General features: G+C 44.3%; 1 protein-coding gene across 2 annotated transcripts; it reads right to left on the reverse strand.

The window, feature by feature from the left end:
- Positions 1-56,785: 56,785 nt before the first annotated feature.
- On the reverse strand, positions 56,786-121,296 carry PLAGL2 (PLAG1 like zinc finger 2). 2 transcript variants are annotated; one of them, XM_085619497.1, is made up of 4 exons: positions 121,162-121,296; positions 60,857-60,961; positions 59,497-59,819; positions 56,786-59,298 (listed from the first exon to the last, which is right to left on the reverse strand). In XM_085619497.1, the coding sequence occupies exons 3-4, from the start codon at positions 59,760-59,762 to the stop codon at positions 58,086-58,088; spliced, it is 1,479 nt and encodes a 492-aa protein (XP_085475623.1). In that variant the 5' UTR covers positions 59,763-59,819; positions 60,857-60,961; positions 121,162-121,296; the 3' UTR covers positions 56,786-58,085. The 2 variants fall into 2 exon arrangements, with proteins under 2 accessions (XP_085475623.1, XP_085475624.1); XM_085619498.1 differs by lacking the exon at positions 121,162-121,296 and adding an exon at positions 118,733-118,848.
- Between the last annotated feature and the right edge of the window lie 600 nt (positions 121,297-121,896).

Genomic DNA, 121,896 nt, shown 5'->3' on the forward strand with positions numbered 1-121,896 from the left:
AGCTCCCAGCTTGCTCTGCTTCATCACCGCTTCCTCTTCCTGTGGGAAAGCGCCAGGAGGCGCATAAAAGGGAACAGCTCCCACAGAGGAGCGGGGGACACCGCTAGCGCATACCGGCTCCAGGAGGGGTCATAGCGCTACACTGCACGCTGCACTAACCTGCCAGGCTCAACCACGCAGCGCCGCTGGGCTCCTGACGCTGTGACTGGACTACAGCTCCCAGCTTGCTCTGCTTCATCACCGCTTCCTCTTCCTGTGGGAAAGCGCCAGGAGGCGCATAAAAGGGAACAGCTCCCACAGAGGAGCGGGGGACACCGCTGGCGCATACCGGCTCCAGGAGGGGTCATAGCGCTACGCTGCACTAACCTGCCAGGCTCAACCACGCAGCGCCGCTGGGCTCCTGACGCTGTGACTGGACTACAGCTACCAGCTTGCTCTGCTTCATCACCGCTTCCTCTTCCTGTGGGAAAGCGCCAGGAGGCGCATAAAAGGGAACAGCTCCCACAGAGGAGCGGGGGACACCGCTAGCGCATACCAGCTCCAGGAGGGGTCATAGCGCTACACTGCACGCTGCATGCTGCACTAACCTGCCAGGCTCAACCACGCAGCGCCGCTGGGCTCCTGACGCTGTGACTGGACTACAGCTCCCAGCTTGCTCTGCTTCATCACCGCTTCCTCTTCCTGTGGGAAAGCGCCAGGAGGCGCATAAAAGGGAACAGCTCCCACAGAGGAGCGGGGGACACCGCTAGCGCATACCAGCTCCAGGAGGGGTCATAGCGCTACACTGCACGCTGCATGCTGCACTAACCTGCCAGGCTCAACCACGCAGCGCCGCTGGGCTCCTGACGCTGTGACTGGACTACAGCTCCCAGCTTGCTCTGCTTCATCACCGCTTCCTCTTCCTGTGGGAAAGCGCCAGGAGGCGCATAAAAGGGAACAGCTCCCTCCGCGTCGCGGACGCGCGCTGGCGGAGCCCGGGCAGAGGGCGGGCCGTCTGTGGCCGTCTAGGGACGACGAGGGACGGGACGGGCCACCCCCCTTACGCCCAGGATCCAGGACTCAGGCTTAAAATGGGTAAGAGAAAGCTACCCTCCCCCACTGTGGGTGGTACACCCAAGGAGAAAGTCCCCAGGAAATCTAATAGCATTCTCTCTTTTCTAACCTCGGAGGTGGGGAAGTTGACTACCGAAATTGCAAGAACCGAACGCAAATTGGGGCTAGAACCATCGCTGAACAGCAAGGAGAGTACAAGCCATCTACAACTCGGTATCACATCTGTTCCCCTTGAACCAAAAATTGTTATTGCCCCGCCCGAGGTGTCTGCGTTACCTCCTCACCCTACTACTGCTGACTCTAATGGGGCTACTCCCAAACCTCCTAGCTCAGCTCGAGTACGCAGAACATCAAGCACAAAGCAGGCAAAAAGACAGTATAAAAAAAGGAATACGCAGAATCTCAAGGGAGGAAAGGGCACAGTGGGTTCACTTGAAAAGGCTATCAGAGACATGGTGGAAAAAGTAATCACTGACAAGATTGAGCCCACACTTACAAAAATAGCCTCAGACATCATAGACGTCTTACATCAGTGCGTCGATGGCATCTTAAGGAAATGTGAACGCCTAAATGAACACCACAAAATAGCCGACCCAGCCACTTTTGTTTTTAAAGGTAATACACCGGCGGACCTAGGTTCTAAATGTCCTCAATCAAACTTTGGTACTAAAAGACCAAGGGAAGATTTCTCAGTTGCCAGGAGTGTTGCATCCAACTCGTCCTCTAGACCAGCAACTACTACGAAAGACATCCCTAGTATAACAGGAGTAACAAATAAGCCTGCAGCTCCTGCTACTACAGGTCAACAGAACCTACCTAGCCCACCCAAACCCGTTCGTCAACCTTTTATTAACCTACCTCCCGAGGCTGCCCCTTTTGTAGCAATCTTGGTAAATGTTCCCCCACTCAAGCCAGGTGAACATGAACATCTGCCCCAATTGCTAGCCAGGGCTAAATCTTGGGCAAATTCGACCTGCTCAGGAGACAACGAAGTTTCTAATGCCATTATCTCTGTTCGGCGGGTGGGCTGGATCGGGTGAACCAATAAAACGACTGAGGGAGACTGCTTGATAATCAACTTCAATAATCCGGGAGAGGCCCGTAGATTACTCTGGGATGCTTCACCCTTGGAGGGCTTAATTGCTGGGCCCCGTGCCGTACCACTGGGCTTCTTCTATCCCAAACCTAGACCTCACCCTTTTTCGAACTTGGGTTATGACCAAGGCAGGGGATTCGATAGGACACCTAGCTTGCCCTCCCATCTCGATAATACTCAACCAGAACCAGACTATAGCTGGTCCACGATTAATAGGTTGAGTAATCATAAGGCGGTCACACACATTCCAATGCCCCTCAATAGCACTTTAACCCTGCATAATAGATTCATGCTCTTGACTCAGGCGGATGAACAAGATTGACGCCCAGTCACCAATACCCCTATGCCCAGACAACCTACAGGGAACTGTCCCCCTCTAGGAACTCCCAACAGAAGGCCTAAACTCATAAGCTGGAACATAGCCGGCCTTCGCTCAAAAAGGGAGGACAGTGTTTGGCTGAACCTTCTGAACCAACATGACATTATAGCCCTACAAGAAACCTGGGACTGCAATGGCGATTTCTGGGTTCCTGGTTTTACATCTTACTTTGTCCCAGCTACTGGATCTTCCAGTGGAAGGGACAAAGGGGGCCTTATGATCTTGATTACTGTCCAACTGGCGGGAACCGTTAAACAAATAACCACTAACTCCCCCAATTTCTTGTGTCTAGAGATCAGCTTAGCCAATGGTCATAAATATATTCTTATAAATTTTTATAACTCTGTAGCAGACGGACACTCCACTGAGCATCTCTGTTCTCTACAGTCTTTTCTGATTAATTTTAAAGAACGCCAAACCACTTTGTTGCACACTATAATTATGGGAGATTTTAACACACATCTCTGCAGGCTTTCCTGCCATATTGAAGACACTGACTGCCCTACCTCAGGCGATTACCAACACTTTGAACACAATACTAAAGGACTGGCACTAGAAAACCTCCTCGTGAACGTGGACCTCTACGAACCGGGGTTTAACGCCTACAGTGAAAGGGTTATGACATACAGTGCTAGAAATTCTGAATCGATCATTGATTACATCTTTGTTTCCCCTGGATTATTAAGTTGGGTCGTCTTTTACAATGCAGTTGTGGCCGCGTTTAGTGACCATAACCCAGTCATCCTTGAGCTTGCCAGTTTTGCGGGCCTACTCAAGGAGGGGACAATCAAAATGCCTGAGCTGGCCGTGCGGCCCACGGACCAAGGTAGAAGGCTGAAGTGGTCCAAAGTAGTTCCAACTGAGTTCTTCAAGACTCTAAGCAGCAAAGCCCGCAATGAATTAGACATTTGCCAAGACAACTCTAAACAGGGGGAGGATGTAATCACCGCCTTTGATACTTTGTGTGTTTTAATTTCTGATGAACTTACAGTTAAATCCAGGAAAAAGACTCAACTGACCAAGGGCTGGTTCAACACAGCCTGCTCGAAAGCACACACTTGCCTCCTGAATGAACTAAAAAAATCACCAAGGGACAGAGGGGAAGTTGCCAGACTAAGACAAGAATACTATAATATTATTCATGAACGTAAAGAAGTTCTTAAAAAGGATGCCTGGTCCTCACTAATGGAAAAGGCCACCTTAAGAGATAGCTCCAGCTTCTGGGCCATTATAAACAATCCCCTGTTCTCTGGAGAAGCTAATGATACCCTAGAGGCCAACATTAGTGAGGAGGACTGGCTAGCTCATTTCAAAATCATCTATGGGAGTGATCAAATATGCGAAACACCTATTATCCTCAATTCTAACTCCCCTAAGCCAGCACTCTCCTTTAATACGGAAGAAGTTGAAAAAGCCATAACCAACACAGTAGGGAAGAAAGCGCCAGGCCCAGATGGCGTCCCAGCGGATATGTTCAAGGCAAATGTCTCTTTCTGGGCTAACATCTTGACCAACGTCTTCAATGCCGACATGAAACATAGCTTGCCTGTCTCCTGGTCACATGCCACCATCATTCCAATCTTCAAGAAAGGCCAGAGGGGAGACCCGAGGTGCTACCGCCCCATCTCACTAATCGACTCGTCTTTCAAAATCTTGGGGAAAGTGATACTGGCAAGGATCGACGAGTGGGCTGCCAGCAATAACATCTTATCAAATGCCCAATACGGGTTTCGCAAGGGGAGAGGGACGGAGGACCAGTGCCTCAACTTACATCTGATCCTAGGCAAATACACAGTGGCATCTAGTGGATCAATCTACTTGGGGTTCATGGACTTGTCCACTGCCTTCGACCTAGTGAATAGGTCCAGGCTGTGGGACATCCTCCTGGAACTGGGGATGGACCCTACCTTGGTTCATTTTCTGGCTGAGGCTCATCGGGACCTAGAGGCGTCCATCAGGATGACGCCGGAAGGAGTTTGTACAGCTGGATTCAAGTCTACCAGAGGGGTGCGACAAGGGTGTATTCTCGCCCCAATGCTATTTACACTCTATATCAACCACCTCGAATCCACACTGGAGCTGGCAACACTCGACGTCCCGCGTTTTGGCGGACTGACCACCCCGGTCCTCCTTTACGCGGACGACGCGGTACTCGTGGCACGTACTCCTCTTGGGCTACAAAGACTACTGACATCCTTCGATGTCTTTATGACCTCCCTTGACTTAAAAATCAACACAGACAAGTCCCATGTTATGGCTGTAGGCGGCAGAAAAAATAAGGACTTGAAGACCTTCTACTGTGCTAATACTTCTATTTCTTATGTGAGAACTTTCACCTACCTGGGGATAGTATATGACGAAAAGGGCACATGGGCACCTCAAATATCCGTTAAAACTAACGCCATGAAAAGAACAGCAGCCGCCATTGTCGGCTTCTCAAAACGTCTGGGTGGAAAGCCAACGGAAGCGATGCTGGCACTCTACAGAGCAAAATCAATCTCAGTAGTAAGGTACGGGGCTTCCATTTGGGGTTATTCCAACAATATAGAACCAATACAGACGGAAGAAAACAGATTTTTACGTATGCTTTTAGGATTACCTCAATCCACAGCCACCTTTTCTGTCCATATGGAACTAGGCCAGGGGTACATTAGTGATACCATCAAACAATCCCCCATTTTGATGTGGTTAAAAACATGGCTGAATTCCAATTTAACTCTGAACCACACAATTATGAGAGACTGCCTACTTCTGGACAATATGAAAAATATCCCGTGGCTAGCATATATTAAAAAAACATTAACTTCCCTGGGCCGCCCAGATCTCTTTCATAAACCAGACTGCATCGTTAAGAATGACCTGGAATGGTTCAAAGTGACTTTTTCCCAAGCGAGAGAAATGGAGCGGGAGAGCTGTGAGCTTGCGAAACTTACTGTGAGGGAGCATTATATTTCCAAAACTACACCGGCCATTGAACCGTATTTAACAGTAGTGTCGATTCCATTACATCGCTGGTTATTAACCAAACTAAGACATAACCAGATTCACTTTCTGTTAAATGACTCGAAGGTATGGGCCAAGCCAGAGGACTTAGCGGCCTGTAAATGTGATGGCTTTTCTCTGCAGGACACTGCTCATTTTTTGTTCTTCTGTGGTATATACGATCTGCCCAGGAAAAAGTATATTGTTCCATTGCTCAAGAACAAGGGGTTCGTGCAAATCAAGCCTGCACTATTTTATTTAAAAAAGTTAGATTCACCACTAACTATGTTTAGTGTTGCTAACTTTCTGGTAGCTGCCTTTCGCCTTAAAAAACGTTCTGGAAATAGATAACTTAACAGTTTTGACAACACCCGATGCAATTATCGATCAATTTCCGCATTTTAAAAAAAAAAATCTTGTAAATATTTTAATTGCTCTATTTTTATAGTGACTGCTACCCGATGTAACTGTATCCCTTAATTATGTATTTTATGTCTACGTGCTTTTTATGATTCGTTATGAATCAAAATAAAGTTGTTTTGAACTTGAACTTGACTTGACTTGTGACTTTTTGTGCGGATGGAACTTTTGTGCTCAGAAATGCTAATTTTAACTTTGCGCGATGTTTTGCCAACATATAAAAATCCGCAGGGACACTTAATTGTATAAATCACATTCGAACTGTTGCAATCTCCACTATATCTCAAGTTGATAGGTTTCCCTGTGTGGGGATGATTGATAACACTGTCTACGATAACATTATTGCAGTTCACACAGTTATAGCATTTACGCATGCCTGTGAAAGATAGTGGAATCCCCGCTATGGGTCTACTCAATAAATCTTTAATGTTCCTACTGCGCTTGTACGCAAACAAAGGCTGTTCCAAGAATAAATCATTGAAGTCTGGTTCCTGTTGGAGTAATTCCCACCTCTTTTTGATGATTTTACTAATGGTAGGTGACAAAATAGAATATTTTGAAACAAACACTTGTCTGTTTTGTCCTCTTGGCGTTTGCGGCTTAAGTAACTCAATTCGCTCTTTTTCCTGAGTTTTGGTGACTGCTTTATGAAGTACTTGTTCTGGATAACCACGTGCTTGAAACTTTGTACATTGTTGAATGAGTGCCTCCTCTAACTGATGAGGATCTGAAGTGATTCTTTTTATGCGTAATGTTTGGGAAAATGGCAAGTTGCGTAGCAGCGAGGGCGGATGAAAACTTGAATACAAAAGTAGATTGTTCCTGTCTGTCGGTTTGGAAAAGACTGAAGTTGTAAAAGAATTGTTATTCTTAGTGATAAGAACATCAAGGAATGACAAGGATTCTGCGCTGATGTTATGTGTGAATTTGATGCGACTATTTATATCATTCAGTTCTTTGATGTTGCATTCCAAACTCAAACGGGAATCTGTCCAAATCAGGAAAATGTCGTCAATGAAACGAACATAAAATGCTAAATTCGTACTCCATTGACTGTTGTTGAAAATGTGGTCTAGCTCAAATTTGGACATGAATGTGTTGGCATATACAGGAGCCCCGGAAAAACCCATGCTGGTACCGCTGAATTGTAAATAAAAATCATCATGCCATTGGAAGTAACTATGTTGAAGACGGAAGGTTAATAATTCAAGAATCAACACTTTGCTGGTAGCCAAATCCGGTAACTGAAGGAGAGCCCATTCACAAGCGTTGATTCCTTCTTTCAAGGGTATTGACGTGTAAAGAGATGTTACGTCTATTGTACACAGAAGCCAAGATGAAGAGAATTGCTCTGCGACGTTGTTCAAAAGATTTAGAAAATGTGTTGTATCTTTAACGTAACTTCTGCATGACTGTACAAATTTTTGAAGAAAATGGTCAATGAATTGTCCTGCTGGTGTAAACAAGGAATCACATCCCGAAACAATGGGTCAGAAGGGAGGATCTTCTGCATTCTTATGGACCTTGGGTAACATGTAAAGTACTGGTCTCCTGGGATGCGCAACTGCTAGAAAACTCTGTATTTTGTGAGAAATCCATGACATCTCTTCAGCATGATCTAAATCTACATAGGTCCTTGAGCCGCAACGTAACCGTCAAGGCAGTATCTTTGGATACTCGTTACTTTGCACTTCGATGCTAGACCGCCTCGTATATTTCCCAGAGATACCACAGTCGCAGTACCTTTGCAGTTCAACAGCACGTTCTCCACGTCGCTTTTTGCGCAGATCTCCATTTCTGACGAACCACCGTAAGGTTCTGTTGTTCAGTTTTATTCTCTCAATCTTTTCTTTTTCACTCAAACGGAGTGGTCTATATCGGTCCAGTGTGTCTTGCTCAGGGTGAAGGTTCTATGTAGGTTCCTTTACTTATATTTCATCACTTTATTTAGCTTTTTACACTCTATCATTCACTTCACAACGGACACCCTATTGGTGTGGTGTAGGACATTGTACAGGTGCGTTATTTTCACTCTGGTCATTAATAGATGTATCTATCCAGTATTGCATGAATGTTTAAGATTTGTAGCATCATAATGCAGTCTATTGTTGCTATATGGTTTTTTCTCTATTTTCTTTCTTATAGGCCCCTGAAGAAGGGATTATGTGAAAATCCCGAAATGCATTGGGCTTCTACAACCTCAATCGTCATTGTTCAGTAACAGTACCAATGTTATATTGTTGATATTGAGAGACAATTGCTGATTCGCAATAGACTCTTTACAGCATAATTGGTTCTGTCTTTTGCACTTACCCAATTTGTTTGTGATGTTTTCAGAATAATATAACTCATGAAGTAAATGAGAGCATAACATTAATTGTTTCTTATTTTTTGATTGATTTAAAAAAAAAATCTGTTTAACAGTATGATTCATGGATTACATTCATAAATTTTATTTCAGCAGTGCATCCGGTATACAGATGCAGCGCATCTGATTATCCTAGTATGTTCAGGGTGGCTACCTCTTCCGGTATACACGCAGTGCTTGCTTTAGAATGATGAATTGCAAAGAATAGTTGTTTCTTTCCCATTATTTTGTAGTGCGCTGACTTCCCTAGATTGCATCATTTTTTTAGCCACTTTTAGCCAGCTACACACTTCGAACATCTTACATTATGTCTTTTGACAGTATCTCTAACCTCACTGACAACAGAGCAGACACATTGACATTTTCATCATCACAAGTTAAGGATATCTATGCTCTAATACAGGATACACCTTCCTTTAATGTCCAGAGTGGGTCTATCTCACAACAGATCCGGCAATTAGAATTCATAGCCCGCAGGGCATTAAGTCAAAGATTACATGCATCTACATTAATTCAATACCATAAGGTACAACGGAATTCACGAGGATTACGTTTACCCATCAAGCCCTTATTATACAAATTTCAATACAATAAAACCTTCATGGAGAAATGGCAGGCTATATTGAATAAGTGCTCCTTGGACTTAATTCTTTTATTGATAGAGGAACTGTCACGTACCATCAAAGAACTTGAAGAAGAGATGAATGCTATCAAAACAGACCTTTCTACCCGTTGCGAGGCTGACTATTGGAAACTCACCATTGATGATCTCAACAACAAACTAGACACTTATGGCAAAGAAATCCAAGAAAGAAAATTACGCAAATTCCGGCGAGACACTATTGATTATAAACTAAATGAGGTTTACACTTGGGCAGAAGTGTATGCCCGTAGGCAGCCTTATCAGAAACCTCACACTTCCTCTCAGGAATCAGTAGTGTCAGACCGTGATGTAGATCCAGCTCGGGCACCCATCACCACTCAATCAGCATCTATTACAGTAGATGAGCCAGCAATACCAGCAGAGCCTCAGCCATCATCCTCTCAAGCACAGTCTTTTTTTAGGGAGCAGCCAGTCCACCGGTCGCCCACCAGACCCAAGAAGACCAGGAGGAGTAAAAGAAGGAGATGCCCGAAGTATGAGGAGCAAAGGGAGAGCCTCGTAATTAACATCTCTTCTGTCAAACTAACACCAATACAATCACAAGTTCTGAACAAGGGTACATCTTTTGTACCAGTCTACCAAACTAATCCTTTTGAATTAGAAGTTGCTCTTTTCAAATTCATGAGGAACTTACGTTTAAAGCATTTCTTCACTAATGTCGCCTCCAGTTTCCCTATTCAAACCCCCATTGATGACGATCAGGATATTGAATTGCGAAAGTTTAGACCCAAGAGTGTGTTCATGCCACCAGTGTCACACAAAACACTGGATACATTCGAGACACTTGTACGCAAGGATGTGTCTGAACTTAAATTCCATGCACCAGTCCATACCAATCTCAAGAAACACGAGGCAGCCATTATACGTCACCTTGCTAAAGATGACAGATTATCATTCCAAATGGCTGATAAGGGCGGCGCTCTTGTCATCATGGACAGATCTTTTTATGAAGTTGAGAAACACTTGCAAGATACCACCACCTATTTGAAATTGGATCAAGATCCCACCACAATGATTCAAGAGACCTTATTTCAAATTTTAGATCATGCTGAAGAGATGTCGTGGATTTCTCACAAAATACGGAGTTTTCTAGCAGTTACGCATCCCAGGAGACCAGTACTTTACATGTTACCCAAAGTCCATAAGAATGCAGAAGATCCTCCCTTCCAACCCATTGTTTCGGGATGGGATTCCTTGTTTACACCAGCAGGACAATTCATTGACCATTTTCTTCAAAAATGTGTACAGTCATGGAGAAGTTAAGTTAAAGATACAACACATTTTCTAAATCTTTTGAACAACGTCACAGAGCAATTCTCTTCATCTTGGCTTCTGTGTACAATAGACGTAACATCTCTTTACACGTCAATACCCTTGAAAGAAGGAATCGACGCTTGTGAATGGGCTCTCCTTCAGTTACCGGATTTGGCTACCAGCAAAGTGTTGATTCTTGAATTATTAACCTTCTGTCTTCAACATAGTTACTTCCAATGGCATGATGATTTTTATTTACAATTCAGCGGTACCAGCATGGGTTTTTCCGGGGCTCCTGTATATGCCAACACATTCATGTCCAAATTTGAGCTAGACCACATTTTCAACAACAGTCAATGGAGTACGAATTTAGCATTTTATGTTCGTTTCATTGACGACATTTTCCTGATTTGGACAGATTCCCATTTGAGTTTGGAATGCAACATCAAAGAACTGAATGATATAAATAGTCGCATCAAATTCACACATAACATCAGCGCAGAATCCTTGATGTTCTTATCACTAAGAATAACAATTATTTTACAACTTCAGTCTTTTCCAAACCGACAGACAGGAACAATCTACTTTTGTATTCAAGTTTTCATCCGCCCTCGCTGCTACGCAACTTGCCATTTTCCCAAACATCACGCATAAAAAGAATCACTTCAGATCCTCATCAGTTAGAGGAGGCACTCATTCAACAATGTACAAAGTTTCAAGCGCGTGGTTATCCAGAACAAGTACTTCATAAAGCAGTCACTAAAACTCAGGAAAAAGAGCGAATTGAGTTACTTAAGCCGCAAACGCCAAGAGGACAAAACAGACAAGTGTTTGTTTCAAAATATTCTATTTTGTCACCTACCATTAGTAAAATCATCAAAAAGAGGTGGGAATTACTCCAACAGGAACCTGACTTCAATGATTTATTCTTGGAACAGCCTTTGTTTGCGTACAAGCGCAATAGGAACATTAAAGATTTATTGAGTAGACCCATAGCGGGGATTCCACTATCTTTCACAGGCATGCGTAAATGCTATAACTGTGTGAACTGCAATAATGTTATCGTAGGCAGTGTTATCAATCATCCCCACACAGGGAAACCTATCAACTTGAGATATAGTGGAGATTGCAACAGTTCGAATGTGATTTATACAATTAAGTGTCCCTGCGGATTTTTATATGTTGGCAAAACATCGCGCAAAATTAAAATTCGCATTTCTGAGCACAAAAGTTCCATCCGCACAAAAAGTCACAAGTCACATCTGGCCACTCATTGGATTGAACATCAACATACTAATGCCCAACTCAGGTTCACAATTTTGGAAATGGTTCCCTTAAGAATAGACAGGGATACCCCGAAACTATTGGCACAAAGGGAGGTCTAGTGGACCAAATTTTTGCATACTCTTGTACCATCAGGACTTAATGACAAAATTGAATTGGCATGTTTTTTGTGATACACAACTAGATTGTAAGTACTGTCCTCACCATGTTCCTTAGGGCTTTATCTTCACTGGGCATATTACTTTCTGTATGTCATCTGTTTTTTCCTTCATTCTTTAATTCCTTTTCAGCTGTTGAGTATGTCATTCGTATGTACACATCACATCACATCTGACGAGATTTAATTTTTCACTTCCACTCTTACAGCATGATTCACCACAATATTCTTTTTTATTTTTCATCTATTTTTATTAGCATCAGCTCCTCACGTATTTCTTACGCCATATGTCTTGGGTTTTTTTTAGACTCACAACCATACGGATCTATTTTGCTTCCCGTTTTTTCTCCAATCTTGGACAACTTTTGGAAGTTCATTTTTGATATATACTTAACCATTTTGGTCATTTCCATGAGGATTACTATTTAGTACATAGTTGCAGTGTAGTATGCTTTAGTATATCTCACATGACCTTTTTATTATTAGTACTCGAGGCCACGTCATATCAGTTATTTTTTCTTTTTTCCCCCGTTACATGGCTCACCCAGCATAGGATGAGTTTCAGTCCTCTTTTTATTTTCACCTCACGCGTTCATCGCGTGCCGACGTCATACGTCGTTTGATTTACAGACCCGGAAGGCAGCTGTTCCACTACCAGCGTTCATCCTCGTTCGCGTTTGGTGGTGCCGTGCTGATTCTTTGCCCGTTGGTAAGTTTGATATTCCGGTGACTCTTTGGGTCCTGTTAGCTTTCACTCTAGTCAGTTGGTACATTTCGGAGTAACGAGGGTCATTGGTTTATTTTTGCAGGTTGCTGCTAGCAGATCGTTTCTCTGCAACAGGTCCGGGTCTTATTAGGTCACTGTGTTTTCCTTCGTACATATTTCTGTAACTGGGCTTTCAACACTGAGTTTTTCAGGTAAATGGTATTTTTAGAACTTTTAAAACCATTCAATTGCTAGTATTCCTTTATTGTTTCACTTCAATTTGGCACACATTTTTGTATACACGTCTACATAGGTCCTTGAGCCGCAATGTAACCGTCAAGGCAGTATCTTTGGATACTCGTTACTTTGCACTTCGATGCTAGACCGCCTCGTATATTTCCCAGAGATACCACAGTCGCAGTACCTTTGCAGTTCAACAGCACGTTCTCCACGTCGCTTTTTGCGCAGATCTCCATTTCTGACGAACCACTCTAAGGTTCTGTTGTTCAGTTTTATTCTCTTAATCTTTTCTTTTTCACTCACACGGAGTGGTCTATATCGGTCCAGTGTGTCTTGCTCAGGGTGAAGGTTCTATGTAGGTTCCTTTACTTATATTTCATCACTTTACTTTATTTAGCTTTTTACACTCCATCATTCACTTCACAACTGACACCCTATTGGTGTGGTGTAGGACATTGTACAGGTGCGTTATTTTCACTCTGGTCATTAATAGATGTATCTATCCAGTATTGCATGAATGTTTAGGATTTGTAGCATCATAATGCAGTCTATTGTTGCTATATGTTTTTTTTCTCTATTTTCTTTCTTATAGGCCCCTGAAGAAGGGATTATGTGAAAATCCCAAAATGCATTGGGCTTCTACAACCTCAATCGTCATTGTTCAGTAACAGTACCAATGTTATATTGTTGATATTGAGAGACAATTACTGATTCGCAATAGACTTTACAGCATAATTGGTTCTGTCTTTTGCACTTACCCAATTTGTTTGTGATGTTTTCAGAATAATATAACTCATGAAGTAAATGAGACCATAACATTAATTGTTTCTTATTTTTTGATTGATTTAAAAAAAAAATCTGTTTAACAGTATGATTCATGGATTACATTCATAAATTTTATTTCAGCAGTGCATCCGGTATACAGATGCAGTGCATCTGATTATCCTAGTATGTTCAGGGTGGCTACCTCTTCCGGTTTGCACGCAGTTCTTGCTTTAGAATGATGAATTGCAAAGAATAGTTGTTTCTTTTCCATTATTTTGTAGTGCGCTGACTTCCCTAGATTAGATCTTTAAAAGGCCATGAAATGTCATCAATAGGAGCAGTTCTAAAAGCCAAATCATTGCCAACCCTTGCATATGGATCAGAGATACTTCTAGGTTATGTGGCCCCTTTGCTTAATAAATTGGTCATCAGAGCCTATAAACAAATCTTCAGGCTACTAAAGTCGCCCTCTCCTGCCCAACTCCAGCTATAATTTTTACTTACAAAACAGACAAATGCCAGGCCAGCTGCATTTGTAAAGCTTTGCCATAAATTACGTGCAGCGGCCGATAACACCTTGGCAAATCTAGCATCGTCCGAGATAAACCTACAAATGGGAAAATGGCTCCCATAAAAAACATCTTGTTAATAGCATTAAGGAGTTGGGCGACCTTTGGAACTCTGGTCATACCTTTAAGGAAGCAGTCAATAAGTCGATCAGACTGCAGAGCTAGTCCGCAGACAAGGAAATGTTGTCCAAACGTCGTCACAAGTGTTTGGGGTTGAAATCTTACTCATCTCAAAGAGAATCGCTTCTGCTGGCCGCATCCTACAATCGGAAGGTCAAACAGTCACCCCTGGCCCTTAGATTTGGAGAAATTGCCACGTTACATCTTATCCCAAAATGGAGGATGGGTAATCCTTCTGAAGTACGGACTTGTCATCTGTGCCATCAGGAACTAGAGACTGCTCCACATTATTCATCTGCCCAAAGGTGATTGACCAATGTAGAAGTCTATTAAGGTGTGAATTTGACAGGGGAATCGGATGCTGTAGGACTGCGCTTGTGGTGTTAATGGACCCAATTAACACAAAAGTTGAACATAAGACTAATCCAATTTTTGGCTATTTTCAAAAATCTTGTAACTGATTAATATAGTGTAATGAGTGAACTCGGGGGAGAGGATCCGGGCTCTTGATTCTAGGCCATATTAATTCCGGGATTTTTAAGGCAAAAGTATACGAGCTGGTAAACTGCAAGGTCGGGCTGCTAGGGTTCTCTTTAGTCCCTATCCCGTCATGTTAAGGCAATAATTTACTCAACATTGCACCTTTGTCCTGTATATTGGGTCAGTATCTAAGCATCGTTTTGTAAATAGGCATCATATTTGACCGAAAGTCATTGTCCACTTAGCATAGTACCTACTTCCGCTGTTTGAATATGCACACAAGCTTTTTAACATCCATAGTAGTGTTTATGAGAACGATAAACGGCAGTGCTTCAGATTTGTTGCTGCTAGGGTCCCCTAAAGTGGCTGTTCCCTATCTCGTCGTGCTTGGGCAACAATTTTACTTAACTTGGCACATCCGTCTTGCATATTTTGTTGTTGTTTTTAAAGCCGCCTCGTACTTGGTGATCATATTTGATTGAAAACCATTGTCCACTTAGCATATCACTTACTACCGCTGCTTGAATTTGCATTTAAGCACTTTAACTCCTATAGTGGTATTTTACGAACGTTAATTGGCAGAACTACAAAAGTTGCTGTGGCTTGAGCAAGTCATCGCGAGACTATTTCCGGTATTGGCCTCACTTTATTTTAATAGACTGGAAGGGCTAAAGGAAAAAATATGAGGTTTTTATGGTGATGTGGATCTATGATTTTGTTTTCTTACTGTTTGGTATTGTGTAATGTGCAATGTTTATGATTTTAATTGACTAATAAACAATATCAATACAAAACAAAAATAACTTTGAGGGCATATGCGTCCAGTTCAACACATTTGTTGCAGAACCTGTCCCAGAGAATTGCAATCTTCATGTGCACCAGATATGGCATGGAAAGCTATGTCAGTGGCCAGAATTAGCAAATTGTGTACTGGCTGTTTTGGCATTGCCAGTCTCAAGTGACAATGTTGAGAAGGCCTTTCCACAGATAAACGTTTACATGGGAAGAAAAGAGCGAGCACGCATGACCAAAGACTCGCTGAAGTATTGTATGGTGTACTACAATAGGTTTGATTTGTAAAAATGTATTTGGACCCATGTACACTGTATATATACTATGCACTATCAGTACAGAAAGCAAGCAATAATAAAAGCAAAACGTTCCCAAAAACACCATAAAAACACTTTTTGTCTTTAATGGCGGGCAATGTGTAACCACTGATAACCTGTTTTTTTAAGGTACTGAAATCACTAGAAAACACTGAAAAAACACCCGCAAGAATTTACCAAAAAATAGAAATTGGAAACAGGAAAGCCTAATTTATGGCATGTCTCCACTTAGGAAGGATTATGGAGGATCGAGGCAGGGAGCTATTAAGTAGAACATATGCTTTTAGTCTGTCCTGACTAACACTTTCAGATTGTCGTTTTCCTGTGGAAAAGTTAGTATCCCCATTGGCTAACACAGAATTATCGTCTGACCCCCCTCAGCCCGGCTAACTTCTGAATGGAACGACTAACATGGTTACCTTGAGGTATCAAATGAATTGTGGCATTAAACAGATTTGATACCCAAGTCTAATTTAATATTACTTTTAGGGTAAAGCAGCTTTTAGAAAGTTGCCACTCTGTAGCCCACTTTGTCGAGTAGCCTCGAATGGCTCCTGGCCACCAGAGCGCTTTCTACCCTCTTGGGGAGTTGTGTGAACAACTCCAAGGCTTCGGAACAATGGTAGCCTGCTACAAAGGGAGGTGTTACCTCCCCTCGCAGGAAGCCACTCAGGGTGTTGGCCCAAAAGGCAATCTTCAAAGACAAAGCTGCCTTTGGTGGGCAAATGGCAACAATACACCTGAGGGGTTGCCCCTTTGTTCAGTTAGACAGGCTAGCGATGGCAACAGAAATGGGAGACTAGTCCCCAAACCAATTTTTCCCTGGGCATGTAGCCCTCAGATAGCTACACCTCTAGGTGGGCTACTGAGCTCCTAATATCAACAGAAGGGTTTGGACATCTTGGGAGTGAGCAGAATAGTGCACCCTGGGATTGCTAGATGCCACACAAAGCCGGAAGTCGTCGAGGGGCGGGAGGGATTCTGATAGCTCATTGGCTAGTGACCACATCATCCCCCCAGGGAAACTTTCTGGGCAAAATTATGGAAACCCTGACCCTCAGATCACGTCAGAACTGGAGAAAGGACCGAAGGAATGCCCTGTTGACTCCTGGACTTGGCAGAGAGGCCGCACTCTCTACTGGACTTCACCTACCTCATCTTGCGCTAGCAAAGAGAGGACTGCGCCTGTGGCTCCTGGCAAGAGGAAATGTTGCTCCCAAGCCCAGGACCAAAGTAGTGACTCCAAGGGTCAATTGGCTGACTCCCTGGAACCAGCACCAGGGCAGTCAAAGCTGAAGTAGCCACATTTCAAGTCGGTAGCCACCTCTTGAGAATTGCCACCGACTGCCGCTAGGTGCCCCCAAGAGAGCGAACCTCAATGGCCAAAAGTTGCATCAGAGTTTGCCAGAGCCAGAGAGTCATCCAAGTTGAGATTGGTTACCCAACAAAGACACCAGTCTCCACAAAAGGATACCGCTGGACTCACTGTGACTGAAGACTGGCAGCCAAGCAGTAGCTGGCCTTCGATTAGCTCAAAGAAGACTTTGAGGGACTCTGACCAAAGTAATCACCTCACGTGACCCGTGGACAGAGAAGTAACCACAAGAACACCCCTGTTGATCACACAGCACCCACAGCATCAAGACCACTCCAAAGTTTATGGCAGTCACACAGCAAAATACAGAACAGGACTGGAGAACACTTTGCTGACCAACTAACTGTTCAAATACTCCTTAGTGTCCCCGACCTTCTCCCTGCCAGATTGGTCGCCATGGGAGGGCCGGAGTAGCCGAACACAACTTTCAAACTTCTCAAAAGTTTTGGAACTTTGTGGTTACCAGTGATTGTTTGTGACAAAAGATGAGACTCAAGTTTTCTTTCGAAATGTATATCTAATTTTTATCTCTGGAACCCTCTGGTGGATTTTGCCAGCCCCATAACTTGTTGATTTAGAGATCCCTGCAGAGAGCCCTACTAAAATTGCACTGGTTGAGAAAGATTTATGGGCACGGAAGGGACAATCCATAAGACATTTGATGTATGAGCCCAGCACCTACGATTTCTAACTAGGCATGAATAGAGGTTTAGAATAACTGTCCAGCAACTGATGGCAGTGCTCAGCCAAACAGAGCTGTAGAGAGCACATAGTGAGCTTTGGCTTACGGAACCACTATATGCATGATGCTTGCCGTCCCAGAAGGTTCAGAAGTATTGTGCAAAGTTGGTGTTTTCAAGGAAGTGGTACATACGTTGAAGGCTGGTCAAAAGACGGCCCAGGAGAGTAAAGGCATTTCCATGTCCCAAATCCAGATAAGCACCAATGAAATTAATCTTATTTTAGAGTAGAAGGATTTTGAACACTTGACTAAGAAGAAAAAAGACTGAACAGGGTCCAGAGGATCACACCAGACCACCCTTCCCATTACCAGAATGATTGCTGTCTCACAGCTTTGTCAAAGGAATTGACAACCTGTGAATCTTTTGCATCCACAGGAATCTCTGCAAAGTCCCTGGAAGACGTGTCAAGGTCAAAAGGCAGAGTCTTTTACCGACAACGTTTACATCAATAGCACCTAAGACCACTGGGTGGACAATAAGTTCTTTGTAAGATTTACTGGGGCAATGAAAGACAATAGGGTGCAGAAACAAACTTTGTCTAGATGGATAGTCCTCTGCATTAATATTTCCTATGGGTAGCAACCCGTTCACCAAAAGCAGCATCCAGAAGGGCTGCGGATCCATTTCACCAGGGACAAGGCACTAACATCGAATTAGCACACAGTTGCAGCCCTGGATATTTGTCAGACTTCAACGTGGACATCAGTGCACATGATCATAAAGCACTAATACCTTGACAGCCAGATCTGACAGGAAGGACATTTTGGCCGTTCAGTTCTGCAGGACTTTTTAGTCCAAGTCATTCCACCAACCCACTATTTGGGAGGTAATGCTTTGGATTAGATTCTAAAGTGGACCTCACCACCAAATACTAGAGACAGACCTTGTAGGGACCTGTCAGACAGTTGTTTGCGACAGTCCTTATGAGATAAACCCTGTAGTTTTAGGAGGGGACATATTCCCTTGCACCTACATAGGATTCCAGCTACTACAAAGATGGGACGGAGAAGATGCAGAGCCTAGTCACGAAAACTACTGGTGCACAGGGGCTATGCACTTCATGCAAGACAAAACCTTGCCCTACAGATACGTTATCAATACAACAGCCAGACATGAGGGTCGTCACAGAGAAAAAAAGAGGCAGCTTGGGAGCGCAATATTTATTGTCCAGAAATACTTTTAGAACTGGCTTGGGGTGAGTCTTCTTGGCCTACTGTGCTTGCATGGAGACTCAAAGCTCTTTAACTTGAGCCAGGGTGGGGGGTGGAATGCCAGGACTTGTGTCAATCGTTAACATTGTCCAAGAGAAGCAGAGAATACTAGGTCAACAAGAAAACTTTAATTGAGCCTTAAATAGGCTAAATGAACTTGTAGAGTAACTTAAAGGTGTGGGTTGGGAATGATTGGACATTTTTTTAGCACACCACTGTGGGTGTCTTTAGCCAACCAGTCTGAAATTGAAATTACACTTTTATTTCTCTATGTTTTATAAGCAACAACCTGTTGTGAGCACTACTCCCCGATTTTAAAATGTGCTTAACTCTTTTGGAAAAATAGAACGGGCTAATCAAAATAACCTAAATGTGAAAATGTACGAAGGGTTTGAGAAAAAAGTTAGTCAGGCCCGGACGCTTATGTCACGTCGTGCTTTAATTAGCGGTGAATTTTGGAGTGCATAACTATTTTCAGAAAAAGAATCTAAAGTGCTCAAAATGGGTATGAATTAGCCGTCCATGAGGCTTGTAACATAACTAATGAGAATAAAGTATCCTGTATGTTGGTCACAAAGTTATCTGAAGGTAATTAAGAAGCAAACGTTTAGATGCCATTATTTGACAATTCGTTCTGGACACATTAAGACGTGGAAAACCCAGGTCCATGGAGAGTTCCAGATGAGTCAAAGGACATGTAGGTACTCTAAGCAATCAATTATTGAATCAAATGCTTATCTACAGGATTGAGTAGGTTTAGTGCTATTCATGAAAATGTTATCTCTAAATATCTAGTATAAGAAAAGTTGTGAGGATTAATTCTGAAAAATGTGCTAAAGTGGTGTACATGGACTGGAATTTTTGTTTAGGAAGTGTCGTATTGTGCTTATAGGTATGAATCTGGAAATTTCGCTGTAAGAAAATGTGATACTGGGTTGGTACTATTATTTTTGCATTTATGTTTAAAAAGATGAAATTGATTCAGTAAACGAATACATTTTCTAAATTAAACAGTAAGATAACTGATCGAATACTTGAAGTAAACTCAGCCCCTGATACTTACCCTAGGCCACAATCCAGTTTTAAATATTTTGTTAACCTTTTCCATGCCACCACACACAGAAATCTACCATCTGCAAACCTGCATTGCTCACAAAAAGGAACATTAAAGTTAAACTGCTAGGCCACACCTACCTACATATACTGCACGAGAAAACTCAAAACCATGTGTTTTAGTCCTAGTAGGCAATTTACTATTGGTCACATTCAGTGCAATCATTTTCTGCTTACTTTTGAAACATTTTCTACGAAGCCCGTTGCATGATATGCTAAATACATTTTTACCAAAGCAACATCTCAACAACAGAGCACTGTTTGAGAATTGCCTTAAACTGTTTCTTCAACTATCAATTAGATGCTGATACAATGAATATCCTTAGCTTGAACGGTAAGATCCTTTGAAAGACACTGAATATGCAGCAAGAACACTAGCTGATCAACATCTAGAGTAAACTTTTACGGAAATACTTGAGCCAACTTAAAGAACAGACAGAAGCCAAGGGAAGATAAAGGATTAAGCAAAGATTTGTTGCACAACGGTATATAAGAGGTTATTCACTCAGCAGGCTTTGCAGACATCTGCACAGCATTTGATAACTAAAAGAGTGGCTATCTACATTAAGACCGATATTAATTTAAAATGCTTTTGTGATAGCTGCACAATCCCTGAACTACATTGGTTATCAATGAGACTGTCTCCAAAACTATCAATCTTTCCACAGGAATAGTTACCAGAGCCCATCAGACTGTAGAATATATGGAAGCAGAAGTGAATCATTAGAGCATGTTACTGTTGTGTTGTCAGACGTTTTGAATGCACTTAAGGCTCTTTCACAGTCCTTATATTTAATTAATACGTACACAGAACAAGCGGCATTACAGTACAGCACTGGTGGAGCTCAGTATCAAAGTATATGACAACAGAAAGTTGAGCCAACTACAGTATGCATAGGCTAGTGTAACAAACCTGTGAACCACTCTGTGGTACATTCCATAAAGCAAAATAATTTGATGAGGAATATTTGGTAGGCATTGGAGGGATTACGTTTTGGACTGATGTGGTACATAGTTTAAAAAAAATAATATTTTATGAAACTTTTTGGTTCATGTTTTAGTTTTCTGGTAATTATACCAATCAGAATTTAGAGGTATGGAGGGGCGTGGCTTAGCGCCAGACTTGAATGGCGGCGTCCCTGTAGCGCTCTGCGAGGCAGGCCGTGACAGCCACATTCTGCAGTGTCATCCCCACAAATGGTGAGCAGTTTCGAATGTCGGAAGATGTGCGGACACGCACACTCCGTTCCCCGAAACTTTTCTGGACCTGCGACCCATAGAATTTAGCAGCCAGGTCTATTCAACGTATCTCATGGTCTGGATCTACATTATTTTTTGCTCAAGACTATGCTAAGTCCACAGCAAATAGGCGCAAGGAATGTTTGAACATGAGACCTGCCTTACATGAGATGGGAGCTAGATACAGCCTCTTTCACCCCTGCCTTTTCAAGGTTACATATAAAAACAAAACGACGACCTACGATAATCCCGTCAAATTGACAAGTTTCATCAATTTCTCCAAGACTGCCTCTATGGACTCTTCTGGAGTTTCATCTTCTCCAGCAGTTGGATTGGTTATACCCTCAATCTTACTAATATGTGGTTTGTTCTAGTGACCGGCTCTATGGGCTATTGGTACAAGACATGACCTTTTTTCATCTCTGCCAAGTCACTTGTAACATGACGATGTTTAATTGGCGCTCTTGTTTAATACAGTGAAATCTCATAGGTTTAGTGTTTAAGACTTTAATGTCTAATATTCTTATAATATTTTTTGGTCTTTTTGGACCATTTGTTTTGCTCGCTCTTGTTATGAATGCATTCATAGTGTTGTTTTATCCCTTAGTAATGATGAATATTGTTGTCTTCTGTTTCCCCTCATCCTTAAAAGTCCTTTGATATACGCACTTATCATATACCCTCACCTTCTTTGAACTACTGTGGCTTGTTCTCGTCCTCGTTTCGTTGGGTGTGGACACGTCATTCATTGCTCTTGGCTTCACCCCCCCCACTCCTTTGTGATGTCTCTTGAATTAGGTATGTTGTATCTTTCTCATTGTCAGTCTTTTTTGTTCTCACATGAATGTCTACTTTTTTCAACCATTTCTCTCTATTGTCTTTCCTAGTTTCAAGATTTCTTTTCTTCTTTCACTTTACCTTCTCTTTTCTTGTTGTACAACACTTCTTTACCCAAGTCTTTCATTTCCTATTTTTTTCGGTTTCTTTTTTCCAGCTCACTTCTATGTCTATCGTTCTTAATTTTTCCTTACCATTATACTTTGTTCTCTTCTGGTTGGAATGTTATATATCTCATCTTTTGTTCTACGAAGGTCCTTGAGGGTCTTCTTTTCTTAGTTTTTTTAATTGGGATTTTTATGTCTTTAAAAATCTTTTCATGGAATGTCAGAGGCCTGAACTCTCCTATCAAACGACAGCGTGTACCAACACATTTATCTAAATTAGGAGCACATATTGTTTGCTTGCACGAATCTCATTTAAATGCTACTGAATCTTTTAAGTTGAAGGGTTGGGAATGTCTTGTTTTCACCAGGTGATGGGAAGCGCAATGGGGTGGTTACTCTGTCACAAATCGTTAAAGGTTACTTTGCTTTCTCAACATTCTTTTTTTTAATTACTTTTTCATCTCGGGAAAGCAAATCAAACAGTTACCATACCATAAATAGTACTTATAGCAACAAAATGATACAAGTAAAACAAAAAACAGAAAAATGCGGTAATCTATTGTTCAATGAGCGGACGCCACACTTGTATGCCTCTTTTCTTCGCCCTTCACCCTTTACATTTATACAGACCCATCTCGAAATTAAATACAAAAAACAATTTGGCATACCAAGCTTGATATGAAGGGGGCTCTGCATCCTTCCATTTTGTTGCAATCAAAATTCGCAGAATTGCAGTTACCATAAAACAAAAACAAACATGAGATGATTCCAACTGTAGTGTTTCATCGCAGCCTAACAGCATCAATGTTGGAGATAACGGGACTGGTCGTAAGATCGTTTTAAGCAAGAACGATTTGACCCACTGTTTTAATTCATTAAGTTTAGTACATTCGGAGAACATATGCACAATGTGTGCAGGACCTTTTGTGCACCTTGAGAAGTGGTCGTTTTCCCGCTTCCCCCAGGCAAACAATTTCATAGGTGTAAAATATAGATTGGAAATTGTTTTAAAATGTTGTGCTTTTAGGTTAGCTAATAAAAAACACATTTTTAGACAACCACAAGTATCTACTTAGGTCTACATCCAGGTTCCCCAATTTATCTGCCCATACGGTTTCGATTCTCGGGATGTCATCCACATTGGCCTTGAGCATAATGGAATATAAATCCTTAATGGTTAACTGTTTAAAAACCAAGCGATCTAACAGCCGTATTCTGCCCGTATTTAAAACCTGTGATAGTAAAGGTCGAACTATCTCCCTTATCTGAATATATTTAAAGAGTGAGCTAGATTCTACCCCGTATCTCTCCGGGAGTTCTATAAATGAAATAACTCCGTTCATATCAAGCATGTCACCTATATTATTAATTCCTGCCTGTTCCCATCTTTTCCCGATTACATCATATAATGGGGCAGGAAAGTTCGAAGAGCGCCAGAGAGATATATATCTTTGGGATTTCTAAATGTTTGGACACTTTATGCCAAACGTTCCAAGCTGCCCTAAGAAACTTGAATAGAGTTTTTTCATAATAACTCCCCTCCAGCTGTCTCAGAAGCCCGGGTGCTGCACCACCCACGGCGAGTGTGAAGATAGATGGTGGAGTTTCCACCTGCCCTAGCAGGGTTGGCTCTATCTTGTATTTAAACAGTATGGCCATTTGCTGCATCATTATGGCCCAATAATAGGAAGATGGAGTGTGTAAGAATAAGAAAGTATGTCCATGTGTAATGTCTAATTAAGACAATGCTGGAACCGATACAGGTCCCGGGGAGGTAGGTGGGCGTGTATGGCTCTGCAGCTCTACATGCCAAGAACAGATGCATACTGGTAAGTAGCATATTCCGTTCGAGGCATAGGAGCTGCAGATCACACACTTAGGATAGACTATACATCAGTGTCTCCCCTAGCGGTGGTCACCTGTATCGGTTGCAGCAGTTTGGAATAAAGTTTTAAGGACAGCCTGACCCACAGAAGCTTGTTGTTTGGCTTGCACAGCAACACAGTAATGTTTGGTGAAGGTGTGTGTTGTAGACCATGTGGCTGCCTTACAAATATCTTCTAAGGGAATGTTTCCTAAGAATGCCATGGAAGCCCCTATATTGCGTGTGGAGTGCGCTCTAGGGAGAACTGTTAGAGTGCGTTTAGCTTTTTGGTAACATATTTGGATACATTTAACTATCCATCTGGCTATCCCCGATTTGGAAATGGGGTTGCCTTTAGGTGGTGGAGAGAAAGCAACAAACAATTGTTTGGTTTTGCAGAAAGATTTGGTCCTGTCAATGTAATACAGCAGGGCTCTTTTAACATCTAAGGTATGAAGAGCTGTTTCAGCTACCGAGTCCGGATTTGGGAAGAACACTGGTAGCTCGACTGATTGGTTAAGATGGAATGGAGAATTGACTTTTGGCAGGAATTTTGGATTTGTTCTAAGAACCATTTTGTTATGATGTAGTTGTAGGAATGGTTCTTGTATGGTGAAAGCCTGGATTTCACTTACCCTTCGAAGGGATGCGATAGCAATAAGGAAATCCACTTTCCATGTAAGGAATTGTAGTTCGCATTTATGCAGAGGTTCAAATGGGGGACCCATGAGCCTAGTGAGAACAATATTTAGATTCCACACTGGAGAGGGTGGTAATCTAGGAGGAATAATCCTTTTAAGACCTTCCATGAAGGCTTTGATCGCAGGCACTTTAAATAGTGACAAGTGTTGTCGATTTTGTAAGTAGGCTGCTAGGTGGAGACGTATGGATGAGTACGCTAAATTACATCTTTGCAAGTGTAGTAAGTAGCAAATGATGTTCTGGATGGATGCATCCAGTGGGCGTATATCATTGTTAGTGCAGTAAATGGCAAATCTTTTCCATTTTGCAGCGTAGCAGGCTCTAGTAGTAGGCCGTCTGGCCTCCTTTATGATTTCATGCAGTCTGGTGGTAGGTTGAGGTAACCGAACTCTAGGACTTCAGGAGCCAGATCGCTAGGTTCAGTTGATGTGGATCGGGGTGTCTGATTTCTCCATGGTTCTGGGTTAATAAGGACGGAGAGAGGCGCAGTCTTTGGTGTGGAACTAGAGAGAGTTCCAGTAGTGTTGTGAACCAGGGTTGACGTGCCCATGTGGGAGCTACTAGTATGAGCTTGAGAGACTGTTGCCTGAGCTTGCGTACCACGAATGGAATGAGTGGGAGAGGTGGGAAAGCGTACGAAAATTTGCCTGACCAGTTCATCCATATCGCATTGCCCTTCGACTGTGGGTGTGGAAACCTGGCGGCGAAGGTTGGGCATTTTGCATTTTCGTGTGTGGCGAACAGGTCTATGTCTGGTTGGCCCCATTTTTGGAAGAATGGGAGTAGGACTTGTGGGTGTAATTCCCATTCGTGGATTTGTTGGGTTTGTCGACTCAACAAATCGGCAATCTGATTGTGAACTCCTGGAAGGTGTTCTGCTAGCAGGTAGATGTTCTGGGGAATTGCCCATCTCCAAATGTTCTGGCGAGCTGGGACAGTTGGAGAGAATGTGTGCCTCCTTGTTTCTGTATGTAATACAGGGCTGTCATGTTGTCCGTCCGGATGAGGACAGTTCTGTTCTTTAGATGTAATTGGAATGACTTCAATGCTAGGAACACTGCCAGTAGTTCCAGGTAATTGATATGGAGCACTTTTTGTTGAGTGGTCCATTTGCCCCGAGTGGTGTGTCCTAGGAGATGGGCTCCCCACCCTGTGAGAGATGCGTCTGTTGTCAGCACTATCTGTTGAAGAGGCTCTAAGAACGGCCGCCCTTTGGACAGGTTTATGGTGTTCCACCATTTTAGTGAGCGATGTGAGCAACTGTCCACTAACACCAGATCCGTAAGTTGTCCGTGAGCCTGGTTCCACTGACGTTCTAGACATTCTTGCAAGGGACTCATTTGAAGTCGTGCATAAGGCACAATAAAGATGCAGGACGCCATCATGCCTATGAGTTGCATGAACACTCTTGGTGGGAGAGAGTGTTGGGATTGAAATTTTAAGGTGAAAGCTTGTATATTGGCTATCCTGGCTGGGCTGGGATAAGCTATGGCCTTGGAGGTATTTATGGTGGCTCCCGGGTATTGATGTATGTGGGAGGGTTGTAGTTGAGATTTGGGATAGTTGATGGTGAATCCCAAGTTGTGTAAAAGTTGAATAGTTTGGTGAGTGTGTAGAACGCATTTGTTGAATGAATTGTCTTTTATGAGCTAATCGTCGAGATATGGGAAGACATGAATTTGTTGTCTCCTCAGATGCCCTGCTATTACTGCTAGGCATTTGGTGAATACTGTGGGCGCAGTTGTCACTCCGAACGGGAGGACAGTAAACTGATAGTGTTGCCCGTCTACGAGGAATCTTAGATATTTCCTGTGAGCAGGATGCATGGGAATGTGAAAATAGGCATCCTTGAGATCTAGTGTGGCAAGGAAATCGCCTTTCTGTAATAGTGGAAGCACTTGTTGACGAGTGATCATATGAAAATGATCTGAGTGTATGTACCGATTTAGGAGTCTGAGGTAGAGTATGGGTCTTAACGTCGCGTCCTTCTTGGGGATTAGGACGTATAGAGAGTATACCCCTGTGCCCTGATGTTGGAAGGGAACTGGCTCTATTGCGTGTTTTTGAAGCAAGGAGAGAGAACCTCTTGCTTGAGGAGTGTAAGATGGTCTGGCGACATGGGACGCTGTTTGGGTGGTATATGTGGGGGGGTATTTGTGAGTTCCAGGCAGTAACCATACTGGATAATTTGTCTTACCCACTTGTCTGTTGTAATGGAATTCCAGACAGGTAGGAACTGTTTGAGTCTTCCCCCGACTGGAGTGGAATGGTCTGGGGGGAGTGGAGGAAAGTCACTGTTTAGTGGCGGGGGAGGTGCGAGGGTTGGTATTGCCTCGACCTCGTCCCTTGGTGTGGTTTCCACTATATCCTCCTCTAAAATATCCTCTATTGGGGGATGTTTGTGTAGAGGTTTTGAACTTGGAGGAGTTGTTTGCTCCAATATTTTTGGATGCTCCTCTATAGAAGGAGCGTCGAAAGGAGCCACGTGGCTGTGGAGACTGCAATGCTCCCATGGACTTAGCAGTTTCGGTGTCTTTCTTCATTTTTTCAAGTGCAGTATCTACTGCTGGTCCAAACAGTTGCTCTTGGTTAAATGGTTGGCTAAGTATGGTTCTTTGTACTTCTGGCTTAAAGCCTGAAATACGTAGCCATGCATGGCGTCTAAGAAGTACGCTTGTATTGATTGCTCTAGAGGCAGTATCTGCGGCGTCAAGTGCACATTTAATTGAGGCATTTGAGAGGAGCTTTCCCTCTTGTATAAGGTCATTTGCCTGGGTCTTGTATTGGTCTGGTAGGTGTTGTATGAGATCTTCTAACTGATCATAGTGAGCCCTATCATAGCGTGCCAATAGGGCTTGTATGTTGGCAATACGCCAATGGTTAGCTGCTTGTGCTGCTACTCTTTTGCCCGAGGCTTCTAATAGTTTGGATTCTTTGTCTGGGGGCGGTGTATCTCCTGTTGTTTGGGAGTTAGCCCGCTTCCTTGCGTTGGAAACCACCAAAGAATCCAGAGGGAGCTGTCCTTTAATACAAGAAGGATCTTCTGGGGCAGGTCTATATTTTTTCTCAATTCGAGGGTTAAGTACCCTGGCCCGTACGGGGTCCTTAAAAACTTCTGTGGCGTGTTTTATGACCCCTTTAATCATAGGTAAAATTTGAACTGATTTTTGAGACTGCTCAAAAGTGTCTAAAAGGAAATCTTCCTCGGGTGCATCTGAGTGCATGGTGACACCATGGTAAAGTGCTGCTCTGTGTACTAGTTGTCCAAACCCCAGGTGGTCATCTGGAGGTGAGGGTTTGGAAGGGTATGTAGTAGGATCAGGTACAGCAGACAGACGGTAAGCCCAGTCATCCAATGGTACAATATCTGGATTTGTGAAAGGATCATTAAGATCATCCGGATCCCCCCCACACCTCCAAGTATAAAATAACCAGCAAATTTATTGACCTAGGGCTGGTATTAGCTAAGTGGGAAATTACTGCTAACTGGAAATCTCACCGCGGGCCACGCTTACAGAAGTGGAGAGCAGAATTTTCTCAGTGGGCGGATTGCGAAGCGACCCTTCGCATGCAGTCGGCTACCCGTGCTCATAGTGATAGGGCGTTGGAGTCGACCCGAGCTTGGGGAGTGCTGGTGGAACTGTTGAAGGCAGCTGACGCTGATGGAGAGGGAGCCTCTGACACTGAGGGGGGGCGGGTCCCGTCCTCCCCTACATCTGCCTAGAGAAGCGCTGAGGGGTCGGAAAATAGCACATATGGGCGGCTGGTGGTCCTGTGTTGGGCAAGTCGGAGGCGTAGAGTTACAGACTTGAGTGCCTTGCCATGTATTCTGTCATTAAGTCATGCCGGAGGGGGGTGGGATGTAGCGTGGGGTAGCTGTTTTTACGTTAGCTTAGTTGTTCCAATTGCACGGCGGAATCTTCTGAGTGGAGACTCTGCGACCTACGGGTATACGAGCTACCTACGTATGGGCACTGGATGGTGGACTTCCAAGGGGTACCCCACAAGGTCTGCTGGGGAGGCACTGAATTGTTCCGTCTATTGTGGAGTCATAATAAGGATGTTGGTGCAAAGGGAATCGTATATTGGTATGTTCCGGGCAAGTGTTGGGTGTTGATTGCACTGTATTTGAGTGATTTTCATGCAAATAAACATTTTCAAAAAAAAAAAAAAAAAAAAAGGATCATCCGGATCCCCCCCTCCCCCTAGGTCATCATCATCATCCTGTGGAGGTGGTGTATGTGAAGGAGATGGTGGTGGAGGCAGGGGGGTGGGGTAAGAGGTCGTACAGGAGAGGAAGGAGGAATGGGTGAAGTGGCTGAGTCCTCCTTCTTTACAGGAGCAGAAGAAGGTGTTGTGTCTAGCTTCCTTTTCTTACATGGCACAGCAGTGACATGTCCAGTTTTTGGATCAATATAGATCCTTTTTTGCGTTGGATCTGGGTGGAAAAGTTCTTGGTCTTCAGGAACAGACTTTGGCGCCGATTTTTTCGGTTCCGATCTATGTTTTGGGTGATCGGTAGAGTCTTTAGGAGGTGTAGTATAGACCTTAGCCGGTTGTTTGGGTGCCAATGAAGGTTTCGGTGCCGATGAAGGTTTCGGTGCCGAAATGGAGTCTTTAAGCTTGGGAGCTTTCGGTGACGGCTTGTCTACGGGCCTCGATGGTTTCGGTGGTGCCGGAGCCAGCTTCGGTGCAGAGAGGTCTTGTGTCTTCAGTGCCGAAGGTGCTGGGGGTACAATAATATGTTTGCTCGGGCCCGAGCCACCTGAAGGCTTGTATTTCTTCAGAGCCGAGCCCGAAGGCGGGGCTTCAGAAGGTTGTTTTCGGTTGCGACTGGGGCCAGCTGGCGAAGTCTTGACCAATGCCTTTTTTGGAGGGGTTGGGGTAGGGGCATCGGTACTCACGCGTTGCCCCGGAGTAATGGGGTCGTCTGCTTCTGATATAATGTGAAGTTCCTCGGAATCTTCTTCCGGGACATCGGGGCCCTCATCAAAGATGTCCTCTGGTTCCGGAGCTGGTCTGTGTGCCATGATATAGCGTTGAGCTCTCCGATCCCGAATGGTCTTCTTGGATCGGAATGCGGCGCAGGCTGGACAGCTGGACTCGTCGAGTTCCGGCGACAGGCACAGGTTGCAGACCTTGTGATGGTCACTGTGCGGGAATTTTGCTCCACATTGGGGGCATTTTTTAAACGGCGTCCTTTCCATGAGCCGCAGGCCTCACGGCGCGAATAGGTTTAATCGCCCGCGTCGACGTCCGGAACCGGCCCGATGAATTCGATGTCGAGTAAAGGTGTATCGATGAAAATTATAAAGGTTTTTCGTTTCGAAAAGCTTGGTTTAGAAGTTTTCTACCGGAGTGGAAAAGTTTCATACGAACCCAATGGCTGAAAAAAACAATCTGAGGATGGAGTGGATGCCAATGCGCACTGTAGTCCAAGGGAGGAGTCACCTATCTCGTGACCAAAAGACTTCTTCCGAAGACAACAACAACCTGCAAGCATCCGAGCCCAACACCAGATGGCGATCTTATCCTAAGTGTGTGATCTGCAGCTCATATGCCTCGAACATATAGATTAGGGACTGCCAACCCCCCACTATCTTGTGGAAGTGTCATGTATATCCTGGATCGCTTGATCTTTCTATAATTCCCTATAAATTGTGCAAACATCCCGTTAATATTCTTAAACGAAAGATTTGCTGGTTCCAGTGGGATTCAACGAAGTAAATAAAGAACCTTGGAGAACACTGTCATTTTTATTAAGTTACTTCTTCCTGTAATGGAAATGCGTAGATTATCTATTCTCCTTAAGTCCCTAGACCCGAGAGGTACCGCATTAATATCCCAGATGGAGTCCACCTCAGCCGATATAGCTATCCCAAGGTAAGTAGCTCCTCAATCCTTATTAATGCACCAGTTGGTTCAGGGGCGATGACGGCTTTATCGTCAGCATACGCTAACACCTTGGTTTTAAACCCCCGGACCACAACTGGTCTGATATCTTGATCTTGTATAATCGCATTTAAAAGGGGATTGATATATAGTGCGAAGAGGATGGGAGAGCAGGGGCAGCCCTGTCTTGTTCCCCGTGCTAGTGGAATCTTTTCTGTTTCCCTACCCATCAATTGGATCCTTGCAGCTGATTGGATGAACATAGCTTTTATAGCTGTTAATACAAGTGGCCCGAAGAACAAGTTACTAACCTTCGGTAACGATGTATCTGTAAGAAACATTAGTTAGTTAGATTCCTCACCTTAGAATATCCCCAGGCGTCAGACTGGATCCGGAAGATTTTTCGTCAGCAATACCCCTTGCGCGTCGCTAGGCGTCGTCTGCGGCTCCGCGTCCGTCGTCGGCGTCGTGCGCCGGGATGACGTCGGAGTACTTAGACGCCGCCCTCGCGCGCTGACGTCAGTTCTTGTACATAGCCTTCCGCGCCAGGAACGCAGAGCCATGCAAAGACCGACACTGGTGCCAAAAATAAAATCTAGGGGCCTGAAAGGACAACCTTAACCCTAGATGTCAGTTCGCAGAACGGGGAGGATGGGTGGGTCGGTGAGGAATCTAACTAATGTTTCTTACAGATACATCGTTACCGAAGGTTAGTAACTTGTTCATCTGAAAGAAACACGTTAGTTAGATTCCTCACCTTAGAATAGATACCCAAGCAATACCATCCCCGGTGGTGGGTCTGCGAACCAAGATCACACCAGAAAGTCCTGGAGGACAGAACGGCCAAAGAAGCCATCCCTCCGGACTTGGCTGTCAAGGCAATAATGCCTGGCAAACGTGTGTAGCGAAGCCCACGTTGCCGCCTGACAGATGTCCTGCAAAGGGACACCCCGTCCCAAAGCAGTAGTAGCCGCTGTGGCCCGAGTAGAATGGGCGCGCAGCCCAACAGGAGGGTCCTTTTTAGCCAAGGAATAGCAGATTTTTATACACAAAACGACCCACCGAGAGATGGTTCGTTTGTGCACAGCCTTCCCCTTCTTAGCGCCCACGTACCCAACAAAAAGCTGGTCGTCCACCCGGAACTGTTTGGTGCGGTCCAGATAAAAGGAGAGCGCACGTTTTGGGTCCAGACGGTGGAGCCTCTCTTCCTCTTTGGAAGGATGCGGAGGCGGAAAGAAGGTGGGCAAGGTGACAGACTGCCCAAGGTGAAATGGAGTCACCACTTTAGGAAGAAAGGAGGGACGAGGCCGAAGGACAACCTTGTCCGGATGAACAGATAGAAAAGGAGGCTTTGAAGATAAAGCCTGGAGCTCACTCACCCGTCTAGCCGAGGTGATGGCTACCAGAAAAGCAGTCTTTAGAGTTAGAAGACGAAGAGGGCAATTGTGAAGAGGCTCGAAGGGAGCGCACATCAGGAATGTCAAAACCAGATTCAAGTCCCACTGAGGCATTACAAAAGGGACAGGAGGGAACGTGTGTGTAATGCCTTTGAGAAAGCGTGTAACCACAGGGGACTTGAAAAGAGAAGGCTGATCAGGAAGCCGCAAGAAGGCGGAGATGGCAGCAAGATAACCTTTCAGGGTGCCCAGGGCAGAGCCCTGCCGGGCCAGAGAAAGAAGGAAGAGGAGAACCTCAGAAAGAGGGGCGGAAAGGGGATCCACAGCCTTTGCTGTGCACCATGCCACAAATTTGTTCCACCGGCAGGCGTATACCGACTTTGTGGAGGGACGCCTGGCTGCCAGAATGATATCACAGACTTCAGGAGGCAAGTCAAATGGCATCAACTGCCGCCGCTCAATCTCCACGCATGGAGGTGGAGGCTGGACAGGTTCGGGTGGAGGACCGTCCCCTGCTGCTGCGACAGAAGATCCTCCCGAAGGGGCAGACGTATCGGGGGATCGGTCAACAGACTGAGTAGCTCGGGATACCAGTATCTTCGTGCCCAATCCGGAGCCACCAAGATGACTTGGGCCCGGTCGCGCCTGATCTTCTTCAGCACTCTGGGCAGAAGTGGAATAGGCGGAAAGGCGTACAACAGACCGCAACTCCACTCGTGACGAAAAGCGTCGCCGAGCGAGTGCCGCCTTGGAAATTCCAACGCGCAGAACTGCTGACATTGCGCGTTCTCTTCGGTGGCGAATAGATCTAACCAAGGCTCTCCCCACTGCTGAAAGAGGCCTTGCACCACTTCGGAGTTCAGACACCATTCGTGATCCATCATGCACCGGCGGCTGAGTTCGTCTGCTCTGGCGTTCAGAGAGCCCGCCAGATGTTGAACCACCAGGGTGACGCCCTGGTGTTCCAGCCATGTCCAGAGGCGCAGAGCCTCCTGACAAAGGGTCCACGACCCCACCCCGCCCTGTTTGTTGCAGTACCACATGGCGGTGGTGTTGTCCGTGAACACCTGCACGACACTTCCCCTGACAGAGGGAAGGAAGGCTTTCAGTGCAAGCCGGATCGCTCTCAACTCCAACAGGTTGATGTGGAGACGAGACTCCGCCGGAGACCAGAGGCCTCTGATCTCCGCCTCTCCCATATGGCCACCCCATCCCAGGAGGGACGCATCCGTCACTACGACATGCTCCGGTTGGGGAAGGGAGAGGCTCTTGCCCTTGACCCACTCGCGGTCCGTGAGCCACCACTGCAACTGCTGTGCAGTACCCTCCGAGATCAAGACATGGTCGGACAGGTTGCCGTGATGCTGGGCCCACTGAAACTTCAGGTCCCACTGCAGAGCCCGCATGCGCCGCCTGGCGTGATGCACTAGTAGGATGCAGGAGGCCATCAGCCCCAGAAGCCGCAACACTAGCCTGACCGAAACCCGGGATAGAGGCCGAAAGATGGGAATCAGGGCCTGTATATCCCGGACCCGCTGTTCCGGAGGATGGACCCGGAACTGCGCCGAATCGAGAACCGCTCCGATGAAGAGGAGCTTCTGAGAGGGGCTCAAGTGTGACTTCGGCACGTTGATGGAAAACCCCAGCAAATGCAGGAGATCCGCCGTAGTCTGGAGGTGGGAGACGACTGCCTGGGGCGAGCCCGCCTTCAACAACCAGTCGTCGAGATAGGGGAAGACTGGGACCCCTGATCTGCGCAGATGAGCTGCGACCACCGCCATCACTTTCGTGAACACCCGAGGGGCACTGGTGAGGCCGAAGGGGAGCACGGTAAACTGAAAGTGCTCTTGGCCCACCGTGAACCGCAGGTAACGCCGGTGGGCCGGCAGGACGGGGATATGGAAATATGCGTCCTGCAAGTCCAACGCTACCATCCAGTCTCCAGGGTCTAGGGCAGCTAAAACCTGAGCCAACGTGAGCATCTTGAACCTCTCCTTTCGGAGGAAGGCATTGACGTTCCGGAGGTCCAAGATAGGGCGCAGGCCCCCCTTGCCCTTCTTGGGAACCAGAAAGTAGTGGGAATAACAACCACGACCTACTTCTGGACTCGGAACGCGCTCGACGGCCCCCTTGGCCAAGAGAGCCGAAACTTCCTCGCGGAGAAGATCCAAATGATCCCCCGAGATACGGTGGTGCTGCGGTGGCATGGCTGGAGGGGTCGTCTCGAAGGGGAGGGAGTAGCCCCTTCGGACGATTTGCAGCACCCACCTGTCCGATGTTATGGACCGCCAGTGGAGCAGGTGATGGCGAACTCTGCCGCCCACTGGCGTGGTATGGGCCTGAAAGCTCGGACTAGGAAGGCTTTGAGGCGGATGCTGCCGGGGTGGATGTGGGCTGACCACGTCGGCCTCCATTTCCGCCACGGCGGAAGCCACGTCCGCGACCGCGCGCAGGTTGGTTCTGCGGCTGGTGGCTTTGCGGACGGGAGGAGGCGCCCCTTCCTTGGCCACGAAAGGGGCGAAAAGCGGAGGTGTGCGCCCGCGGAGCCGAGAGGCCCAAGGACTTGGCCGTAGCCCGGGAGTCCTTAAAACGGTTCAGCGCACTGTCCGCCTTCTCACCAAACAGGCGAGTGCCATCAAAGGGCATGTCCATGAGGGTGTTCTGGACATCCCCGGAAAATGACGTGGACCGCATCCAGGCGTGGCGGCGGAGCGCCACCGTGGTGGAAATCGCCCGACCTAGCGAGTCCGTGGTGTCAAGCCCACATCGTATGGCGTGCCGTGCCGCATCCCTCCCATCGGCCAAAGCCTGGGTAAGACGCGTCCGGACCTCCTCCGGACACAGGGGCAGCACGTCCTCCACCGTATCCCACAGGGAATGGGAATAACGGTCCAAGAGACAGGCGGTATTTAAGGACCGCAGGCCCAAGCTAAGGGACGAGAACAGTTTCTTGCCAAACTGCTCGAGTCTCTTGGAATCCCGGTCCGGCGGAGCGGTCGGGAAGGAGGATTGGGAAGTAGAGGCCTGGATAACCAGACTCTCGGGGGTGGGGTGTTGGGACAGGAAACTGGGGTCGCCCGGAGCAGGGCGGTGGCGCCTGGCAACGTTCCTATCCACAGGAGGAACTGTGGAGGGCTTGGACCAGGTGCCCTGCAGAACGTCAGTGAGGGCCTCGTTGAACGGCAGCAGAGGCTCAGTGGAGCTTGCTGAGGTTTGAAGCACCTCAGTGAGGATGTTGGTCCTCACAGCCACGGCAGGCAACTCGAGCCCAAGGGCCTCAGCCGCCTTGCGCAGCACCACAGAAAATGCTGCACCCTCCTCCGAAGCCACGGTCGGAGGAGAAGTGAATCCAGCGTCTGGCGAGGTGTCCAGTCCGCTGGCCTCCCCCAGTTCATCTGCCCAGTCCTGAGAAAGCTGTGACTGAACAGCCAGAGGGTCCTCGAACCCCTCCCAGTCGCCCCCTTCTTCCGATTCCTGATAAACAGGAGGAATGATCGGAACCGGACTGTAGAGATGGTAGGACTCAAGCGGCGTCGGATGCGGCGTCGGCGGACGCCGTGCCGGCGTCGGGTCCGGATGAGGGCTAAACCGGGGCGTCGGCGTCACAGGCGTCGGCGTCGGTGGCGCCGGTGACGGCGTCGGTGGTTCAGGCGTCGGCGCCGGTGGAGGAGTGACAAGGTCAACCGGCGTCGACTGGGGCCCAGGCAAGGGCCCCGCGGGGACCTGCGGCGTCGAGACCGGAGTCGTCGACGGCGCCGGGGCCGGAGCCGCCGGCACGCGAGGTCGCCCAGTCGAGTCCGCGGGGCCCGAAGGCGCGCCAGCGGGCGTCGACGGCGGGGCCTGGCTCCTCATGGCCGAGAGGAAGGCACTGATCTCCGCCGGCGCCGCGTCAGCCCCAGGGACCGGAAGGTATGGGGGCGGACGCGGCACCTGCGGCTCCGCCGGAGCCGCGGGGGTGGAACCACTTGGACCCTCGGCCGAGTCGCGCGACCGGCGAGGGGAGTCCGAAGAGCGATGTCGCCGCTTGGACTTCTTAGAGTGTTTGGACTTACCCGACGACTTGGAGCCCGACGAGCGATGGTGGCGTCGGCTAGGGCTCCGCGAGCGATCCTTGGACCTCCTCCTGGACCGGGATCGCGCACGACGCGGAGCCGAGTGGCGAAGCTCCAGAAGCTTGCGGGACCGCTCCCGCCTAGCCTTCGAAGTCAGGGCCTGACAGTCGTTGCACGACTCCGCGTCGTGGTCGAGGCCTAAGCAGTAGAGGCACCGGCGGTGGTGATCGGTCACCGACATCAGTCGATGACAATCTTCACAAGCCTTGAACCCAGGCATCCTACCGGCACCAGATGTCGACAGACAAGGATCAAAAATGATCAAAAAGATTTAGTCAAAAAAGACTAAAAGGGGTAGCTCTCCCGGATCTGCGCTTACTGGCGCGGAAAAAAGAAGAACTGACGTCAGCGCGCGAGGGCGGCGTCTAAGTACTCCGACGACGTCATCCCGGCGCACGACGCCGACGACGGACGCGGAGCCGCAGACGACGCCTAGCGACGCGCAAGGGGTATTGCTGACGAAAAATCTTCCGGATCCAGTCTGACGCCTGGGGATATTCTAAGGTGAGGAATCTAACTAACGTGTTTCTTTCAGATTCCCTTTTTCCGAAGATTGTCCCATAGATATGTCCATTCAACCTGATCAAACGCTTGTGCGTCTAGCAATTGAAGCCGCTGCTATATCAAATAGTGATATTACACGGCGAATATGATCTGTGGTCCCCCTTCCTGGGGAGAAGCCATGCTGCCATGGACTTACCAGAGGAGTAATAATTCTAGCCAGTCTACATGCAATAATTTTAGAATATATTTTTTCGGCGACATTTATCAGGGTTATTGGTCTATACGAAGATGGGTCATCTGCCATTTTTCCTTTCTTTAAAAAAAAGGACGATATTAGTCTCTTGCCAGGACTGGGGCGGGATACCCCTCATCTGGACCGCAATAAATAAATCCAGAAGGATGGGGGCAAGCGCCGACTGTAAAACCTTATAAATTTCCACAGGAATACCGTCTGGACCTGCGCCCTTTCTAGAGGCCATCCCTTGAAGAACAGCGTTAACTTCCCCTAATGCTAGATCTTCCTCTAATTCCTGTATGACATGAGGGAAACTGACCTCATTTTCCAGCTGAGTCGCGGACGATATATTTTGCTTTGATTGATAAAGCTCCCAGTAGAAATCTGCAAAAGTTTCAAGAACTTCTTGAGGTTCCGTGGCGACACTCCCATCCTTCACTTTAAGTCTCGCAATACTATTTGCTGCTGCCCTTTGTCTAAGGCATAGAGAGCCAGATGTTCATAGTTATCTCGAGCATAGGTTTGAAATATTTTGGCCACGGCATTATTAAAGAAACCGCTGATTTTGGCCTTGATCTTTAAGGCATCAAGTCCCAATTGTTCTGTTCGAACCTCTTGTTTTTGCACTATTGCTGCTGTATGCTCTTCCTCACATTTAGACAATTCTTCCAATAATTGCTGAATTTTTACCCTCTGCAGCCTCCTATGAAAGCCTACAAAACTAACAATCTCTCCCCTTAACCCTGCCTTAAACGCATCCCATACCGATTCCCTGGTCGTGCTATACCTGTTCATATCGAAGTACTGACGGGTCCACCCCCTAATATGTTCTAAAAACCCTTCGGTAACCAGCAATTTTCTATCGAATGTCCATTTAGTGATTGGTCGATCAACTCCCTGTATTGATATTTCCAACATCAAAGGACTATGGTCGCACAATACTTTTGGTAATTTCCTAATATTAGTACCCTCTATAAGACTAGCAGAAATAAATAATCCAATCTGGCGTATTTTTTATGAGGGCAGAAATAGTATGTATAACCAGCCTCCCCCGGTTTTCGGAAAGACCACATATCGACCAGCCCATGACTTGTCACCAAAGCCTCTAGTGCCTTGAAGACTCGCGGCTTCCTTCCTTGATATTTTTTTTTAAATGGAATGTCAACATCAAGATGGATATTGAGGTCCCCACAGATGACAAGGGGGGATGGTCAGGATGCTAGCTCGAGCTCAAGTTCCTTCAGTACATCTGGGTTGTCAAAATTGGACCCATAGATCGTACAGACTGTTAGTGTCCTTGCTATTGCTGCGATAGCCCACCGACCCCATTTATCCGAGAGTGTACGCTCAATTTGTGGGATACGATTAGAGGCATAAATTGAGACCCCTCTAGTCGTGGTAGTCTGAGACGAGCAGATCTCCTGTGTGTACCCCTGGATCCCATTGAGCTCTGTTTTGCCATGGAATATGCGTCTCCTGTTGACAGATTATGTGCGCCTCCATAGATCGTAATAACTGACTAGACCTAACTCTCTTTCCCCTATCATTCAGGCCCCCAATATTTATAGATCAAATACAGTCTACCCATCTCAAAGGTACTGGAGATATCCAATGTGGTTGTTGTACCATTTCCTCCTTATCATCCCTATGTTGCTTCTTACATTACTCGGACTTGTTGCTTTCCAGAGTTTTCTCCCCTTCCTTCGCCCCCACCCCCCCACAAACTGCCCTCCCCCACTTCCACTTAAACAGACCCACCCCTAAAATCCCCCCTCCCCACGCTGTGAAGCAACAGACCTATCTCGGTCTGTGTTGGATGAATGGTTATTCTCCCTTCAGTGGCATATACTTTTCTTAATGGTGACTATATTTCAACACTTTCCCGTGTATACACCTGTTTAGCCCTCCCCCTTCTTTTATGCATCTTCAAAAAGGTAAGAGGGTACAAACAGACTAGGCATTTGAATCCAGATTGAACCCGAAAAAAAAAAAAAAATCTTTTCAGCGCCAAGTCCTCCTAAATTTAAAGTCAAAGTCTCAGGATTAGACCCCTCCTGCATTTAGACACTCTTTGGCTTTAATTTCTGACGTGAAGAATTTTGTCCGGTTGTTCCAGATAAGTTTCAATCGTGTCGGATTTAGGAGAAAGGCTTGAGCCCCTTTCTCCTGGAAGGGTTTGATCATTTGACGTAAGCACGAACGACGCTCAACTGTATAATGACAGAAATCCGGTCTGGAAAAAAAATGAAAATCCCTCGGCTACCTGTTGGGCTTTTGGTCTGGTTTTAGCGAACACCAATTCTCTCAATAAAGTTAGCAAAGTACACCAAAAACACCCGGGGTTTGGCGTCAATGCTGACTGGTTGGCGGATTGTAAACGGGATTCGGTGTGCCCTTTGGATTTCATGTGACCAGTCCCAACCCTCCAATTCAGGGAATGATTTTTGCAGAAGTTGTACCATAAATAGGCGTGGGTCGGACCCCTCTTTCCCTTCAGGAATTCCGAGAAAGCGCAAATTATTTCACCGCTGGCGATTTTCGCTCTCCTCTATTTTCCATTGAATGTCTACAAGTTGATTTTCGTGACTTTCCACCTACCCCCTAGAACCTACGATATCCATTTCCAAGGAGGCTGTTCTGTTTTCCAAGTTCGACATCCGATCAATAATAGTATTGCAGGTTTTAGCAATTTTCCTAACTGCTCCCTGCAATTTTCGCGCTGCTGCCTGAGACCGCCTACTATCCTGACTGGCTTCCTCTCGATGTGCCATACATGTGCTATACATTGCAGGATAGTTTCCAGTGACAGGGGTGTTGAGGGCTGGTCATCACTAATGGCCTTAGTGGTACTCCCGAGCAGTTGGCCTCCCATTGAGTAGTCCCACTCAATTCCTTTTGCTTTTCTAGCCTTCCCGCTCGAGTTCTTCCTGACTGTAGCAATAGGATCCGTGCCTAAAGTATCTGGTACACTATCTGTCTCGCTCTGCTCAGAGTTAGAACCAGTTCCAGACCTTCGTCTGACCAAGTGACATCTGATAGTGAAAAAAAAATCTACTTCATTGGTCTCAGAGTCTAATTCGCGTTCACTCCTCCCGTGTAGAGTCTTGCGGGATCTTGCATTCACTCCCGGGATGTGAGCACTACTTTTGGAGGATTTCTTTGCACATCCTGCTACAGAACCAGGTTAGGTCTTACTAAAGCCCTTTTTCTTAGCTCCTGGGTTCTTCTCCTTCGTGGTAGGATCAGATTGTTCTTTAGCTTGCACTTGGCAACTTGGGGCTGACCCCTGCCTGCCTGTTTGTTCCTCCCTGGTTGAGCTTCTGTCCACCCGTCTCAATGTACAACCCCATCTGCAGAACTTCATTCTGCCCTGGATGTCCACCCTTCTATAAAGCTTGTTGTGGTGGCTGAGAATGCTCTGAAGCAGAACCCTCTTGTGGCCCCCTGCTCCCCTTCTGTCATCTCTCCCGTGACTGTCCCAGAGTGTAATTTCAGTTCCACAGGGCCCCTCGGTCACTTCTAAGCCCAGCAGAGACTTACCGGTCCCAGGAGAGCCCTGGCCATTGCTTTGTTCGGGGGTTTGAGTTCGTGGTTCTGTTGCCAGAACGGGAGCGCTGTTCCCTGCTTCGCTGAGCATATCCAACACTGAAGCTCCGGTCCGCGGTGGCTGGGAAACTACACCCCTCCCTTTCCCGTCCGGGGGATTCTCCGTCCGGACCTTCAGTTTTTGCCCAGCTTGCCCCGTCGCAGGCATCACTCCAACCTCGGTTATGTTCATGTGGGGGGGAGACCTAGGCACCCTGCTGGTGGGCACCTTTCCTTCTGATGCCCGTTTTCGGCCCCATCTCGATCTGCAAACTCGCCGCGTCCCAGTGTTCCGGCAGAGCTGTCAGTGCATCCAAACATCTAAAGCCGGCAATGAGCCGCTCTGCCTGCTCCACCAGCACCGTAACCCACGGGAAGAGCCTGGCGGATTCGGGGGGGGGGGGGAGGGATGGGGGTCAAGAGCTTGTCAAGGGAATATCATTCTATCCTGTGTCGCCGTAACTCATTTTCTAGAACCGCCACCACCGGGAGACACCTACGGCTAACTCACGCAGCCGCCATCTTGCTTCCCCAGTTTGATCCATCAAGCAGGGGCTGAGGAAAAAAAGTGGGCGGCCCAGCTTTCTCAACATTCTGATGATGGTAGATGGTTATGTACTAAATTACTAGTAGGAGGTGTTCCATTATCTCCGTTTAATGTTTATGCACCCACCAATGGGAATCCTCAGTTTTGGTCTTCCTTATCTCAGCAAATTGCCTCGTACATTGATAACTTTATCCTCGCTGGTGATTGTAACCAAGCGATGGACCCTTTCATAGATCAAAATTCACACATTTCTTTTAAGGCCCATACTGCACATAAACTATTCACTCAAACCATTCAGCAATATAAACTTATTAATACTTGGAGAACTTGTAATCCCACAGCTAAAGAATTCACGTTTTTCTCCCCAGCCCAAACTCAATCCAGATTAGATTATCTTTTTGTTTCACACAATATATCCCAAACTTTAAGAAGCGCTGAAATTGGGTCTATTTTGATCTCAGACCATGCCCCTATTTCTATTCAACTGGATTTAGTTTTAAAATCCAATTCACCTAGAAGATGGAGTTTTAATAACTCACTTCTTTTGGATCAAAATTTTCATTCCTCTTTTGTTTAATTTTTTAATGAATAATTTTCTCTTAACCAAACTGATACTCCTCATTTTACTATCATTTGGGATGCTTTTAAAGCAGCTGCCAGAGACTTTATCATTGGTTTTGTCTCCAAAAAATGTAACAACGCCCGTAAGGTTACTAATGATCTTTTGGCTGAGATAAAGAGACTAGAACATTCCTATTACTCTTCAAAATCCAAGGACTCTCTCTCACAGCTTTTTAAAGCAAAATTTCAATTCAATAAGGAATCAACTGATAATGCCTCGTTATATCTGTTAAAGTCAAGTGCTAAATTTTATGGTGGTCAGAATAAGGTTGGCAAACTCCTGGCGAATTACTTATAAGTTAACCATAACAAGTTTGTTATGGACGCAATTTTTGATTAACAAAACACACTACGAACCAAAGATCCAGAAATCCTAAATGAATTTCTTCTTTTCTACAAATCATTATACTCTGAGACTACACCTTCTGACTCCGACATTACACACTTTCTTTCCGGCATTCATAAATCCTTTAATACCAAATAGATGTTACCCCCTTAGAGGCGAATTTATCACAACAAGGACTTATTTGTGCTCTACAATCACTCAAGAAAGACAAGGCTCCAGGTCCTGATGGTTTTACAGTCAAATTTGTTTTTTACTCACTTCGCTCCTATCCTCCTTCCCAAGTTGCTCAACCTTTTAAATATTTTTACAGTACACAGTCTGGGAAATCCTCAGGTTCCTTTTTAGATGCCCTAATATGTTTAATTCCCAAAGAAGGGAAAGATTTGCAATATTGTAACTATAGACCCATTTCTCTTGTAAATCTTGATTATAAAATCTTTTCTAAAGCCCTTGCTATTCGTCTTGATTCATTCCTTCCCCAACTATTAGGCGCAGAACAGTCGGGTTTTGTTAAGGGTCGTCTCCTCTCTGATAATACTGGTTTGTTTTTCAATATTTTATCAAAAGCCTCGCATCTACCCCATTCATTAGCGGCAATAGCATTGGATGCGGAGAAGTCATTTGATCGAGTTAATTGGTCGTATCTCTTCCACGCATTGAAATGGTTCGGTTTTAACCCTAAAATTATTTCTTTAATCTCTATCCTATTTTCTAATCCACGTGCGGCTGTTTTTGTAAATGGTACTTGTCCCTATTTTGAGTTAAAAAGGAGGAGTACATCAGGGTTGCCCACAAACTTAGTTTCTTTTTAATCTAGCCTTGGAACCTTTTTTTTATCCAGGATTCGGCAGAATACTGGCAAAGGGATTTGTAACTAAAGACACCCAGATTAAGTTAGCAGCCTATGCTGATAACATTTTATTACTTCTTTCGGATCCTCAATCTTCTGTCCCGGCCTTATTACAAGAAGTGTTTCTGGTTATAAGCTTAATCGTGATAAATGTGAAATTTTGCCCTTACCGAAATATACATTTGAAGATGATTTTAGCTCTTCAAACTTTACTTGGAACACACATCATAAAAAATATTTGGGTCTTTACTCCTTTAATTTCGACAATGCTTTCTCTTTGTATGGAGTAAAGTTTATATAAAATCTGTTCTCTAATGACTAAATGACAACCGCTATCTCTCTCTTGGTGGGGTCGTTTAGAAACCATCAATATGATTCTTACTCCACTAGTTTTAGTCACCACTTCTAACATCCCTATCCCCATTCCTTTAAAATTCTTTCCAAAAATTAATTCTATACTATCATCTTTTTTGTGGAACAAAAAAGCATCTCGCATGTCTCTTTTGCATTTAATGAAAACTAAAGCAGAAGGCGGTGTTAACTTCCCTAATTTCCCCACTTATCACAGATCTTTCTTACTGTGCCAAGCCTCGACATGGCTTTCTGACTTCAGTGGATTGCCCTTTGTGGGTCACACTTGAGTGTTCCTTCCTTTCGCCTTTCTCTTAACAAATTTCTTTCCGTTACCCGCAGACCGCCTTCTTTATCTACTCCTATTATCAAATATACTTGCAAACTCTTGGTTTTTCTTCATCCCTGTCCCCTACGTCCTTTCTTAACTCCCCTCTATGGCATAACACTTCCATGTTAATTCGCGGGAAACCCTTTATTTGGAAATCTTGGAGAAACAGAGGTTTAATCTGGACGCATCAGCTGTTTTCTCATAATAAGATTCTATCTTTTTCTGAAGCTAGTCATCTTTTTCACTTACCCCCCTACTTTCATTCCAAATATAATTTAATTTCACAGGCCCTTTCTACTGCCTATACTCCCATTCAATTACACCCGTCATCTCCTGCAGTTAACAATTTATTAACCTTTTTTCTTTGATCTCCTAGAGCATTCCACATATATACTGTCTTACGAGCCTCACAACTCGTTTGATTGAAGACCAAAGTTGAACTGTCTTGGGAGGAAGATCTTGCAGTTGATTGACCCTCTTCTCTATGGTCCAAGATTAGGAAAACTTCTAGAGCGGCCAATGTTACGCAAACGTTATTTTTTATTTATAACAGGCTTTTGCTACACCCAGTCATATTACATAAAAGGCACGTCACGGTACCAGACACTTGTTGGTCCTGCTTTTCTCCACTAGCTAATTTAAAACACCTGCTTTTTACTTGCCCTCATTTATATACATTCTGGACTTCTGTCTGGGGTCAAATTAACTCTATCTTTAATTCCAATTTCCCTTTTTCTTTCACACATTTATTTTTGAGTAGCTTATCTCCTATATGGGAGGATCATACCTCCAATACCAAAATTGTGGACGTATTGTTGGCAGTTGCCTTTCAACAGATCACTAAAAATTGGAAAGACTTTACAAATTTATCTTTTCAAGCTTGGTGGTATGCAGTATGTTATCATCACAGATTGGACACAGCATGTGTTCATACCATTCATTTAGCCATGAAGCGTTCTATGATATGGTCACCTGTTACGTCGATTATTGATTGCAGTGCTAAACGCTCTTTTTCTCTAACTCCTGCTCAACAAGAGGTTGCTCGACCTCCATGATATTCTATATCTTAATTATTATAGTATGCGGTTATATTTTGATTGGGCTACGTTGCTACATGGTTGTAACTTGCAATGTATTGTTGTATTGATAGACTATTGTGCATTATACCTTTTTTCTTTATTCCGACCTTGATATGTTTATATGATGCTTTTTACTTTTATGTTTCTCCTTTCTGTTCCCTTACCCCCCCTCATATTGTACTGTACTACATCAATTGTTTTCTAAATGAACGTATTTTCTTAAACTAAAAAAAAAAAAATTTAGAGGCAGGATACATTTCTTATATGTTATGCAAGGAGGATTAAAAAGTCAGTGAAGAGCAAGAAGGATTAAAAAGTCAGAGCTAGAGTATTTAAGAGGTTTAACTTCTGTATCGCTTAAAAAAGTGGAAAATTAATTTCTGTACAAGTGTTTCCACAGTACAGATACGGATTCTAACATTAACAATCTGCTTCCGATATATAATCTAGGCATTTTGCCTCTTAAGTGTCCACATGGGTCAGAAATGCAGTTTTCTTACCACTGAGGGTATATGCAATGAGCTACAAGAATTCTTACCATAAAGCATATAACATCCTGTACATCTGTGAGTTTGAGACTAGTTCCACGGTACTTTACAGTTTTACTAAATCAATATCTTATCCTTTCAGATGAAAACTGTGAAGTACAGACATTTCTGCTCATTCAGCTAGGATTTCAGAACAAATAACAAGCAAAGCGCTTGTAAGTAGTTCTCACAACCAACACTCACTACACATAAAAAAAAGACAGAGATAAAAAGTTGTTTTGCCACTCTTGCAAACTTAATTCGGAGGAACATGAACAACTAAATTTACATTTCTGAGCTGTACATGTCATTATTGGATTACTTTTCCTATTTTACAGTTAAAACATTCTCATACAAAGCAAAAATACTCAAATATAAAGAGGTTACTCACTGTGTTTATAAAAGTGCTATAAAGTTACGAAATAGTCCAAAAGTCCAGCATGAAGGAGGTGAACCAGGGGGCATAATAGCTCTATGCAAGAGGAGCTCATTGGAGTACTGAGAATATTTATTTTTCAACCAATGTCTTAGCCAATATTAGAAGAGTTGGAAATGGGTATGTTCGGGAGGCAGAAATATATTTGCTTTTGTCAAACCATTGTCTAAGAGGCTCCTCATTAACATGCCTGAACTTGCCCATTTCACATCAACCATGGCACTTGCCAAAAGCGAGTAGTTGGGAAGAATGATATGCAAAAGTCAGGAAAGGTATGGAATTAATACTAGCCGCTCTCCGGGTTCCCTCCTCCTTGCAAGGTTAGACTCATAGCTTCATTGTCGTCATGAGGTGATGTGTTGCATTTTTTTTCCAGAGCTTCACTGGCATGTCCTAGACTGGTAATCCCAGTCCTTGACAGAACCATTTATCTTGAAATATAAAATCTGAAGTACATTTGTTAGATTGATACTGTACAATATAAAATGTTAAAACATGTTTATACTACACAACTCCTACTTATTAGGAGAAACTAAAACAACAAAAAAAATACAATGAGACGAGGAACGGTACCCAATCCAAATTCTCCAAACATGGGAAATGAAATAGGAATAAGGCACATTCTACGTCCCCATATCTAGAAAACACTCTTCTCAGCAAAAAGCAGCTGGGAACTCCCAGAATCAAAATAAACACAAAACTGAAGTTACATACATGGAATCAGAGAAACAAAGTAATCCCTTTGCGGGTAAGACACTGGCTCTGGCAATAACATTTTTTCCAGCAAGGGGGCCTGAGGCTATTGGGTGAATGGGAGAGTTCCTCAGCACCTGCAGCCTCTATCAAACTTCACAGCATCACGCTAAACATTTTAAGGACTGTAGACGAGCCTTACTGGAAAAAACAGGAAAAAGATGGTTAAATGAAGTAGATTATCCTAGCATATTCAGACTATGGAATGAGGATTATTCTCATCATTGCATGTAGAAACCTAACTCGGAAACATGAGGTGCAATGTATACATCTCCAATCCTCAATGGGCAGTCCAAGAGACTAAGATCCAGTGCTGACAGGAAATCAGGACATATCCACAGTGCATGTAAATGCTCATCTTGCCTACAGAGAGGCATTCAAATGTCTTTGTTTATTTTTTCTCGGATAGCTCTGCTAAGGGGAAAACCTTGCATCTTAGCATGTAATGGCAGGGCATGCATGTGCACCAGAAAGCGATCAGTATGTTAAGCATTGAAGAGGTTTGTAACCCATTGAACATTTCGGTAACGCGTTCAAGATTTCTGTAGCATGATGTAGAGATGAGGTCTGGTTGGATAGTGTAAACAGGCAAGGCAAAAGTGCTCATGTATACATTTCTGCTGATAAATTAATTAATGGGTGGAAACATGAAATTCGAGGAGACTTGACTGCAACTGATAATGAAGAGACCTGGAATTGAAGATCAAAGGGCGTGTGAAGTGCCAAGGACTTGAGGAGAGAAGATCTTTTTCAAAATTGTTAACACTACGTCTTGTAAACATAGCAAATAGTTTTTATCAGTTGAAAAAAAGCACATCTCCCTTCAAAAGGATAAAGGCCCACACGATGTAGGAGTGCTAAGGAGAACAGAGGGTGCACAAGTATAAAGGTCATGTAAAAGCTCTTATACCAACAACATTCTTTGTGACAACATAGATATTAGATGATGAAAAGCTTTGGACTAATCACCCAAAAATAAGAAACACTATAAACAAAAGGAGCAAGCTAGTCCATGCACATGCTGAAGAAATGCCTAAGCCCAAGGCACGAAACAATCTCAGACTCAGCAAGAAATTACATACTAGATTTGGACCAAAATGGAAACAAACACTGCTGTAGGAATCAGATCCCATGGAATGAAATGTGGCAGGGTAGGTTGGGCAGAGGGTCCTTTTAGCTTCGGACCAAAAGATGGAGCCATTAAAGGATACAAATATTTGAAGACTAAAGATAAAGAATCTCACAAGTGCTCAAAGGAAGGCTTTACAGGGGATCTTTACAGAAGCATAAAGAAATTGTTGCTACAACTAGATAAACTGAGAGGAATTCAAGTGATCCCAGGAGGGCGCGGATAACAATGATTTGTTTTCAGTGGAAACAAATGCGCAGCAATAAGTCGCTCTGTAATGGGCCATCACTAACATCTTTTGTTATTTATATATTGGCTGGGAGAAGGTGTCAAAAAGGAAGGGACAAATATTCTTCAAAACCCTCGCCTCCAATTTCTAATAATCACACTGTGGATACTTTTACACGTTAGTAAGGCCTGCCTGACCAGAATAGTTTGTGGGGTAATCATGTGCTTGACTGCATTTTTAAAGCAGTAACAGAACCTAACTGCAATGTTTAAATAAGTCTATACATATTTAAATATCAACAGTTTATTAGAATGTGAAAAATATGGAGGGGCGCTGACTGTTTTTTACTGGGGTGGGCGAGGCGTTAAGAAGTTTGAAGACCACTGATATAAGGGGACATTTAAGAATCAGAACAGTGAGAAGGATTTGAATTAGATCCTACAAAAGAGTGACATGAACAAACTAATATTCTGACCCACAGGGATGAAATGAAGTAGAAAGAAGATCGCATATTCATTGCTCATGAATAACATAGCTAGTTGGCCTGCAACTGCATCACTTAAAGGGAAAGTTACACCACTTTTCACATTATGTTATCCTAAAATTGTAAAAGAATACAATTAAAAAATAAAAATATTTTGGCTGGCTCAATCTCAGCCAGTTTGTTGTAGGAAGCAGAATTCAGCTCTCATGTAACCAATCACTTTCAAACTCAAAAACAAAGCTGGTGAAAGGCACATACAAGGGGCTTGGTACAGGGGCAAAATAATTCCTTGGAGCATTAATTCAGAAAGTGGCATTGCACTACCAAAACATGCCTAGATCAAACAGGATGAACTAGCAAGGAGACTGATCAGAGAGGCCATCAAATATTTTATGGCAAAATTGAAGGGACTATGACCTTTTATCAAAAAAGCTAAAATACTGCATGTGACAAAATCCCACACACTCCACAAATCTGGCCACTTTGGCAGGATGGCAAGATGGAAGTCATTCCTCAAGAAAGGACACTTAGTGTGCATAAACACCCCTTAAAATCATTAGTCGGTGACAAATGTTTTATGGCCATATGAAATTAAAACGACACTTATCGATTTTAACACTAATTGCTACAATCGACCAAACATAACATATAACCCAAAGAGCACTATCCTGAAGCATGGCAATATCATGTAATCAAGATGTTACTCATCTGCAGGGACTAAGGCACTTGTCAGGACAAAAGGTAAAACCTAAAGAAAGGTTATGGAGAAAAATATGCTGCACTCCGCAAGAAAGCAGATACTAAGGCTCAAGTCTGACTTTCAGCACGTAAACTCCAGGCAGAGGGCCAGAAATACAGGGAACAATTAAATAAATGTATCATACATTTATGGCATGGTTTGAAAATGGCGGTTCATCAACGTGCCCTAAGGAATAGGACAGAATGAGCAGTTCTGTAAAGAACTCTTAAATATTTCCAAATGTTAGATGTGCAAGTTGGTAGACACATATGCCAACACAGAAAGCTATAATTGCTGTCAAAAGTACCTTCACCAAAATTAACTTGGAGCTTAAGACTGAGCCAATAAGCATATTTTAGTTTTGTATTATTCAATTATGGACTATTAGCATACAGGTGGGCAGAAAATCTTCAGTTAAATGAGCAAAACAGGAGCATGGACAACAAAATGTGAATGTCATTCAAGGGGTATAGATGTTCTATGGGCACTGGTTTTTAAAAAAGTTATACATTTCCAAAGGTGTCCATTTATGTCTAAAGAGTGATTTCAGTGATATGATCTTCACAGCAGACTTACAAGAAGAACAACTGATGGCTGGAAGAACAGTGGATAAGCCATGAGGTATTCCAATTAAAGTTTTAAGTGCCATAAACTAATACAGACTGGTCCATTAAATAAATCTAAAAAAAACAAAAAAACAATTTCAATGCAAGTCTCTACCAATGGGGAACCAGGAAGAGATGAGACAAGAAATACTAACTCCCTAAATAGTCACCAAAAAAGGCAAAAAAACTCACCATATTTTCAACATACTCTGCAAGTTCATGGGTCCATTAAAGCCCAAAACAAATTTATTAGGAGTCACCAGGTATACACAACGAAGACAGACATCAAAAAGTATTACTTTTCGGCTTCATTTATGCCTACTCTTCTTTAAAGTGTAACTACTAATAAAAAGGGGGATTGATTATGCTAGGAACTTGCTGATTTCTAAAAACGGTTAAAGCTATTTTTTTTATTAGCTCACCATTCTGAATCATTTGTATACTGAAAATCTTTCCCTTACGTTAGTTTTTGGTGGTCAATGGCTATGATCACATAGAAATCATCTAAAGAGAGTTGAAATTAGAAGGCGGCCTAGCCTACAGGGAGCATGTCTAGTATTAGTCTGCATGTTATTTAATTTTGGTGCCTTTAGTTGAGGAGTGACCGGTACAATCTTCAGCAGAATTGTTACAGAGTCATGACACAAGGAGGCAATAAAGTGTCATATAAATGCAGTGAAGCAATATACTTTAGATCTCGCCTACGTTGCAGTGCATGCGTTGCTCGCCTTGGCGAGACCTATAGTCGTTGCTTTTCTGTCGGTGTTCTGCGGAAGCGGGGCTTGTGTCCGCCCTGTCTCCTTTAGGCCCAGCTTACCCCGACTGGAGATTCTGCTCGCAGGAGCCAGAGGCAGCAGACCAACTTCATCGTTATTTTTGTGGGCGGGAACAAGCGGGATCGGACGCCGCCGATGGCAATGGGGGCCCGGAGCGCTGCTGGTGAGAATGCAAAGAGGGAAGCATGGAGGAAGAGGACAGGGGGTTGTAAGCAGGGTCTCACTATGCGTGCACTGTGCGCTGCCGCAGGAGCGGTCAGTCAGAACTTGTGACAGACACACAGGCAACCTGACTCAATGCCTGCAGTGAGCTCCGACTCCGCCCTTTGTCGCATACACGCACCTGCCTGTCACTGTTGTCACGTAACCCGTTGTAACCTCTCGGGCTGGAGGAGGAGCTTCCTCTGCTACGGCCAATGCGGTCTGTGCACTGTTCGCACAAACACGCCCCTTTACTGCCTGGCACAGGAGTGTGAGGCAGATCAGGCTCCGGATGTGTCCTTTGCTTTCAGTTTCGCGTCACTAGTGTCCCCGGGCACTGGCAGCATGCGCCCAAGTACCCCTCATGGGCGAGATCTGATCAGAAGTCTGTTGGTCACTTGAGTTCAGATTGCGGTTCCGCCGCAGCCCACCACAACTCACGGAGCTGTGCGCTTCCAACTAACAGGGAGGATGGGCCTCTAAATCGGTGAGTCACCCAGAAGGATTGATTCTACAACAAATTAACACAGACAGCCGAGCCAAGGGGCACGAGCAGCACCGTCAAAATGTTAATATTCACATTTGGAAGCTTCGACATTAACACGTCACATGATAGTAATGCACTTAGACGTACTTATTAAAAGTGATAGTTTCTTACAGATGGATTTAGAACCATTCCTCCCCCGCCCCTACACTGGTGACAGTCCCATTAGTAAAATAAGAGACAGGACACTTTTTGTGTAAACCCTGTCTGTGTCGCAGATCACCATCAAGCAACATTACGGTCTATTAAATAAAACACAGTACATTTTTATGCAGCTGGTATTCAGAAATCACGTATTTGAAAATAATTGTAAAATAAAAAAATATATACCCAAGATCACAAAATAGTAGCCGGGAAAATGAGTTTTATCCAAGCTCTCTGGTTTCACTTTGTAAAAATAAACAAACTGAACGTCGCATAACATAACAAGCATTTGCAATGCAATAGGTCTCGCATTTACGCAAGTTTAAGCTATTGGCATTGTAAATGACAATGCCTTTTATTTAGGTTTTAAAAACAAAAACAAAAAACGCTGAAACGCGCGTAAATGCGAGACCTATTGCATTGCAAATGCTTGTTAATCTGAGCAACTGAAAGATGTATCAAAAGCAAAAAAGGTATCTAAGAGTCCAACCTCAATCTGGAGAATGAAATCTGCAACTGAGGAAATAGAAATTTGCAACACTTATCAGTTCCCAAATAGAACGCGATCTTATGAGTAAAATACACTATAATTAACAGATTAATGAAGAAAATGTATGAAAAGACAAATGTTTAGAAGAAAGAACAGTCTTCAATTCCTGCGAGTCTTGTGTGTAATGCAAGTCACTTAAACATTAAGTAACAGATCTGAACCAATAGCTATTAAATAGGATTCTTCAGCATAAATGTCTCGCTCCACAGATGAACATAAAACTTCCAAGGATAATAAGGGTCTATGCTTAAAAAAAAACAACTCGTGAAACCATATCCAAAATATACACAAAATGAGTGGGTTGCTTGAGATAATGACACAATGTTGCCACAAAAAATCTAACTACTACCAAAAACGTTTGGAACCACCACTTTCCTACGTGTCACAGTGGCTCTTGTCTGGCTTTCAGGGATACAACTGTCCACATAGAAGGGTATCACCAGGCTATGACAAAACAATCCAAAATAATCTAGACAATCCCCTCTTCAAGGTAGTGCTTCCTTATTCTATGGGGCCATCATTCAGAGACAAACTTGAATAATGTGGGAGCTACAGATGTGATGCTCCAGATTACACTGTATGAAACAATCTGCACTAGCAAATATAGGAGACTTCATTTGATGGCCTCTAGGGGACAAAATATAACAATATATTGTAAAATCAAAAAAAGATATGGGCCTGAAGAGGATATTTCTTCATCTTAAAAAACACAACTCTTGCAGTACAGCTGACTTTATTCTAAGATTCGTTCTGCTGAAGTATATTTTGGAATTAATCTTTCACATTTACCACCTTAACTAAATGACAAATGAATTCGAATTTTTTTTAGTTTGAAGTTAATCAAACTCAAATGAAACTGTCTGAAAGCAAATGGTTCCAAAACTACCTTTTGCATTCAAAAGTACCAACAGTAGAGGGGTGTGACTTTGGTTTGCTTTCTCCACAATCACTAAAGTCACCCCAATTACCCTAGTTTTGCTCATCCTCCTCTTAGCCTTCAAACCTCCTTTCGTTTATCTCCAGCTTCCTGTGCATTCTTCCCTTACTTTAAAAGGGGAACGCGCTAAATGCTCCATTTTTTAAACCCTATACCAAGTCCTCCTCTTCTTTAGACCAATTGCCTTGCTTTCATTCCCCTCTATACCTTCCAACCCCCATTTTTTTGCTTTATTCCATCTACTTTCCTCCCAAATACATTTTCCTTTGTAAAAGGGTTTCTCATCAATGCATTTTTTTTTACCTTTTCCTTCAAAATATAGGTTTTTAAAGCCAAATTGGAACTGGTCACCTACAACGCAAACTAAAAAGATCACAGACAACTTGTTAGATGGAGAACCCATACAAATCATAATTGCCCCTCTGAGGATTTGCCATTTTTTTCTCATCTCTTACTATGCAGTTCCTTGCCTCTCAAAGACAATACTGTAACTGAAACCAACTACACTCCTTTGACAATGCTGTTTCTCACAAATGTATGATGGTATGCCGCATGCGTTTAGCACGCATGCCCACCGAACGCCGTAATGTGAAAGAATGAGTCTTTAGCACGCATTCGTTCAACACGCATGTCGTTATAACGACTTGCCTTGGGAGGGCGCTGGAATTTGGAATAGTTTAATTTACTATTTCAACTCCAGTCTGTGCAACAGTAGGGAAGGTGTTGGCCTTTAAATCCAACACCATTCCACCAATGTGGCCCCCTAAAACAAGTAGTTGTACCAACTTACGTGCTGAACGAATGCATGCTAAAGACGAGTTTTTATTTTTTGCCTACGCTGTGAAGGCACAGTGTGATTTCGGCTTCGTCCTAATGGACGTTTCCCATTCCCCACTACCATCTTATAGTGTCCCAACTACAACCAAACATATGCTGCACTCTCAACCTGGCAACCAGTAAGACTGTAGTTTTTCTTGCGATACAACTTGCCTCTGCTATCCATAATTCATTGGCCTTGGCTTCGAGGATCATCCTCTAGGGTCAAGGATGGGTTGTTTCAGGTGTTAGTTGGACACTTATAATGATACTGACAGAGGACTGATGTAGAAACACTAGGAATAGGGGTGACAATTGGAAGGAGGTGTTTGGGCTCCTAACCTAACTCCCCCTTAAGGTTGGTAGTTACTTCCCCACTTTGACCTTCATTGGATAATTGGCAGGGTAAACAAGTTGCCAGGTAAGAGATGTTCGGGGTGGGAGAGGGTGTGGGGGGCTTGGGCTGCTGGTCACTTCACCACTGCACTTATGGTCTCTGAAGGGAATCGGTGTTTGCATGTATGTATATAGTATTTCTATTGGGGTGAACCTTGTCAAAATTCAACAGAATACTGTATGACACAGACAAGCATAGTATCAACAAGTGATAAGAGGTAGCTTGGTTGTGGACGGGTTAGTGCATCGTGAATTAGTGTTCTCCAAAGAGGAGAGTCTTCAACAAACCTCTTGAAGACCTAAGAGCTTTCAAGACAGAAAACACAAACAAGCCGTGAGCATCTGAAGGAAGACACTATTCCTTTGCCCCCAGGCCTGTGTGACATTTGATTCCTAGGGATAAACAAAATCAATTTGTAGTCAGACGCCTGTGTAGACTGCTCATTTCTTCATTGCCACAGGCCCATAGGTGTTGACTGGCTTCATTCCCCAGGTAGTGGCCAGTGGGCTTACCAAATGATTGAGTAAAACCTGCACAGTCACAGAACTACATGAATTTCTGACACGAGTATTTGGACTCCACTCTTCTTACTCGTGATTGAGAAGTGAATGACATCAAAGTGGCAGAGATATCTCCAGCATACTGGTACATTATGAAGACGTATTATTCTTACGTAATAGATGCCAATTAATTTAACAGATTGTTTAAAAAAGCCGTATTAACTTTGAGAAAACGTTCTTGAAAATAACAGCCTTGTCAATAACTCTAGAACGTCAAGATTACGTGTATATATAATTTAGGTTATGCGAGTTTGATAGAGCACTCGTCTGGATAACTTGTCTCCTTAGGACTTTTCTTTGCCTATGGAGGGTGTGACCTATGGCAGTGTTGTGTTTATTTGGTAGATCATTTAATGGAGCTATGGGGTAAACTGATTGATAGAGGTAGATAAACACAGAAGAACAAAAGATATTCAGGTGACAAGTGATGGATAACAATCTGCTCTGCACTACACAAGAGATTAGTCAGCTGAGGAAGAGCCTGCCCAGCCTTAAGTGCTAGTTAGCCCTGTTACACGTGAGGGCTAGCTCTATCTAGCAAGTGAGAGCTTGTTCTGCTTCAAGATGTGAGATAGCTATGCGGTCTGCCCTAAGAATGGAGCAGATGAAGGGATGGGTTTGTGGTCAGTGGCATTTGGACATCTGGCCTCTTCCTAGGACGAGTGGGTGACAGTTTATTCCTCGTCCTGAAGCTGTTGATTTCACAAAACTTTACCCAAGACAATCAGTACACACAGAAAAGTCCTGCCACTGCCTACCATTAACTGATACGTTTGCCTGCAGGCAAGCCTTCCTATTTCCTCTTATTAGTCCACACATTTATATATAGATCCAAAAGTTGAGAAGAGAGGATGGGTGAGAGAGAAAAGAGATTGCCCGACAGTGAGAAGCTGTCAATTATACCATTTCAACGACGCCCTGAGGCAGAATACCCTTCCTTTAAAGCTGAAATTACAGCAAGTGTAGGCACGTACTAGGTAAACTCTAAATGGGCACCAGCGTTGGTTAGGTTCTAAACTGCTCAATTGAAAATGCCAGTATTTATTTGCATTGCTAAGAAGAATAAATGTTTTATCATATTCTTCCCTCCTGTTGGTGCATATCTTTTTTCGACAGTGATTCTCAATGGTAAGGTTAAAGGAAAGGCCTGCTGTGTATGTGCTCTGCTGCCACGGTTCAGCAGCTTACATCTGGGAGCAAGACTGTGGTGCAGCAAGGCGGGATGGTGTGCCTCTGGTATTTGAAAGCAAACCTCCAGCAAAAAGAATATCAGACAATGAACAAGATAATACAGAAATCTAACCATTCATATCAGTAACTGGCAATTATAATTTGCTGCAGCTAACTGCAAAGCCATACCCATGAGCAAACATTGGCAGCGGTACTGAATGGGGATAAATTAAAGGCACATTTTTGATTTTCCCAAACGAATGACAACACCGCCAAAGGGGAAGGGGGCATGGGGGTGCTGGTGTAACAAACAGGATAGTGGATTTGTTACTACCAAAAACAAAATTGTTGGGGGAAGCATAAAATGCACTATGTGCATTCACTTCTCAAACCTCAGTTCTAGGGAATTTCCAAAAAGCTACCAATGAGAACTTTCAAATGGTTCGAGATCTGCACTGGAAATCCTATGAAAGATTTTGGGACTTAAACTTGTGTTTGTAGTGAAATGTTAGCAAGACAAAAGAGGCATTCAAAGGTCAGTGTGCTAGCACAAGAGAAGGAGGTGCAAGTACACGTTACTTTGGGACATGTGATTACAAGAAGAGGTGAAAAGGAGCTCAGGGAGAAAGCGCTGTGAATACCTGAAATGGAGTTCTCTTGCATCACTGGATGAAGTTACAATTGAAGAGGTGAACAATAAGAGCTTCTCTGATGTGCGCTTCACAGTTACACCACTTTTAGGGTGCAAACTATAATTCTGACTCCGTGATTAAATGTGGGTAATGGAAAAATATAGGTCTGCAGAAGTCTGGAAGTTACGCAGAAGAACAAAACCTGCAAAAAATGTTGCAATAACAAAGGCACAAAGCATACAATGAATGACTTCGAGATACGCTCATCTGTAGAAACGGACTCAAGTACTATGTTTAAGGGTCAAAGAGAAGCAGTCCAGAGGGTATCTGGCATTTGTGTGCTGCTCCTAGGACACATGATGAAGCCGCCTTCACCTCAACCAGAGACTGAAGCTACCACCAAAAGTAGTGCGATTCTGAAAATCTGTCAACCTTAACTCAAACCCCCCCCCCCCCCCCCCCCCCGAGCTTTGATTTTTTTTTTTAAATTGCCTGTACTTGTTCTTTGATTGCAGTTACTTCATCTATTGGGTTGGGTATACAAGAAAGACCAAATTGGATATTCAAAGGCCAAATAAAGATGCTCGGACTGGACTAAAGCTTCCCGTCACTCATTTCAAGAAAGAAAAAAGGAAACCGGAGCTCCTTCAGAAAAGCAAGCACATGTGCTCATGTCACACAACTCATGTTAAGGAACACTGCATAAACAGGTTAACTCATGTATTGAAAGTGGGAGAGTCCATGGGAAGTCCTCAAAATAGAACATGGCAATATACAGCAGCTCTTAAGCTTGAATTTGCCGAATGACCTTATACCCCAACTTGGCGTGGAGATGTATAAACAAATCACTCCAAAAGTAGTGGTGACTTGTTTCTTACAATGAGGTGGATTTGGAGAACTAGAGAGCTTGTTATACTATAGCTTCTATTCCATTGAGCTGAAACTCAGCAATTTCTTTGCACGTCACTGACCATGATCCCCTGCCCCAACTGTTTTATGGGTCACACAAGTCATTATGGCAACAAACAAACATTTTAAGGCAGCTGGGATTGGATCTCTTGCCATAGGTACAAGTAAAAACTCAGTCTTGCCAGTTCAAGAACATTTGGCACGGGTTAAGAGCAGAACAAGAACTCAATTGATGCTCCGCCACATCATACAAAGATAGCATAAGGAGCAAGAGGCCCTTTGACTGGAAAAGAGACCATAGGAAAAAAACAGATCTGACTGCATATTCCATCTCGATCCTAGAAGGTGGCGGCTCACTGGAGTTACCAAAACCCTATTCATTACCCACGGACAGCCAATCTCTGCTATCAATTCCCAACCGGGCATTCTTTCCCCAACAAGAGGTCTCGGGAGGACAAACCCTGCATCTGTGGTCACTGTACGTGCCTTAAAAGCTCCCATCTCTGGTTAGAAAAGACTGGTAGAATAGTACTGCTCTTAACTGAGACTTTTAGATTTGTTATAAGCATAATATAAACATTCCTTTATGACAATCTGCATTCCCAGAATGCTTTGCAAACATATGCCTATGAGTAGGCTAAGTGACAAAGTTTGTATATGGTTAATGGCGGACTTGGGGAGCAAGGGTATTTTCTGGTTTAAAAAAATATATATAAAATCTTCAATAAGGAACACTGTGGTTTTCCTTTTCAAGACTGGAAGCATCCGGTCTCAATAAGGCATGTATATATAATGTGATCATTGTGCAGTAAGGCTCTTCAAGTACCCGCGGCAGCATCTGCCCACTGTCCTGTTTACACCTACTGGAATGCTTGGTGAAAACGTGGCAGGGTAGTAGTACTTAAGCTGGAGGTGAAAACTGGGGGAAACGAGTGAAGAGGTCCAAAGTTCAGGGCCCCCCCAGGTCCTGTGGACTCTTGAGGTTGAGGTTGTAAAGTGGTAAGCAGTGACTGAGCTTCTCCCTGTGAATAGCCCATGATGAGACCGGCAGTGGACACAGGTGGGTTGCATGGAGGTAGGTTCAGAGGTAGGAAGCCCAGAAGGTGACCAAATTCCATGTTAGCAGCACAGTAAGATTCTGACAGGTTGGCCGGACTTTTAGACAGCAACAACTCGTCCATTCCAATGGCCTGAGGTTGCGAACTCTGCAGTTCACTGGAGGACAGAGCGTTGGGGAGCTCTGCCAGGAAGCTGTCAAGGTCACTTTTTGACAGTCGCTCAGGCAGGTATGAGGTAGATGCGAGCTGGTATTTTGAAGTGTGTGTCATGTTGGCGACAGCAGATGAACACTCCAAGGGGTAGCTCAACCCCATCGACAGAGAGCCTGGAACCAAGGAGTGTGAGAGGCCAGAGCTTGGCATGGTTTGAAGATGATGCGAGCTGTACATGCCCATTGGCAGCATGCTTGGAAATGGTTTACCCATCATCTCTCTTGGCTGCATGCACATAACTGGACTCAACTCCTCTTTCACAGCTACAGAAGAGTTACAGCTCATATAGCTCAGCATGTCAGCAGGTTCCACTTTAATCCTTATTTGATCCTGAAAGTGGCTTTTCTTCACATGTCTGGTCAGATGATCCTTCCTCCCAAACCTCTGGGCACAGTACTGGCACTGGAAGTCCTTGCGCCCCGTATGCACCACTAGGTGCCTGCGGACATCTTTGCGGGTATAGAATCGTCGGTCACAGTGGTCACATGGGTGTTTTTTCTCTTTTGTTCCACCCGATGCCCTGCGTGAATGGGCCTTCAGATGCTCCAGTAGGACTGGTGTGTTTTCAAATACTTGCAAACACACTTTACAGCTGAGGTCTCCACTGGCTGCAGCATGCATGGCAAGGTGACGTCTATAGCCAAGCTTGGTGTTGTAGTTCTTGCCACATTCCAGGCACTGGAGGGACTCCTTGTTGGGGTCATGGGTTTGCAGATGGTTTCGTAGATGGTCTTTTCGGTGAAACATTTTCTCACAATACATACACTGATGTGGCTTCTGGGCAGAGTGTGTGGCCATATGCCTTTGGAAGAAGAAAAAAAAAAAAGACAATAACTATTCATGAAGAGGAGATACAATCAGGCAGTCAAACACTCTACCAAACATAACTAGCCTTGTTAAACCAATCATTCTATTTCTTGCAACCCCCCCCCCCCCAGTTAAAAGGCACAGCTTCCAAGCTTGAAGGCAAGCAGAATGGTAGCTTTTGAGATCCTCTTACCTGTACAGCTTGTATTTGGATGTAAATGCCTTAACACAATGCAGCTGAGGACACGTGTATGGTTTCTCTTCTGCAGTTGTTAGAACAGAAGTCCTTAACTTGTCCACATGATGAATGGGGGTTCCAGGGAATTCGAAATGGCATGTCCCTGAACCACCAACCTCCCCGCATCGCTGCCTGGGGATTAGTCTCCACAACGTATCTTCTGGCGTTTCCTGTTTCGCATCTTGAAACCAGTTTGGGGCTTCGACTGGAAATGCATTCATGGCAGGTGATGTCTAATGGGATAGTATCGTAGCACTCAGTTCTCGAGTGGTCTTTATCTAGAATACAAAAAAACATTATTCAACATTAGGAGAGAGCATACCTTTCTGTTCCAACAACTCCCTCTGGTTTCTAATGCAGAAAAGTCTATGCAACATTAATGCTCAAATGTGTGTATTCCCCCTCCGTGCACATTTGCTGCTCCAGGTACTCCCATGCTCGGTGCAACTGTAGGATTATCACTTTGTCGAATATAATGAACATGCACATCTACATTCAGCATCTACGCCAGTGACAGCCCAAATATAGCTGCAACATCTTGGCTAAGCGGTGGACCTTAAATTGCACCTTGTGGGCTGCATGTAGCCTTCATATTCTGTCCAGCATAAAAAAATAATGAGCGCAAAGGTTTATTCCTGGCGGCTTGCTTCCATTAACACAAAGAACAGAGGAATCCATTAACAAATTGGAGTTTTTCCAATGTATTAGGAGGCAGTGATATGCAGCAAACAATACTTGGCAACGGGGCATAGGGTTGGTGAGCAATGACAATCACCAACAATCTGATTTAACCTCATTCACATCCATTAATAAGGCCCAAGAAGTAACTCAGAAAGGAGGTTAGGACCGCTTGTCCAGCTACAATTATGAAAGAGAGCCAAGACACAAAAAGCTGGCAAAGTTTTCACTGGTTTTACATGGCCTATCCTTGGCTTACAAAATCTAGGAAAAATTGAATGCTTGCTCTAAGACATCTGTGCTTGTGTAGGAAATGCAGCAAGGAGCTAATTTTTCTGCTACGATGGTCTCACCTGGTCAGGCGCTGAAGTAAATGGCGTATTAAATCATTAATGCATCCATTGGCGATTCTCCCAGTATTTGAGGGGGCTTTATTTGACCTCTCAGCCTCAACATACACTATTTGCGTATAAAACACAGCAAACTATTGGTATTCACATAGGACTGTAAAGCATGTGAATTACTAGTGAGAAATGAGCGATCCTTTTCAGGATACTCAATGGATGAAATCTGCTAAAATCGTTGAGACATACTGAAAAATGAAGATTAAAATACCCTATATCGAACAGACACTTACCTTCCCCGAGGAGCGGGCTCCCAACACACAGCCCGGAGATAAGAGGTCACATGTGAACAGACAGGCAGCAGGCATCTTGACATGCAATGGGCAGTTCTTTTCAATCTGAAACAAAAGATAAGGAAAGTGAGAGGCAGGAAATGAAGACTGCCCATCAATAGCGGCAGCACGAAACACCAACAAAACATTCAGCATTGATAAGGGATGGAGGCTAAGGGTCAGTGAAGAAAAGTTAAGTGTGACCTGCAAATGATATTTAATTTGCAGTTAAAGATCAGCCCCCATTTGACTTTAACACCTCTCCTGTCCTAGAATATAAATATAACACCTCATCCATCTTTTGTAAGGTTACATAACCCCCTTTGTCTCAACTGACAGTAATTCATACAATTTTTCTACTTAATGTATTGATATACACTACTTATATAAAGCTGAAAATGTGACTGTATATTATGATTAATTTTATACAATAAGGTTTTAAAAGCATTTGATAATTGAATTACAAGTACTTTCCTAGAGGTTTATTAGTGGTCATCTGTAATTGACAGCAGATTTAATAGAGGGTGTTTGAGGGCATATTTTAACTTTTGTTTGGCACTCCGGTACATAAGAGTAAAATGCATTCATTAGACAGAAAGCTGGCTACTCTGCAAATTCCAGTCCTTTACATTTTACAGTAATGGTGCACCACATATTCCATATGATGGTGTATAGTGGCCACACCTTTAAGATGTTAGGTCTCAGGTGCTAGCAGCTAACTATTCTTATGGGTCACTGAGCGGGGTCTTCAAGCATTTAGGATAATTAAACACATTTTAATTTATAGGACAGATGGGAGATCTAGAACATTTCACTCAAATACCGAAAATAAAATACGCAATACTTGTTTTAATAAAAATACAAATCAAATAAAGTTCTGTGAACATTTGTTAGGTCATAAAATATTCTATCTTTTAAAATTATATATATATAAATAAACCTACTGGCGGTCGCCAGTAGGTAGTTATAGTTAGGACCTATTATCCTTAGAAAATCAGCAACATTCTATTTAGAATAACTTTGGCGCCGGTTGACGAATCTTCGCGAAATTTTCAAAACTCGTGGCCCGCTCCTATCCTGAAAGTCTCGGGGTGATTCGTCAAGCGGGGGCCGAGAAAAAAGGGGGGTCCCAAAACGTGTTTTCCCCATGCAATTTTCCATAGGGACCTTTAGTCGCAGCTACAGCCCGAACTGCTGAACGGAATTCCACCAAATTTGGCAGAAAGGTAGACCATGGTTCAGAGTTGTGCCTTTTGCTTAAATGGTGTAAATCCGTTCAGTAGTTCCTGAGAAAATCAAAAGTAAAATCACATATCTGGGCGGAGCCTAACCACACATCTCATCGTGAGATCTAATTGGCTGTCAGACCACGAAGTGTTGGCAGCCATCTTGGAACCAATATACATGATAACACCTCATTAAAAAGCATTGCAGTTAATAGAAGGTTTTAAGACTTTAGTTACATTATAAATCATTTGTTGATGGTACCATACTCATTTTGGGAATTGTGGTATGTTTTAAGGTGATTTTACCATGTGAAAAAGCCTTCTGCTGGGATATCATGAATCATGTTTGAGAGAAAACTATTTTCTTATGCTTTTCCCACAGAGGTTTGGAAGGTGCTCTATAAGCTAAACTGAGCATATTTTCTGTAAATTCACATTATCTTTCTCAGTCATGTGAGAATGAAGTCTGACATTCTCAGTAAAACATGTACATCCAACAAGGGCAAAGACTGTCAGTTGATTCCTTTGTGTTCTACTGCAGCTTCCCAGAGTGTTCCAAAGAACAACTAGAGCACCAACAGTCCTACTTATGACAAAAGTATGGCAGACCTGAAGCCATCTTGATTGGAATAAAGTGGTAACACTTAAAACATTTCATTTGCAAAAGGAACAAAATGAGGGGGTTCATTTTGCCATAGAAATTATGATTAGTGCTGCAGAAAGAACAAGCATTTACAATGCAATGGTCTCGGCATTGGTAAAGTTAGAGCTATTGGCATTGCTCATGACATTATTTTTCTTTATGTTTCTGTTTTTAAAACATTTAAAGAAACGGCATTGTCATGAGCAATGCCAATAGCTCTAACTTTACCAATGCCGAGACCATTGCATTGTAAATGCTTTTTTCTCTGGCTCTGAGTGAAAGTCTCATGAAGAAAAATAAGTGCCAGTCCCAAAAAAATGAGTTCCTGTCAGCCCCACCTTCAACCCCCAGCTGAAATTAAGCACTGGTTCCCAGACAGTTGATGGCCCAGGCCCAGTCTGCAGCTCCACAAAATTACAATCCTAATGCCGTAAACCAGACTACATTTCTCCTGTCTCCCGACCACATCTATAGCTACTCATTTCCCTGACCAGGTCTGCAGCTCCCTATGCGGACTCTCACTACAGCGTCCGCTCTCCCTACCAGTTTGCAGCTCCTTTCTGGTCTCCTACTCTGTCTACAGCTCCATTTCCCTTCTCCACCAGTCAACCTACGCCTTGACCTAGACTACTACCTGACCCAGTCAGCCGGCAACAACTGCTATTACCCATTCAGCTGCCGACTACCCACCACCTGGTCCCCGACTAGAGCTTTTTGCAGCCCTCATCCATTTTAATGTTCTTATTTTAACCTCCCCTTTCTGCTCACCTCCAGTAACTTTAATTGTTGCCGTCTCGTGACCAGAACCCGCCGTGGATGAGAGAAGATCTGCCTCACAAGCAGGTCAGAAGTCCCTGGAGGGTCTGATTCGTTCACGTGTTAGGTCGTAAGAGTGAAAACAAAGTCCCCTGTTGACAAGTGTAGTTTGGGACTGTGGCACCGAGCTGGCAGCGTGTGAGCGAGGCTCGCCTCTCCCTGTTAAGGCGTGTAAGGCGTGTCAGCGCTGAGCGTGCCTGCTGCCTCCTCAGCACTGCCTGCTCCTGTGCCTGCCTGGACAGAGCAGCTCAGACGCAGCACGCGCTCCTCGCCTCCTCTCTGCCGTCCCTCAGTCACTCTGTCCGGGGAGCCCACGGGACTGAACTTCATCGCCGGCTGAGGGACCCCCAGCCTCTGTCGCTGTGAACCACCCCGGCGCGCCCGGCTGCCGAGCCCCGTGATGGAGGAGGCGGACCTGTTGCGGGAGCGGCTGCAGGCCATCACAGTAAGTGCTGCTCTTCGTGTCATTGTGCGGCGGGACAGTTACTTGCCGTCCGGCACTCTGTGCCGGAGGCGGAGAGCCGGGACTGCTAATCCTCGCAGAGGGCAGGGGCGCACTTGAGGCGCCCATAGTCTGATCTAGATAGCGCTGTTCTCATGGCAGCTGGTGAACAGCAGAGCTAGTCGGAGGGGAGGGTGCGATACTAGTATAAAGCCACTGAGAGACTTTAAACAAGTCTATAGCTTTCATGAATGGCGAAGGGTTGCTTCTGCGTAAATGTAGGTTCGTACAATAGCGATTATACCAAGAATGTGATGTAAAGAACTGCCGGAAGGACGTCATTTTAAAAGCAAACATCTGAGCTGGATTCAAGTGTTGCCAAGAGCCACAACTAGGTCCACGTCTATATTGTTCTGCATCAGTGTGCTCTTATTTAGGCCGAGATGGGAAACAACGCATCCGAGATATATACTCGTTTGACCCGGATCACCCAGTGCGGCAAAGGCGAGAGAGACAGGTTCAACGAGCAAGGTGTCTGTTACTATGTGCAACAATTTAACATACATCCGCCGACGCTGCAATGAAGAGGAGATCAGGTGAGGGAGCAACGCCGGGACACCACCGCCTTTCTCCGAGGCACAGCAGAAAATGCCTCGGAGAAACGCCACGTCCTTTTCGGATTTGGGGGCGTGTTTTGCTGTTGTCTCCTCCCTGAGACTTCTCGCAAAAAACACGCCCCCCGATCCGAAAAGGACGGGGCTTCAACGGAGTGACTGGACCTCTTCTCCAGTGGCTGGCCAGCATTTAAGAGGCCAGCCAATGGAGAACAGGGGCGGGTGCAAGCCCCTCTTCTCAAAGTCACTCCAACTCATTAAATCTCGGAGCGAGACTGCGCAAGCGCAGCCTTTCGCAGCCGAGACCTAAAAATGAGGGCACATTTTGACTTTTCAAATCCTCTATTTCATTACAACATTCTGACATGCAGACTGAAACATGCACTTTGAATACCAGCAGCAGACATCCCTGGTGAGCAGTAGCTTTACTACAGTGATCTAATGAGCAACTAGATTGCTACCATTCAGAATTTATGGCAAATGTGTGACACATCCGAATGCCTACTTGATGGAACCAGAGTAAAACAAGCATTGAAAATGCAATAGGTCTCGCCCTCGTTTAAGTTAAAGCAATTCTGTTTGCAATTAGGTGGCTTTTTAGCTTTGCTTTTATTAGTGGTTTTCAAACTTTCATGTACATAACATGCATATGCATGAATATATGTATATGTATGCATTTATATTTGTATAGATATGCAGATTATATATGTTTATATATACACACATATATATATATATATATATACACACATATATATATACACACATATATATATATTACCTACTGGCGATAGCCAGTAGGTAGTTATAGTTAGGACCACGTTTCCATAGGAAAACCTCAACATTCTATTTTGAATAACTTTGGCGCCGGTCGACGAATCCTCGCGAATTTCTCAAAATAGGTGGGGCGCTACGCTCCGCTCCTTCCCTGAAAGTCTCGGGGGGATTCGTCAAGCGGGGGCTGAGATAAAAGGGGGGTCCCAAAACGCGTTTTTCCCATGCATTTTTCCATAGGACCTTTAGAACGAGCTACAGCCCGAATGGCTGAACAGAATTACTCAAAATTTGGCAGAGAGGTAGTCCCTAGGTCAAGGAAGTGCCTTTTGTAGGTTTGGTGTAAATCTGTTCAGTAGATTCTGAGAAAATAGCCTTTAAATCAATATATATATCTGAGCCAGCTTACGGTACGCTTACCGTACGCTTACGGTAAGCGTACGGCGGCGTGCGCGAGCGCGATTCTGATTGGCTCTTAGATCTTAGTAAACATTCGAATCGGCCGAAACCAGGAAGCGGCGGCCGCCATTTTGTCTCTCGCACTGAGAGAGATTTTTAAAATCTGAAGCCCAAAAACATGTAAAGGGGCTGTTTTGACAACTCCCTCCCACATAGTCATGTTGAGGGAGTCCTCAAACATCCCCCAAGTGCAAAAACGGTTTTATTTTTTTTTCGGCAATTTCGCGGGGTACGCTTACCGTACGCTTACGGTAAGCGTACGGTAAAAAAATAAAAATAAAAAAAACACTATCCACACTTACCCCACCCCCTGTGCTTTTGGTGGCCGAAGGCCACCAAATGTGCTGGGCTTATTACAATGGAAAAAAACACTATCCACACTTACCCCACCCCCTGTGCTTTTGGTGGCCGTAGGCCACCAAATGTACAGGGCTTATTATAAGGGAAAAAAACTTAGCATTTAAAAAACCGTACTAATTCACTGAAAAAACCATAGGTTTCACACACGTTATAGTTAGGAATTAGCATTTAAAAAACCTTGCAAATTCACTGAAAAAACCATAGGTTTCACACATGTTATAGTTAGTGGAAATTTTACTCGTAAAAAACCAGTGAAATTGCCCCGTTATAGTTAGCGCAGGCAACTATAACTCACGCGACCGCAATCCTCTGCTGATGACATATGTGTCTTTATGAAAAAAAAATATTTGTAATATATGTATAGCTAAAAATGTATGGAAGAAGACATGGGCAAATAAGTGTCTAAATACAGTATTAGCATCAGCAGAGGATTGTGGTCGCGTGAGTTATAGTTGCCTGCGCTAACTATAACGGGGCAATTTCACTGGTTTTTTACGAGTAAAATTTCCACTAACTATAACATGTGTGAAACCTATGGTTTTTTCAGTGAATATATATATATATATATATATATATATATATATATATATATATATATTACCTACTGGCAGTCGCCAGTAGGTAGTTATAGTTAGGACCACGTTTCCATAGGAAATCCACAACATTCTATTTTGAATAACTTTGGCGCCGGTCGACGAATCCTCGCGATTTTTTCAAAATAGGTGGGGCGCTACGCTCCGCTCCTACCCTGAAAGTCTCGGGGGGGATTCTTCAAGCGGGGGCTGAGATAAAAGGGGGGTCCCAAAACGCGTTTTTCCCATGCATTTTTCCATAGGACCTTTAGACAGGGCTACAGCCCGAACGGCTGAACAGAATTACTAGAAATTTGGCAGAGAGGTAGTCCTCAGGTCAAGGAAGTGCCTTTTGTAGGTTTGGTGTAAATCTGTTCAGTAGATTCTGAGAAAATAGCCTTTAAATCAATATATATATCTGAGCCAGCTTACGGTGCGCTTACGGTACGCTTACCGTACGCGTACGGTGGCGTGCGCGAGCGCGATTCTGATTGGCTCTTAGATCTTAGTAAACATTCGAATCGGCCAAAACCAGGAAGCGGCGTCCGCCATTTTCTCTCTCGCACTGAGAGTGATGTTTAAAATATAAAGCACAAAAACATGTAAAGGGGCTGTTTAGACAGCTCCCACACAAATAGCAATGTTGAGGGAGTCCCCAAAGATCCCCTAAGGCCAAAAACGGAATTTTTATTTTTTCGCTAATTTTGCCGATTACGCTTACCGTACGCGTACGGTAAAATATTATTAAAAAAAAAAAATTATCCACACTCTCCCCACCCCGTGTGCAATTGGTGCCCGAAGGGCAAGAATTGTGCATGGCTTATAAAAGATGAGAAACTAAAATATTAAAAAAAATAATAATAATAAAAAAAAATTATCCACACTCTCTCCACCCCGTGTGCAAATTTGTGCATGGCTTATAACATATACGAAAAATTAAAAAATTACCTTTCAAAACGAAGTGCATCATATGTCCTCCATGTGCGCACGGTGCGCGAAGCGCATCGTGCGTACATGGCCCATCTAGCGTTACGTGGGCAGGCGGTGCGCGTAGCGCACCGCGTGCCCACCGTGCGTGCACGGCACTAACTGCGTAAAGTGGGCGCGCGGAGCGCACCGCGCGCGCACGGAACGAACTGCGTTAAGTGGGCGCGCACGCCACGAATGGCGTAAAGTAACTTAGCATTTAAAAAACCGTACAAATTCACTGAAAAAACCATAGGTTTCACACACGTTATAGTTAGGAATTAGCATTTAAAAAACCTTGCAAATTCACTGAAAAAACCATAGGTTTCACACATGTTATAGTTAGCGGAAATTTTACTGATAAAAAAACCAATGAAATTACCCCGTTATAGTTAGTGCAGGCAACTATAACTCCTGCGACCGCAATCTTCTGCTGATGACATATGTGTCTTTAAGAAAAAAAAATATTTGTAATATATGTATAGCTAAAAATGTATGGTAGAAGACATGGGCAAATAAGTGTCTAAATACAGTATTAGCAGTCTAAATACAGTATTAGCATCAGCAGAAGATTGCGGTCGCGTGAGTTATAGTTGCCTGCACTAACTATAACGGGGGAATTTCATTGGTTTTTTATCAGTAAAATTTCCGCTAACTATAACATGTGTGAAACCTATGGTTTTTTCAGTGAATATATATATATATATATATATATGTGTGCATATGTGTGCGTGTAGAGCGGTAGAGGTGTAGAGCGTAGAGGATGAGTAGTAGCAGAGTGAGGAGTAGCAGAGTGAGGAGTAGCAGAGTGAGGAGTAGCAGAGTGAGGAGTAGCAGAGTGAGGAGTAGCAGAGAGTGGAGTAGCAGAGAGTGAGTAGCAGAGAGTGAGTAGCAGAGAGTGAGTAGCAGAGAGTGAGTAGCAGAGAGTGAGTAGCAGAGAGTGAGTAGCAGAGAGTGAGTAGCAGAGAGTGAGTAGCAGAGAGTGAGTAGCAGAGAGTGAGTAGCAGAGAGTGAATGCGATCACCGTGCAGGTGGTATAACTAACAGTAAACCTTTTTTGCAATTACAGAACATTTTAAAAGCCAACACTGGTGCATTCGATTAAGTGATACATTTTGCTAAAGCGATATATAAAACTGTCTGGGGTAGTATATACAAAACAGATAAAACCATCATTCACCTCGCGCTGTAAACACTAGTCAATCACAGCTAATGATGTGGTATGCAGTCACTCTCCGCGGCTTTATGAATGTAAGCACACAGACAAAGCAAACTGCTAATGATGGGGGACAAGAAAAACCAGAGCTGGATCTCCCGGGAGAGGGTCTCTGAACAGGCTGCTGGTCAAATCTGCTGCACTTTTCTGATACGTCCTACTGGATGAGGCATAACACAAGCAAAGGTCAATCCCACTGTGGCTGAACAAGCTACTTACCTTTGCCAGGTAGGTAAGTAACTGAGCTCTTTGGCTAAACAGATCTGCGGACCCCCCTCAGCGCCTTGAGACCCTCACAATTCCCCGATTGAGGTAGAGATTCGTACAATTAGAAGCTCTAATAGTCCATTGCCATCTGCAAAATGTAGCTGGGCCATGGCCAGTGGACCTAGACCGGTGTTCAGCACTTAGATGCAATGAGAGAGAGAGAGCGAGAGAGAGAGAGAGCGAGAATATGAAAGAGAGAGAGAGAGAGAGAGCGAGAATATGAAAGAGAGAGAGAGAGAGAGAGCGAGAATATGAAAGAGAGAGAGAGAGAGAGAGAGAATATGAAAGAGAGAGAGAGAGAGAGAGAATATGAAAGAGAGAGAGAGAGAGCGAGAATATGAAAGAGAGAGAGAGAGAGAGAGAGCGAGAATATGAAAGAGAGAGAGAGAGAGAGAGAGAGAGCGAGAATATGAAAGAGAGAGAGAGAGAGAGAGAGAGAGCGAGAATATGAAAGAGAGAGAGAGAGAGAGAGCGAGAATATGAAAGAGAGAGAGAGAGAGAGAGAGCGAGAATATGAAAGAGAGAGAGAGAGAGAGAGAGCGAGAATATGAGAGCGAGAGAGAGAGAGAGAGAGAGCGAGAATATGAGAGCGAGAGAGAGAGAGAGAGAGAGCGAGAATATGAGAGCGAGAGAGAGAGAGAGAGCGAGAATATGAGAGCGAGAGAGAGAGAGAGAGCGAGAATATGAGAGCGAGAATATGAGAGCGAGAATATGAGAGCGAGAATATGAGAGCGAGAATATGAGAGCGAGAATATGAGAGCGAGAATATGAGAGCGAGAATATGAGAGCGAGAATATGAGAGCGAGAATATGAGAGCGAGAATATGAGAGCGAGAATATGAGAGCGAGAATATGAGAGCGAGAATATGAGAGCGAGAATATGAGAGCGAGAATATGAGAGCGAGAATATGAGAGCGAGAATATGAGAGCGAGAGCGAGAATATGAGAGCGAGAGCGAGAATATGAGAGCGAGAATATGAGAGCGAGAGCGAGAATATGAGAGCGAGAGCGAGAATATGAGAGCGAGAGCGAGAATATGAGAGCGAGAGCGAGAATACGAGAGCGAGAGCGAGAATACGAGAGCGAGAGCGAGAATACGAGAGCGAGAATACGAGAGCGAGAGCGAGAATACGAGAGCGAGAATACGAGAGCGAGAGCGAGAATACGAGAGCGAGAATACGAGAGCGAGAATACGAGAGCGAGAATACGAGAGCGAGAATACGAGAGCGAGAATACGAGAGCGAGAATACGAGAGCGAGAATACGAGAGCGAGAATACGAGAGCGAGAATACGAGAGCGAGAATACGAGAGCGAGAATACGAGAGCGAGAATACGAGAGCGAGAATACGAGAGCGAGAGCGAGAATATGAGAGCGAGAATATGAGAGCGAGAGCGAGAATATGAGAGCGAGAGCGAGAATACGAGAGCGAGAATACGAGAGCGAGAGAGAGAGAAAGCGAGAAAGCGAGAGAAAGCGAGAGAAAGCGAGAGCGAGAGAGAGAGAGAGCGAGAGAGAAAGCGAGAGCGAGAATATAAAAGGTCTGTGCCACCGTGCACACTTACAAGCCTCAAGCTTCCAGAAACGCTCCATTGAAAGGTGAAAAGCATCACATTTACATGTTGCTCCTTGGCGAGGGAGGAGCGGAGACAGAGGTGGGATGCAGATGAGGGTCTGGCTTTAACATGCGAGCAATAAAATTCTCATTTGCTATCGTTATATTAGCTACCACGCATAAAGGCGAACAATGCATATGATAATATTCTTACTTTCAATAAAGTAGTGGTTACTATTGGTCCAAACACAAGGTGGCAACAGAGAATGCTTTCCTTGGGCAAACAGCGACCTGTGAGGTAGGAAAAGCTGAATTCTATTACAGGACCGGAGGCTTCATATTATGCTTCTCTTACATTTGCTGCAAACAAACAGCAGCCAATGAGAATCATGATAACATAACAACATTCCCAGAATGATTAGTGTAAGGAAAAACAATAACCATAGAGACTAGCTCTATATAACAGTCCTCAAACCGGAACACCTCCTCTTTCTTTGCTGCTCTTTGCTGAGATAAGTGTTCGAATTACATCTTGCTTTATTTATCCCTTGCTTTGTTTTCAGTATTATTGTATATTTGCAGCCTGTATTGGTTTTGACGTTTGAATATTGCCGCTGGCTTGGCACTGCGCGCTTGGATTGATCGCGCTGCACTCTCGCGCCTATGCGGCTGTTCGGAAGGTTGCGGTTCCGTTCTAAAGACGCGCCTCACCTTCCCATCGCCGTTCCCCAAGGTCCATTGACTTTCGCTGCGTTAATGGCGGCGGGCGGTGCTTCCCCCAATTTAAGCCCGCACTGTATCTGTGAGCGTCGCGTAGCCCAATTGGGCTTCTTTTGGGCTAAGCGACGCCTACTTTCGTTTTCCTCCTCGCGCGTCGGAGCTGCAGGTTGTTGCCTCGGTAGTACCCTTGATTTATGCCTTGTCCAGGCTAATAAACATTTCAGGCCCCCAGCTGGGTGCAGGCTGGTAGAAGCTTTGAGGCTCTGACTGCCCTTTGGGTTGATGATTACAGCTTTGCTGAGCACAGTTATCTTAGATCTGAAAGTGACTTTTGCTCCCCCTTGACTAATCCCCTTGGGATTCATACTTTAGTGGTCTTAAATTGTCACCACCTCCTCGGTGGACATGGAAGACTGGGCCTATTTTCAGGAGGATGAGTATGGGTACTATGAGGAGGAGCATGCCCCCCTCCTTGAGGACAACCTTGTGCAGGCTTTACACGCCTCTGTCCAAGATTCCATCACAAAGGCTGTGGCAGTCCCTAAGACCGTAAATAAAGCCTTGGCTGCGGCACTGAAGCCTATTACAGCACAGCTAGAAACTTTTGCGAAGCGCCATGGCTTATTGCAGCAAGATGCAACGCAGGCCTCTACGTCCTCTGGGGGTGTATCCAAGTCTTCCAAAGCCTCCAAGTGGCCGCATGCCCAAACTAGCACCACACTGCCCCCCCTTCCAGGGATCACCCATACTCGGGGCTCCTAATCCTCTATCCGCTGCGCCTAACGTGGTCACAGATACGGACACGGACTCCTCCAGTCACACTCTGTCCCCCAGAGAGGAAAAAGCTAAAAAGTCGGTGGTACGCCCTCAGTCTCCCCCGGTCTATCAGCCGTCTACCCCCTTTGACTTCAATCCACAAGACATAGTGCACCCCAGGTCTTCGGATTGGGCCCCTCCGCCGGAGGTGGCGGATTATATCCACCAAAATCTGCGTCGTAGTTTCGACAGGGATGTTAGGAACCGTCTACGATCTGAATGCCCCCGTCCAGATGTTCCGGACAAAGTCGTGGAAACCCCGGATATCGATTCTAATATGTTGGCTTTCTTGAAAAAGTTCCAGAAGGACCCTAAGAAAGGCATCGACCGCGCCTGGCGCGGGTGCCAAGGTATTTATTAGACACCATCGGTCCCTCGTCTAAGATCTTGGAGATGGCTCTGAAGGCCAAAGAGTCTGGAGAGTTGATAGACCCTGACATCCTCGCAGGTTGGACCCAACGCGCTATCTGCTTCTTAGGCAATGCAAATTGCGCCATCTCAGCTGAGCGCAGGTAGTCCCTTCTGATGCGTATGGACACTAAACTGACTGAATTGGCTGGGGCTGAGCCGGGACCCCTGTCGGATGGCTTGCTGTTCTGGGACCGCTTTGTGAAAGACGTCTCCAAATACGTAGGGACTTTAACTAGCTTAGACAAGGCCCAATTGAATATCAAAAGGGTGTTCACTACCGGCCTTTTTTGGAAGGGCCGGGCGAGGCAGGGGCCGCTCGCCAATTCCACTAGGGTCCCGCCAGAGGTGGATACGGCCGAGGCCGCGGAGACTTTCAGGACTCAACCAGAGGTGGAACCTTCTATCCCACGAGACGATCCAACAGTCGTGGTTTCCACCACGGTGGCCAGAGAGGAAACTCCCGTCCTCAAATTACATCAGGTAAGCCCAATGCCTTGGTCTGTTTATCCTCTAGGGGGTCAGATTCGCCATTTCCTTCACAATTGGCAGGCCCTTTCAAGGACGCTTGGGTTCTTCAAACAGTGCAAGGCTTTCACATAGACTTTTATCAAACTCCTTTACAAGAGTCTCCTCCCACCCCTCTATCTTTTTTCCAACAAGATGTGCATTTTATAGATCAAGAATTAGACTAGCTGCTGCAGAAGCACGTGGTGACCTATTGCGAGGACGACAGTCCCGTGGGTTTCTGCATCACTGTTTTCCTCATACAAAAGAGGGGTGGAGGGTTCCGGCTGGTTCTCAACCTGAAGGGGTTCAATTACTTTGTTCTTTACCGTCACTTCAAGATGGAGGGTATCCATCTTCTGGTGGGTCTCTTGAGGCAGGCGGACTGGCTAGTCCGCCTCGATCTCAAGGACGCATATCTTACGGTGCCCATTTTTCCTCCCCATCGCAGATTTCTACAATTTGAGTGGCGCTGCAGGCGCCTGGAATATTTGGTCCTACCTTTTGGTCTTTCCTCGGCTCCGTGGTGTTTTACCAAACTCCTGAAGCCCCGGTGGTAGCGCATCTCCAGGAGCACGGTATACGTCTGATAATCTATCTCGACGATATCCTGATTATGGCTCCCTCAGCGCACATAGCATCCCTTCACCTGCAGCTAGCGATGTCACTATTAGAAAATCTGGGCTTTGTAGTGAACAGGGAGAAGTCTGTTCTCATTCCGACACAATCCCTGGAATTCCTGGGATTTGGGATCAATGCGCAGTCAGCACAATTGCTTCTGCCCAAACAGAAGATCAGGGACCTGAAGAAGGAATTGAGAAAGACTCTGGACAGATAGGTGATGTCACTGAGGTAGATCGCTCCTCTGGTGGGCCCATTAGCATCCTCCATACAAGCGATATTCCGGGGCCCTCTACATTATCGCGCCTTACAGCGTCTAAAGATCAGACATCTCCAGAGGGGCCTCTCTGTCGGACCTCGTCCCACTCACGGAGGAAGCCAGAGTGGAAATCCAATGGTGGTTGACCCATGTGGAGGCATGGAATGGTCGGGCGATCTTCGGATCTCACCCAGAGGTGATCATAGAATCGGATGCCAGCAGGACGGGCTGGGGAGCCCGCTGTGGGGAGGTCACTACGGGGGGGCAGGTGGTCTCGCCAGGAGTTAGAACTTCATATCAATTGTCTCGAGCTCGTGGCGTGCTCGTTTGAGATTCGCACCCTTTCCCCAGGAAGGTTTCATGCTGTATTCTTTTGCGAATGGACAACATTTCAGCTGTACGCTATATCAACAAGCTGGGGGTACCAGATCCCCGATGTTGGCGGAGATCGCCAAAGACTTTTGGCATTGTTGCCTAGCGCATCAGATATCGGTAATTGCGGAATACCTTCCGGGGCGAGACAATGCGGTGGCGGATTGGCAATCACGCCATTTGAAGAATTACAGCGATTGGAAACTTCATCCATCTCTGTTCCATCAGATCCAATCTCTGTGGGGCCCCTTCCACACGGATCTTTTTGCCTCCAGACTGAACTGTCAGTTGGAGGCGTTCTTCAGCTGGAGGCCGGATCCCTTGGTGAGAGCAACGGATGCATTCACTCAGGATTGGTCCCTGAATCTTCATTACGCATTTCCCCCCTTTGTTCATACCCATGGTGGCGAATCAAGTTTCTTGGCAGGGAGCGGAGATTGTGCCGACTACTCCGATTTGGAAATCGTAGCCGTGGTTCCCAGTTCTCCTGGAGATGGCTTGCGACTGCCCGCTTCGCTTCCCTTGCTTTCCTCGGATGCTCCAGGACCCTCAGGGAGAGCTCCACCCGATAGTTTTAGCGGGACAGCTGTCCCTGATGGCCTGGAGGCTTTCCGGCAACAGTGGTCGTTGCCAGGAATTTCGGAGCAAGCTTCCAGCTTTATTCAACAAGCCTGGGCTCCTACCAGAAAGAGATATGGATCTGCCTGGAAGGCCTGGTTGGGTTGGTGCTTGGAGAAACACCTGGATCCCGTGGAAGCAGATATCTCTCACATTTTGAATTTTCTATCTCAAAAGGCCGCTGAAGGTTTATCTTACAGATCAGTGAATAATTTTCGTTCCGCCATTTCAGCAGGGCATTCGCAGCTGGATGGCAGGCCGGTGGGCATGCACCCGGTGGTGTGCAAGCTTTCGAAAGGAATTCGCGTCTCCAATTCACCTAAGGCTAAGTATACTTCTTTGTGGGATGTTTCGAAAGTTTTTAATCTGTTTGATGCATGGCCTAATAATGAGTTATTATCTCGTAAACAATTGTCAGCTAAGCTAGCCATGCTGTTATGTTTAACCTCCTGACGCAGGGTGTCCGATGTTAAAGTGCTTGATTTGGAGGGTAGGATATTTTCTACTGAAGGAGTGTCCTTCGTTATCACTGCTCGTACCAAAACTTTTTCCAGGTCTATAGATTACAATGCGTTTCCTTTGAATGACAAACTTTGTGTGGTCAAATGTCTTAAGGTATATGAGGATTGTACACGATCACTTCGCCCTTCTGGTTGTTACAGGTTACTTATTGCCTTACAGAAACAGTTTAAACCCATTACTTCCGCTACTATTGCAAGATGGCTGAGATTTGTTATGTCAGAAGCAGGCATTGATGTTAATTTGTTTGGTGCGCATTCAGTGAGAGGTGCTATGGCCTCCAAGTCATTCATGCTGGGTACCAGTATACATGATATCATGAAAGCTGCAGACTGGTCTTCCAGTTCTACTTTCAAGCAGTTTTATTATAAACCTGTAGGCGATGTAGCCTCTGTGGTGTTACATAAGCGTTAAACTAGCATAATCTGAAGCCTCCAGTCCTGTAATAGAATAAAAAATTAGCTAGCATTCGCGCCAAGAATTTTCAATTCTATTAAGGACACGGAGGCGAGGATTATCCCGCCCAGGGACAACAGAATAATGGTTATGATTCATAACGTCATGTTACCCACCCTGATTTATCAGTCGATGACAATTATTACGAGTATGATATTTCTGTTTGATGCGCTGATCAGAAAGGAGATTAGACCAGGGTGGTCCTCGGAGGAGTTGGTTCCATGATCTTCACTTTCCAGTTCTACGTTTCCTGTGGTTCCAGCCTCCTGGAGTGGTTTGGATGTTTTGCCGTTGTTACTAGTGCTGTGACTGACTGGTTTCTGAATGGCAAAGTATTCCATGACGTTTTTGAGGAACCGATTCACTGAACGTGTCAAGTCAGGCTCTGTGATTGCATTCATGCAAACAGAAGGCAGCGGAATTAAAGGTCTGCCACCTGGTGGTAATACGGGGGGGTCGGGGGTCTGCTCTCATAACTAATGAAACACGCCCAATCCCCATTAAAATGAAGCGAAAAACCAAAGTATCCTAGTTAAAAAATCCCAATTGATGGTCGATATTAAAAAAAACAACAAAAAATTGCAAAGAGCCTAAAAAAAATACAACCAACAGAGCGGGAGGCACGGTGTGGGAGGAAGCTCTAACACAATGTGGCATTAAGAGGAGGTGGGAGGGAGAAATGCTGTAGTTAAATCTAAGCAGCTATGGCAACAAAGCTGAACACAGGCAAACAGTAAGACCAGGAAAACAAGAAAAATAGTCCCCCACAGGCGAGAAATAACAAGGTGTGTGGGGGAGAGTATGGCGGGGAGAAGCTCACAAGAGAGCTTCCAACAGGAGTGGAGCTGTTATTTGGCACGAGGAGAAGCACACGAGAAAGAGTTGGAAAACATGTTCACTCTCATGGAGTGCTTAAGCAAAAAAAGAAAAACAAAAGTCAGCCAGTCAGAAAGATCTCAAAGAGGCGATGCTCCATGGACACACAAACAAAAGATAGACAAGGAAAGCTATCAAATAAGCAGCAAACTATTCAAGACAATAAAGCCAACCAATGGAGGGCTTCCACTCTCTGGTAGGCCTGACCTAAACTCTAACAACCTCCAACAAGCATTGGCATAGACAATAGGTCTCGCCTTTGGGACCTTGCAAGTATAAAACTTCACGTTTACATTAACCTCAAAACGGGTCTCTACCGGGCTCTGTTTTGTGTCCTGCCACATGCGGTCGGTTTATTTCCAGAATGCAGTGACAGCAGGCACTTCGATGTGCACTTCTCACTAGTGGAGAAGTTACGGCATGACGTCATGCCATGTGAGCGTTGTAGGGGAAGGGAGATCCTTTAAAGAGAGTCATTTTCTCTCTGGATTTCCCTTCTCATTTTGAAACTCAGGAACAGCTACATTGTCGTGGTGTCACCAGGGCTTTAAGTGGAAGCTTTTTAGGTCTCGCCTAGCTATTGCGTTTACGCAATCGCTAGGCGAGACTCTAGTAAGAGGGGCATTTCAAAGTGCTCCCAAAAGTGTATTGCATGGCGAGCACGCGCACAATCACGTGCATCGTGCCGCCATGCAATCCGTTTGGGGAAGCGCTTCAGCCTACTGGCGCCTACGTTCTCAGCTTTCGCTTCCTTTCTGCCTCACCCTTCCTCTTACACCTTTTTACTCGTTCCTCACTGTTTCTCTACTTCCTGTCTCGCTTTGTTCCCGTCTCCCATCCCACGGGCTCTATCTACCTGCCTTTCTTCCTGTCGCCACTCCCTCTGGTCCTGTTGGGCTCGGTTTGTCCCCCTCCCTCAGTGATGTCTGTGGCTCCTTCCTTTCTCCCACTTCTCCCTGCACTTCATAATGACTGTGTCTCAAACGCCGTGCCTTTTTCCATTTTCATTTCATCCTTAGACTTTCGTTTCTTTACCCCCTTTCGTGTTTTACCTCTCTTGCTTTCACTCCTATTTTTCGCCACTGTTTTCTTTTTCTTTTCTACTTCCAGACTAACCAGCTCGATTGTGTGTGGCTCTCATACTCGCGAAGCTTTCGTGGACTTCCTGACACGCGGCTTATGACGCAGTTAACGGGCTTGTTTATACAGTGATTTGCTTTTCGGAGCTTGGCTGCCTGGATAGCGTTTTGCATTGGAAGGACTTTATAAATGTACAATAACGGACTAGGTATGGACTGACCACGTTTTAAACATTGTCAAACTAAACACTCTTGCACGCGCACAAACAAGGGTGCGCATGCACGTGCCAACGCCACTTCAGAAACACGAACTCGTGCGCACGCATGTGAAAAAGCGCACTTTCAGACCCGCACTTATGAGCATACAGCACACATTACAGATGCACACGCAGGAACAAATAGATTCTCATGCACAAACAAACATGTTCTAACATTAGAGATTCAAGCATCCTACCTCCTCCCTCACACACACGCAGGAAAAAGCAGACACGTACATGCACGTGCCCACAAACTGCAATGCAGACACACACATTTGAACAAGTAGACACACATAGTTACACACACTATCGTGCGCACACTAACCTTCGTTGAAATACATGTATACACGAGCAAGTGAAACACACGCACATAGGAGAACGAATAGACTTGCACACAGACACAAAGACAATTTTACAAGACTAGACAGACGTGCCATGTAAACATACATATACACAAGAACAAATCGGCATGCCCACAGACCTAGATGCACACAAGAACAGACATGCACACTCATACAACAAAAAGACATGCAGACTGACACACATATACAAGATATTTTGCACATGCCCACATACACTTGTATAAGAACAAGAATACATGCACACATACAAGAACCATTGGTCATGCACACAAATACTTATATTTGAACAAATAGACGCACATACACACACAAGAACAATGGGACACACACACTCTTTAATAAGAACAAGTACACATGCACCCAGACACATAAAAAGACAATTGGATACGCACACAAGCAGACACTCATAGAAATGCGCAGTCGTATTCAAGAACAAATAGAAGCGCACAACACGTGGTTTTGCCACTACACAAAGCTCTCTTATATGGGCGGTGGAAAGCCCCTTTTTGCTTGGTGGTAGCCCTGACACTGTCGGTTGTGGCACTGCTGTTATTTATTTTCCTCAGTCGCTGCTCTGGAAGCCTGGAGTTGACAAGAGCGGTTTTGTAGAACAGAAACATTATAGACTGTTACTGTCAGAGTGTTAAATGTGATGGATAGAGAAACGGAGGAGCGGGAGGGAACCCAAAACCCGCCATGTCTGAGCCTGGGTGCTCATGGGAAAATAAACCATCCGCATGTAAAACAAGCATTTGCAATGCAATAGGTCTCGCATTTACGCGAGTTTAAGCTATTGGCATTGTAATGACAATGCCTTTTATTTATGTTTGAAAAACGAAAACACAAATAAAAGACATTGTTATTTGCAATGTGAATAACTCAAACTCGCGTAAATGCGAGACCTATTGCATTGTAAATGCTTGTTCAGTATTATATTCAAACCATAGTTGCTGCTTATTTATCTTATGCAACTAACAACCATTGATAAAGCCAATAGTCCTGAGGTATGATGTTACTTGTTATATCATATCTAGATGAAATGACAAACAGCAAAATACAAGTCGGACGGCACACTATTCTAAGCACAGATTTTTAGCTTAAGTGTTTAAGCCACGCCCCTTTGAGACCCTCCAGTTTTTTCATCCCACTTAAAGCCCTGCTTAGAACTAACTACAGCAGTGGTTCCCAAACCTTTTCAATCCGCGGCTCCCTTGGCCCATTGGCCATGGCTCCCCACTTTTACTTTTTTTGGAAGGGGGGGGCGGGGTGTAAGCCCAGCCTTGGGAGTACCTGCATTTTTCTCCCTGAAAAGAATTGGGCTGAAGCGGATGAAGGTATTAAAATCCTATACGCAGGGCGTTTCATAGTACTAAGGCGGCACCTCTAATTAAATATTCCTAGTTACACTTCTTTTCCCATGCCCTTTTTTTAAGAGTACCCTCTCAAACTTTAACCCACTTACAGTGCTAGATAGAACCTGTATGCATGTAGGCCCCATTGCCAAAGTGTTTCTGTGCTTGAAGAATATTTGCATGCACTTCCATTTCTACCCATGTCATACATGCCAACACGCCTGTCTCAGCAGGGTGACTCACAATTTTTTAAACCACATACAGCTTTATTTTTGCTGTCTCCTCCCTAAAATTGCCTCCAAATCAATGCAAGCCAAATAAATTCCTCTGATCTTTTTTTGTTTTTTTAATCGTCCCTCTTTCCTGCTTCCAAATGTTGGCATTATGCTATATACTTTTCTGTGCTCAAGGAGAGAGCAGGTCTGTCTGGAAACGTGTGTGTACTGAAATAAATATGTACTGGAAGTACCTATGGTTCAAGTACAAGTGTCAATACTTTAATGTGTTTAATAGACAGGACAAGTGTACTTTCCTAAAAACTTGCATTTGTGTAAAATGCATTTGGAAAAAAAATCAAAACTATTAAGGAGTCTAACAAAATAAATCAGGCATCTTCCGCTTACTTTGGGAGTGTTGGAACATGGAGATCCAGTGAAATATGGTGGTCATCTCTCGTGACATTCCATCAGTTAAGCACTACGTTTACAGCTTTAGGCACGTCACTTACAAATCATCAACATCATGCGTGTAAGTCTAATTAGTTTAACTGAAGCCAACAGACCCTTCAACATTAAATGCATTAAAGTGCTTGGTGCGCGGCTCCCATGGCTTGGTTTGGTGGCTCTCCTGGGAGCCACGGCTCACAGTTTGGGAACCACTGATCTACAGCACAAAGAGGAGGCAATAAGAGACCAGACAGAGGTCACCAGTCCAGACAGAACTGCTGGGAGCAGACACACTGTAATGTTAGCAGCACAAGAACCTTCTGGGTCTAATAATACTGTAACATAATAATAATGAGTGAATATGGAGTTGCTATTTAGGTCAGGGTGTCTTCTAATAACGGCTATTGCTGTGTAGAGGGACATGTCTGGGAACATACAGGGCACTCTTCTGAGAACTCTCGGGCACATTCATCACAAGGGGCGCAGCCATCTTGAATCTTTAGGGATCAATCAAGAAAGGCAATTCCGTGAGAAACCTTTGGACACCTTTCTAGTGCTCACAGGAAGGTACTGTGGGAAACATCAGGGAACCAGCTTCAATCCCCCCCAGGGTGTTACCGTGGGAAACCACGGGGCACCATCTCCAATGCACACAGGCCTCAGGGCACCCTCTCCACTGCTGACCGGTCCTACTGTGAAAAATCTCAGGGCCCCTTCCCCACTGCGGACGAGTCCTCCCGAGAGAAACCTCAGGGCACCTTCCCCACTGCTGACCGGCACTACTGTGAGAAACCTCAGGGCACCTTCTCCACTGCTACCCGTCCTTACTGTGAGAAACTCAGGACACCTTCTCGAGTGCAGACAGGCCTTGCTCTGTTCACTTCAGGCCACCCTGTCCAGTGCTAAACATTGAGAAACCGCTCGGCCCTTCTCCAGTGCTAACAGCCCCTGCTGTAAGAAACCAGGCCTTTCTCCAGATGCTTTGGGCATCCTCACTAACGCAGGGCACTGTGACGAGAGGAAACTCAGGTCGGCCTTGCCAATACAGATAGACCCCTGCTTTTCACAATAGAGCCTTTGCAGTGCTTGGGCCTCACCTGCCTTGGCGCATCATGCGTAGACCACATCTACAACAGACCCTTCCACCACCTGTCATCAGGCGCCTGCATTTACATGCCGCAGGCAGGACGCCAATCTGGAGACTTGGCGTGCTGCCCGCCACCGGGTGTCCTTATTGGCTGTTATGTACCAGAGGAGTGCGCGCGCTGCCCCATCACTGCCTGTTTCTTATAATCAGTACTTGTCGTGGGTTCGTCGCTGGCACGACGTCTGGTAGTGAGTGAATACAGTTACAGTTTCATTGGTGTCTTCCGGTGCCTCACTCGCTGATGCAGGGCATGGCAGCAGCAGTCATCGTGTCCTATGCAGATGCGCTCTGCACTGTTATTATGCTGCCAGGGAGGAAGAAAGAACAACTATTTAGCTGGCCTATGAGGTGAGGGTGTGCGCGGGAGCGTGACATGGCTCCCGAGCCAGTTGGAGCCCAATGGAGTGGGTGTGCTTGCAGGTGACTCCTCTTCCTTTTGGGCGAATGGGTGGGGGAAGGGGCATGGAATGTGGTTGGAGTGGACGGGACACCACAAAGCCACGTCCTGCCAAGAGGAAACTTTTATTGCAAGGAGGTGCAGTGTAATGCTTTATCGCTGGGCTAGCACACATTAAACTAGTGTTGGGTGCAGCTCTGTTCCTGGTGACGAGCGTGGAGAAGCCCTCGTGGCTGGGACCAATCCCAGCGCGGCTGGGCAGTGACATCTGGGGAATCCCTCGAGGCTGGACCAATACCAGCGCGGCGATGACGTTTTCGGAATGTGTGCACTGCAACGCTAGGCGCGAGAGCACGCACGCCGAGACATGTGTTTTGAATTATCGCGCACGCATTTTTGCACGATAATTGAAAACACATGGAGCCCGTGCGGGTAACCGCAACCAATAGGCCATGGGCAGAGCAATGCGCCCGCCTTTGCCCGATTGTGTGCTGTCTTTGTAAAAAAGACGCACGCATAGGCCAATAGCCAGGGACAAAACAAAATGCACACGCAGTAGCGTGTGCGAGCCTCTGGAGTGATTTCTCAAAGCCCTTACATATAGTCTTCGCCAGAACAACGTAAGCGCTGTTACAGGCTCGACCTAAAAATGACAGGTTATGGTTACCATTCTGAAACAAATGCACCACAAACGTCTGTTTCATCCAAACCACATGCTAAAGGGTTCACTTTGCTTCTTGTGGTTGCCATTTTCATACTGGCCAGTGAAAGTTTTTTGCTTTGTTTTTGTAATGTAACATAACCATAACAGTAATACACGCTTTCCCAGTGTTTTTTGGGGTCTGATCTGAAGTGGAAAATGTGAAAAGGGGTGGCTATGTGGTTGAAAGTGCCAAGGATCTGTGATGTGTGGCAAGTCAAGTATATGCCTGCATTGTAAATGAAAGCCAAATGTTGACCTTGATGTGGTTTCAGAAGACTGGCTGCTTGAGGTCAGCGGGTCTAGCACCTGGCAGACGGAGTTCATAGTTTTGGTTGCCGTGTGACCTGGGAGTGTGTAGTTGTTTGACTAAGCAGTCAGGTTTGTGGGGAGTTCTGGGAGCTTGGTGGTAAAAGTGGTACAGGAGCTGGGGTGGTAGCAGACCAGGTGGGAACAGAATGGGGTTTGGGAGTTTCAGCTGTGGGGAGTGGGAGTAAAAGAACGCAAGCTTGAGGAAGCAGCTGGCTGGTTGTTGCATGAGCGTTCAAGGGACATGTTGGTCTGTGGATGACAGCAATAGCACCACCCGTTTTTATTTGTTTGAGGAGCTTTATGCTGTACTTGGAGGGGACCATGAGGAGGTCCGGGGCGGTGGGGGGGTGGGGGGTGATGCAAGAAAAGGGGCTTAGCCTCATCTCAGTGAGGACAAGTGTCAAGACTGTGCTTGGGGAGGAGGTATATCATGTTTGCTTCAGGTATGACTGCAGTGTGTGGATATAACACACTGCTGATCATCTCTCACTATCTGCATCTAACCTTCTGACCAGACTTATAACTTCAGCAAGAGCTGGTCAGGCTCCAGCAGCAGACAGTTCTTTAGATAGCTGTTAGACCTGGCATTTTTTGGCTAGCTTTCCCGTATTTTTGCTTCTGACCTCCTGTTTTTGGTTGTGTTCTGAATAGCATTTTTGCTGGTTCTAGTGCTAAAGTGCACCCTGTCTAAAATGTAATGGCATTTGTTTTCTACAGGATTGGCCTATTTGATTTACCAGTAAATCCCTAGTACAATGCACTGTGTGTGCCCAGGGCGTGCAAGTCAAATGCTACTAGTAGCACTTATTGTGCCACCCACATGAGAAGCCAAGCAAGCATGTCTCAGACCTGACACTGCAGTGCCTGTGTGCACAGTTTTTAACTGCCATTTCAACCTGGCAAGTGCACCCGCGTGCGAGGCCCTAACCTTCCCTTTTATTACATGTAAGGCACCTCTAAGGTAGGCCCAAGGCAGTCCCATTGACAGGGTGCAGTGTTTATAAAAAGGTAGGACACGTAATGGTGTGTTTCACGTCTTGGTCATGAAATACTGCTAAATTAGATTTTCACTACAGCAAGGCCAATCGCTCCCATAGTTTAACATCGGAGTTGCCTTGCAACATTCTACAAGTGTATCTACCAATTGGGAATGGATAGAAAAGTGGAGTTCTCTGGGAGCACAACTTAAAAATTACATCTTTCAGTAAAGGTTTTTTTTTTTTTTTTAAATTAGAGGTATGAAAATGCCACTTAGAAAGTTTCTTTCCACTGGCTATTCTGATACCAAAGGAACTGCTGACTTTTGAAAATGTGATTTTAACTGAGGTGAAACAAATATTTCAACAGCGTTAATATGTCAAATTTAATTTTACTAAAGCACAGAATGATACTTTGACCTCCCGTTATCAGTGATTGAGAGCACCTTAGAATCCAGAGCACAACCACCAGTTATATTGTAGACTGTGCAAGGATTGCCTTAGAACTGGACTACTTCATTTTTAATGGGGAGTTTTTCGTTCAGATAAAAGGAGTTGCGATGGAGGCAATTTTTGCCCCAGACATAGCTAATCTCTAGGTCTCTACATTTGAAGGCAATGTCATCTATAATAATAATCCATTTGGAAATAATGTAAAACAAGCATTTGCAATGCAATCGGTCTCGCTTTTGGGATCTTATATGTGTTTAATATGCAGCACGTTAGCGTGGGTGCTGAAACCTCTGTTGTGTAACGTGGAGGGTAAGCAAGCAACAAACTGCCTGACACACCAGGTATGGGAACACATGGAGAAAAATATCGTCTTTCAGCGGGAAATGGTACAGTCCAAAGCTCTTTTTAATAGAAAATCAGGGCCTTCGGTAGTCATATCACTGAAAATACAAGATTTGAAAAAATATTATTGTCTATGGGTGCTCGTGGAAGACAATTTATATGGACTGGAATCTAGAGAATGCTAAAGTGATTCTGGTTGCCAGAAAAATAAAAAACAAAGTCCCTCAGCAGAAAGCAATTCTGCTATTATAGTGACCTCTACTGGTCGTTTTCTATCAAGACAGTTAAATAGAGGTAGTTAAACAGAAAAAAAGTCCCTAAGCAGAAGACAAGTCCTAGGGCTGATCTCCAGAGCCCACAAAGTACACATAAGTATATACAAGAGATCTCGAATGCTCAGCCTAAAAAGCAGACTTCAACCTTAAATGTCAAAAAGAACGCTTCATTCCACTCACGGACTCGTTCCTTCACAGGACACCTGGAAGGAAAATGGGGGGTGCTTTATAGTGGGGTATGGCAGGACACATGCCCTGGTATGGGCTGTGGTGTTAAAGGCCTGGGATTATGGAAGGATGGCAGCTATTGGCCGGCAGATCATTTTGGGGTGTGTAGAAAAGGTAACACTGTAATGAAGTCTATGACAGGACAAAGTGTGTTTGGGAGGAGGGCAGGATGCCAGATTTTTAAGAATCTGTGATTCATGAACTGGGTATAGGCCTGTTTGACGTAGGGGTGGCAGGAAAACAAGGTGGTGGACATTTTGGGGCAGAGGTGCAGGACAATCCGGTACGGGGCTGTATTTGGTAGGACGCAAAATCAAAGGCAAATTATGCAAGAAATATTTGTATTGAAACAATGATCTCCCTGCCTTGGTGACAATGCTATTAGTGAACTATGTGGAATGTTTGGTTTATTGTGTACCCTGTATGTGCTTTAGATTCTTATTAACAAGAGCGAAATTATAGTTTAAACAAAAGAAAGGTTTTTGTGGAGCACAACGCATTTAAAGGTGCTCTTATATGTAATTATGAAAAAAGGAGGCCGAGTGAAATAAACTGAACCCAGGATCACACAATTTAATGAAATAGGGAAGCCAGGATTGGTCTCAGATTTTCACTTTACCAATATCTTTTTGACATCAAATGTTAATGCGTTGTCCTCAATTTTTGGACGAGGACATTAGAGCATGGCTAACAGGCAGAATACACATTTTATTTTTGGCTGTTTTATATAGCAGGAAGGACAAACGAGAACGTCACAACAGACTACACGGTTTTCTTTTTTTGTTTTGGGCAGAGAGATCTGCCGGGTTTCATGGTATGCTGAGGCCAGGATTCAATCCTTGCTTCCCATATAACATGCCCTGCACCTGTGGCCACTAGGGTACCACGCATCTTGTGAAAACCCAGCTCGTTTTGGGCAGGAGGGTCCAGAAGAACCTTTGGAGCCAGAGCCAGGCAACTGGCTTGAGCTTACAGTGGCTAGTCCACCTCTAGTTCTACATACTGGAATAGAGAAGCAAGTAGGACACCTCAAAGGGCCAATGCCAATTTGTGTGTGTTTAACCTGGAAGTAGAGCCGTCCTTTGCCAAGTTAGCTCCCTGGGCGTGGGTGGAGAGACATTTGGCGCCCTTGCTGATGGTAGATTGCTTAGCTGCCTCGCGCAGATGATGGTATTGTTGATGCGTGCCAGCAGGGGTCAGAGAGTGAAGGAGGACTAAGAGCCCCATTCCTAAAGGGGTGTTGAAACATCACCCGCCTTATGATAATGAAGGACTAAAACCACTTTAAAATAGCAAATCAGACAGAAACAAACAGGCAGGGACAAGCTCCGTCTGGTTTGGGATATGACTCAGACATGATTTTAAAATGTACAATTTCAAAAATATGAGCACATGGGTCATGCACTTGTACTAACTGAATTGAATTTTAGTTTTTGGTGTTGGGTAGCATGAGCACTTTCCACTGGGGTTTCTAAGAAATGGACGATTAAACCATTAGAAAATACATGAAACAATGTCTTTAAAGAAAATCGCACCACAAAATTTTAAACTATAGCAACGCCACTTTCAACACATCTGAAAAAAAACTTACATTATTAGGTATAATCCGATTGAACGCATAACAGTGCAAATTGTTTTACCAGACCCACACAAACTGCAATGTGTGCCCGACACCCTCAAGCAGTATGGGCACCAGCAAAAAAACAAAAGCTCTGTGGAGGAGTACCAGAGTATATATTTTCTATACTTGAAAAAAGTCATGTCAGCCCTGTCAACGGATATTTCATGAAGTAAATGTGGTGTTTCTGGGGCAGCGATACATTAATCTTATTGAGAGACGCGGCGTAAATATACATTGAAGGGACAGATTTCTTATGTCAAACCTGCGAGAGGAGGCTTGTGGTGGAAATTTGCAGCAAACCAGAAAACTGAAAACCTCGAGTGTAATGAAAAAAACCTGCCCTGTCAGAAGGGTTCATTTTTTTCAGATTTAGCCTCCAAATCACTTGCAGTAGGAAAATGAGCCCGCCACTACTCCACCCCATTACATATTACAGTTTTATTATCATAATCATTTTATAATTATTACTTACAGCCTCTGCGCTGCGAGGTGAACCCTGTTGCTTACATAGCGCCTGCTTGTTGCTAAGCACTCCGATGTTCTCAGATGGCAGGATCCGAAGATTCATGGTGACGTGATTTGTCCAGGATCTCAGAATTGCCCAATACAGGGTGAGCCAGGATTAAGATCTACATCTTCATATACAGCCGTATCTATCTCCCTAAGAGGCAGAGCCCAAGCACACCTTGAAGTGCTTACGCCCGGCACAAAAAGCACCTGTGAATGCGTGACACTGACTGAAAGAGGGTGATTGGAATAAGCAGGTCTGCAAGTAGCCCACTGGAGAAGGTTACTAATCACAGGTGTAATCAGTGAAACTGAAAAATCTACGAGACACTTACTTACGAGCCCTCACGACAGAAATACTCACCAGCCCCCATCGCACTCGCCACTGTTTACTTTTATTTGGGAACTGATTCTTCAACAAGATCTAATTTTCATGCTGGACAGGGGAGATAACGTGTAGAAAGCTACAACTGATGCCCCTCCTCTGGGCTGGGAAGAACTGCCAACTGTGCAGCAGGTGAAGTGGCACCGGCAGCCAGTTGTCCGAGAGACCTAGAGCACCCCGATTGAAACTGCCTTTTACAACTCAACGGGAGGTTGGGGAGCGGAGAAGTTTTAGTAGCAGGGAACTCGCGACACCCCACTGCTCCCTTGGTGACTGTCAAAGCTCTCGCTTGTCACTCCCACACCATGTCAGGTGTGCACTCCGCAGCCCACCGAATTATGGATTACTGAGTGCACTCTGCTCCTTCTTGCCCCCTGCGTTTTTCTTATGAAAAAGGCAAAACTGCAAACAACAAAAGGAAATACTTGACGTATGTGATGTGACCTCTGGGCTCTTTTGTCGGCAGCCTCGGCCACCTGTTGGAGCGCTGGATTCACGTACACATTTGGCCGCACAGGGATACATTGCAGGCATCCAGCGGTGACACGGACCATCTAAGAGCAGCAGTTAGGGGCTGCAGTATGAAAGGACGACTGTCACTTACCTAGAGATCCCAGCCATTGTCACCTCCGCTGTGCCCTTCCTTCGGTGGTTGAATCCTATCCCAGGCGGGTTCGGGATCCCCCGGAGACAGGAGGCTAGATGGCACGCAGGATTCTTCCACCATCTGGCCAGGTTCTCCTTCCCCTGCTGAGCAGTAGGCAGTAAGCAGCCGCCAGCACTACTCACTCCTCTCACAGGGCTGTGCCACTGCACATCCGCCCACTCAGCGTCTCTCACACACTTGTGGGCTGGTTCTTATCTTCTGCACTGCGAGACTCTGCCTGCCTGGAAAGACGACTGAGCTGCCAGCTGAGGTGCGTGCTATCAGCGTGCCCCGTTTCCAAGACAGGGACTGTCCCTGTAAAAACGGGACAACTGGCCTGCCCGGAGGTGCACGGTACCTCTAGTTATGCTTGTACAAAATGAAAGTAACTCCCGGGACCGGGTTACAATAACAAGGGATAGACTAATGCGGTAACAGCTAAAAACAAACCTCGGCGCTGCACACGGGTATAGTGAGCCTCGGCGCTGCACACCGGCAGTGAGCTGCAGCACTGCACAGAGGAAGTCAGGAGAAGCCTCGGCGCTGCACATCGGTAGAGGGAGTCTCGGCACTGCTGCGAGTGGTGTGTGCGAGCGCTGACATCCACATACGACACTAACCGGAAGCGTATGCGCGATGTAGCGCCCATCTGCCACCTTCAACAAATGCTCTCATTGGCTCCATTGTTGAAGGTGCTTTATGGGGGTTTTAGTTTATTTTCATATCTTGGTCTTTTTCCTCAGCTCAGTTTGGACTACAGCTTCCGACATGCCAGGATCGCAAAACAAAAACAAAGTGCAAATTCACCCAGCCAATCCCACGATAAAAAGCATTGAAAATGCAATAGACTCGCATTTACGAGACCAATTTATTGCATTAGAATCGGAAGTGAGGGTGGGAAGAAGGCACGAGTGGGAGAGGGGCTGGTGTGGTCTGAGAAGTCACAGACTGTGGGAGGGGGGGGGGGAAGGCGGGAAGAAAATCACTGTTGTAAGTAAAGGGGCCGATAGCCGTGGAAGGATACAAATGACAAAGGAGGAGGGACTAACAAGCCTCAAACTAATCGGAAGGCAGCGCTTAAGACAAAAGCCAATGGGCAGAGAGTGGGCGGAGCTTCCACAAAGCTTCCACACTACAGTATATACTGCATGCCTCGCAAAGCGATGGCAGCGCATTTGCGCTGCAACGCTAGTGAGACCTAAAAAATTTTGGGCTATATTGACGACGTCCGAATGATCTGGCGTGAACTAACGGAATTCCATGCGTGACTTAACACACAGGATAGTAGTATACAATTTACTATTGAATATAACAGTTATTCAATAAATGTCCTGGACTTGAGAATTTTGAATGACCATGACCATTTTTAGCAATAAGACTACACAAAACCAACAGCTGTGAACACACTTTTGAAATATAAAAGGCATCATCCCCGAAATTTGAGAGAGCTACCTTTTGGTCAGTAACTCTACCAACAAGCATTTGCAATGCTATAGGTCTCTCATTTACGCGAGTTTGAACTATTGCCATTGTAAATGACTGCCTTTTATTTATGTTTTGTTTTTTAAAACAAATAAAGGCATTGTCATTTACAAAGCTAGCTAATAGCTTAAACTAACAAATGTGAGACCTATTGCATTGTAAATTCTTTGTGTTATTAAAGCAGTCTTTCTTTTTCAAACCAAACCCCCAATTTATTCTGCCGCTGTAAAGGCAAAAGAATATGGTGCCCTTTAGTAAAATTTAAAAATTCCATATTACTGCGTCAGACATTCTGGAAGGGCTGGTACGGCGTCAGTGGCACGGGAAGTCCTGCTTAACGTGCAGCTTACTGACACTGAAATACGCAAAAATATGGTGGCTTTTAAAAAAATAAAAGGAGATATAGTGTTAGTAGCAGGGCAAGTTGTACTTGATGTGCAGCTCACCACCACTGTAAAAGGTGAAAAATATTATGATTTTTAGTAAAAATAAGTATTTCCTTGTTACTGCAACATATATACCGGAGCTGGGATAGTGTCAATGGCAAAGCAAGTACTGATTTACCAGCAGCTGACTGCCACTAGCCCATTTCATTTTTCTAATGCCAAAAATCTAGAAGTTTCAAACGAAAGCATGTGTAACTGTATGCGCTTAATCCAATCCATAAAATAATCCAATTTAACACGGCCAAAAAGATGTGAACAGGCAGCACGTTGGTGGACTCACAAACTTGAACACTCTCCCTCCCCTAAAAATGCTGCCAAAAGCAGTAGATGCTACGTTACTGCATTGGAAAGACAGGAAGGGCTCGGCGATTGTCAGTGGCAGGGGAAGTCCTGTTTAATGTGCAGCTGACTGCCGCAGTAAAGACGAAAAATATGGTGCCTTTATTAAAATGTAAATGTTCCATAATACTGCGTCAGATATACAGGAAGGGCTGTGACAGTATCAATGGCTCAGGAAGTCCTGCTTTAGGTGCAGCTGACTACTACTGCCATATTTGATTTTTTATAACATTTACCGAAAAACGAGAAATTTCAAGATAAAGCGTAACTGCTCGCATTTAATGGATGCACCATAACGGTGTGAAATAACAGTAGAAAAAGTAAATAATTCAGTTTTGTAGGGCCAAGAAGCTCTGAACAGCACATTGATGGACTCGCAAACTCGAACACTCTCCCTCCCTTAAAAAAATTGGCAAAAGTAGCAGATGCCATGTTACTGTGTAGAAAAGACAGTGGTCTTTTGCAATCAGACAGTGGTAGGGGATCTGTAAAAATGGAAAAACACCAGGCAGTGATGGCCTAACGCCAAAATGTTTACAGAGCACACAGATGTACTCGCTACATAATTAGTAATGTATGAAGAAGCATTTAAAGCAGATCAAGCCTCGATGCTACGTGTAGAAATAGTGATAACAGTGCTCAATACCTAGCAATTACCACTGTCTCCTATAAAATGTAGACAGTAAAATCTTAGCCAAAATTATAGCAAAGAGACCTCTGCAAGTTCTGAACGGAAAAACTAAAAATAAGGGGTATGGGAAACTTCATCAGGCCCCGACTACCATCAAATGCAAACCTATAGCTAGAATGGAGTGGAAACTACAAGTAAGACTCTATAAAATGTTCAGGACAACATAAGTTTTCCAAAATGACAATCCAGAATACCACATGATTGTGGACATTAGATTTGCTCTTAATGGTCCGCACGGAACTTACTAGCTGGCTTGAAGTGACTGTTAGTAGAATTTGGTCACTCCAATGATCGCCAACTTCTCCACATGATGGAATATGACACAAAGATCGATCCAAGGAGACTTTTAGACCTCCCCCCCCTCCCCCCCCCGAAAATAAAATTTCTTCTCAACCCCTCGCAAAGCAATGTAGAGAACTGACTATTTCATGCTGACTCCCTAAAATATGTATGTGTGCAACCGATGTATACAGCATATCGGACCACGCTGCTATACACAGATCTCGAACTTTTTTTTCCCCAAAAGCAAAACCTTGATAGGATGAATACGTCAAGATTTAATTTACCAGAAGGAAAACGGAAATATGAGAAATGCCTAAGAATTATCTTGGCCTCAACAAAGCATGTGGAGCGTCCACAAATGCATTGAACAAGTGACGGGTGTCTGTCCCTTCCACTACCCCTGACACTACCCTCGCTATCCCTGGTCCAGCGTGGGATTAAAACAGCCATGAATAGAAAGGAACGTCTATGCTGCCATATATCTGTACTCACCCAACCACTGCAACTAAGAAACAGTCGCTTCCCCCAGTTCTGTACTCACAAACTCCATACACGTTCGAACCCCCTACACAAACGTCCCCCGTTTAACATGCACATCTATACGTCCTCCGCCATTTGTGTTCCTTGAACTCCTAAAACATGACCCCCTTTCCCCAAGGGGAACTACAACACACAACTATCTACATGTCCGTCATCCCCAAAACTAACGTACCATGCCTGCATTTCCCCACGGTGTCTCACCTTGCAATCGTTCCGAACAACATCAGCCCGTGCCCTGGGTACACTGCGGCGGAGCAGAAGTAACACTTTTCGATTCGCATCCCGAGGCTGGAGAGGAGCTACAGCTCCCACACCACGAGCCACTGGTGAAAAGGAAGTGACGTAAAAACACCGCCGTGATGCTATAGCAACAGGAAGTGATATGAGGTTGTCTGAGGCAGTCGACAACAAAAGAGCCCACAAGAGAGACCACACGTAGCAGAAGACGAGTGCTGCCGTACAGTGTCCTCTGGTGGTGCCAGATGGTACAGACACTCACATTGTTCAACCACTCTCCGGTAGGTACAAGGTCTTGCTTTCGCTAAGATTATATCAGCCTTCGGGGAACATTTCTGAGCAACCAAAACCAATGTTTCTTGATGAAAATCCAGCAGAAAGCTTCTGAGGAAATCACGCACCACCTCACTGCCAATGTTTTTTTGTGAGCAGATTTTATACAGCGCGAACTCGACCAGAAGGTAGGGTGACCAGATTTTCAGAACAAGAGGTGTGGCCTCTGTACCCTGGAAGAGACGCCGTGCGCGAGCGAAATCTCCAGTCCGGGTGGGTGGGGCCTAATGCCAACAGGATGGACACCAACCCCGCTTCCACAGGCCCCAGACACAGAAGCAACGACAATCGATCTCGCCGAGGCGAAGCAGCGCATGCGCTGCATTCGCAGTCAAGACCTAAAAACTAGCATCTATTACAGACTGCCGATACCAAGTGGGAAAGACCAATGGTTGCTTTTTAAAGAGTAAAAAAGCTGAGAGATCATCTGGTTAGGGCATATAACGAGCCAGAACCTATTTCATTACACGAAGTTTGGGGTTTGAAGCCAGTAATGGGACATTACACATTCGGAAATTGTTGCGCATGTGCCACGACAACTATAGTTGTACTTGTACACTGAAAAGTCGTGGGGTTATAGACATCATTCAAATTGCTGTTCAAAAAATGTAATTTACTGTATTGAATGTCTTTGCTTATTGTATTACATAGGAAAAACTACCCAAGAAGTTAAGAAACGTATAATCCAACATCAGTCACGCATACATTGTAAAGTAGCAGATGTGCCACTTGCTGATCACTATGTAAGCCTGGCACGTGCCTCGAATTAAATGAAATGGGCTGTCTTGGAAGTAGTCAAGTGCACCAGACGCAGACAGGATGTGGATCGCATGCTTAAACTGAAAGAGTATATGTGGATTTGAATGCCCAAAACAGTGGGCAAAGGGTTGAATCAATATTTTGAATGGCATACATTGGCCATGCTTCAGTACAGTTTGACTGCAGCAGTTCTGGTAGATGGATGATACTGTTATTTTGAGATTTAGGATTGGCATCTTTGTAAACCTCTGGGTACCTTTCTAGAACATAAGTAGGTCTCCCGGCTGGGAAGTCATTGTATTAAAAAATAGCAAATGTCACATTATCTAGATTTGTTATGGACTGCCTTTTCTAGTTGATATGTTGGAATATGCTGTACTGAACTGTTTTTGTCCAGGACTCTATGATATATGTATTGTTGTCTCATACACTTAGGTCAGTCCAAGATGGCTGCCGTTTTCCCTGGTTTAAAAAAAGTTTGAGCACTGGGTTGTTGGTTTCGAAATGTGTAACTCGAGTCAAAACCATTTATCGGTTTATTCATTTTGATGTTTAATATTCTGCCCACTACAATATATCCGATATACACTTTATTTATATTAATATGGAGTTGGGTCGCTACATATTGTTCTATTACCAAAGTTATTCTAAGATGGCCAAAGAGTTCCGTGAATACACGTGATCTCGCAAGGGTGTGCTTTAAAGATGTGCGCGCCTTTCACTTCATAATTTAGAAAGTGTTTGGTCGGAGTGGAGAAGTATCATAGAAGCCACGATATGGAGTACAAGTGTCTTTATACAGGAGTTGCATATTACAACTATAATCATATACTGTGACTGTTAGTTGAAGAAGATTAATTTTTTGTTTTATATAATTTACTTTGTAGATAATATGACCCAAACTAACTTGGACACTGGTAAGACGCAGTTGTACCCACGCGGTGATGGCCAACCCACATTAGGAATGGTGTTCTTGTCATTATTGCAAGTCTCGTTCCTTATTTTTCAGCATGATTTATATGCTATAATTGGTATCTGGCATAGAGCGGACTTAAGTGGAAGCAACGCATCTTATTAGAAAAATTGCAGATATTGGGCTATAGGTCTGACACTGCTTGCTTCACAATGTGTCTTGGATTGGTTACATGGCACTTCAAGGTGTTTTTTACTAGAGTTCAACTGGCACTTGGTTTTGTATTTGGTACTGGCCTTATCACTTGAAGGTGCATTCATTGTGGGCTGGCGATGCATAAACTGACTGGATGTATTGGTTTGATTACTCTTGATTTATTAGTCTGTTTATGTCAGTACTTCCAGGATTTATTTCTTCACAACGCTGAGTCCCAAACATGGCGTTACAGACCTAGTGGGCTAATGGAAATCAAAATGTTGACCCTGCATCCTCCTTAAAACTAGTCGTCACAACTTGTATTATCCTTAGTCCCATCTTTTGATTACCCGAATGCTTATATATTGATTCAATGGGACCTGCGATTTAGTTTAACTGTTTCTTTTAAGAGGACTGACTGCACTTCCATTAATCCCCATATTTATTACAAAACTGAGTTGGACGGATTTTATGGTGGGGCCAGTGTTTTCATTTGAATGTGTTCATGTGCTGCTTTGAATTCTGAAGTATATAATATGACATGTACGAATGATTTGTACAACATAACCAATGAAATACGAAATAAGTAAAAGAACACAAAATATATGTGTTTTCATCACTACATCTGGACTGTAATTATAAATCATTATTTGCAGATAATTAATAGGATCACTTCAGTGACCAGTGAAATGAAGAAAAAAAAATTTAACGGTCCCTGAGGGAATATTTTGTGTGAACTAACTTTTAGAAAGTTGCCATTTTCTTACTTGAACCATTCTGTGACTCAGCCGGTCTCCGAATACAAGTCTGGGTCAGGATGAAGTTGGGCTTTTTGTGCAGTCACTCTAGACAGTCAAACAAAGGGAGCCGAGGTGTAGCCTTCATAACCTGATGGCCCATCACCAGGCTAATGAGTCTTCCTTAGCTAGAGTGGTGAGAGGAGTTGACACTGGAACCTGAATAGGGCTGTGCCTGTCTCCTCACAAAGCAGTCTCTACCCCCCTTTAGTGTTTCTGGAGCCAGAGCCTGGAAGGGCAGGGTCTTGTGCACTACAAAGACTTTTCTTTGACGTTTGCCTACTTCAAAGGCTGAATTGGGTATAAGAACTGTACCTCTGACAACATGTACTCTGAACACTTCTGGACTGAGAACATTCTACCAACAAGAGCGGTGTTTCTCTCCGGAGCGATAGCCACTTTGTTGTTTTCTTTGCTTTCCTGGTCCACTGCTTCTGACCTGGAAGTGAAAGGACTGGACCTTGATTTCTACATCCAGCTTTTCAAAGTTTCTCAAAAAGGCTTGAGTTGAGCTTGCCTCCTGTTGGAAGTCTCAGAGCCATCAAAGACTTCACCTGCAGCATCTGGGGTTTCCTGCTGAGAGCCCTACTCTGCAAGTGCTGCCAACTCCAATTACTGGGCCCTTGGACGAGAGTTTGCTGTGCTAAACAAGTAAAAACCTGCACATCAACATATCCGCCACATCGTAAGTCTCGAGCACCAGGTCACCGAAGTCTGTAAAGCTCAACTCTGCAGGGGCATCTGTGGTCCCGCGGTGCGACATCAACACTGAAGTCAACACCGCGTGGCTTGACTCCATGCTTCGACGCCGCTCCGCCAGCAGAACAGACGCTTCGCCAACTCTGCATCACCTCCCCTGTGGCTTGCAACATCCCGGGCATCACTGTCAACTCAGCAGAGCCTCCAGAAACCGAGGTCTTAATTATTTTAGTGACGCCTCACCTCCAATGGATAATGCACAGACGCCTCACCTCCCCGGCGCCTCGCACAGTCTTTGTTTTGTCATCATTTCCAAGGCACTGTAAAAACAGGGTCTGTTTGACTCCGTAACCGTTCCACGTGCTGTGGCGGTCAGCCCCAAAGTTTTGTATTCGACTTAGTCAAGCGTGTCGCTATTTTTTTCAGCTGGAGCTATTGTGTTTCTAAGCTCTATAACTGCATTTAATCTTTGAAAATTTGTATCTTGAGTTGTGTATGTTTGATTTTTGTAGTTTGGGTCTTAGTTTTATTCAGATGAAAATTGGCTATTTTTCTAAACTAGTGTGGAATACTTGTGTGGTGTTTTCAGTGTTACTGTGTGTAGAAATACTTTACACATTGCCTCTGTAGTTTGGCATGACTGCCTTGAGCCAAGCAACCCAAGGGTGAGCACAAGTAAACTTATTGTGTACTACACTTACACTGACTAGAATTGTGGGTCCCTATTGGACAAGGTGTAAACCACTGCCAACTAGAGACCCCATATCTAAAATTAGCTGTCTGCAAAACAAATGACATGCAAGAGTACACATTTGTAATTTCCTTATACTACGGTTTTACATTTCAAATGCGTCACGCAATACACATCATTGAATGGATTTTTTATTTTTTTAAATAGCACATTATGCATTCTGTAACAATTCTGTGGCAGTAATGAGTGTAATATGTTCCTATATTACAGCAAGAGGCTCTTTAGATCGCTATGTCTGCAAAACCAATGACAAGCAAGGAACAAGCAGGAAAAGGCATCAAGTAGACCCAAACAGCTCACTAATACTGACAGTACGGAGAAGTACAAGTCTTCTCCTCTCATGCCTAACAAAGGCAGACGCCGAAAAGGTGGTTACTAATTATATATTAGACACACAGACACACACTAAATGGGTCTTCTTTTACCCAGTTCAAAGATGCTAGTTTTGAGTGCATCAGAACGATTAATGGATAAGGTCACCGTGATTTGAACCAGTGACTTTCAGAATGAACGTAATAGTGCAGTTGAGTTTGGTCCCTAATTTTCTTTAATGTAACTGAACTTTTTCTTCTTTTGGAAGTATCCATAATACACTGTCGATGACAAGCTGCTCAAGCAATACTGCATTAAAGTAGTGTTCTGTTGCTGTATTTGTGCAGGATGTTACTCATACTGTAATCTACTTGGCAACCTCAAAATGCGGATTTTAGGCAATGATCTCTCCAAGAATCAGTGTGGCAAGAACAACCCCAATGAAAAAAAAAAAACTACAAACTTAAAGCTCACATGGTTCTGAACCAAAGCAAGCAGGGATATTGCAACATTAAACTGTTCTTTTGTTTGCCAAATACATGTGTGAATGTAGGCACCCATATTAATGTTGAAATTTAGTAAACTTTCCTTGAATTCATCTCATATTCCTGTGAAATATGTTTTGCTTTCATTGCGATTCTTTTTTATACACTTTTAGTTCTCTTAAAAGCAGGGTTCAAGAGGTGAGTGACTCCATGAGCTCTAGCAGTCTCCTTCACACAACCGTTCTTTCACTTTACCCCACTATGTGCTTGTTTACCTTTCACTACCTCAGCTCCACCTGCCTCCTCCCGCTTATGTGCCGTGTGTATAACGGGGCATCTCGTTTACCAATAGTGAGAGGATACAATGCAATCTACCAGTGCTACGCCCAAACGCGTGTTTCCCTACTGATGAGGCAGCCCCACCCCCCCTCTTCCCAATAACCAGAATAGGGGAGTACAGCATGTGCTGGAATTTAAAGAGCTAACGGCACTGAAATTAGGATCCTGTATCTGGTCCCTATTTATTGGCTGCTTCCTTTCCTCTCTGCCATACATGTCACTTTTAATTTGAAGCATACATTTTAAATTCTAAACGTTTTTGTGGAGGGGTGGGGGGGGGGGGGGGGGGGGGACAATTAAATCTCCACCTTACCCCAAAGGAAAAATAAGTTGCACACTTAGGACACGACGAAACACAAAGAAGCTGTCAAAAACCTCCTCACTACCGAAGCCGATTTAAAGAAGCATTGAGGCAGAAAGCACAAACAATGTCGCCTACGTTTTCAAAGTAGTTCCTCAAAACAACAAGCATTGACATAGCCAATACGTCTCGCCTTTGGGACCTTATACGTGTTTAGACATGCAGCACATTATCCTGGATGCTATGCCAGAGATTGAAGAGCTATACAATTGCTGCACACTGTGTACCCTTTATAAACAGTAGCCATCTGCAAATGGTCTGATTTACCAATGAACTTGAGGCAGGTGGTACTTGTAGCATCAGACACTCAATGTCACGAAGTGGCAATGATACAATTCCAAGACCATCACTGTCAGGAATTGGAAAAGTAACATCCACTTTCAGTAAGTAGAAGAGGTAATATCCCCAGACACTCATTGTCAGCAAATAAAACTTAACACCCCAAAGCATTCATAGTCAAATAGTACCACTTGTAATATCCCCAGATATTCATTGTCTGCAAGTTGAACGCATAACACCCAACATCTTCCACTGCCAGAAACAGGTACTTGTAACATCACGACAATCACTGCCCAACTGTCAGAAAATAGCATTTATAACGTTGAGGTACTAAAAGCCACAGAGGTGTGCTTGTAACATTACAAGAAACAATGTCAGTCAGTAGAAATTATATCAGAAGAACAACATTTTTAGAAAGTGCCACGTAACACCCCAACATAGAGGAACAGCTAAAACCGGAGACATCCAATGTTAGAAGTGGGCACTGGCAACATCCTCAAAAGCTGATTTCGGAAAATGGAATGTACAACATCTCAAGGCATCAAGCATGAAAAAGTTACACTTAAAGCTTCCTGAACATGCATTAAATTACAGAAAATCTCATTCATGGCATCTAATTGCGGAAAGTGACACTCATCACTCCAAAGCACTCACTGTAACAAAGCAAAACATGAAAAGAAAGCTGTTAACCAATACAACTGCGCCAAACTGGAGACCCAGAATAACGAAGTAGGTGAAGCAAATATTGTACAGGAAGGCAAGCTAGAATCAATGCATGACTTCGTGCGAGTTCTTTCTGGCGCACCAGTAGAAACACATTGTTGGTGAGGGAGGATCCTGGATGCATATGGGTGCACGGTAGTGCCTTGAGCATAGAAAGAGTATGGGTGAAAGAATTGTGTGTGGTTAGAGAAGGTGCTGACGATTAGACAGCTTGGTATTAAAATATTTGGCGTGAAGTTGAAATTTTAGAACATGTGATGGAGGCTAGAGCAGCATAGGCATAGACTACAAGGGTAAGGAACTGAGGGGAACAGAAGGTTATGACAGGCAAAGGATTGGTGAGCGAGTGGGGCGCATTGTTAAATTCTTTTTTTTCCCTGGATGACGGAAACGTCACGCCCAGAGAGACCACATCCAGATGTCAGATGACTATCTCCCTGAGCTCGGCGCCGCCCCCCTCCATCAGTCTCTGCAGGCCAAGATCACATGCCCTGTCTCTTCACTAGCTCGGTAGCAGTAGGTTTAAACGATACTGCTGTTGCCACCAGTTATGATCAACATCTTGACCCTCATGAGGTTGAGCAGGCAGCGTCTGAGCTGAGGAGAAAAGCCGACAGCTTAGCAGAAGCACCGCGCCCCCCGGCCCTAGGGCAGTGGAGTGTAAACAGCATGGTCCCTGACATGGCAGACGTAGATATCAAGATAGGACTGTGGAAAGTCCCTGCCCAACCTGTCTGCGCCTCGAAATGGAGCAGTGACCACCATTGTAAAACAGCCCAATATCAATGGAAATAGATCTTAACTTCAGTTATAATAAACAGGAAGCCAAGAGAACATCTTCTCGTTCAGAGTTTTATTAGTTTCTAAATATTACAAGCATATTAACGAATGAGAGAAACAGTTTATGGCAATTTTTAGAGTAAAGCGGATTTTGTAATATATTTAGTTTGTTTAACCAAAAGAAGGCACCTAAAACCAGTGAATAGTTCAAAAGAAAGTTCATGTATATATTTTTAACAACTAGTAATGAGGTTACACATGCAAGCAATACATTGCTATTTCATTGGCATCGCGAATGGCAGCCGAGCAGACAGTCCTCTGAAACGGCCCTTTTCTAATCTGACTCCCGGCATCCCTGGGTTATTGAGAGGGAGCCGTCACTCCTGCGGCGGTCGTGCAATGGTAGAGGAAACTCTGACTCACAGCTCCAGGGAGGCACTAAGCTACAAGAAAAACAGGGGAGCGGCACTGAGTCGAGGAGAGAGCAGAAAAAATGGGTGATCGCATTCGGAAAGCTAATAAACAACCATCCTAAAACAGGGGCCCTGGCAAAAGAAAAAGTAGTGCGCCGAATCTTACATAAATGGCCAAAAGTAAACTGATCCATGTAACAGGGACAGTTTCCAGTGCAGGAACAAAGCTGCGAAAAGGTGGAACAAATGTGAACTATTCGCCAAAGAACTTTTGAAAGGCAGACGGACGTACCAATGAAAAGCGATAGGCATGCTAAAAGCCCACAGAGAAGATACAGCATGTCTTGAGAGACATGCTTAGGCTCGACTTAAAAACCAACATGAATTGTACCCAGACTAAACTACTGGAAAAAAAGGACATACTAAGAAGCCAAGAGGAAGTTCAGGTGGTGGAAAGTAAGCACTAGTGTATCAACAGAAATAATGATGAAATATAAACCACCACAGAGCCATAGTCCTCAACCTATATCTTATGAAAGATTCCTTGGAAACTCACAAGTTGGACCAAATACTATAGAAAGAGCAATACTTAGTGGCCTACATTGATACTAGCCTTAAAGTACACACAAAACAAATGTGATGAAAATTACAAAGCGCAATATCTCACAGGGTAGGAAAATAATAACTTATAAACAAAATAGTAACACACCAGTAAAGGAAATTAGGAATTGAGAAGTTACCCAACTGCCTCTCCTGCCTGGCTACCCACCCTACCTCAAAGAGCCAAGACTCCCCAGCAGGCCAAGCACTTTATTGGCAAACTCTGTAAATGTATTTATTTTGACCATTTGAGAGAGAACGGGAAAAAAATAAAATCGAGCAGTGAGGCACGTTTATAATATGCCTGGGTGGAACGAAATGGCAAAAAAGCTCAGTGGAGTTCGGCAAGTGGCAGATTGCAGCGTGAACCGCCGTTTGCACCAATCTTCATGCCGATCGAGTAGAAATTCTACCTGAGCGGCAGCTCGCCCTCGCCAACTTATCGTTGGCAAGCATGGAAAAAAATTCAGCTGCACTCCGCAAGCTCCGCCCAGGCCTAATTTTCAATGCTTGCTCCGGTACACATTTCATCTTCCCTGGGCCCTGCTAGGCTCAAGCCTCTGGTCTCTTTCAGAATCAGCAGACAAGTTCTCCATACAGGTATAGAAAAACGCTCAAGTCTGACAGGTCTGAGGTCCCATCGGTGAATATGCCTGCATCTTAAAACTAGAGCTGCAGAGGCTGCTGCCTGTCAGGTTTGAGGAGCATGGATTTAGAAGAGCTGCATGCTTTGGCCCCAATGTTGTTGAAATAAAGACGAGAAAACTAAAGTAGTGCTATGCTAAACGGCCACTTTAGAGAGCTGCCAAGGAAAAATATGAGTACAACTTTATCAACACCCCTCAAGTTCTGTTAGAGCATAGCATGGGGGTGAGGGGCCTATTTGAGTCCATCCGTAGCAGCTGGAAGGATTCACAAAGCTGGATTCCAAGTAAAATAAAAGTGCCGCAATAATGCGGCAAAATAAAAAAATTGTGCTGCAAACTGTGTGAATCTATGCCGCAATATCCTAGGGGGTCTGCCTAAGCCTTCGTTAGCAACAATGGCTTTGAACTCTTTGCACTGGCTGTCCTCCAAAAACATTGTGTTCAATTCACTATTTCCGGTCTTTGTATTAGGTTTATATGATAATATCCCTCCTGAACTTAGATTATCAATGACCGGACAGCTGACCATACCTAGGTTCTACTGTACAAGTGATTAGGGAGATCATAGTACTAAAATGAGGTTTGGGATGTGTCAACGGAGAATACATATGGGAAGAAGTTATAAAGGGTTGGTTGGGAGATCATACTAGTAAAATGAGTTTGGGGTTTGTCAAGGAGGGATTGAGGAGGGCAGAGTCTAGAAAGAGTTAGTTTGGAGATTATAGTAGAATGAGGTTTAGCAGAGTCAGAGAGCGGAGGTAGAGGATATACTGAGCGGTATAGAGAGAGTAGTGCATTGGAGAGAGTCAAAGATGGGGCTTTTTATCTTCTACGGTAGGAGTAAAGTAATAAATATATAGATAAACAAGCATTTGCAATGCAATAGGTCTCGCATTTGTTGCAGTTGGAGCTACTGGCATTGTAAATGGCAGTGTTTTGTATCAATGTTTTTGTTTGCAGTGGAGTGATTATTTAAAAATTACACACTATACCATATTATAAGCTATTCTAGCAACTGTTCAGTAAAGCTATGGCTATTTTAACGTAAAGGAGTGTGAATGTATGAATAAAAATACAAAAAACAGGATCTAAAAATTCACGATGGAATGTATAGCAGGGGACAGGGACTACCGATCACAACAAATGTACTTGAAGTGATTGGGGCATCATATGCAATAAAAAAAAAAAAAAAAAAAAAAAATTCGGTAGTACGGGGTGTCAGCGACGCTTGTGCAAATGTTGTTCAGCTGGTGAAGTGGTCAGCTCTGTTTGCAGATGCAAAGTGGTGAAAGGTGAAGTATTCAGCTCTGTTTGCAGGCACAAAGGGATGAATGGTGAAGTGGTCACTCTCTTCAGCGGTGAACATGCTCTTTATTGTTGCTCATGGGCATCAAGAGACTCTGCCAGGTCTAAGGCATTCCAGAGACCTTATATGATGGCTGGGGTTTGGAAATGAACCTACATTAAACACCACTAAGAGATAAAGCGATTTCTGCAACATCACATGATCTTTCTCCAAAATGTGTTTTTTCAGTTTTACTTTTTGGATTCCTGGGATGCTCTGGCATAAGATTCCCGGTTCCACCAGGATTCATTTGGTACAGTAAATAAACACAATAACCAAAAATACTCTCAAACTGCAGTTTAACGGAGACGTGGTTTTCTGTGTAACAGACAAACGCCTGACCATGGTCCCAGCAGGGGCACGTGCCACCTAATCTAGAGACACTTCTCTCACAGGAGTTGTGCCAACTCACCTGCAGCCAAAGCTATGGGTCACAGGAAAATGGGATGGAGTGTAAGGGGGGTACAGGGAGAGAGAGAAAGGGGGCACAGGGAGAGAGAAATGGGGGCATGGAGAGAAATGGCGGACCGAGAGAGAACGGGGGAAGAGAGGCTGGAAGGGTGAAAATGAAAGCGAGAGAGGGCACCAGTGAGGGGGGTACCGGAAGGGGAAGGAGGTGGACAGGTGATATACATTTTAAAAAGCAGGTCTTTGGACCTCACTGTGTATGTAAATGATGGACAGTTACAAACTAAACTATCGGAAAACTACTGCAGGGAACTCCACCCTATTTGCCACTAGCAGCCATCCCAAAACATTGGTTGACAGTATCCCATATGGGGAGTTACTGAGGCTGAAAAGGAATAACACCAGCAATAAGGAATTCAAAAAGGCAGCAGAATTGAGTATGCAACGCTTTAGAGTGAGAGGATATAGCGAAGCGGTTCTGGGATGTGCCCTGGATAGAGTGAATAAGATCCCGAGAAGAGACCTACTTGCGGAGAAAGCTGTCAATAAGTCCAAAAATGGCGCTTTCCGCATGATCACTACTTTTTCTGAAAATGCTAACCAATTGAAGAGGATATTGCGTAAAAACTGGCATATCCTCCTCACTGATCACATCATTAAAGAGGATCTACCTACGAATCCTCTTGTTACGTTCAGAAAAGCTAGATCACTAAGAGATCACTTGGTCCATAGCTATCATGATGTAGAACCCAGTAGGACATCCTTTAAAACACTTAATGGCTTCTACCCATGTGGCAAGTGCAAAGCTTGTAAGAAAAGCAAACGCACTTTAACGTATGATGTACCTGGCCTTAGCACACCTAAAAAGATCCCTAAGTTTCTTACATGCACTACTCCTTATGCTATTTACTGTTTATTGTGCCCTTGTGGGCTCCGTTATATCGGGAGCACAATTCATCCGGTTAAAATACGGATCCTTGAACATATGAGGGCGATAAACAATGTAGATGAATCATACCCGGTAGCGAGACATTTTAACAAGAAGCATTGTCAGAACAAGGATCTCCTATCATTCTTCTGTTTAGATCATGTACCACAAAGCCCCAGGGGGGGTGATAGGATACAGAAACTTAGACGTTTAGAATCACGCTATATCATCGACGTACAAAGTAAGAATCCACTGGGTTTGAATAGCAGTGAAGAACTTGCTGTGCATTTAGGATGAACTGATTCACATTGTTAAATTATGATGGCCATTTCCTCTAATTCTTGTACAAAGTCTGCATTCTGTATTTTCACTTTTCGGACACGAACTGTACTATATGTGTATATATATGTGGTGTGGATTGATCATGTTTATCGAGTCAGATTGTAGGAGGTTTAACACGGGCCCATCTGTGGGCATGATTTACGTATGACTACTCTATGTGGGTATGTTCTACTGAGTTCTGGTAATTTTGAGGCAGAAAATTAATGCCCATCTGTGGGCGAGATCAAATCACAAAAAGTCTTTTCTATAAGGAATTCTTATATAGAATGTAGGATACATATCTATGTATTTTCATGGAATTATTGCTTTATTTATTGCATTATTCTTCTTTCTATTTAGACGTTCTAAGATGGCGTAATGATTTGTTGCCGATTTATGATTAGTCTGTCTTCTGTCTCTACACCGGAAATCTTGTATGTGCTTTAAAATGTGAAATGGCCGCCGCGTTTCATTGCAGAAATTGACGAAGGCTAAGTGCCGAAACGCGTCTTTGCCCAGAGTTCAAGTAATAAATCTTTTTGAACTCTCCCCCGTGAGTGCTGTCGTCCGTTATGGGTACGATTACCCGATGGAATCGTGAGAATATATATATATATATATATATATATATATATGCAACAAAAAAAAAACAAGTGCAAAGGCAAGTAACAGTACATGGACATGTCTCCAGCTAGTCACATGCACTCATAACCACACCTACAGGCGACGCAACAGCACAGTGAACCCATCCGCCCAACACCAGACATTTTGCAACTTGCTTTTATTTGGTGTACGCATAATTATACATTTGCCACACTTGCCTCATACCATCATCTCCTGCATATTTTTCCTTTTCTTGCATAATTTAGCCAACCCTGACAGTTATACTATAATAAAGTAAACAAACTAAACAGTTCACAGAACTTACCCCAGTAAAACAAGCGTCTTCAAATAGGTCGTGTCACAATTAATGTCGCTGATTCGCCTTCTTTGCAAGTGTTCAATGCTGCACGTTTAAATAGAGCATTGGATGCACGAAAGATATCACTAATAGCACTAAGTAAACAAAGTTATTGCAAAAAATGTCCTAAAACATGCCGCCCTAATTATCGCTTGCCATGCAGCTTTTATGACTAATGAAGGCGTGTCGGTGGCGCCAGTAATACGCCTGCTCCCGATCACAACACAGAAAGTGAGAATTATCACAGCATGAGACCCCACAGTAATCATTAGCACAGCATGTCGACAGGCACCCCAGGCTGCTGGAGCACTCAACTATAATTAATGTGCAGCACGTCTTCCGGAGACGAGCACTCAACTGGAATTAACCCGCACAAGCTGTTCCACTGTGAAGCGCGTTCACAGACCAGAATCAGCTCGTGCCCAGACCAGAATCAGTGCAGCACGTCTTCCGGAGACGAGCACTCAACTGGAATTAACCCGCACAAGCTGTTCCACTGTGAAGCGCGTTCACAGACCAGAATCGGCTCGTGCCCAGACCAGAATCGGCTCGTGCCCAGGTCTGTCTCCCTTGGGAGTAAACACGGCAACAATAGTCTCGTTGGCGGCAGCGCTTCGCGCTGCAACGCCAGCGAGACCTAAAAACTACAAAGAAAGGATATACATGTATAAGGGAGATAATATATTGAGATTTAAAGCTAAACTCAGACTTTCAAGTGCTGCTGTACTTGAAGCGAATTTGTGTAATTATATTACTTTATTTAAATGTTATATCTCCATTCATAAGTAAAGGTCGTTTGCACTGTACTGATGTGGGAGAAGGAATCTAGTGTGGGTGGAATACTAGACAGGCCCTTGTGGCAACAGGGTGTCCAACAACGTAAAACAAGTATTATGTTAGGCATCAATACTGAAAAGTAGATCTCGCATCACACCAAAACAAGTTTAAACGGAAACATTCAGACAATAACATATGCAGATTTTCAAAGTGGTAATGGGTGAGTTTTTTGCTTTTTGGTAGTAGTGGGGGAAGGAGGAGGAGCTATGGGGCAATCGGGGGTTACTTGGCTCCAATTGTGACCGTGTCTTTTACCTTTGGTGACACCTTACTATTAAAGTACAAAGTATACCCCTTCAGCACTTTACCTTCAGGGTACCAAGGCACAGAAGTCCAAAGCTTACTCAGGCAGGTTGAAAGGATCAGAAACTCAGAGCTCCCACCGAGCACAAAAGAACACAACTCAATTTCAAGCCAGTGCTCTTTCTTTTAAGAACAATTAGTTTAACTTACAACTAAATATGCAATTTATTCAATTAGGAAAAAAACAGATGTCGCTAGCTGCTCTTCAACAAGGAACTTGTACAAGATCTTTCAGTGTTAAGCAATGTAGATCCCCCTTCTGAGACAGCTGTTAGAGTTCACCATGAGAAACCTCTTACTACATTTGTTAGAATGGTGTCAAGGGAAAACAGATTTATATTGTATTTATAAATATTACATCATGCCAAGATTCCTCCTATTCTATTTGACATGGGGTCTGTATGACCAATGACTATTTGTTATCAGCAACCGAACTACCTCATAGGTGGACTGCTCCCCAATCAAATGCCTGAGCACCAAAAAGTGAAGCCAAAGCTCTTCTTCTCTATACTGCTATTTGTTTTATTATGTGTCTACTGGTAACAGCTAAAGCTCGCACCACCTGGATTTTAAAATAAAACATTGCAACTGGACTCCTTAAAATAAAATGTGAATGTGAAAATGTGCTTTCTTCTGATACTTTGTATCAAATCCGCTGGCTATTTAGAAGAGGTAAAGATTTGGCATTTACCTTACAGCATTTCCAGATTCGATTCACGAGATCATTTGCTGCCAATTCAACAACTTTGTTTAATTATTTATGGTCTATCATAATTTAGAAGACGGTTTTGTTTTTTCAACTCTGACCAAAGGAGAACCCAAGAAACGTCTGTCACCTGTTACACTACAGCTCCACACAAAACCAGTTAAGAATCTGAAATCCGACAGATCCAAATAGGATAACATTTATATCAGACTCAATCTAAGTAAACCAACATTATAGGCCTGGCCTTTTTTTTGGAGGGGAAAGGGGGGTCTGGCTACAGATATGTATCACTGTCTGGAAGTCCCCATGCCAACAATTCTTCAAAAACATAGAAGTACAGAGGGAGAAGGCTTTGAATCATCAGTTACGTGCAGCCATTGTTTTTCATGTGCTTTCTTGGTATGCCATGGCATTTTCTGGATGGTTACATTGTACTATTTGTGCTTTTCTTAGAAACCAACCACTGTATGCTCTTTGAGGTATACGATTTGATGTGTCAGCAACATTTTAATAGCTGGTTTATGGCTTTTTGTTTAGAACTGCTTATTTTTTGTATTTACTAGCCTGTAATGAAGAGAGTGCTATTCACTGATTGCTCCTGCACATTAATTTGCTATACCCTGCGGATATGATAACGATTTTAGATTAACAGGTTTCTGGTTATAAAGTAAAGCTGCGTTTGCACGTAGGGTATCTTAAAGATGCAATTAAAACATTGCTTCTCTGTCAAAATTATCCAATCTGCAACATTTTGCCATTGTTTTTAGTTCTGGCTTCACAGCACAGCTGTCGCCAGATCTTACATGATTAACCTTTAAAAAAAATTACAAAGTTTAAAGCTTTCAGGAGTACGTCAAAAAAAGGGGCTTTGGCTTTGCCCATAAATTGGTGGGCGTGATCAAAGGATTTAATTGGCAGAAGTTGTGTGCATGCTCTTTAGGAGTGTTTATTGCACTCCAATTTGTTTCAGAGATGGCCATTGAATCAAAACAATGACAGCAGCATGACGATCAGGTGACCTCAGAGCTGTCTAAGTTTCTTCACAGCAATCCCATGGCTGAACACATTCTAGAAGTCATCTGGAATGGTTTACGTAAGAATACTCAATGCCCAAGATTCCTGAGACCTGTAATTGGCTTGTGGGTTCCTGTTCTCCAAAACACAAATTACAACCCTTGCTAGGGTTAATGGAGATTTATAAATCGCACGTACGCCGATTGGCTTCATGGCGCTAGAGAACAGATTAACAGAGAGGCAGGAGCTAGCCCTGTGTAAACAGCCAGGTTTTCAGGAGTTTCCTAAACAAGAGGAGGTCAGTACAGGATCGAACTTCAAGAGGGAAGGAGTTCCACAGTTTGGGGGCAAGAGTGGCAAACCTGCGTCCTCCAAGAAGTACCCTCTTTAAGTTCGGAGTAGTGAGAAGGGAGAGATGGGCGGACCTTAGATAACGTGTAGGAGAGTACCTGAGTATGAGATTATTAATGAACTCCGGGCTGGTACCATGTAAGGCCTTGAAAATGAGGCAGCCGGTCTTGAACACACAGCGCTGTGATACAGGGAGCCAGTGTAGTTTCCTTATCAATGGGGAGGCAGGTTGCCATTTAGGTTGATGGTAGATCAGTCGAGCTGCCTGATTTTGAACCAGCTGAAGTCGCTTGAACAAATAGTGGGGCATTCCTAAGTAGAACGAGTTGGAATAGTCTAGGTGAGATAAAACCGTAGAAATCATGGCTTGGATCAAGGCATCGTGAGTAAGAAAGCGGTGAATTTTCCTGATTTTTCGCAGTTGGTAAAAGCACTTGGACACCACAGCTCCAACCTGGGTTTTTAGTGATAGCTCACTGTCCAGGAGTACCCCTAGTGTCTTAGCTGAGCTAGAGGGGATGGGAGGTGGACCGAGTGCAAGAGGCCAATAGTGAGGGCCCCGATGCTTAAGGCTGTCTCCAGTGAGGACTATTTCCGTTTTTCCAGGATTCAGTTTAAGGTGATTAAGATCCATCCAGGTTTGGATAAATAACATAGTATGCTGGCTTTCCATGATGGAGTTGTTTGAGCTATCGACCCTGAGGAGGAGCTGCAGATCATCAGCATAGTTAAGGACCAGTACATTTCTCTTTTTGAGTGATTTAATCAGGGGAGCCATATAGATGTTAAATAGATGGGGAGAGAGGGCAGAGCCCTGGGGCACCCCACAGGTGGTAATGTGTGGGTTAGATGAAAACTGGCCCAGGCGCACCGCTTGAAAGCGAGCCTCCAAAAAGGAGGAGATCCAGCGTGCCGCGGTTCCTAAAACTCCGGCCCTCCTAACACGGTCGACCAAAATGTTATGGTCGACCGTGTCAAAAGCCGCAGACAGGTCCAGCAAGATCAAGGCTCGGGGACAACCTTTGTCAGCAAAATCACGTAAGCTGTCCATAGCTGACAAAATCACGACTTCGGTGGAATGCGCGGGACGGAAGCCGGCCTGATGGGAGTCCAAGTGTTTAGACAACTCCAAAAAGTTGGAAAGGCATTTAGTTACATAGCCCTCCAAAACTTTGGCCAGAAAAGGCAATAGAGATATGGGACGGTAGTTGGAAAGAAGCGCAGGGTCAGCTCCCAACTTTTTCAGAAGAGGGACTACTGTAGCTTTTTTAAAAGCTAAGGGGACTGTGCCTGATGTGATAGATTTGTTCAATAGGGCAAGGGCCGGGCCAGGGTGAATATCGAGGCACTTTGAGAATGTGAGGAGGGCAACAGTCGGAGGGAGCGCCAGATTTGATTTCCACTAAGAGAGATTGGAAGGCCTTTTCACTAATAGTAGGAAAACCACTAAGGGTGCTATTGTTACAGTGGTGGCCAGGAGAATCCTGCTGAGAAGGGTGAGACGGGATACTAGTTTTTATTAGAGAGATCTTGTCAATGAAATCATTCAGAGAATCACATAATTCCTGGGAAGGGGCAGCCTTTCGTATGGTGCGCTCAGGGTTGGAAAGTTCATCTATTATCGAAAATATTACTTTAGAGCTGTGATTACAGTTCAGAATACGGTCAGAGAAAAAAGCCATTCTGGCCGTCAAGATATTTTTCTTATACTCTTTGTGCGCAGTGATGTGCTGAGATCTTTTTCCTGGAGAGTATTGCTGACGCCATTGTCTCTCCAGTTGACGTACGGTGAATTTCTGTGCCTTAAGATCATCTGAGAACCATCTATTCGGCTCTGTCCGACGCACTAATTTTACTCTTTTAGAAGGAGCGTGTTTATTACTAGCATCGAGAAGCCATTGGATACCTTGTTTTCCAGGGTGTTGACATCATGGTCTAGTGCTGGAGTGGTATCAGCTAGTGTGTTAAGGAAAACTTCTTTGTTGATAAGATTCCATTTTCTGGCTAGGCCTCCTACCAGCGTTTCGATTTTCGGGGGAACAGATCTTGTGATTTGGAATTTCAGTAGATGGTGGTCGGACCAGATACAGGGTAACACAGTAGGGATAGAAATATTCACCCCGGTAGCCCATATTTGATCCAGGATCCGACCCTTAAGAGTGGGTTGGGGAAGAGACAAGCTGGGATAGATTTAAATTTCTGAGTAGATCAGACATTTCTGCAGATTGAGGCCCTTCATTAGGATCGTCGTACCAGTAATTGAAATCTCCTGCCAGAAGGACCCATGCGTGCTCCGTTACTAATTTGGCTATCTGTTCGCTAAGAGCCAATGGGAAGAGAGGCATCGGCTTAGGTGGTCTATAGAATAGGACACAGACCAGAGAGTCGTTGGCTGACTCTAGTTTAATCACGATATTATCCATATATCAGTAAGAGAGAGGCATGTCAGAGAGCAAAAACTAAGATCGTTGTGAATGACGGCCGCCACACCGCCACCTGACTTGCCCGGGCATTTGTTAGCCGACATGATGTAATAGTCAGGGGGAAGTGCTGCATGTATATCCGAGGCGGATTCATCGGTGAGCCAGGTTTCAGTCAGTAGCAGGACTTCTGGTTTATCATTGGTCAGGAGTGAAAAAATCTCCAACTGGTGTTTAACCAGGGATCGGGTGTTAAGATAGTAGATCTATGTATAATCTATGTATAGTCTGGATAGAAGGGTGCAGGTTATGAACCATAATGGGCTGTAGTTCCGGGAAACTATTCCGTGCAATGAATAATTTATTGTCAGTTAAATTAGACAAGGTCTTTTTAGGAAGTTGCCCATTCACGTCGTGCAACTCCTTCAGATTCTTAGATGAATAAGTAACGAATTGACCATAATGGCTGGCCCCTGGGCCCGGACAGGCTTGCCTTTAGCGCGCATCCGCTGCGCGCTCGCGATGACATCTGCAATTTATCCCCCCCCGGCTCTGTGCTTCTAGAACGCAGTCCAGTCCCCCACCTAATACGGCCGCCAACAAGTGTCTGCCTCCGTCTCCCAACACCGCGATAGGAAGCGATGCGGGTTCCGACTGGCAGCGAAGGCAGTGTGCGCTGAGTGAGGTGAGCCCTGATTAGTACCAGGTAGAAGAAGAATACTAAAATAAGATAAGCGAAAGTAAATACCAGTAATTTAAAAAACTCCCGGCTTCCGCCTCAGGAGTCGATCTGATCGCTCTGAGGGTGAAACCTCAAGGTCACTAGCTTAACCTGCGCTTATCATGGGTAGCTATGGCACAGGGCAGACATGCTTAACTTAGGGCAATTTTTAAGTCATTTATACGGGACCAAAATGGTAATAAAGTTGAAATGCAAAGCAATAAAAATCCCAAACGGATTAAAAAAATAAATACATTTAAAAAAAGAAATTTGAGTAAAATGTCAAAACAAAATGACATTAAAATGACTAAACCAGGGGAACTGGAGGTATTAATTTTAAGTAGCCGTAGTTTAATGTTTATTTCGGATTACAAAAACCATAAAACATGCAATAAAATTCTCCAAATACCTTAACTACAGCAATAAACACCTCCTCATACAATCAGCGAACCAATAGATGCCGCAGCCCTGCTATGCACACTTAAAAGGAATAACGACATTCCAGATAGAAATTTCGGAATATACTATACACTGCCCACAATGTAAGACTGGCGAAATTTAAAAATAAACAGTATCCTTACTAATTCCTTGCTAACTCATTAAATGAAAGCGAAGATGATCAGTAGGGAATCGTTTGTATTAAGTATTTTAGTTGGCCAAGTAGTTGCACAGTTTCTGCATATTTCTGCTGGGATACCAGGAACTTCTAAAGAAACTAAAGCGGAGATTGCAAGGAAGAGTCTTTCTACTGCTTTCAAATTATTCAGGCAGCATATAAAAATTCAGCAAAATGACAAAATCAGGGCAACTGAAGATTTTAATTTTACAAGTATTAAGTAACAATTGCATCAAAAATGAGAAAGGGGCAATGATAACCAATGGTCACAGTACACCGGGATGTTGGGTGCGATTGGAGACAGACAGCAAATGGAGCGTGGCTCAGAAACACCAACAAGGTTCTTCTTAACCAAAGATTTTACCTTCTGACATTTTGAATCCCACCAGGCTGGAGCAAAAGTTTTCAAAAGTTCCTAAACTTTTTTCTGGTGCCCAACAACCACAAGAGTACAATTCTAAAGCCCCCCAGGACCTTGGAGGAGGTACTTAGAGATTCACAGTGTTAAGCAGAGGCCAACAGGAGCGTCCCAATCCAGGTCCAGATACATAGGTCTGCTGGGTACTTACCGGAAAACTCCTCTTGCAGCTTGTGTCCCCGTAGCCACACAGGTCAGCCAACCAACACTTGGGAGTCCACTTATTTGTTCTGGGTATAAGAGGGAGAAGATGGAGTCCTTCAGGGCTCCTCTAAGGTCACAGACAGCAGGACTAATCCTCTTCTGATCTGCCACAGTTCCAGAAAGTGTTCTAAAGTGGGAGCTGAAAGTGCCACATTTACCAGCTAGTGGGTGGGGTGACCCCTGTGCACTCCCAAACCAAAGGGATTAAAGTTCTGAGCGCAACTCTAAACACATTTAAGTAGCTTCTGTGTGGCCTACAACAAACGGGTCCAAGATACCATGTGTCAGGGGGTTTTCAAGATGGTAAAAGGCTTCAGCCACCCTAAACTTGGGCTCTGAGTGCTGGAAGTGTGTGGGGGTGTCACAGGGATATCACCGGTGTCCTTCCACAACCAACATTAAAATCTAGTTTGAGGCAGGCACTGTACCCAAAACAAACTCCGAAACAAAAGTCTGGTAGGAAAAATCTGGGTCTTTTGGTATCCAGACAGGGGATCCACAAGAAAGGTATTGGCATCCTATCCTCTCCTTTTCGAGCATGCCCCAGTTGTTACATGGGGCTCAACAGACCCATCAATCTGGACATGACAGAGTGCCGTCACGGAATGCACACAGCCTCACCCTGCATACTCTGGATTTTTCTACCCATTCAAGTAAGGCTACTATTTGCTCCTGGGAGGCATTTCACACCTTTTCAAGGCTGAGCACTGGATGAGAGCTGGCAGAGGCTTATGCTCGTTAGCCTTTCAACAATTCAAGCAGGTAAAGGGTAATTTTCAAAAACGTACTTTAATTTATTAAAAGCAGACGTTACTACTGAATTGGATTTTTAGTATCTCTTAAAAACGGATGACCTGTAGTTCAGTATGATTCTCTAAAGGCTATATTCCAGTCACCTCTGTCCAAGATCAAAACTATCAAAAAGGAATCGTTGAATGTGTGAAAACTAAACATAGTATACTCTGATACCCTGCAAGAATTGTAGGACTTTTGGCATTTTCAATCAAGGATATTTTACTAGGTTGCTAATGTTGCAGGGTCCGCAAATGGCTGAAAAATGATCTTTTTCACTAAGATCTTTCTTATTCAGACACATTGCTCTCATTGAGTAAAGTCATGCTAGAGGTACAGTTGGACATGTAACATTTAGAAATCTGGAATAGCTGAGCCATCTTCAAAAACTTCTTAGATCTTGTCAAATTTGATGCTCTAAAACTGGCATGAAAAGCCAGGTGGAGAGATCTGTGTACTGGGAAAATGATCAAACAACAAATTATAGTTGCCCATCAACGGTCTGGAGCTCCTTGAAGTTCATTTGAGGTGAGGTATCTGACACACAGCAAGAAGTAATGCTTTACTATGTTGAAGGACAACCGGCTCAAAAGCGTTTCCTACCCTTCCAGGGAAGCTTCACTTGTGTGTAGTGAAATGCTAGAAGGGTAATGAAGAATGAACGAGGGTAGACAGTTATTAATATCTTTCTGGAAACCATTTCATCTGGTTTCTTTTCCTACTTTGGTCACAAGGGTGCAATTAATTCTGATGGAGGCCGGTGTATATATATTAACAGATGTGGTGCTCAATTGATCCAAGGAGCAAGGACCACAAACTCCACGGCTGGGAAGACTAAACATCGTGAAGGTTGCAGTCTGGTCAGCATAATCTACTTTTAGAGAGTTATATCAAACCAATTTCAGAAGCATTTTTTTTATTGTTTTAGTTGCGACAGAATAATCCCCCCCTCCTGACAGTATTTAAAATAAACTAGCTGTAACATACAAAAATCAAGTAGTAGAGAAAATGAACCAAAAAAAAAACAAAACAAAAAAAAAAGGCAGCGGGTGAGAAATCTGATTCTTCAATACTCTAACTGCTCATAAAAAGTGAGCGAGCATTTCAACCTGACTGGGTATGCATCATCAGCAGGGCAGATAAGATAATCAATGAGCATGCCTGCAGTAGGGGCAACCAAGCCTTACTATATTGCCTCATCTGTGGGCATGCTTAACAAAAAGATATTTACTGGTGTTAATCCATGGACACATAGCCGCTTGCTTTTTTCCTTTTTAGTTCGCAGCCTACCCAGCGCAGCTGTGTGGTATGTGAAAGACATCTTGTGGAGTTTCAGACAGTTGACATGGGAATGCATTCTGCCCATCCCTTGGCTTTGTGGTTTTCTTGCTTCCCCATTTGCTGGCATCATTTACTTTAGGCTGTCCAGCTTGAGTGCGTACTAACCCCATGCTAAAACTATATTTACAGTATTCTTCCACGAGCTCAGGTTCCATAATAAACAGGCCATAAATCTTGTTCTTATCTCGTCACATTTGCTGGGAATTCAAAGACAGAGGTCAAATGTCAGGCGCGGTCTTCCGAGGGCGCTTTTTTCCTTGTTACAGAAACCTACCATTTTACTCCTCTTGTTTCTAAGATACCCAGGGTCTGTTGGAAAGCCTTTGAATTTGTTACATTGTACATCTATTTGTGGTTTTATTTTGCCACCGAAGCATGGAAAATTTGACAGTGTGTGTTCATGCTACGTTCGCTGCATTGCATACTTTTAAAACTTTTTTTTTCATTGTTTAATTTAAATTGTGCGTTCATATTGGTCTCTATGCCAAGACTGCAGTATTTTTAAAAGTAGGTTTTCCCCAATTGATTGTTGGAAAGTGCATAAAATACAAATATATACTGCATATAATTCAGTATATTCAAAGATTGTGGCATAATGGAAATATAGTCAGTTAATTAACCGGGCTGATACCTCTGAAAGTCCGATAGGTGTCTCATGTCAGACTCATTACATACAAATGACTCACCCCAGCCCGTTTGGCCTTTCCACAAATCACAGATCAGTTTGTGTGCCAGTGTGGCTGTGAGTACATCTATGCAGGCTACTGCTAAGTTTACAGCATGATGACGGATCATACCACAGAAAGCTGTCTTAAAGTAGAACATCAGTGTCTCTACAAAAGATGTTCCCCGCCATAAAGGAGTTTGTCAAGAGACAGTGATTTGTTTGAGCGCTGTCAAAAAAAAAAAACGCCTGAATACACCCATTTCCTTCTAGCATCCTTGCAGTGATGAAGCTGCATCGTTCTTGGCAGCCACCATTGCATATGCCATAGAGCTCTCGCATTTAAGTGAAGGGAAGGATGGGGAGGATTCACAGATTTTCTTTAGATCAGTGCAGACCTGCAGGAATCCTAGAGTTGTAGGCACTATGGTGTGATTCAAAGACATCTCCTGGAAAATGTATAATATATACCTTTATCTGGAACAGGGCTTTGCATTCTGAATTAAAGTGTCATTCCACTGATACGTACCACTTAAGGATGGCCCTTTCTATTGTATGTATATAGCCAACCAATAGCATGCAAAAGATTTATTAGAACAATTCAATCTCTAATGCTATTTTGAGCAAAGCACCCAGCAAAAACCTAATCAATGCCTGCATATCTAAGATCCTATTCATTTTCATGTTGGCAGCTTGTTCAATGGCATAGATGTGATCGCTCAATGAAAATAATTGGCAAAGTCAACAGGTCTCACCTATGTGAGATCTATTGACTTGTCAATTTTTTTTAGCCATAATGTACAGCAGCGCTATCTTCAGTGCATACATGCTGAAAGGGGAAAAAAAAGTGCTATGACACGGTCAGCGCTGGCTGTGTCATACAGCTTTTTTTCTTTACAAATTGGTAAAGCCAACAGATCTCACATAGATGAGACCTATTGGCTTAGCCAATGCTTTTTCTATAAAACCGACACCTCCCACTTCTTTGCATACAACTGTATGCACTATTTAGGTTTCGCCCGCGCGAAAGAAGAATAAAAAACAAAACAGGCTTAGAACCAGCCCATTACTTACCATTGATTGGTTTCCTCGTCATTCTCGACTCCCTGCTTCTTACTGGTCAGGCCTCCTGCTTCCTCTAAAGGCTTCCGTCGAGCATGGAACTAGCACAGCTTCCTGTTTGCGGTCAGTGTCCTTCCACTGGCCATGCGTTCCTTCAGGCACTTTAATACTTTTTGCCATGAACTCTGTAAGAGTGCATGGCACTGTATGGTCTCTCCCCTGCCCATGGTTAATTCTTCCTCCCTCCCTCCTCCAACTGCACCTCTTAAGTGGCTTGCTCCCCTTCAACCCCCCGAAAGCGGTTGGCCCTGCCAATGCTGTTTTCAAGTCTAACTGCAGTTTATTCTGTGCAAAGGTACAGTACAATTACCACACCAGTCTTTAGCAAACGTCTGTCTTCACTGTATGCAATGTTTATCAATGATTCAGTACACACACATGCAAGGATGCAATTAAGATGAAACCAATACAATTCAGAGATTAACTTTTGCCTTTCATAATATATATATATATATATATACATACATACATACATACATACACACACACATATACAAACAAAACACACGCACAAGTTCTTGTGATAGAATTGACACAGTTTACAAAAGTTGACTAATGTATTCCATATGCACTGGCATCAGCAGAAAAGACAGGTACGATCAAACTTCAAAGGATTCCAAAGAAATAGAATTAAATAATTCTATCCTAATCATCGAATACAACACTCTCACCTTCTCCCCCACACAAACTTCACACATTTTCTCCGACGATTTAGCTTTGTATGCAAAATTGTCAAAACAGGTCTAATAAAATTCTGTATGGCAAAAGAATGACACCAATTGTTTTCTATCTGCACAGCTGCTTTCATAATGATCTTCATTTGATTAATGTTGACATAATTACTACTGCAGAAATGACAAGGCGCAGATTTGCATTTTTTGCCCCTTAGAGTTTGTGGGGCTGTTTTATAGCCAACTTGGTCTGATTTATACGGTTTATGATGTTGCCGAACTTCCAAAATATTACCGAAAATGAAATAGCGTTCCCTCTCATTATTGCTATAAATTATCTCAAAAACACACTGCACATGCTTGATTTTCAAACAGTATTCCCTATGAAGTGAGAGACTGCAAAAGGTATAGCTAACCCAAAAGGCAAGCTTTTATATTTGAAGACACCGTCGCCTGTGAATGGTCAGTTGCTTAGGTTGTTAATTCAAAAGATTTGATGAAAGATACCTTGCATTATTTGCCGAGGGTTTCCTCCAGTTTGCAATGTTAACCGGTCCCCCTTTGTGAGGCTGTCTTGGTGTCTATGCTGGGTAAATCTTGCCTAGAACAGCTTTGGCTGTCTCACCAGTCTCCAGGAATCTAAAAACAAACAAGCATTTGCAATGCAATAGGTCTCGCATTTACGAGAGTTTGAGCTATTGACATTGTAAATGAGGATGCCTTTTATAAAACAGATAAAAGGCATTGTCATTTACAATGCCAATGGCTTAAACTCACGCAAATGCGAGACCTATTGCATTGCAAATACGTTCGGTGCTCGTTCTATAAAGAATACAAAAGAAAGCGTTAGGCGAGAGCATGTCCCAACAGCAACAGCAGGAAGGACAAAGCTATTTGAGAAAGGAGTGCTCGGAGGCTGTAATTAAAGCCTACCAAGTAACAACACAAGTAACGGGGGTGTACTCATGGGATGGGAGGTTACAAAATGAGACAAGGCAGAACTAAGGAAGGAACACCAAGCCTATTGACCAATTAAAAGCCACAATTTTACAGTGGCCTATGAAAAATATGGGTGGAGCTTCAAGCCCATACCCGAGTACAGATTAACTAGCAGAGCAGCTCATGCGCTACCCAGGCTCGACCATAACAGCCAACCAAAAATAGGACAGTTTTGGCAGGCACATAGCCCATGGCTCCATTCTGTGCCTTTTGCAGGTTTGATGCTTTTGTTCGGCCATTTGATATATTGGTTAAATGTCAGTTTTCTGCTTGTTTCTGGTATGGATAAACCTTTAAAATATCTACATTGAATCGACTTGCGGCAAAACAGCATGTCGTGCCTGCTTCAGCAAGACTAATTAAGTAAATAGTTCTAACGAAGTGCTAATGAAAGCAACAGAGTATGGACACGAGTTCTAATCATGGGTCCCACGCTGCAACTCTGGGCAATAGCTTGCTTAATCTCCACAACGGCCCCCACAGCGCTAAGGATGCCTGGCTTTCACCTTGGGGTGCCCAGGAGTGGACATCTCACAGGAAATACCAGGAAGGGTTCCACTGCGGTATGAGTACAAGCGCCGGGATGCCTCAGGGTAGCTGTGCGCTATACAAATACTTCACATTTACATTTAGAGGGGCTGTCCTTATGGGAGGCAACTACAACAGATAGGGAGGTACTAAGGAGGGACTACTAAGCCTATTGACTGATCAAAAGCCATCATTTACAAAGGACAGGAAGAGGAGCCAATTGTAAAGCTGGGTGGAACATGGGCGGAGCTTAATACCCATATCCTGAATACGGCATGTCTTGAAAAGACAGCGCAAATGCTGCCTAGGCAAGACCTAAAAAGCATACGTATACAGATGAGCCCTCTAGATCTTTTCAACGATCATTCCGATTTTGCTTCCGCCCACTATGGCCTACAACATGGGGTAACCCACATCACCCAATGGCTCCCAAGCAGTGGCAATGGCACCATTGTGTGTGATCACCCGTGAACATTAGCAGTGTGCTTCAGTACAAAGGATTGTAGGCAAATACGTTACTTTGCCAATTAGTTGCGTGTATAGATTACTCCTTCAGGTAACTGTAATTCAAAGCTGATATTACACATTTTTTGCGTCAATAAACTTGTTTTCCAGCGATAAACTTTAAAACTAAAAATTATTTTTATATCCAAGTATGCCTCATTATAGGAAGAACCCATACTGCTCGATTAAAATCACAAACATTTGTATGTTTTAACGCAAACATATTGCCACCGTGTTTAGACAATAGCATTTTTAGTTGCATAGGTTTTAAAAAATATATATATCCCCGCAGCACTGGATTGCTAAGGTCAAACGTATTGGCTTTGCCAATGCTCGTTTGCCTAATCATCCTCGGTACGGTAATCTTTCCCCTTTGGGTAAAAAGCGAAGGATTACTTGTATTACACCTGGTGGGAGCTCTCAACATTCTGCCTGCGGGTTCTCTCGTATTTAGGGCGCAACTCTCTAATATGGAGTTTCGCCTGCGCTGCAAATGGTCTCAAAGGGGATCTTTAGATCTCTTAAAGTGAGCTGCCCCCCTTATGTACTGCTAGTTCCTAGTTTTCACCAACCCACAGCTCGCATACTTCAGTTAGCAGAGTGGTCTGATTCTGGCCCTGCTGGGAAGATGTCTAGCCCAACAACTTGTAAGAAATTATGCATTCCGGAAAAAGTGTGTTGAGAGTCTGACACACTTAACGTCTTTAAGTTTGGTTTTACTTTACACTGTGTGTGGTCTGAAGGAAGCTTGTTTGCGGGATTGAGGGCGGGGCTCCCTCTGGTTCCTAAGGGGAGGGGGGCAGTGTCAATTGCTAACCTTTAAGTGGAGGACCGCAGAGTGGGGTCATAACCTGGCCGCTCTATGCGTAAGCAGTGCTAGTGCTTTGAACTCCCGATGTCCTTACCTCGGCCAAGCCTTCCCGCGAAATTTAGGCCCCAGGCGGCTCCATTGCCCCCGGCGGCTGGGAAGAGTGAGCCATGTCGTGAGGCATCCTGGGAATGACGTAACCGCGCAATCGCCACGTTCCCGCACTTCGAACACCGACGTTGTGGAATAATAACAGATCGAAAAGTAAAGTTAAAAGTAAAGACACAAAAGAAGGACGAATAAATAGTTTCCGGATCAGAATGTATACCGGCCATCTTGAAGTGATGTTAATGTTTATTCATGAGCAAGAACCCAACTTGACGGAAACAACAAAACAATACATTGTGATTTAACTTAGCTTTGAGGCTCCCGTTTAATTATGATACAATTTACTCGGCTACCTTTTCAAATAGATGTTTTAAATTTGATAAAGAGAAGGTTACCCTAGGAATCCTATATAATTTCTTTGGGAATTGCTGATTTGTTTGCAAAACTATTTTTAACCTCTGTGGTTTTAGGCAGGAAGACACCTACGTTGCTCAGAATTTCAATACTTCTACTTCGAAATGGCCACTGCTGCTTGTCCACGAAGACAGACGAGTTGATGTCATTTTTGTCCCTCTTTTGTTTCTTTCAGGGAAAGTTCTTAGAAGATGGGTGTTGTGCAGACCGCGTTCCAATTAACTTCAGGGAGCCTTTCTGATTGGTTTCGAAGCGTCCGATCTTGACATTGGCCCTAGAAATGGATTTACCCCCCCCCCCCTCCAATCCT

This window comes from Triturus cristatus, chromosome 7, assembly GCF_964204655.1.
Source record: "Triturus cristatus chromosome 7, aTriCri1.1, whole genome shotgun sequence".
NCBI lineage: Eukaryota > Metazoa > Chordata > Amphibia > Caudata > Salamandridae > Triturus > Triturus cristatus.

Bases quoted from the DNA above. Each gene is read 5' to 3' on its own strand.
- PLAGL2 (XM_085619497.1), bottom strand. From the start codon at position 59,762: ATGAATGCATTTCCAGTCGAAGCCCCAAACTGGTTTCAAGATGCGAAA. The intron at 59,299-59,496 runs GTAAGAGGATCT...CTTCTTCCAAAG, and splicing joins TCCAAATACAAGCTGTACAG to GCATATGGCCACACACTCTG.